Raw genomic sequence first — 144,179 nt, forward strand, 5'->3', positions numbered from 1 at the left:
GGATTCTAAACCTCAAATAAATGCCACAATCTAGACGTCGAAGCAGAAATGAGAGAGAAACACCCAGAAACACCTCATATGTGCCGCTCACAGTATAAGGGTCTTTCCTTACCATTAATGCTTGGATAACACGCCTACGTTTCCTTCCATTAATAATAATAATGTCTAGTGCGGTACGTGGCTGTGATATATATAAACTTACCAATGTCCGTCGCCATGATTTTTGGAACGATTTATCGCGAGAGGAAAAAATTATGTTTTAGTCGCATAACATCGGTTAATGGAAACGCCGTCATTTTACAATCGTTTTTTAACGATATTTAGAAAAAAATCGCAATAGTTTTGCGCAAATCTTTAATGGAAACGCGCCTACTTTCGCAAAAACTCCCGTTTATCGCAAAAAAGTTTTTCCGCTCGCATGAAGAGGTTTTTCAGGCAACTCGAAAAAGGAATCTTTCGCAAACCTGCAATGGAAACAGTTTTTGCGCATTTACAGTCACCTGACATATATTTAGATATTTATATATTCATATAAGACAAAATAATGACAATAGATTCTGAACCTCAAAGAAATGCCACAACCAAGACCTCGAAGCAGATATGAGGGAGAAACACCCAGAAACACCTCATATGTGCCGCTCACAGTATAATAAGGGTCGTTCCTTACCATTAAAACCTTACCAATGTGTTTTCTTTCTCAACTATTTCCTTTAACGTAAGACATGACGCGAGCTCTTTACATGCGTTGTTAGTATGAACAAAGAAAACAGTCTCTCAAAGAGGTCAGAACTAATGAATGATCTAACATCGCTTGCAATGTTCAGATCCGCAAGGTTTAAAACAACGACTTCCGTCGGCTGTCGTGAAAGTGTTGTATCGCAGAGCGCTTATAGTGCAGGCGCGACGTCTTTTACATCCAGAAGATTAAGAGGAGAGACACAGTTTCACTGAAATTACTTTTCAAATGACAGAACTGATGTGATAATCTGTGTCGATTCGTTTTGCTAATAAACATTTGCGGTAATTTCACGCTTTATAAGTGCGAACCCTGCAAGAATGAGTAAAATTATGCACAATACCTGCGCCAAAATTCACACACTGTATTTTCCAAGTGATTTCAATCATATTTCAAGCAATTCAAAACCGTCATGTTGATGTGAAGAGTCTCAGCTGAAGGAAATAATACATTATTTATCGGTCGAATTTAAGATATCGGCCGATAACGATAACATTACAAATTAACATATATTAACATATATTGTCTGATACCGATATGGTGGCTGATATATTGTGCATCCCTAATTGTAATTATTAACATCATGATTTTTTTGTAGAGCTGCTTTGAAGCGCTATACAAATAAATGTGAAGAGTTGACACCAAATTTACACATTTTAAATGCTCAAAAATGTAAATATAATTACATCACCACACAGGACTTCCTTGCTTAGATGGGATTGGTCAGAATCCTTTTTAAAGGCGGGGCTTAGCAGATGGTCAGGCGCTGCATTACACACACACACACACACACAGACACACACACACTCGACTCCTTGTTTTTGTAGATCAGGAATTCATGCCATATTAATCAAGTTGAAATTGGAATTTCCCATCTAGCAGCGGCTGTGATATCAGCTGTGTGTGTGTGTGTGTGTGTGTACGCTATAGATTATTAAAGAATATTAAAGTCACCTCTATGATGATATATCTAGTGTACATAGGTTTGTATATACCTCAGTCAGATCAATATAATGTTGTGGATTCAAGTAGCTTTTCACTACAGGGAGAAAGATGTGCATTAAATGTTTCTACGCATTTAACTGGATCATTGTAAATTAATTCACTCTGACTTGATGAAATGAGATATTTATTTATCTATTTATTCAGAGACTTTACAGTGAGAAACAGAAAAGCAACTGTGCTTCATGAGCTGCGTGTGTCTGAGAACGAAACGTTCTTCTAGATGAAGTGGAGTTTGTGTTTGCCCCCCCGAGCCCTTTTTTCAACATCTCTCTTTTGTGTTTTATCGCTGTCGTCGGGTGTTTTTCTCTGCTGGCTATAGAGCGACGTGATTGGCTGTTATCTCGTTTTCTGCTCGTGGATTCACTGATGTTAGACGTTATAAGGAATCTGAGCTCGTCTTGTGAAATGATGCAGTGATAGCCAAGGAAATGTGCAGCTATTTTCAGAAGTGCATCAATATTTCATCCGACGAACCTTACATGACTTTGGCCGTGGACGCTTATTTTTAAAATTTCAGAAATATGACAAGCCTGCCGTGTTTCTGAGGAAGAGCGGATCAAGGGTGAACGTCTCGAAATCTGACAATACCCAGATCAATATTTCATCTCAAAATTAAATGTATTCTTTGCATAAAGAAACATTGTCACATTTTTTACAGTACTATCAGTCTATCCATCCATCCATTTCTATCTATCTATCCATTTCTGTCTATCTATCTATCTATCTATCTATCTATCTATCTATCTATCTATCTATCTATCTATCTATCTATCTATCTATCTATCTATCTATCTATCTATCCATCCATCCATCCATCCATCCATCCATCCATCCATCCACCCATCCACCCATCCATCCATCCATCCATCCATCCATCCATCCATCCATCCATCTATCTCTATCTATCTATCTGTCGTCCATTTCTGTCTATCTATCATCCATCCATCCATCCATTTCTATCTATCTATCTATCTATCTATCTATCTATCTATCTATCTATCTATCTATCTATCTATCTATCCATCCATCCATCCATCCATCCATCCATCCATCCATCCATCCATCCATCCATCCATCCATCCATCCATCCATCCATCCATCCATCCATCCATCCATCCATCCATCCATCCATCCAAAAAATATATATTTTTCCTAAAAATAGGCGTCATTCTCTTTATATAAAATATAATTCTAATCACTCACTCCATTTTATTTCATTTTGAGCTGAAATATGACCTGGACGTGTTCCTGAGGGGTTTCATGCGATTCATCTTCTAGACGGTTTTATTCGTTTCTCATCCCTAGAGATTGTCCAACTTCCATTGTGATGTATAATAATAATAATAATCTAGGTAGAATTAAGGTAAAACTGAAAACACATAGCCCTTAAATGATAAAACTACATGGTGTGGTCTGTTTATATATGTGTGGTGTTGTGAGTGTAGTACATATAAAACATTAGGCCGACCATATCCGGCGTTATTAAAAATATACCATGGTCACAGATGTGCCGAATATGCCGGTACGTATATTACTAATAGTTCATTGATGTGTCCTCAGAATATAGAAAATCAGTACTTCGTCTCCCCACCACAAGCCACGTTTAGCATCGTCCCTGCATGAAACTGTACAACATCTCTATTTAGATACATGTATCTCTATAATCTTATTTATTTGTTCATTTATGCGTCCCTCAGTATGTGGGGCGCAGTGGGCCAGCAAGTGCAATATTTCAAATCCCTATCTCTTGTATATAGTTGAATGACTGTGTGTGTGAGTGTGTGAGTGTGTGTGTGGAGCGTCTCGATGTGCCATGCTGATTTTGCACACTATCTTATCCCACGTGCGGATGATCGCTCTGCCTCACCTTCTGTGTTAAACTATCTTTGTGCTGACATTAACACAAAAATACTGTGGAGTTACATATAGGTGTGTGAGTGTGTGTGTGTGTGTGTTCGTGTATATACTAGTATGGAGAAAAGTAAACGTGTATCTTGTTGCAAGTCATCTCTGTGGTTTTTCTTTGTGTTTGTGTGTGAATCTCATTCAGTTAGAGCATGCATAGGGCTATATATCTGGAAACACTCTTCTGCAAAAGAGTATTCAGTAGTTTTATAATCGCTGCGTTTCAGGTGTACAGCATGCATAACAACTGCTTTTTAAATACAAGCTCAAAAAATAGGAGTGAAAAACATCTAAACAGGCTATAAAAACAGTACTTGTACTATAGTTCAGTTCAGTTTCAGATGTTAACGATACCTGTTCTTCTACCATGTCCAAAAAAACACACACACAAAAAAAACATGGGTACTTAATCTTTAGAAAAGCAAACCTCTTTGTTTGCATTTAAATCATTTATTGTCATATTAACACTACATATTTGCATTCACCTCCTAGAGTAACTCATGCAGGAACATAATAATGTTCATTATAATTTTCTTTGGCGGTAAGCTACATGTGTAAATACTAATATAAAGATTTTATATTAGTACTGTTCTGTCCCCAAAATACATTTTTGTTTTTAAAGCTGGTTTGTGTGAAAAAACAACAACTGTTGGACCTAACTTGTGATATATCCGCAGTGATTTCTTATATTTTAGATGACTGAATCACTCTAGAGCTGGTTATTCTGTGTGTGTGGGTGTGTATGACAAACGTGTGTCATCATTACTGTTGAAAATATCAATAAATATTCCTATTGTGTTGATACTCCGGTGCTCTTTTGTTGTATTAGTATAACTTTTGATCGTTTCTTTGGGCAACACTATTATATTGTTATATAGAGGACTATTAATTGTTTCCTAAGAGGCTCTAATATGGGCAAACACATGATTGGCTCACCTGGATCATCGCTGACTTGTATCACGCATATGATTGGCTCTCTGGATCATCGCTGACTTGTATCACGCATATGATTGGCTCATCTGGATCATCGCTGAGAAAAGTAACAGGTACCATGTGACATGTGGCAGCTGCGCTTGAGCAGTGATCTGGACAATGATTTAAATTACGTTGTAAATATATATTTGATCCTTTATTTGATCCTATATTGCTCTTCAACTTAAACGTACGTTTGTGTAGGTATTCTTGCACAAAATACTTCACTACTGTCAAGTTTGACGATTTTAACGAAGACGTGCGTTTTTATAGAGTACTGTACTGTACAATTATCACATCTCAGAAGATCAAGGAATATTTGATTCGTAAGAAATATTATTTTTAGTCTCTGGTCATGAATGATTCATCAGCACTCTAGAGGTCAGTAATGTTAGTGTCGCTGACTTGGCTTCACTGCCCCCTGCCGGCAGTACGAGGTTACGACAAGCATGACAAAGCACATTTATTTGATCAATTTTGATCTCCTAATATCCTATCCAAAGTCACTTAAAGGCAAGCACAAGCACGCAAGGTAAAAAGAAAAGAAAAAAAGACACCAGACAAACAAAAACCCCGGTAAGCAGAAGTAGACCAGAGACCGGTTTTAAAGGATGTCAATGGAGCGACGCTTCACTCCGCTGAATAAACTGCTTTTGTGGGAAACGGCTAATCTTCAACATGTTTGCTTTTAAACATTCGTTTTGGATTGATATATTTTTAGAGTTTACACCGTTTATACACACACACACACACACACACACACACACACACACACACACACACACACACACACACACATATATATATATATATATATATATATATATATACATATACATATATATGATGGGGGATGCAAAAAAAAATCTTGCATCACAATAAGTGTATTGATTGTCAAAACATTTTAATAACTAAACTGAATTTTATTAGGTTTAGAGACCCTAACATGTCACAATGTTTACATGGTACAATTTCTGGTAAGCTACGTTTTTTATTATTGCTTGACACAAATTTCACGATTTCAATTCAATTCTTATGATTTGATATAGCCTAATATTGACTAATTTGGATAAATATTAGGTACACAAGATAGGCTAATCTCACCTAATGCTGTAAACACACTGAGAGCCCTATCAGCTGGTAGTATTATTTAAGGTTAAAAATAACTCAAATTAAACATAATGCTTTTTTTTATTATTATAATAACAACTTTATTTAATGATATAAGTAAAAAATATAATAAACATGTAATAAAGTACACATATTTAGCAAAATACTCTCTATAGCTGTTTTTCTAGCCGCCAGTATTATGGTCATTAAACGGTTTTCCTGAGGTAAATTTGTGACATAATTGTTCTCCAGCTGTTTTATTGACCCCTTTCCGCGGATGAAAAATACTGATCGATATCATGTATGAGGAATATACATTTCGGTAAGTTGTACTGTGTCTTTCAGCAGTGTTCGTGTTTATTTATTTTACTGTCTATGGTTTATTTACTATTAGCTAGTAGGCCAGAGATGATCGGGTCACTGCCGCTATATATATATATACTGTCACGTGACATTTACAAGCGCCAAAACGATATTTATTGTTTGAATTTCGTAATAAAATTGACAGAATCTGAGAGGTGAGATTTAAAAAAATAAATAAATCATAAGTAACCTAGTCTGTCGATTTTTCTGTGCGTGAGAAAATGGTGAGAGCGTGTGAATAGTGTCAATCGCGCGAGTCTCACGGTGAACACTTCCGGGATTTTTGCCAAAAATGCAAACTTGTGTACTTGGGCAGCGATTGATGACGTTTCACAAGAACACAAGTACAGACAAGAACGCATATTGAGAAATGACCATAATCTTTGGCAATCGCTGTTTTCAGCGTTCTCAGACGGAAGTTAATTCGTGGTAAACGAACATTTTCACTTCTGCTTTTACACATGTGGTTTAGGCTAACTTACATAGAAAATGTTCAACGCACATTTGTGGCATACCATAGGCTACAAAGATATCTTCGATGACTCTTGTTCTTTATCATTTTATTTATTTGTAACACTAACCGTGTCTGTGGTGTTCTGGCAGAACCATTACCTAAATAATATTTCAAATATTTAAAGTAAGGTTTCGAAGTTATGAACATGAACAATGGAAGGCAGAGTTTTATATTCCCCTTAAAAGCCTATTAGGGTTGATTATTAGATCAATTCAACAAGTTGGTATAACCTGGAACATAAGAAGCTAAATCCCCCCACAATTATATACTCCATTGCTTTTTATCAGTGGCTTAAGTGTGTGATATGAACAGTTGTTAATATGCAGCTGTTACTCTGTGTGTCCACTAGGTGGAGGCAGAAGCTCAGTCTCCATTTATATTCGACAGGGCGCTGTTGTTCTTTAACACTTCTAAACTTCTTTAGACTCTGTTTACTTAATACTTCAGATCCATTAAAAATAATAATAAAAAATAATGTATATTAAATATTCTAAAATACCTTATGATGTCAGTTTTATTTAATATGCTAATATATCGTGTTTCCATCCTCATTCGCTGCACTGGCCCTACAATCAGGATAATTATTATTCAAAAATTTCACGTTATTATATGCGTCTACTATATAAAATAGCACATGCCTAGTATATTTAATGCAAGAGCTTTTTTGGCAATAAAATCAAAAACCTTTCAAGTCCCCATGAAATCAAAATGGCTTTTAGTATGAATATGTTAGCCTGTTATCTATAAGCTAGTGTGCTCCAAAACAATGACACAATTCGTATTTATAAGATATGAGCATTCAAAAATTACTGTCTCCCACGTCCACCAATATGGATCAGTGATTTTGATGACATCACTCTGCCCTTCAGCTTCTCATCAGATTTCCTGTCCAATCAAATGCTTGCTAGAATCTGAAGCTCCGCCCCCTACACTATCCAGCTGAAATCGTTTGCACATTTACTATTTTCCACATGGTGAACGGCACACAGTGCACTATATAGGGGATAGGGAACGATTCAGACAGTGTAACCTTGTTTCCGCCACAGAATAAAACATTTTAAAAGATAATTGCGACTTTTTATCTCACAATTGCGAGTTTACATCTCGCAATTCTGACTTTATTTCTCAGAATTGCGAGATATAAAGTCAGAATTGCGTGAAATAAAGTCGCAATTGCGTCTTATAAAGTCAGAATTGCAAGATTTAAAGTCAGAATTGCGAGATATAAAGTCAGAATTGCGAGATTTAAAGTCAGAATTGCGAGATATAAAGTCAGAATTGCGAGATATAAAGTCAGAATTGCTTGATATAAAGTCAGAATTGCGAGATATAAAGTCAGAATTGCTTGATATAAAGTCAGAATTGCGAGATATAAAGTCAGAATTGCTTGATATAAAGTCAGAATTGCGTGAAATAAAGTCAGAATTGCGTGTTATAGTCAGAATTCTGACTTTTTTTCTCGCAATTGCGACTTTATATCACACAATTCTGACTTTATATCTCGCAATTCTGACTTTATATCTCGCAATTCTGACTTTATAACACGCAATTGCGACTTTATTTCACGCAATTCTGACTTCATATCTCGTAATTCTGACTTTATAACACACAATTCTGACTTTATATCTCGCAATTCTGACTTTATATCTCCCAATTCTGACTTTATAACACGCAATTGCGAGTTTACATCTCGCAATTCTGAGATCTTTTCTCAGAATTGTGAGATATAAACTCACAATTGTGAGATATAAAGTCCAATTCTAAGGAAAAAAAAGACTGACTTTTTTTTTACCACAGAATAGTTTATATCTCACAATTGCGACTTTATATCGTGCAATTCTGACTTTATATCTCCCAATTGCGACTTTATTTCTCAGAATTGCGACTTTATATCTCGCAATTGCGACTTTATTTCTCAGAATTGGGACTTTATATCTTGCAATTCTGAGAAAAAAAGTCACAATTCTGACTTGATATATCGCAATTCTGAGAAAAAATTTAGAATTGTGAGATAAAAAGTCGCAATTATTATTATTTATTTATTATTCAGTGGTGGAAACAAGCTTCCATAGGAAACTGCAGCTTTACTGAACTCTAAACGATAAACTAAACGCTATTGGCCATTTTTAAAAAGGGGAGGAACTGTTCAAAATGCCCCACCCCTTTCTTCCTGTTTCAGTAGAAATGACGTCAACAATTGAAGAAAGCGTGTTCAGTGGGACTTTCATTAAAATGGCCAAGATCACAGTGGTGCAAGAGGTTGTCATTTGCAGGGCGCCCACTAGATGGCAGCAGGAAGAACGGATGACGCGCCACATGACGAACCACATCAGAAGACTCTCAGTTCGACTCATTAGGAGGAGCAACCAAACCAAATCATGTTCTTCAGTTAACCAAAGAGCTTCACATCCGCAACACACACACAAACATGCGACACACACACAAGTGTGGAATCAACCCATGCTTTTATTTCATTCGTTGCATATAAAATGAGTTTTTTTCTGTCTTTTTTTTTTTTTTGTAGTTAAAACCGTTTGTGGAGATGGATCTACAGTACCGGCAAAAGACTGTAAGAGACAAAAGTGTTTCGGTTTTTAATCAGCAGAACTTAGGAATCAAATCTTAAAGTATCCCTTTAATGACATTGAAAAAAATACCAATAATAGTAATAATAATAATAATAATAGCCACGATTGGCTTTGGTCCAGGGCTGCTAAAATCTACAGTATGCGTGTCAGAAAGTATGCTTATTAACATCTGAAACTCTTTCAGTTCGTGCACAAGCACATCTACAAGGCTGGATGAGATGATGGTAGCAGACGGTACCTGAACGAAGTTAAAGAACAGCATGAAAGTAGAAGATCACAAGGGCAAAGCAAACTGTCCTGGGTCTATTGCATTCGCTGTGTGCCACTGTTTCGGACCTACAAATGAGAAGAAGAAACCCAAGGCGTCCTAAATGCAGCACATAAGATGCCCTGATACTCTAAAACACGTGAAGAGACCAAACGCACACACACACACACACACACACACACACACAGAGAGATGTTTTAAAGTTAAGGCACAGCCCTGGGGCCAAACGCCAGTGGCGACGCGTCTCGTACGGTTTGGTTTTCCCCAGATCTCCAGAAACCAGCTCATTTTTATACAGAATATTATGTTTTTTTTTTTTTTTGTCGTTTTTTTTTTTACATTGGATAATATCTATAATAATAAACATTCTCTCAACAAGAGTTTACCAAATACAGCAACTCCATCCAGGGATGAAGTTTAGAATCTGTCATCATTTACAACAAACATTACAATATATACAGCAAAATAAATACATCGTTGTAAACAGCGAAAAAAATATAACCAAAAAAAAATCCATAATCAGGTAAGGTCATCTGGTGAGGAAAGAATATCATGGCACAAAACTTAAATAAAAATATTTATAACAAAATCAGTACTACTCGAGCCAGGTTTCAAGTTTCTGTGAGCGTATTATATTTCATACAGACTTTAAAAAGGCTTGTTCTATGTACACGACCAAAGACCTGTAACTTGCAAGTCCACACGCTCTATGCTACAGTTGATGGTCTACAGTACTGCTTTCAAACAGAAGCCAAACAATAAATAAAAACCATAAACTGATATAAATAAGTCGCTGTTAAAAGCCACGTGCCGCATATATAGTGCATGTCCGCATGTGCGGGAGAGGGAAGTTTTGGCATGAAATGAAAATGCGGATTTTGACGCTAAACTGCATCTAGCCCTAAGAGAAGATCTCCGATCTAATGAGAGGATGTGGAGAGGTGAGTCCAGGCGAAAGGCATCGAACATCAACAGATACTCTGATGGAGTATTCGTGTGTGACGTACATGACGTGGTGTTTTAGCTTCACGCATGTGAGATCCTGCAAATAAAAGCAAGAAAAGGCAAAAGAAATGTGTCACACACACACACACACTACAGATGTCCTTACAGCAGAAGTGCCTCAAATAAATGCCTTGAGAGGTTTCAGGTTTGACGTCTGATACACCCGTAACAGGATGTTGTCATTATGAGTTATGAGACCGAACTGCATTAAAGCCAGAAAAAGCCTTTGCTTGGTGAGTAAAGACTGAAGACAACGATAAAGTTCCTAAACGAAGGTTTGTAACACTTTACGTGTTGCCTGTGATGTATATGAATATTTTATATATATATATATATATATATATATATATATATATATATATATATATATATGTGTGTGTGTGTGTGTGTGTGTGTATGTAATTAAACTTAAAGGCACAATTTAAAAAAATATATTAATGTGTGCCTGTATTATACACATTTATATATATATATAATCCATAATAATAGATTTAAATTGAAATATTAACACATACACACACATATATATGGATGTGGTTGTGTGTATATGTGTGTAAATGCTTTATGCATACATAAAGCACGTATGTATGCATATATATAGATATAGATATATATACACACACAGACACACACACATATATATATATATATATATACATACACACACATTATATAAACACAAACTTATGTTAGATGTGATTAATCGATTTGATAACACTGTTATATATATATATATTATATATACACATACTGATGTGTTTCAGTGAATTTAACTATGAATATTATAAATGCGTTAATATGTTAATAATCCAGGCTTCAAGTGCTGAAAGAACTCGGGAACAAGACGGCAATCGATCAGAAAGAGTTAATGAGCATGAAGCATCTGCAGGTGATTGACAGGAGGTAAAGTGTTTGAGCTTCTAAGAGGAGTGTGTGTGACAGCAGTGATATGAGTGTGTATGGTGGCGAACGCACGACCCACGTTGCGTACTTGCAAGTTACCCTTCGCGTCAAGTTTCAGTGAAAACGCAACAGCTGCTGCTTTGATATTAAAAGTAACCATGTAAAAATCTGTATGTATACCGTACAAAATCATCGAAGAGGCCGTGCCAGCGCTGAGCTGCTTTTTTCTTTTCTTTTTTTTTTTTCTTTTTGTCTTTTGTGAAATTTTGTCTCAGTCAAAGTTTAGGAAGACTTAAAACGTAGAAAATAAGGTCTCTTTGAAATCCAAGGAAACGTGTTCCCGCGTGGATCCCCGCTGGCGTCTCCTCCGATTGCTTTGTGTCGAATCCCGGAGGAGGAGGAGGAGGAGGAGGAGGAGGAGGGGGCGAAGTAAACAAAACCAAGCTCGAAAAAGACAGAGGACTAAAATGTTATTCCTGAGTGCAAATAAAACGACAACCTACCGAAGTCTTAGTGTCCTCTGGTCTCCAGGCAGCTCGTGGAGAGGAGTCGAGGTCTCGGAGTGCAACGTGCGCTTTGGAACTCAATTTCATTGTCAATTATTAAATATTAGCTACGTGTCTGTCGGCTCCTCCTCCTCATCTTCCTCGTCCTCCTCTTCCTCCACCATACTGGGTTCAGTGGAAACCTCCGAAATCCCCTCCTCCGCCTCTTGAATCTCTGTGGATTCTGAGTCCTGTGTGATGAGAGTTTTGGAGTCACTACAGCTGTCGTCCTCCTCTTCCTCCTCCTCCTCCTCCTCCTCCTCTTCCTCGGCCTGGCTCCCGCTGTCCTTCTCCGTGTCGGACTCTCCGTCCTCCTCCAGCGTCAGCTCGAACTGGAACTTCTCCGTCCCGGATCGGCTGCTGTCCTCGGGCTGGTCGGGAGCGGGCGATGGGCTTTGGGGAATGGTGCTCTGGTACCACTCTCGGTTGTCCTCTAGCGTGTCCAGGATGTCCTGAGCGTCGGGGTGCACGAGGTCGGCCCACGTCTCCCACAGCGGGTGCACGATGTAGTCGATGAAGCCCACCTGGAGACAGGTGCAACAAATCAACGGTCAATTTAACTTTCATTTCTACAGTAATAGTTGCTAAACCTAGGCCTTGTCCACACTAATGCATTTTGGTTTGAAAACACATCTTTTTCTCTCTGTTTTGGCCTTTCGTCCACATTGAGATTTGTGCTTTTATTAATGAAAACAAAGCTTTTTGAAAACGCTCTCCAAAGTGGATCAATTTGAAAACGCGTTTTTTGCGTTGTAGTGTGGACTGTGTAGTGTGGACTGTGTAGTGTGGACTTTTGTGAGGGTTTACGCATGCGTAATAAGGTGAATTTAGCATTTTACGACGTTTCAGTGTGGATGAGAAAATTGTGGAAAACGTTTGAAAATGCCGTAGTATAGACGGAGAGCGTTTTTAAATGAAAACACCGTTTTCAAATGTATCCGGATTAATGTGGACGTAGCCTTAGTAATGTATTTACAGTTTAACCTGCGAACTCTCACAGCATAGATCTGAACGTAAAGGGTTAAAATTCATGAAGGCTTTGAAAAACAGACTAAGGCTGGTCACTTCGTCACTCTGTAGATTGCACAGAATTGAAATAAAGCTGAAATAAAATAAAAATATTAGTTGAAAAACTTGTTAAACAAAAATGTTGCCTTATTATAAAATAAGTCGAAGTACTAAAACTTAAATAAAAGTAAATTAAAGCTAAAGAGAATTTTAAAAATGACAGCAAAATTACTAAAAAAAAAATAATACTAAACGGACAAATTAGAATTAAGTACAATAAACAATTGTTTTTTAAGTAATTTGTTATTTTTTAATAATTTATTTGATGCCTTAGATTAATGTCTATAGATTTTAGAGGTGGGTGATATGACCAAAATCTTACATCACGATATGAATAATTTTATTTCATGATAACGATGTAAATCACAATATAGTTATTTTTGCTTAAAATACAGTTCAAATGTCAAAATCACATAAAAACTAATACTAGCCTAAATAACATAAGTTAAAAAAATAACAAAGACAAAAATAAAATAGACCAACCTGAAAAACTTTAAACACTAGAAATAAAAAACTACAATAGAACAAAGCAGGTTTATTAGGCTCCTGTCACTTTAAGAGCGAATGCACTGATCTAATATACTGATGTACATGTGCTTTCCTTCTCAACCATTTACTGTGACCGAAGATATAAATGACTGTGTTTATGAGGATACTCACAAAGACGGCGTTTTGACGTACAAGTGTGTGTATTTGACTGTTTAAGCCCAGTAAACTCTAGACACTCTAGTACTCGCGCGCTGTATGAGCAGATGCTTTATGTGCGCACAAATATTCAAATGAGTTGTCTTTCGCTGCTTATTGCGCTTGAACGGTTTAAAATCACTTGTTTTTAAACCACAATGCTTAAAAACGCATTCAAACGATACGTTTTCCAGTCACATGAGCATAACCACAATACAGACGACAGTCCAAAACCTCTACCGGTTAACCGTGTTTCGCCAAACCCCCAATAGATTTCATATCTGTTTAATTGATTTAGCAATTTCACACTGAGTATATCCAAAGCTAATGGCCCCTTTTGTGTCCGGGTTGATGGCGTGATCACTGGTACCTGAGACTTCTCCACCGAGGCGTTGTGTTTGTCACACATGGGGCTGATCTCCATCCCTCGCTCCCGCTCGCGGTCGCCCTGACTGAAGAACTCGTCCATGATGCGGTCCGTCCACTGCTTGTACAGCTGCAGGGGTTTGGTGGGGTTGCTGAGATCCGCACAGTGCACCATGTTCTGAAGCACCTGACACACACACAAACACACACTTCAGTAACAAGCTACGTTCACAACACATCAGTCTCAGTACGTCAAATAAGTCATTCAAGAGTTAAATGGAATTTACTGGGTATAGTTGTTGCTTAATTTGCTATTTAAATATTGTATACAGATGAAAACTACATTCTATATTCACAACAAATCAGTATCATAATAAAAAATTAGTTAAATATTAAAATGATAAATGTCTATCTATTTAATATCCCATTAGATAGTCATCGAAGTTTTATAAATATGCAATTTCTGCTTAATTTACACTTTATATTTCATAAAATGTCTAAAACGAACTACATTCTATATTTACAACAGATTAGTATCATAATTATGGAAGCTTGTTTCCGCCACAGAATACAAAATAAACTTTTGATTGGTATAAAGTCACAATTGCGTGGTATAAAGTCAGAATTGTGATATAAACTCAATATAAAAACTTATCATACAATAATATAAAAAACATATAAACTTAATATAAACTTTTTCAATTCTGAGAAAGGAGTCAAGTCTTTTTTCCCGGAGTTTATATCTTACAATTCTGAGGAAAAAAAGTCAGATTTGTGAGATAAAAAGTTGCAAGTTATCTTTTAAATGGTTTTATTCTGTGTCAGAAACAAAGCTTCCATGCATATAATAAAAAATCTGTTAAATGTTAAAATAATAAATGTTAAACTTATTTATATCCCATTAGATGGTTTTAGATGTTCTATGAATTAAAAAATTACAATTGAAATAATGTAAAATGTATCAAATGGAGCTGAAAGAACTTTAACATTTGCGAAAAATCATAATTTTCATTAAAAAAAGTATTTCTGTCGTTTTAGAAGTTCTTATTTCCAATGTATCGTCATTAAACCAATAAATGTTAATGATCCAATGGGTTTCTTAAACACCATTGGTCAACAAAAACACAGTCCCGCCCCCAATTCACGCCATTGGCCGAGACAGAAGTTGTGGTGATTCCTCACTTGTATCCTGTCGGAATAGTTATCCAGGAGCAACACTCCAGAACTGGTGACCTTCTTCGTCTCGACCATCGTCTTCAGATCGGCCAGCAGGTTCATGTGTTTGGACATGTCAGTCGCTAAGACCTTGGAGAAACACATGAGAAAACCGTGAGCCAGACTTCAGAATAAACCAAAAACACGCTAGATGTGGTGTGAAGGAACGTACGATATCTATAACCATCTTGCGCAACGATTGTCTCTGTTTTTTGTTCAGGTTCTGGAAGATGTCACAGTTCTCCTCCTGCAGGAGTTTGAAGCCCACCGCCAGATGATGGTTTTCCAGCACCGATGAGTCGTTGTACATGAGGGCTAACTCAGAGTCTGCGGACACACACACACACACACACACACACACAATACATCAACATAACCTTGTGCTAATCTCTGCATCAGCAGCAGGACTCCATCACTGTGCGCCAGAGATTACAGCGTGTGACGTGTGTATCACATGTTTATGTGTGTTATATCAGTGCTGCTGATGTCAAGATAAACTTATGTAAGTGGTTTTGAGGACAGATGTGCGCTGTCTGTCTGTCTGTCTGTCTCAGAGCTGATGGGATTTAGTTTGTCAATACACAACAGCGATCCGCTGTGAAACGTTTCACTGAATATATAGATCATCCACACAAAGGCTTTTAAATTCATATATTGTTATTTATAAAATGCACAGTGCCCTTTCTGGATGCTGATTGGTCGAATAATGCCTTTCAGTCAAAGTAACTATTAACCTTAGTTTACAAGTCGATATTACATCTTTTAGATCTTTTTTTTTATTGTTTACTATTTTCTAAAAATATATTCATACCTTATTGCTCAATTACGAATAGTCATAAATAAAGATGAATAAATTACACTTTTTAAAATTTGAATAATTAAATAATTATATTTAGATATTTAAATAACGAGACTGTATTCAGACTTTTAAATAATGACACTACTATATTTATATATTAAATAATTAAGATTATTATATTTAGACATTAAACAATTGGATTATTATTTTTAGACATTAAATCATTAGATTATTATATTTAGATATTTAAAAAAAATCATTATATTTAGGTATTTTAACAAATGTATCATATTTAAACATTAAATAATTATTTTATTATATATTTAGACTGAGATTATTATATTTGGACATTAAAAAATTATTATTATATTTAGACATTAAATAATTAGATTCTTATATTTAGATATTTAAATAATTAGATTATTATTATTACAGTATTTAGACAAAAAATAATTAGATTATTATATTTACACATTTAAATAATTAGATCATTATTTTTACTAATTTAAATAATTTGATTATTATTTTTAAATATTTAAAAATAACATTATTATATTTACACATTTAAATAAATAAGGCTATTATTATATTTAGAAATGTAAATAATTTGATCATTTAACCTTGAACAATTTTCACCAAAAGCATGGCTGCAGAAAAGCTTTATTATTATGATTATTAATAATAGTATTTATGGCCTAATCCAGTAACAGGTGATCAAATACATCAGCAATGTTTTGTTCATGTTAATGATATGTATCATGTGCTCAGTTGTTTAGATGTAGTTTGTATTAAAGCACACTTACTGGTGTTGATGAGGAACTGGTTTGAGACGCCCGGGTGGTCTACGTCGTGAATTGCACTGGCGAAAATGGCAGCGAGAATTTCAAGGTCTGTGAAAACCGCCTGAAAGAGAACAACATGCGGAAGTGTGGTCAGAGCAGACATCACCTTCACCACATGACCTTCATTAAGGCCAGACACTACAGGTCAATAGGGTAACGTTTTTAACTAGCAGATATCACCATGAAACTTTCCCAGTTGATTACCTACATTAAGATGAGAAAAAAATGTATTACAAGTTTTCTGTAATTTAATGTTTAAATATGCAAGTTAGGCATTATCTAATTAAATATGCGCTAATTTGCATATATATATATATATATATATATATATATATATATATATATATAAAAAAAAAACTAAATCTGAGTATTGGATAAAGCCAGGTTCAAAATTAATTTTTCATTGTGTCACATATTAGATGGGAAAAACTTTTCTCAAATGATCTACTTTTGTTATCCTGTAAATCAGAATATACTGTCAATAGCCTTAAAAAATTTATTTTCGCCATGTTTTTTGGAATAAAATGTTATATAATTCAAGCTAGGAATAATATATTTACAAATCCCTCTGTAAATGTCTTCATAATATAACTAGGTACAAGACTGGAAAGTGTGGTGTATATCGGTGCTACTGAAGTGGAGATTTCGGACTTGGAGAATGAGAGAAAAGTCATTTTGAGAAAACGGGCTTTAAAGATTTATCATCAGCCAATGAGATTGCGCATTTAGAGTTTAACCCCCCCTTATACTTTCACGATTGGTTGCTGATAAAAAGGAAATGACCATATTTGGATCCGACAGCATTGTACAGGAGAGAGAGAGCTTTCTAACGGTGTGTGTGATGACAGGGAGCAGCGGGATGATTTTCAACGCCAACTTTTGTTGAATTTATGAGAAATCTACAGATGCAAACAGACAAAGTGTAGTAAAATAAAGACCTAAATGTGTATTTCGGACTTCTTTTCACCACAAGACATGTTATTGAAGACAAATATCCCAAAATTGACCAGTGAAAAAAAAAACGATGTTTTTGCCTGCCGTGTCTCGCCTTAATACAATTATAATGTCAGTCAAGGTTTGTTGCACTAAAAACATTCATAATTCAGTTGTTCCATGTCCATTTTCAGCCTCTATATGTAAATACCCTCTGTTATGGACCTCTGCGCGTGTGAAATGACCATCAATGCTCAGTTGTTGAACACTGAATATGTGTTGATGTGGGCGGTAAATATTCACAGTTGTGACGTCAATACAACGGCCATTTCTAAATGTTGAATGTTGCGGGTGGAAAGGCTCTCACCTCTAGAGCCGGCGTGGAGAGCAGCACGTGTGTCGATTGGGTGACGTCAGCAGCATGAATGTTATTGTGATACGCAACATCAGCATGGTAATGGTCTTCTAAGGTCATCAGGTACGTTATGAAAGTGTCCAAGGGAATTTTAAATGTTTTGAGCAAGTCCCTCTCCTGTGGGAAAGAGAACGGAGAGATAAGGGAATACAAACATCCATTAAAAACATGATTTTAAATTCTCACAGCATGTTACATAATGCAGGGCGGGACTCAATTTGATTTATAAGAATTTGATTGGATCATGTAAAGTAAGATATTATATTTTTGTTTAATGCTATTTTTTAGAGGTGAAAAAACTTATGAGAACAAAGTTTTTCGATGACATGCACTGATGAATTGTGCACAGAAACACCGTGTCCTAACCAGATGCGATAAAATTCCAATGACAAGCAATTTGTCTGTCTACACCAGACACGACGCGACTATAAGACGCAACCAAATCAATCAAACATCACAGCCAATCAGAAGAGAGTGTGGGCAGAGTCTCTGCAAGCGCACTGCACTCACAACCAAATGAATTTAAAATCACAGCCAATCAGAAGAGAGTGTGGGCGGAGTCTCTCTGCAAGCGCACTGCACTCACAACCAAATCAATCAAACATCACAGCCAATCAGAAGAGACTGTGGGCGGAGTCTCTCTGCACGCACACTGCACTCACAACCAAATCAATCAAACATCACAGCCAATCAGAAGAGAGTGTGGGCAGAGTCTCTGCAAGCGCACTGCACTCACAACCAAATGAATTTAAAATCACAGCCAATCAGAAGAGAGTGTGGGCGGAGTCTCTCTGCAAGCGCACTGCACTCACAACCAAATCAATCAAACATCACAGCCAATCAGAAGAGACTGTGGGCGGAGTCTCTCTGCACGCACACTGCACTCACAACCAAATCAATCAAACATCACAGCCAATCAGAAGAGAGTGTGGGCGGAGTCTCTCTGCAAACGCACTGCACTCACAACCAAATCAATCAAACATCACAGCCAATCAGAAGAGAGTGTGGGTGGAGTCTCTCTGCATTTGCAAGTAATCAATCCAAAATCACAGCCAATCAGAAGAGCATGTGGATGGAGTGATCTGTATATTATCAAATTCATAAATATGACAATTTTAACATTATTAAAAAATACATATTGAGTGACTGAAACATTCTTTGTTATAAAGCACACTTGTTCACAGTCTCATTTATTTTCATGATCTGAGCATTATACATTGTCGCTTTCAGTTTGGCTATAAAGGAGATATTAAAACTGATATTAAAACTCACATTCAGTTATTTTAAGATGAAATAAAGCACATAATCAGTACCTGAGTTCATCATTGTCATATTATATGTTGTTGTTCCAGCCGCGACGTCGCAGAAATAGAAACGCTTATCGGTATTAGACAAAAAACTCTGATTAAGATGTAAAAGACGCCTTTAACGGCACGTCACGCTGTCACAACACGTCTGGTCAGGACACAGTGTCAGACGTTTATCAGTAAAGGTCATTGGTGAATGTTTGCGATTGGTCTCACCTGAAATATAGTGTACATCATCACCGTTAAAGGCCTGTTGCCTGAAAACTCTGTGACTTTAAAAACATTAAGGCCCCATTTGTTTACGTCCTCCAGTTCCTGAAACAGAGCAGCACATCATTAGATCGTCCTGTTGTGTGTGATGCCACCAAACTAAAAGGTCTCATAACCACATCAACACTGAACAGACTTGAGCTGAATAACGGCACTATTGTCTTCTGTAGAGCTGCTTTACTCCGTGGTTTGCTTAATAATTAATAAACATTGCAACATTGACAGAGTTATTGAACTGAGTTGAATCAACACTACTAAATTAAGCTGAAAATGACACTATTGTATTTTAAGAGCTGCTTTACTGCTGAAATTGAATGAGTTTCTTAATTGATACAGTACTGTGCAAAAGTCTTAGGCATGTTAATACCCCCCCCCCCCCCCCCAAAAAAAGATTTTAAGTCAGTTATTTATATCTTTTGCTGCAGTGTTTCAGTAGGAAATATCAGTTTACATTTCCAAACATTCTTTTTGCCATTAATTGTAATAATCCAGTGAGATTTAGGAGTCTGACAACAGCCGGTATGATCTGATCTCACCATCATCGAGTCCGTCTGTGATTACATGAAGAAACAGAAGAAACTGAGACAGACTAAATCCAGAAGAACTGCGGGAACGTCTCCGAGACGCTTGAAGAAACCTTCCTGCAAAGCTACCTGAAAAACTATGCGCAAGTGTACCTGGACAAAAGCCGTTTTAAACGCAAAGGGTCGTTACACCATATATTGATTTGAATTCGTTAATAGAAGTTAAATCATAAATAAATTCAATTAGTGATTTTATTTTTGAAAGCATCCTCACTTTACAGCATTTTAACACGAGTGCCAGTGCTTTTCACAGTACTGTAGCTTTGCAGGAAGGTTTCTTCAAGCGTCTCGGAGACGTTCCCGCAGTTCTTCTGGATTTAGTCCGTCTCAGTTTCTTCATGTAATCACAGACGGACTCGATGATGGTGAGATCAGATCAGACCGGCTGTTGTCAGACTCCTTGTGCATACACAAATCTCACTGGATTATTACAATTAATGGCAAAATGAACATTTGGAAATGTAAACTGATATTTCCTACTGACACACTACAGCAAAAGATATAAATAACTGACTTAAAACCATTTTTTGAGGGGGGGGGGGGGGGTATTAACATGCCTAAGACTTTTGCACAGTACTGTATATTTTCCTGTTTATTAATGTGAAGCTGCTTTGAAGCAATCTGTATTGTATAAAGTGCTATATAAATAAAAGTGGCTTGACTAAATCCATATGCAAAATGCATTAAAATAAATAAATGTTGGTTTGGCTCTCAATAACAGCCACACAATGTTCTGGAATGATCCGGGAGTTGTTTTTACGAAAACCAGTTCATTTGAGGAAATTGATCTGAAAAACCTGCTGAAAAGAGCAGCATATGTTGCATCATTGTGTTGATAAACACTAGCATAACCAGAGAGATATTCCTGGTCGAAATGCCAGTCGATAAGCTTCCTGGTGAACAGCGTGACACTAACTAGCATGGAAACTCATGCTGGTCCAAGCTGGTCTTTTCAGCAGGGTACAAAATCTTTCCAGTTCCACGTCATCCATCCACGTCATCGGACACAAAAAACGAAAAAACCAATGACCTTTCATCAAGGACTACGAGAGTCTCTGATCAGATCCAATCAGGATTCAATTGAGATGATTGAGGTTTGAAGTGCTCTCCAACACAACTCTCGCTCACCTTGGCTAAGGACTCCTCCGTATCCGTCTTGACCCCGAAGCGAGGGATGTTGGAGTTGGTGAGGCTGGTGCTGTGCATGAGTTTCTTCACTCCACTGATCTGACACATGGTCTTTTTGTTCAACTCCTTCTCCTTCTGCATCTGCGGGGAGGGCATCTCCACATCGTGCTGTTTGTCTGGAGGAGAACGGACAGGGAAGAGAGAGCGTGAGCGTCACGAAGCTCACCATAACACTGACGTTAATGTTTTCGTGATTGACGGTTTACCTAAAAATGTGTTGGAGATGTACTCTGAGACCTGGTTACCAGATCTGCTCATCTCAGAGAGGTGCGTCAACTCCCTGTTCAACATCCGCTTGAACTAGACAGACAAGACAAAACACAGTTTTAATCAGTCACAGTAATGCTTTATGATTAGCTGACACATAGACGATGAATAAATCAATCAGCTGTAACCTTCTATTCTAATCAGCTTGAAAACAGGCGACCTTTAAATAAAAACCTAGAGATCAGGTACATTTAGAAGACGTGTGAACCTGTAATCCCACCATGAATAAATAATTATAATAATAATAATAATCAAACTTTATTTTACATAGCGCCTTTAAAGCAGATTCTCAAGGCACTTTACACAATAAAAATACAAAGAGAGAAAATTTTTTTTCACAGAAACACAATAATTGAAACCATCAAGAAAAAACAAACCTAAGAAAATAGTTTTAGGTTGGATTTAAAAATGCTTATTTATCATAAAAATAGTTATGTTCTTCACAAGGCTGTGATAATAAATATATGAAAATAATGTTGCAATGCACAAAAAATCTATTTTTCTTCTCAGACTCACTCAGTGTCGCACAAATCTGCCATTGCCTAAAAAAAGTCTTACATTACACATGCACTGATTTTCAACAACACTCCATTAACACTGAATGTGTGTGTGTAAAGACCCAGCTAAAGCCTTCAAAACATCACACAAAAATCAAAAACTCGTTTTTTCTCACACCCGTTGACACTGTCCTGTTTGGATCATTGCATAAAATATTAATCTCTGCTAATTTGCATATAATTTACATGTGGCATACCGCACATTTTTGAATGCATCAGTTCATGACGACACAAAACCCGCAACTAAAGAATGACGGTCAATGCAGAGAGGCCAAAATTGATTGTTTAGTTAAAGTTTTGCTACTTTATGTTGCACATCTTTAGGAAAAAGCATACCTTTATATATCCCCATGAGACTGAGCGCAGGTAATTCGCTTCAGGCATCTTCGCTAAAGCTTCAAAACCACACAAAAGCAAGAAACGAAGCCCTCCTAAATCCTTCAGGCAATGTGACGCGAAAGCTTCTGGTCTCAGGCTAAGATCTGCATCTCCGGATCAGGTTGAGGTGTGATGGAGGAGTGGAGGCTGGCAGACTCGGCGTGAGAAAGACACTGTGCCGCTCGACACCTTCTAAATTTGGGTCTGCTCGTATATAATCGAGCCCCTTCTGCTCAGCCAATCACAGCTCAGCACTGAGAGGGAGAGATGGACACTAGTTTCACAGCTCACCTTGTACCTGGTAGAATCGTGTTCAGTCGAGGTGTATCTGATCAAGTATTGATGGATAGAAAGATAAAATATGTGACCCTGGATCACAAAACCAGTTACAAGTCACATGGGTATATTTGTGGAAATACATTGTATGGGTCAAAATGATCGATTTTTCATTTATGCCAAAAATCATGAGGATATTAAGTAAAGATCATGATCCATGAAGATATTTTGTAAATTTCCTACCGTAAATATATAAAACATGTATTTTTGTGAGTGAATGCTGCACAATCGCCAACATAAATGGAGAACTTTAAAGGAGATTTTCTCAATGTTTAGATTTTTTTGCATCCTCAGATTCCAGATTTTCAAATGGTTGTATCTCGACCAAATATTGTCCTATCCTAACAAACCATACATTAATGGCAAGCTTATTTATTGACAAAAATTGATCCATGTGACTGGTTTTGTGGTCCAGGGTCACATTTGGTCCTTGTAAAACATTTGGCCGTTATTATTGGCACTAAGTAACCAATCAGAAGTGGGAGCTTCAGCAACGTCGAGAGATTATAATCAATTTCTGTTTTGATTTTTTTATGCAATTTGAGATTTTTTTTTTTTTTGTAAATTTTATGGTAGTGTTTCAATGATAACTTTAAACATTTTCTATATTTTTTTTAATTAACATTTTTTAATTGATTTAATATATTTAATTCATACTTTCAAATATATATAAAAAAGAATATAATTAAGTATTATTTATAATTGCAATAAAATAAATTAATACATTTAACTGGTATAAGTATTAAACTGGACTTAAAAAAATAGACAAAATTGTATGGCAGGGTTTCAATCGTAACATTAAAAAATAAAATATGCATATTTAATTATTTTTTATTTAATATATTTTATTAGTACTTTTTATAAAAATTTTAATTATAATATGAATAATATTATATTATGAATAATAAATGATTATGAATATCAATTATAATATGAGTAATACAAATAATTTAAATAAAATGTAATTGAAAATAAATAAATAGAATTTAAAAAAGTATTAAATACACTGGACTTACAAAATATAAATAATACAATTTTATGGAAGCGTTTCAATGATAGCATTAAAAAATAAACTATGTACATTTTTTATTTAATATATGTAATTAACATTTTATCAAAAAAATACAAATGAATACATTCATGAATTCAGATAAAATAAAAATAATTTTATATATTCAATTATAATATTATAATTATAATATGAATAATACAAATAATTTAAATATAATATGTTCAATTAAAAATAAAATTACAAATATTAAATACACTGGACTTTAAAAAATATACATAATAAAATATATAACACATTTTTAGGATTCATTTCCAGAAAAAAAAGAAAGAAAAAAATCATCTGAAATAATAAAATTATTTTAGATAAAATAACTCTCCATTTATTTATTTAATAAGGCTTTATATATTTATATATTTAGATGCAATCGTCAACATTTGCCACTGAAATGACCCAATCATCAAAAAACTGCCATTACACCAAAGCACAGCCTGATGTGAGGAAGTAGTTAAACTTCTCAGACTGTAAAACAAACTTGTATTAGTGTAAATATTGACCTGCTGATAAACAGGCTCTAGGTAACGTCCACTTCCACTTAAATTCAAAGGCTAATCAGAAGTGTGTGTCTTTGATGACACTTGCTAAACTGGAGATCTGAAAATAAAACAAACATGTCTAGAACAATACGCCAGCATTCATATGGAGATCTCGACCCCCGTCCAAGCATGACACGAGGCTTTCATGTGGCCATGGCTGATGCTCTCTTTTGAAAAACAAATGGACAGATCAGATCTTTTGAAAGCAATAGCCATTGGTCGGATTTGTTTGTGGCTGATTTGAATAATGAACCTGAAGCCTTTACCATTTGGCATTGAGGCTATATTATCAGAAGAAATATGAGTCCGCTGCGGTGGCGTATTACGTCAAAGCATTTCTTTATGCAAAGCAAGATATTATGTGGTTCAGCATATACAAGGAAATAAAGCTTGAGAGAATTCCTGTGTATGTCGATTTATCACTGTTGTATAACCAAGAACTCCCTTTAATAATACGTAAATTACATTTAGAGACATTTTAGAGAGTTGCAAGCTTGCAGTCAGAAAACGTTAGATTTTCACTGGTTGCAAATGATCAATAGCTTTTTTTAATGCACATTTTGGGATATTGCATAATACAACGATGGATGGAAATGGCAAGTTTCTAAAAATGTATATTAAAAACATAAGCGCTCAATTGAGATGGATGTTTTTTTTTGATAAGCTCATAAAGTACAATGGAAACACATTTATCAAATAAATCCCTCGATTCACAGCAAAAAACTCTTGCCTAAACAGAGGATGTGATTGGATAACTGGACGAATGCACTGCACAGCATCTCAAATGTTGGCTTGATCATTCTGAAATCAATCTGTCATCAAAATGATTTGGTTTGATTCCCTCCCGGAAGCGTCTCATATGATTGCGTTCACAAACACCAGCATCCGAAACGCATGATGGAGGAACAAGAGTCACAGTGGCTCTCCTGGATTGCAGCAACTTCCATTTTTATTACAGATATTTTGCACCAATTTTGTTCTCTTGAACACATGGTGGTTGAAATGCTGCTTTATTCACAAATGTTTTATGCAAAATTCCAATTTTGCGCACAAGTTAAATTCACAGCTTTGAATGGAAACATAGCTAGCGGTGTCTGATTGGTGACTTTTGAGCCGGTTCTCAAAGAATCTGTCAAATAGGTTCATAAATCAGTTTGAATCAAACTCTGTAGTTTCTCCTCTTTGTCGCCATCTCTGTTCAAAATCTGCAATTGCAGTTATTCGCGGAATTATCAGCTTTACGTGGGTTGTGGCTCGGCACGGCACAGCGCGGATGAATCCAGTGTTTTGAGGAGAACGTGCGGCTGTCAGTCACCGCCGGTGTGGATACTTTCATTCACAATCACAGATTCTTCTTTTTGGAAGAATTTTCACTGGAAAATGTCGCCTGAACAAGTAACATCAACTTTTGTTTTGAGCAACTAAGTGGAAAAAAGCATTGCAGTAAATCGCGCCGATTAAATCTAACGATCGCTTATCATATCACGTCAAACCGTGCAAATTAACCTTCATTCTCAAATTGTTAATGTTAACAACATCAGCATTGCGTGATTACATTTAAAGCCCTTCCGATATTATCCTTGTTTTCTGCTTGGTTGCAGTCTCTTTTATTCTGTAGCCGCTCCGAAGTCTTTTGCATTTTACAACGGGTGAATCTCCAGTTGGTGATTGTCGTTTGAACCTTTCTGGATCCGCCATCAAATTGATACGTTTAAAGGGTAACTCTCGCCAAAATGCAACCTAGGGTCTTTTTGTGGATCTACCTGAGGCAAACTTTCATTTAAAAGCATAATTATGATGGAAACACCACTTTTAAGATTGACTGTATTTTCATTTTCGGTCAAATTGGCTTTTGAATGGGAGTGCTTGGGAAATGACTATGATAGCATCAAAATGGCTATTTTTAAAACACTAAGAAGGCTCGACACAACATGAAACTGTGCTGGAAGTCTCACCACTCTACACATGAACGTGACTCTACACGTGAACTCCAGCACTGAGAACATTGTTTGTGTACACAGAGTTTACTAAAAAGAAAGATTTTGAACAACTCACTGTAACTGTTTTGACATTTTGACAGTCAAAAATAGTCGATCTCCGAATGCAACGTAACAGGGAGAAGAGTAAAGATGGAAAGCTCCTAAAGCTTAGTTCCAAATAAATTCACGGATAATTTGTTGTTTTGTCGTTAGTGAAAATTAATATTGTCCTTGTATTTGAAAAAGGATCCCCATATGAGAAGCAATACTAAAATTCAGAGTCAGCTCATTCGCATTCAGAGATCGACTATTTTTGACTGTCAAAATGCCGGTGGACAGAACCAACAACAGTTACAGTGAGTTGTTCGAAATCTTTCTTTTTAGTAAACTAATTTTTTTTTTTTTATTCTAATTATGCTTTTAAACGAAAGTTTGCCTCGGGTAGATTAACAAAAAGACCCTAGGATGCATTTTGGCGAGAGTTACGCTTTAACTATATCAAGTGCTGTGAGAAAAGGCTATAACCTCCACCTCCAGCATCCTCACACTAGCCGAGACTCTTCTTTATGTGGACAGATGTGACGTAATGACGCAAACACATGCTCGAATTTCCCACGGAAATCCACCAGTACCACTGGAGCTAAAAACATTATTACAAGCTCACCGTTTTGAGTCGAGCTACGGCGAGAGCTTTGAACACTGGCTGGTTATGTACTTGCTCAAAAATGTATTTTGGATAATTTTTAACCCAAAAAAGTTACGGACTGCAGCTTTAACTTATAGAAAATATTTTAGGGGTTGGATTTCCAGCAAAAATACATTTTTTGAAACTGTACATTTTTGTCGCCCACCACTAGAGTGAGTGATATGATTGAACCACAAAAACTGCAGGTGAAACAGGATCCTGTACGAAACACTGCCATACAGTAACATCAGATTATAATTATGATTGATTATAGACTGGAGGGAGTGTGGTCGAGTCTGGCTGCAGGTCGAGGCCGGTGTCATGCCGAACCTCGGCCCACACCCCAAAATCTGCCGGGAGCTCTTTATGCGCATCATCAGAAAGGCAATGCTATTTCTGGAGATCTAATTATCGCCACGTCAAGTTTTATTGGGAACATGCACACTCATAATAACACATAATTCCAAACAGATTTGACGGATGCTAATTGAATCCTGGAACTAGATGAAGTAACATCTTAAGTGCACAAATCCCAAATCTGATGAACTCTTATTGGCTGCATGTTGGATTTTAGGTCACAACGACATATTATATGTCTGTATTGCTCATGTAAAGCGTAATGCCATGCAAGATGTAAATTATATTCCCTCTTTAGTGAGGAAGCAGACCTCTGTGTGGTTTTCTGTGAAGTGAATTCTGGCTGGATCTGGGCTTGATTAAAGCCATCGGCGAACTCTTTGAGTATCGCTCAACGTTTCGTGCCTTGCGGTCGCCGCTTCAGAGAGGACCAATGGGAAGCCAGAGGCTTTACCACAGCGCGTGCAGGATCCAAATCATTCAAGAAACCCACTGGCCACAGATACCCCCTCATCCCCTACGCCAAACCCCCCTCTCCAACCCACACGTCTCATTTTCCTCCTGTCTGTCTTCTTTCGGGTCTCTGCACCCCTGGCACTGGCACTGGCGTTTGAAGAGGATTCATGGAAGGGAAGTTGCTAACTCCAGATTTGCTGTAATGGGAAGTCTTAGTAGAAAGATAAATATATATTGGCAACACCAATTTTTACTTGCATTTGGCACTTGGCGAGTGTTATATACAGGGCCTAAAATCAACACTCACCAAATACAGAGTGCGAGTAATAATCGGTGTTTGGAAGTAAATTAAATGGTGTCAATCACTAGTTGGCCGGTAACAGATTCATGAATTCTAAACATGAATGTGAACTATAGTTGTCAAAAAGTACTGACTTTGGAAATTTAAAAATGTGACGATACCAGCATTTCCCTCTAGCGTTTTGAACGGATTCTTAAACACCTCTGATTGGCCATTGTGTTGACGTGCTCAATGCCTTACTGTATATTAGGGGTTTGTTTAAATCTATAAAATCCTCTAAACTTGAGCCATAGTCATGGGATTATGGGATTAGTCAGTTGATGTTGGATTGCTTTCATAGTCCATAGAGATGAGTCTGATTCCTAATGTCTCTAAATAAACACTGCCAGTACTTTTATTTGTTACATACATTGGATGTTTAAAGACACAATATATGTTATGCAATAAGGTACTTCTAAGCAACCAGAGATCAGATAACACACTTGAATTTGCATTCGCCGTGCGAGTTCATTTCTGAGCAATGGCTTTATTTGCATCTCTTCGCATCAGATTAGTGCGTGAGGCATTTTGTATTACACAACCCAGCTCTCCTTTATAAGGCCCCTCAGTCTTATGGTTTGTTTTTTGAATGAACTGAGCATGCTCAGGAATCACCGGCATAGGCCTGCCACGCTGCATACTGATGAACAGAATACCTACAGTACACACACAGCAACAACATGCCCGCCCTGTCACAGCGCAGACAGACAGGCTTGTGCAGGATCCCACATGCTTGCAGTCGCCATGGCGACGCAGACAAATTGAGCCCTGCAGTGTGTGTGGAGAGGCAGCGCAGACGATACACACACGCACCACATTCGGCACAAAGACACCCAGCCGAAAGGTTAATGAGGTCCGCTAGCAAACATCACAGCATCTTAGTAGCTCTGAACACACTTATTTTAGCCTGAGATGTTAAAGCACATGTTGTATGCTCATGAATATGGGGACACTGATGTAGCATGCGTCTGGTAGTGCATATCGTAGCCTGTGTATGAACGTTAAACACAACGCTATGATGTCACGCAAGGGCTAGTTTAGACACGCAGCGTCTCGGCAGCGAGCTTTGTGACACTGTAGGCAAACACACGTTACATACATCTAATGATAAACAGCTTTGTTTGGTGTTAAATAATTTATAATATATATATATCACACACACATAATATAAACACCACTAACAATATATATTTATCTAACATTATTAATTACCTATATGTGTGTGCGTGTACAATATGTAATATATAACATATATTGCATAAAGACGGTATATTTAAAATATTTGTTTAATGGCATCTTTTTATGAAAGAAGGCCGGGATCATTGATACCAATACTGATGTCTCTATTAAATTTCTCAATTTTAGCCGTTAATAATAACCACTGAACATCACAGTATAATTGAAAGCTATCATTTAATAAGCATTAAAAAAATATAACTACTTTTAATTCAAGCGATCTTGAAACAATCTTCACATAAACCCATTATAATAAATGTCACATTCAGCGGTGCCTTATATATATCAGGACTCAACGCTAAGGGTTCTTCTACGGGTCCTGTCAGGTTGGTTGTTTTCATTGTTTTTGACCTATGTAACCTTGTAAACTAAACAGCGCTGTCAGATTCTCAGGTAGGTCTAACAGGTAAATAGACAAATAGAAATTGAATAATCAAACACTGCATAGTTGAATTAATCCTTACTAAAGCCACAAAAGAGCTTTTCTCTTTGTCTTTTGTTGTTTGATTAACATTAATGACAAACAGCATCAGGTTTATGAGGCTGCTGTCACTTTAATACCTGACGCACATGATGCGGATCTAACACACTTCCCATTTTCTCACAACTCTACGTTCATTTAAGACTTTTTTAACTCATTTAAGACTGTGCTTGCGAGGATACTGGACAAAATGGGAATTTGACACAATTTGGGGTTTTTGTCAATTCAAGCGCAAAAGAGAAGCAGCTTTCGAGTGTTTGTTCACAGAGAGCCGCTTCACAGACGTGCGACAGTAAAGATCTGCGTTTTTATTTCTGCGTCTTATCGCGTTTGAATGATTTAATAGCACTTGAATGAATGATAGCATGATCATATACTGTAGCACAGCCAAAGATGACAGAAAAAAACGCATGTTGCATTGATTGTTCAATATTTTTAATGTGTTAAAATAAAAAATAAAAAATAATGAATGTGTTAATTTTGACAGCTCTAATATATATATATATATATATATATATATATATATATATATATATATATATATATGGTGTTTTCTAAGGTAAGAACCACTATTTCTATTATGATTTTTCACAACAGTATTCAACTTCTGCAAAAGAGGTGTTCTGTTACTTTACAGGTAAAACAATTCCTTGGGCCAGGAAGCAAACAGGCAACAAGTTTCAGGTCGGACCTAAAACTTGTTTGGAAAAGCATGTTTCCTGTCTATTCAGCAATAAAAGCTGATGGTGTTACAGTGATGTTATATAATCAGGTGAGACTGTAAACACAGTTTGCATAATGCCCGTATATGGGAAATCACAATAGTTAGCAGGATCAAATTATAGTTTTAAAAATATGAATACATATAAATTGCCTTATATGGGATGTTTCAAACATGTCTCCAACAAGGTGTTTGGATAATGATAGTACTGCACCTTTTATGCATATGTCATAAATTAAAATATCTTTAACTATAAAATATAAAAAAATTACAAAGCAAAGCAAGACTTCTTTATAATTAGACAAGGATCACTAATCATGGTTAAACTCTGTATATGTGTCATTTGACCCTAAGTTTGTTCTACAGACATGGATGCACCTGGTTCATGATAAAAATGGGTGGAAAAATCCCACAGACCAAGATATCTAGAGACCAGAATATCACAGAATCTTGAGGGTGGGGAATTTTCACACGAGACAGCCCATAACATAACAACCCAGAACCCCCTAGCAACCCCTTAGCAACCACCCAAAATTCCAACCAACTGCCTTGCAACAAACTAAAACTCCCAGGTAACCAGCAACTGTAACCACTACCCAAAACTCCCTAACAACCATCCAAAACATTCTAGCAATCACATAGCAACACCCTGGCAACAATCCACAACACCCTAGCTTCAAATCAGGCAAACACCCCTCACATGTTCTTTAGAAAATCAAAACAGTTTGTGGAAAGACTTTTAAATGCACCAAAGTCCAGCAGCAGGCAGTCGACCTTTACATGACAGCAAACATTATATCACCTAATTCCAATGTGAAATATAATTCATGACCCTCAGTCCCCCTCCTCACAGACCTGCACCAAACACATATTTCTCTAAACAGGGAAGCTTTGGTGGAGACGGCAGTACTGTGCCACGTTAAAAGATGCCAGTGCAGTCGTCAGCAATGCTAAACATGATCCCCAGCAATCTGACCTCCCTCTTACAACAATAGACCCAATGACAATGATGCTTCAGTCTGGATAAAGGTCTAAACTGACGACTCCAGCATGGGAACGCGCACACATCCACGCATGCATAAACAGAAACCAGTGTCAGTCGTTTATACTCACACAGTGGAGAAGCGAGCATTTGGATGTTGCATTGGATGATGGTCAGGATACGTGATGGACAATCCTGCACGTACATGACTTGTGTGTGTATCTCCCTGAAATTGCACCCCCCCAGGGGCAGCCATCTTGGCTCTACGCTACCTGATAACGTCTCTCATCTGTGAGCCAACAGCCCTGCCAAAATCACACCAATTACCTGAGTTCCCCCGGGCGTCAGTAATGACATTAACTCAAGGGAAGCCCTTCTTTCTTAGGTGTGTAAATGCCATGTGTTAGGTGGTAAGTTTAAGCGTGACTCACCTTGTTGGAGGCCATCTCGCTGACGGAGTGTCGGGTCTGCAGGGTCTCTAGCTGGTCCAGGCACCAGTCCAGCTCCTCCAGGGTCTCGGTGGCCAGTTTCTGGTAGGCCTCCTCTGGAGGGAGACAGGGAAGGGGGTGATCAGTTTTGAGGCGTTTGACCGGGCTAGCCGAGGCTTCCCGAACATCGTCCACATCGTAGACAGCCATGCTGGGATGTCCACATGGGTGACTCTTCATGCTGTGCTGAAAAGATCAGGGATAGCGGATCAAATGCGAGATGCTCCTTGCACTCTATTAACTCCTGATCCGGTCGAAACAATAAAACGGAGTCACAGCGCTGTCAGTCCAGCTGTGAAGGGCTCCTGGTGTATCGCGCACCAGAGCCCCATGCTCCTAGAAAACAAAACACACATATACAAGCACGGAGAATCCCGATGTTGTAATCCGCTTCTAATGATTCCTATCGACCCGCCGTGATCATTTCACATCCACGCGCTGGTTTATAATCAGTCTCCTCCACAGGTCCATGAACTTCAGATGTCTTTTAGCTGACGTTCTGTCTCACAACAACAAAAGAGAGAAAATGCAAAGGATCCCCCTTTCAGCACCTCCCACCGGCTTTCAAAGCCCCCCTAGTCAGAGATCCAGACTCTTATATGAAGCAACGGGCGTTCCTGGAGAGCGAGTCGTAAAAAAAAAAAAAAGGAAAAAAAAAACGAGCTTGCACAAGCGACACAGTGAGAGCGCAGCACCTCGGCTACACAGACATGACATAGGAGGCATTGCTTTACACAAACATGAGCGGCTTCCTGTGAAACCACAAACCTACAGAGCTGGAGAGCACGACGCAGAGAGAGACGCAAGATGTGGACCGGAGCGCCGGAGCCGAGCCGGAGCATCCCTGCAGACTCACTGCTGTCAGCAAAAAAGAGCCGGATCTCTGTTACAAATGTATTAAAAATGCATGCAGCAATTTTGTCTTAAACATGACACGGAGTTTCACAACATCTGAAAGCAAGATCAAATTAACCACAACACGTGTTAGTATACTGCATATAAAATGTCTATTGACGTACTGTATAATATGTTTAATTTCAATTTACGTATGCAGCATGTACAGTACCGTAAAGTTTGGAAACATTAATATATTTATTAAGAAGAAAGAGAAAGAAGTCTCTTATGCTCAACGAGGCTGTATTTATTTGATCAAAAATACAGAAAAAACTGTAATATTGTGAAATATTATTACAATTTAAAATAATGGTTTTCTATTTTAATATACTTTAAAGTGTAATTTATTCCTGTGATCAAAGCTGAATTTTCAGCATCATTACTCCAGTCTTCAGTGTCACATGATCCTTCAGAGATCATTCTAAGCCTATCACGAACCAATTACAGTAGATGAGATAAACAATAGAAAAATGTAAAATTAAAAATAATTATAAATATGTGATCATATCTAGTTATTTTGGGGTTGTAAAAATGATCTATATCAGTCTGATAAGGCTGAACACATTTTAAACTAATATTCTTGCATCTCTTTTTAAATGATGTTTCCAAAGTTTCACATTTTTTATGCTTTTTACATTTTTTCTACAGCAAATTATAACATTTAGATCAAGCCTCATTTCACTAACGAAGCATGTGATTTCAAACCTGTATTTTTGTTAAAAATTAACAATATTGGTCATTATATCAGTTATCGTCTAAAACAATCATTCTCAGTTATCAGTATTGGCCAAAAGTGCCTTAAGAGAAATAGTAGCTGGTATGAACACACAAGCAAGTCTCTAAAGCAAAAGCAGTGCTGAACAAACGGGGTAAATGTGCAGCAAACACCCACATCCACAGGAGAGCGATTAGCATCAGACTGGGAGAGGTCGCTTTACTCGTGATAGACAGATTGCTTGAGATAGCAACTGCTCTTTCATGTCCCAGAATGCTCCTGGGAGGTTGTTTACTTCAGCTGTACTCCATTCCAGCGCAGACAAGCCGACATTCACTGTGATGCTTAAAGATTACGTGACAGTCAATCTGCGCAGATTACGACTGAAAATTAATCCTCGTTATGGGACTGATGCAGTCGCCGATCCGGTCAGGGCCACATTTCATTTTTTTCTCTCATAATCCTGGATTATGCAGTTGTGACTAGTGCGTTTAAAACCTGAACCTGCGTCACAGGACGTGCATGTGTTCATACCGCACCGGTGATAAACAATAACCCGTACTGTGCAACTCTACTCGCGTGTATTGAGTTACACAGGGCCGTGCTGAAGTTACAAGACCATCTTTCATCAAAACAAGCGTGCTTACGCGTGACACAATCACACCGCACACTTCAGCGGTCACAGGATCTTGCTGCTATTGTTACAGGGCAACCTTTAGAGAAACACACTGAGTGAATCTGACATGCAGCTCTGCATAGCGTTCGCCCAACCTCACGCACGGGTCAGAAACATCGTAACTCAAGGGTCTACGGGGGAAACGCAGCAACACAGACAGAAAAAATGCAACAAAAAATGCATAGATGAAAGGTTTAAAAAGGGAAAATTAGGCGGAAAGGATCACATTATGTGTGGCATTCAACCCCCCCATATCTTTAGCCCTCTTCTCAAACGTCTGTTCAATCACTCTGAGGAGAATTCAAGAGCAGGGGTCCACTGTCCTTGCTGACAACATCTCCTCTGACGTCAATGGCATTCTTCTTGTGTTCAGTGCGACACCAGAGGCCGGCCCCTCAGAAGCTGCTGGGACTGAGCGCACGCTAAACTCTGGAGTGGACTCACTGAACACTAGACAGCAAATACCAAATGCTAAGCGTTCACAATAAAGGAATTCAGGGAGGTCAAAATAATTTTTTTTTACCCAAAATCAAAAGGAAAAATATGCAAAATCTATTTTAGGTTAATCAAAATAGTTTGCATTTCTTTTCCAGCCTGTTGAAAATAATCTGAATCCTACTTTTACGTGATATTTATATGGCCAAACGTGATGTCAGGAGGGGATTTTTCTATTTTATGACCCTACAAATTTGATGAAACTATTAAAATATGAGGAAAATATTGTATATCTTTTAAATATGAGGGAAGAACAAAACACTAAACTTGGTTAAGGTATTTATCTGACCAAATGACTTGGCAGAAAAGGGAAAACAAAAGCTTCAGGTTTTATTTTACTATGCAAATAAAAAATACATAAAAAAAAGCATAGAAAAACAATAAGCTCACAGGAAAAAACATTTATTGACTACAAAATAATGAGTTCCCGTTTTTGCATGTGTTCATAATTTCTTTGTATGACATTCTGGCCAAAAATTATGTCGGCACAATTTGTCAAGTTTCATTGCATTATAATCACTATTAAAACAATCGACTATGCAATATGCTTACAAAATCTATAACACATTTTTAATGGTATTTGAATAAAGGGTGAAGATGATAATTTTCTAACCTGGACATCACTTTTGGCCACTGTATATATTTATACTATTGGCTACTATTTGTTACAAAATATTTCTATTTCAAATAAATGGTTCTATTGAACTAGAATCCTGAAAAATATGTATCGTGGTTTCCACAAAAATATGAAGCAGCACAACTGTGTTCAACATTGATGATAATCATAAATGTTTCTTGAGCAGCAAATCATTATATTAGATCATGGGACACTGAAGACTGGAGTAATGATGCTGATTATATATTGAAGGACAGTAATAGTAAAAAATAAATAATAAAAAAATTGAATGGGCCTAAAATAGGCTCTATTTAAATATGAAATATATCTTGGGACCTTGGAGTAAACTGCATGTAAACACCAGGTAAACCCACATTGCTCCTGATGTTTAATGTCTTGTGCTGCTAATCACTGTGGTAAAGGACTGACCCATATGAGCTCCTCAAACACCACACAAACAGGTCAGAGATGTGTGAAGCTCTTCAGATAAATCACCCAGAGCCACCAGCTGCCGAACGGCTTCTGAGAAACCCTTAATGTCAGCCGTCAGTGGGTCAGCGTTCTTCAAATACACAAGACCTCTCCAGTAATAGTGAGAGAGCAGGCGTGGGAAACAGAAGCCGAGGCTGACGCAAACACCTTCAGATCACCTAGATGAGCGGCGCCAGGGCTGAAACTAGGGCATTCTCTGAGTCTTTCTGTCTTTCTGAGACCATGTTTATGCCATCAGCCACTGTCAGATCATTAGAAGGGGCGGAGCCTCTCGGTTTTATATAGACACATTCCAACCCAAATCCTGGGTTGAGCCTTTTGGGTCAATTTTTTCAGTGTTTGGGTATTTTTTTGTAACCCAGATCTTGGGTCAGCCGTAGCAACCCATGGGTTGAGTTATTTATTGCGGAGGGTTTTTTGCGACCTCTTCAGGATAGAGAAGCGCAGCTCTGTCAAATCGGCGCATGTCTTCTGTAAAATACAGATTTGCGTACATTTTATTTTATCTATAATTTCGTTATTGTTCTGTACATCATTTAATCTTATGCAAAGCAACATACAGGGGCGCATCTAACATTTTATGATTTTATTCAAAAAAAGATACAGAATATAAATAATTAGATATGTTCTCAGAACAGTACACTGATTGTTTATGGACAGGTTATGGAATCAGTCACAGCATACGCAGGGTGGAAGAGTTAGCAGTTCCCCCGCTGAGTCCACAGAGACTCGTCGATTACACTTGAATTACTTATAATTTTTACTTCTAATATTTGTTAAATGAGCTTAAATGTATGTAATATGTATTTATAAAATGTGAAATATAAAATACTGTAAAATATGAAAATAAAGGAATTATCATGCAAACCAGTGGAGTGTTTTTTTTTTTAAGTTTAGAGGATTTAAGTTCTTCTGTAAACATTAATTCATGTATGAAATAAAAAATAAAAAAAAAAGTTAGTATTTAGTAAAAATGAATCAAACCATTATCCTGGGTTAAATAAACAACCCAATTTGCAGGGTAAAATTAACCCAACATGTGTTCTGTCCTATATTAACCCAGTCCTTGGGTTGCCCAGTGTTTTTTGTAGAGTGTAGAAGCAGCCAATCAGGTGCCACTGATGAAAGTACGTCTTTGATTTTGCCGCTTTCTCAAACGCAGATGCGAGTTGTGTATGTTTACGACCGTCTCCATATCAGGCTTTGTAGACGAGTGATGGGGAGCATCTTGATTGACGGACTCGTCTTGCTCCGGCACGTGTGTTCCGGCACTGAAAGCACGTCTCTGGCCGAGCGTGAAAGCGAGATGGCGTGTTTATGCGAGTATCGTGTCAGTTTGATGGGCTGCCAGCTGAGCCATGACTATTAATATCAGCTTTGACCCGGGTGAAAGATTCGCCAATGTCAGAGCAGGTTATGTTTACTTCTTCACAAAGATCAGACCTACACTACTAGTCAAATGTTTGTAATCATTAAGATCTTTATGTTTTTGTAAGTCTCTTCCGCTCACCAAGGCTGCGTTTATTTGATTAAAAAAATACAGTAAAAACTGTGAAATATTATTACAATTTGAAATAACAGTTTTCTATGTGAATATATAGTAAAATGAAATTTATTCCTGTGATCAACATTACTCCAGTCTTCAGTGTCACATGATCCTTCAGAAATCATTCTAATATGATGATTTGGTGTTTATTTATATTTGTTGCTCAATTATTAATAATGGTTCTTATTATTACCATCAATTTGGATATTTCTTGATATTCTTGAGGAAACCATAATACATATTTTCAGGCTTTTTTGCTCAATAGAGTTCAAAAGAACAGCATTTATTTCTAATAGAATTATCTTTACTGTCACTTTTGATCAATTTAGCGCATCCTTGCTGAATAACATATTAATTTCTTACACTTACCCCAAACTTTTGAACGATAGTGTATCATGGTTTCCACAAAAATATAAAGCAGCACAACTGTTCTCAACACTGATAATAATAAATGTTTCTTGAGCAGCAAAACAGCATATTAGAATGAATATTAAAATATATTCAATCCAGTTGTAATAATATTTCACGATATTACTGTTTTTACTGTATTTTATCAGCCTGGTTGAGCATAAGTCACTTCTTTATAAAAACATTTTATCAATCTTATTAATTACAAACTTTTGACCAGTATGTGCTTGATAAGCATCTAATTTGAAAACTATTGGTATTTAATAGAGAGTTGATCCTCCATAACAGCAATCTAGGAAAGCTTTTCACTAATGTCCATGTTTTCTACAATAATGTAGAATTATGTATTGCTTACTGCATGAATGGAAGGAGGTTTGTCGCTCCCTAGAGGTTCACGGCTGCTATGACAGGTTTGATCAATCCAACTGAATCCAACACAACCAACAGGACAGAATCAAAGCAAACCAGACTTTAAGTCTCCTTGGAAAAACACCCCAGAGATCTCAAACTCTGCTCAAACACCAAAGTCAGATATTTCAGTATGAAATGCTCGATATTGATAAATCACAAGAGAGAACAGGAGAACACACTGATTTGGTTTAAAGGTTTAAAATCAAAGCATGAAACCCTAAGCTAGGGTGTTGAACATCATAGAAGACAATGTTACCATACATATGTTTTAATTTATTGAAGAAAACTAGTTCATTTTAAGCTAATTGCTAATTGTCAGACGTTTTCATGTACTATATTAGTACATCGATGACTCATAGTTATTAATGAGACTGCATGTCGTTATCCAATGAGAAGATACCTCGCGTAATTATTCACGACAGCACGCGCTGATTTCCTATGACAGGCGCTTCAAACAGTGAGATGATCACATACAGTAAGTGAGAGATGCGGTAATGGGTCAAAAACGAGTGTTTGTTTTGCTTTGCAAGAGTTTCTATCCAATAGATCCTGAGTCTTCAACACAAACACCATTCATCCACACTGTGAGTGTAACCGGACTTTATTATTATAAATTAATATAATATTTATTATTAATTATTAGTATTAAAGATACAAAAGCGTGTTGATATATGTTTAAAGTACAAATGTGAATGGCTGTGAATTTATTTGTGCATTAACTGATTGCTCTCACAGGATATGTACAGTATGTATTAGTGTAATTTACGATGAACCATGTATAATATGTGTATATTGTGAAATAAAACTGGCTCTCTCACGGCCACTTTTGAAGCATTTTTCAGAACTGTGGTGAAAACGGGGTTTCGTGACCCTTTAAATTCCTGGAATAATATGAAAACCAATGGGAAATCTCACCTGTGAAGGAGGCCTTTGTGAGAGGAGGCTGATTACACATGGGGGATCGCCTGTGAAAATTGAGGAAAAAAGCAGAAAGCATTATATATAACTAAACATTTGATTCTTGCAGTCAAAGTACCAGGTGATTCGTTCCCCTCTGCTCTGGCTGCATGTCAACAACGCTCCATGACACTTGCAAAACTGTGTAACTGCACTCACTTGTTGGACGCTCGATCTTGCTGAAGGTTGGTTAACGCTGCAAAGTTATTCCGTACCGTCCTCAAACTAGCCAGCACCTTCAAGAGCAGAGCAAAACACAAGACGTCATTTAGGTTTTGTTTTATCCATCACAGTTCACCTTGTACAGAATAACACAGTCAGGAGAATGTGAGTATTCACATTTAAAGGAAGTAGAGCTTCCTTTAAATTCTGAGGCTTTACCCACATATGAGGTTGAAATACAGTCAAAAAGTGTTTTTAATAGGGACGCACGATATATCGGCCACTATATCGGTATCGGCTGATATATGTTCGTTTTTAATGTTATCGTTATCGGCCGGATAAGAAAATTTGTCTGATATATTAAAGCCAATAAATAATGTATTATTTCCTTCAGCTAAGACTCTTCAGATGTGCACTGTTCAACATGATGATTCTGAATTGCTTGAAATATGATTGGAATCACTTAAAAAAAGGAAAATACAGTTCAGTGCAACATGTCTGTCATATCACCTATATAAAATTATTATCAGAACATCACAATTGTGTGCTTCGGTCATGGCTTTTAATGGTAAGACTCTCAAATTATATAACATTTTTTATTTATCGACCAATATATCGGTTATCGGCTTTCAAATATAAAGAATTATCGGTTATCGGTTTTGGCCAAAATGTTTATATTGGTGCATCCCTAGTTTTTACTGTTAAATAGTGTGTAAAGTCAACATGATACACATTCCCTGTCATTTTGTGAAGCATTTACTCGTGCATGTTATTCCAAAAATAAATGTTCATAATCATTTATTAAAAAGAAATATCTGTAATGATTTTCATTTTCACTCTTCGTCAACACTTTTTATAATCCAATCAGCCTCTGATGGATAAAAGTCCCGTCCTACAGTTTTTCACGTTGAATATTGGTCAAATTACGGAAGTAAAACGGGTTGCAAAACAGCGTCATGTTGACTTTAACACTGCAGAAGGGCCTGCTGGTCTACTCGCTGGATGAGATGTATCCCAGAGTTCACCATGAACTGCTTCCTGGGTCACTGACCTGTGCAAACGGCGTAACGATGAGGTCATCTCCATGACTGCAAGAGAACGGACAAAGTCAGGACATCAGGACACACACACACACACACACACCTCAATTACAAAGCCAAAGAAAACCATGACTCTCTTAACGCGTCATACGCATGTTTCTAATGTTGCATGCATTTGTCATGACAAACAAACCACATCCTCAATTTAAGTGCAGATTTTTCCAAAGAAATGCATGATGTTCTTGCGTTTAGTCCTTCAGGAGGAATGAGATACGGTTTGTCTGTGTGACAATAGACAACAAGGCAGGGACACGCTTGCATTAATGCTTTCAATGCTAGTGAATGTTCACTACCAGTGTGTGGATGACCTGCAACTCCTCCACATCTCACCATGAGACTCAACACATTCAGTTAACATCACACATGCTGCTCGTGTCTAACTGCGTACAAGAGGTTTTCACACCAAAAGCCACTTGAAAAGTGTCATTTCTGCGGAACTGTATCTAAATTGCATGGAACTTTGATGATGCAACATTAGTGATGATGACTGTGCACAAAGAATATAGAGTCAAAAAGATGCAAGACAAAACATGATAGAAATTCAACTGGATGAGATGCATAATAAATTATTAAACATCAAGTATTAGGAGATTCAGATGTTCGGTTTAGCCTCACTGTCCTGATCTGATGGGGAATTGTGGTGTGAAATGGATAATATGATGCAAAAACCTCTGATTTTATTCAACAATCCGGTCCTCATTAGCTCTGTAAAAGTGTTCAACTGTCATACTCGTGACAGCAAGACGTGCACATGCTTGAGTCTCAGTCTTTTCAAGCTGTAAATAAACTTTCTAAATCATAAATACGGATGTTCACACTGACAGTGATTATATTACAAGTGGTGAACACGTTTGCACCTGCATTTGACCAATCAATTCCCACAAGTTTTCAATGAATTTACAGACGTAAAGGAAAAGGGAAAACATTTGTTTTTATAGTGATTGCACTCCAAAGACACATTTCTAACCGATTAACTTTTTAAATGCAGAGCATAACTTTAAAAAAAAGGATTTAAAGGACTTTATTATAGGATCGTATTAACTTCCATGACTTTCGAGGCCTGATTCCTAGATAATTCTAAGTTTTTCATGACCGTAAGGAAGCACAGTAAGTAGTAAATCACTGTCAGTGTGGATGGAAGCCCCTTTAATCGGATAAGCTGACCTGTAAGTGTTCTGCTGGCTCATTTGCGCGCTGTAAATGCAGTTAGTGAGCAGCTAGTGGCTGTTAGTCGCAGCGGTGGGGGTTACGGCGCGAGTGTGTGAGGGTTTCTGAGCACAGAACGAGACCTCCAGAGCAACACGAACACACACGACATACCCTCTCCGCCTGTCATCCGGAAGGCTGAAGAAACGCCCGATTTCACGCGCGACTCGTGTCCGCTTCAGCATGTGTGTGTCGCTGACACTCCTGCGGTTTAGCATAATGCCGTGTGTGTGTTCCTCCATGTGTGTGCATGTATGAATGGCGGCTTCATTTCCACACGCCGTTGGGGAAGAAAAGGTCAGCGGCAGGCGTGTGTGTAGCGTATCACGCGCTGTGCTGTGTGTGTCGCAAACAGAGCGCTAAACATAGCACAAGGCCACGGCTTCAGCAAGTGCAACAACCTGCTGCCACAGGAAGGAGAAAGTGTCCAGGTCAGGTGTGTGAACCGCAGATAAACCCCACCTGACGTCTGTGACTGATGCCGACTCCATTATGGAGTGGAAAACTAACTTTTGGTAAAGTGGGCCTTTTATGAGCTCTGTGCTCAGTGTGCTGAGACTGCCAAAGCTTTCAGAAACACTAAATGGACAGACAGCGGGCAGCTTATCAAAGCCAGAAGTTCAGTGGAAAACAGATTAAACCGGCTCGTCTTAAAGTCCTGTGAGTTTCAATATTAGGCTAAATCAGTCTAATGCTTGGCCAATGTCTATCTATCTATCTATCTATCTATCTATCTATCTATCTATCTATCTATCTATCTATCTATCTATCTATCTATCTATCTATCTATCTATCTATCTATCTGTCTGTCTGTCTGTCTGTCTGTCTGTCTGTCTATCTATCTATCTATCTATCGTCTATCTATCTATCTATCTATCTATCTATCTATCTATCTATCTATCTATCTATCTATCTATCTATCTATCTATCTATCTATCTATCTATCTATCTATCGTCTATCTATCTATCGTCTATCTATCTATCTATCATCTATCTATCTATCTATCTATCGTCTATCTATCTATCTATCTATCTATCTATCTATCTATCTATCTATCTATCTATCTATCTATCTATCTGTCTGTCTGTCTGTCTGTCTATCTATCTATCTATCTATCTATCTATCTATCTATCGTCTATCTATCTATCGTCTATCTATCTATCTATCTATCATCTATCTATCTATCTATCTATCTATCGTCTATCTATCTATCTATCTATCTATCTATCTATCTATCTATCTATCTATCTATCTATCTATCTATCAATCTATCTATCTATCTATCGTCTATCTATCTATCTATCTATCGTCTATCTATCTATCTATCTATCTATCTATCTATCTATCTATCTATCTATCTATCTATCTATCTATCTATCTATCGTCTGTCTATCTATCTATCGTCTATCTATCTATCTATCGTCTATCTATCTATCTATCTATCTATCTATCTATCTATCTATCTATCGTCTATCTATCTATCTATCGTCTATCTATCTATCTATCTATCTATCTATCTATCTATCTATCTATCTATCTATCTATCTATCTATCTATCTATCGTCTGTCTATCTATCTATCGTCTATCTATCTATCTATCGTCTATCTATCTATCTATCTATCTATCTATCTATCTATCTATCTATCTATCTATCTATCTATCTATCGTCTATCTATCTATCTATCGTCTATCTATCTATCTATCTATCTATCTATCTATCTATCTATCTATCTATCTATCTATCGTCTATCTATCTATCTATCTATCTATCGTCTGTCTATCTATCTATCTATCGTCTATCTATCTATCTATCGTCTATCTATCTATCTATCTATCTATCTATCTATCTATCTATCGTCTATCTATCTGTCTATCTATCTATCTATCGTCTATCTATCTGTCTATCTATCTATCTATCGTCTATCTATCTATCTATCTATCTATCTATCTATCTATCTATCTATCGTCTATCTATCTGTCTATCTATCTATCTATCTATCTATCTATCTATCGTCTATCTATCGTCTATCTATCTATCTATCTATCTATCTATCTATCTATCTATCTATCTATCTATCTATCTATCTATCTATCTATCTATCTATCTATCTATCTATCGTCTATCTATCTATCTATCTATCTATTTATCGTCTATCTATCTATCTATCTATCTATCTATCGTCTATCTATCTATCTATCTATCTATCTATCTATCTATCTATCTATCTATCTATCTATCTATCATCTATCTATCTATCTATCTATCTATCTATCTATCTATCTATCTATCCATCTGTCTATCTGTCTATCTATCATCTATCTATCGTTCTATCGTCTATCTATCTATCTATCTATCTATCTATCTGTCTATCTATCATCTATCTATCGTTCTATCGTCTATCTATCTATCTATCTATCTGTCTATCTATCATCTATCTGTCTATCTATCTATCTATCTATCTATCTATCTATCTATCTATCTATCTATCTATCTATCTATCTATCTATCTATCTATCGTCTATCTATCTATCTATCTATCTATCTATCTGTCTGTCTGTCTGTCTATCATCTATCTATCTATCTATCTATCTATCTATCTATCTATCTATCTATCTATCTATCTATCTATCTATCTATCGTCTATCTATCTATCTATCTATCTATCTATCTGTCTGTCTGTCTGTCTGTCTATCATCTATCTATCTATCTATCTATCTATCTATCTATCTATCTATCTATCTATCTATCTATCTATCTATCTATCTATCTATCTATCTATCTATCTATCTATCTATCTGTCTATCTATCTATCGTTTATCTATCTATGTAGTTGTTTTCTGTCTTGTCACTAAGTAAACAAAGTAATTAATAAATACTAAGTTTTAAAGGGCTCCTATTTTGCTCATTTACAGGCCGTTTATGAGCTCTGTGCTCAGTGTGCTGAGACTGCCAAAGCTTTCAGAAACACTAAATGGACAGACAGCGGGCAGCTTATCAAAGCCAGAAGTTCAGTGGAAAACAGATTAAACCGGCTCGTCTTAAAGTCCTGTGAGTTTCAATATTAGGCTAAATCAGTCTAATGCTTGGCCAATGTCTATCTATCTATCTATCTATCTATCTATCTATCTATCTATCTATCTATCTATCTATCTATCTATCTATCTGTCTATCTATCTGTCTGTCTGTCTGTCTGTCTGTCTGTCTATCTATCTATCTATCGTCTATCTATCTATCTATCTATCTATCTATCTATCTATCTATCTATCTATCTATCGTCTATCTATCTATCTATCTATCTATCGTCTATCTATCTATCTATCTATCTATCAATCTATCTATCGTCTATCTATCTATCTATCTATCTATCTATCTATCTATCTATCTATCTATCTATCTATCTATCTATCTATCGTCTGTCTATCTATCTATCGTCTATCTATCTATCTATCGTCTATCTATCTATCTATCTATCTATCTATCTATCTATCTATCTATCTATCTATCTGTCTGTCTGTCTGTCTGTCTGTCTGTCTATCTATCTATCGTCTATCTATCTGTCTATCTATCTATCTATCGTCTATCTATCTATCTATCTATCTATCTATCTATCTATCTATCTATCTATCTATCTATCTATCTATCTATCTATCTATCTATCTATCTATCTATCTATCTATCTATCTATCTATCTATCTATCTATCTATCTATCTATCTATCTATCTATCTATCGTCTATCTATCTATCTATCTATCTATTTATCGTCTATCTATCTATCTATCTATCTATCGTCTATCTATCTATCTATCTATCGTCTATCTATCTATCTATCTATCTATCTATCTATCTATCTATCTATCTATCTATCTATCTATCTGTCTATCTATCATCTATCTATCGTTCTATCGTCTATCTATCTATCTATCTATCTATCTATCTATCTATCTATCTATCTATCTATCTATCTGTCTATCTATCATCTATCTATCGTTCTATCGTCTATCTATCTATCTATCTATCTATCTGTCTGTCTATCTATCATCTATCTGTCTGTCTATCTATCTATCTATCTATCTATCTATCTATCTATCTATCTATCTATCTATCTATCTATCTATCTATCTATCTATCTATCTATCGTCTATCTATCTATCTGTCTGTCTGTCTGTCTGTCTGTCTATCATCTATCTATCTATCTATCTATCTATCTATCTATCTATCTATCTATCTATCTATCTATCTATCTATCTATCTATCTATCTATCTATCTATCTATCTATCTATATATATATCTATCTATCGTTTATCTATCTATGTAGTTGTTTTCTGTCTTGTCACTAAGTAAACAAAGTAATTAATAAATACTAAGTTTTAAAGGGCTCCTATTTTGCTCATTTACAGGTTAATTTGTTCATGGGGTGTGCCTGAATATATTTACCCGAATATATTTACATGATTTAATGTTCGAATGCTCATTGTTTTTCTAATGGTGTCTGCACACCAAAAGCTAATTTACTAATCTGCGTGAGTAGATTACATACAAAGTCAATGCAAAGACGTGAATAGTCAATGCATATGACGCGAAGTGGGCGACACGATTGCCGCGAATGTGCGATATTTGCCTCAATCACGTCTTCTGCGCAAGCTGAAACATTTCAACTCGAACAGAAAATTTGCATAAAGCGTTGTCGCAAGCCAATCAGCAAAGAGCTTGTTAACACATCCGGTCATCCAAGTGCAAGAGTTGTGTGCGCTTCTGGATTGTGCTGTGAACCCAGAGTATTATAATATGTATTCCCTAAGTATTATAATATGAAAGGCTCCAATTTAGAGCGGCAAAGCGATTATGCGCATCCCGTGTGCAGAATGATGCACTTGAAGCATCGCGGCGTCACAGCGTGCAGCGCTTCGCATTGAAAAGTTCAAAGCACAAAGCGAAGAGATGTTAGATGCTTAGTGTATTATATCTATGCAACAGTTTATTAAGCCTTTTCTTTTAACAGTTTTAAATTTCAGTTACAGTGCGCATGAAGAACAACTCATAGTGCTCTCGACTCCAGTGCTGTAATCTAACAGATACCCGGGAGAAAGGAATATGATTTAGAAAGCGCAATAAACTCCAGCAAGATGAAGTCATTTTATGCAAACCACAGACCTTTATCTACAAATAAAGTATAATAATGGGAACATTGATCTTGGAGAGAGTGTCATCGTGTTACTGTCATAACCAAACGCGATGCGCTGTTTGAATGCTGAATGGAGAATGACTGAGGAGAGATGAGTTTCCTTTAACTTAACGACTTAAATATGCACTATTACCTCACATTATGATATCGAATGACCTTAGAAGTCTTGGAATATAGTGCACCCAAACTTTATGGTGCTTTACAATGTTTTTTATGCCTTTAGTGGGGCTTAACAATAACACAATAGTCGTAGCCGTGGAGGGATGATTTGTGGTGTGGCGGACCACCGCGGCAGAATGAATGTAGCGGAAACACTGCAGGCTTCTGAAAACTGTGGCCTGCTCTGATTGGTCAGCAGGCCCCAGTCTGCTCTGATTGGTCAGCAGGCCCCAGTCTGCTCTGATTAGTCAGCAGGCCAATCTGTTGTGATTGGTCTACAGCTTAACGCGTGTGTTAGAAAAGTAACGCCCCTAACAGTAACTTCCCGAGGTGCTGTAAACACTACTGTAACTACACTAACTGTTTTGCTGAATCAGTGAAAGAAAAAACCTGTTTGCTTGACATATTGATGAACTCTTCCTGGTCTTTTAACTAACTTTGTTTGAGGGCGAGCCGGAACAGAAACATGAAATGGAAACAATGTCAGGACTACAAGAGAAGCGCTTCAGGCTGGTGTTTTTTGTTGGACCGATTAACTCATTTGCTGTGGACTTTGTGCTTTATAACTTTGCAGATTGTACTTGAAGCCTTACTTCAATGCATTATAAAAATATTTTTAATGCATTAATTGTGCCTTGTATCTGGATCATTGTATATGGATAATTAAAACCAAAGTTCTAATACAGTATAATACGTATTTATTGTTACACATTTAGAAAGTAAACAAACTTAAACAAGCAATCTGCAAATATAATAATGCATTTTTACTTTCAATTATCAGTTTAACTGGTTTTAACAGCTAACTTAGTAAGATCAGTTTCAAACGTTTGCTTGATGACAGTAGGAAAGAGAAAACTGAGCATAGATATAATAAAGCTCATGATAATGCTCACTGTAGCGCCCCTTGTGGCAACACAGAGAATGCAAGATGTACTTGAGTTGTGTTATGAGTTGTTTTCTCATGTTCTGGAGTGAAATGACACGCGAAATCAAACTTGCATACCTAGAAAACATGTAGACGAGTCTGTCTCAGGCCTTAAATTAAAAATGAATCATTCTGAACAAAACCAAATGTTTCACTATCAACAATAAAGTGGAACATTTTCATTGAAATCTGATCAAATGGATTCACAAACAAATGATTCAGACTTTCCAACAGTATTAAGAACAAATGCACTGAGTGCAATACTGTTAATCCAAAGGCCGATGAACGTCTAAAACTTCAAGAGCAGTGAGACGGTAGACGGTAATCTCCGGAAACGACATGATATTTCCTGCCATTCCGGTTTAAGAATGGATTCTCTGGCAAAACGAAACAAAAACGTGCGTCCGCCGTCCCTCGGGACTCTACATAATGCATGAGCTGGTGCAGGGTTACATAGAGAAACGCTCTGAGCTTGCAAAAATCAGGCCAGAGAGAGGAAGTGCACTGATATCTTCTATCACCGTTCCATTTGCTTTCGCTATGTGATCTGGGCTGTTGTTTGTGTGCTAGTTTTGCCATGCAACTGAAGTCATTTCTACAATAGTTCATAATTACACCTTTATTCTGTTGCATTCGTATGCTCTATTGCTAATGAGCGGCCTATAAAGGCAGCAATTTAAGGCATGCTTCAGATGCAAAGGTCCCAAAAGAGAAGTAGCACGCAAAAATACATGCAATATGAATTTAGAGTTCATGCATTGCAAAGAGATCCATTAAAAAAGCGAGAGAAATGTTAATTATTAATACTAAAAAGTATTAATAAAAATGTTTGGTAACACTTTATTTTACAGTGTCCTTGTTACATATGTTACATGCACTTACCAACAGTAAATTATGCATAATTACATGCAATTAACCCTCAACCAAACCCTAATCCCACACTAACCCTATAGTAAGTGCATGTAGTTGCTTAATATTACTCAGTACTTAAATATATAATTACACTGTAACAATGACACCTTAAAATAAAGCGTAACCAAATGTTTATAATAATTATAAAATAATTGAATTATTTTACATATTAATACAAAATAATAATCAAAAAATGTATATGTATGCACATGCACAGAATTAATTGCATTGGCAAAATGCTACAGAAAACAATTGTGAAGTAAAATATGAGACAATGTAAAGCGTTCTAAACCAGGACGGTTATGCTGTCTAAGGCTAGGCATTAACAGGCTCACTGGGTTTCAATGCAACGAAAGCACAGGGTTGCGTTTCCTAAAAGCATTGTGATCATATGCCAATAGTGTCTAAAAATATTTATGATAATTTTGTGGTGCTGACGGATTCGCTTCTGGTTAAATGTGACGACTGCAGAGCAGAACATAATTGATCGATTTTAGCATTTGACGTAAAGCTCAACAAATATTCGATCTCTGTTAAATGTCAAGCATTGTATTGCTTATTAGATCAATCTAGAGAGGAACATTAAATTAGGCCACACAATAGAGCGTATGCATTCACGGCGGCTGGAGGAAATAATAATAATAATAGTCACATGTGCACCTCTAAACTGCTATTATCAGTGTCACATGCAATGCAGGATCATGGCAGAGATGGAGACTGACAAACACACACACTCACACACACATCCAAGCCACAAGCAACATGTCATTCGAACTCAGTCTTCTCCATGCGATATCTTTCATAACGTTCCCCTACGCGCTTACGACACACACAGGGTTTAATGCGCAGAATCTTCAACCAATCAAATCAACCTGAGAATTGAAGACACGTCCCTGTTGTCGCATCCCTTGAGGTTTGCGTGGCAGGTTGATTTGGTTGTCATTCTGTGCATTAAATGGTGAGGGTGTAGGTGAGGGGTCTCGATGCGTGTGAGACTGTGATGCTCGCGTCTACAGGTGAAGCAAGGTGATGCAAATTAGACAAGCAAGAGCATTCCTTGAGGAAGAGCAAGGCCAGGAGCTGCGAGCCAGAACCAGAACCACAACTTACTTTCCACTAATAACCGGCTCAGATCTCCGAGAGACCAGGCCCGGTCTCGGCAGGTGGTTATTCCTATCGATAAGGACACAGTTTGTCAGACAAACACACATACACACACACACAGACGTTGCTTCTTCTGCCTTTGTGGTTTGAGAAGTAGCTGAACGAGCGTGTCTCTAAAGAGGTCAGAGTCTCTCTCAGGTTCTTCAGTGACTTTAGCTACTTGCTTTGGCTTTATTAATGTCATATTAAAGGAATATTTCTTCCAAAAATCATCTACTCACCTTCATATCATTCCAAACTTGATGATTAATGGGTGCTGTGGATACCGTGCTCTCGAAAGAAGCAAAAACACTAATGGCTTTATAGAAATTCACAGTAGATCTCAAAATTGTCAATTTCCAGAGACATAAATCCTGGTTTGTTCGCCAGCAACCATTTACTTTTGCTGAATTGAAGAGCAACATCCTTAAAAAAATCCTAATTTTGTTCCACAGATGAAAGAAAGTCACGTTTGGAACAACATGAGGGTGAGATTAATATTTGATGCAATATTTACACTAGTGTTTAAAAGTCTGGGGTCGGTAAGATATTTTAATGTTTATGAAAGAAGTCTCTTCCGCTCAACAAGGCTGCATTTTTTTGATCAAAATACAGTAAAAATTGTGAAATATTATTATAATTCTGTTTTCTATGTGAATATAGTGTAACATGTATTTTATTCCTGTGATCAAAGCTGAATTTTCAGCATTACTCCAGTCTTCAGTGTCACATGATCCTTCAGAAATCACTCTAATATGATGATTTGATGCTCAAGAAACATTTATGATTATTATCAATGTTGAAATGATTATTTTTCATTGATATTTTTGTGGAAATCGTGATACATTTTATCAGGATCTTTTGATGAATGTGAAGAACAGCATTTATTTGTGATCAAAGTCTTTTGTAACATTATATAAATGTCTTAATTTCGTTAAATTACTGACCCCAAACATTGAATGATAGTGTTCATAAAGACTTTTGTTCTCCTCATTGTGTGTTTCAGAGAAACGATGTAGACAGAGAAAGAAAGGCTGAGGTAAACACGAGAGGGTCATGTGACCTGAGGGCAAACACACACACACATATACACGTACACGCACACGCACACACAGTCATTAATGGATGAGACAGCTAAATGTTTATGTGGGCCTGATTCGAATTAGCATAATTTGGGTTCGGCTAATTGGTCCTTTGTCGACCTGTAGATATGATTGTTTAAAAAAAAAAAAGGAAAACTTTTTTTTTTGTTACCGGACAGGAAAACTGTAAGAACTGGGTGTTTTTATAGCTGCATGGACAAATGAAATGATGATGAACCACGACACAAGCATCTCATTTCTAAGTGTGCTTTTGTGAAACAAAAGCGTGTCCAAAGAAAAGAAAACTCAACTGACCTCAAATAAAGCAAAGGATAATGGGAGAATGGCACATTTGAAATGTTTTGGAGTGCTCACATGTCACTGGCGATGGAGGAGTTTCGGGACATGGACTTCGGCGACAGGTCATAGTCGCTGTCGGAGCGGTAGAGGAACGATTCCCTCCGCTGGCTGTGCACGAAGTTAGCCTGAATGATCAGGCCTGAACCCGGACTCGTCATGGGATCCAGAGGACTCCGTCCTGACGACGTGCCATTGTCCACGTCAAAGCTGGAGAGAGAGAGAGAGAGCGTGTTACGCAACCAATAAACAAGAGTTAGACTTAACATACTACGTTTGGTAAAAAAAAAAAATTGCCAGTTTGTCATGTTTCATTGTGTTATACTCCAAGCATGATTATGCAATATACATACAAAAACTATTTTTAATAATATTTGAATAAAGGGTGAAGATGTCAATTTTCCTAGGCCGGACGTCACTTTTGGCCAATACTGTAGTAAACTGTAGTAAACAGATTATTGTTCTGGTACTAGTAAAAACTGTATATTAAATATTATGTGTTAATAATGACAGAAAATACAAGTGTTTCCGTTGAATTAAATCCTAGTAACAGTGTGTAACCAAAATACCAAGATCATCCAGGAAAAACAGATCTATGAATAATGCAGGACTAAAACACACCGGGACTCTTATTTTGAAATGTCAATGGTTTACTATTGCCGGCTGCTTATTCAAAAAGATGAGAAAACATGCACTCTTACACCCATCTACAACATATTACAAAATAAACATCATACAGGAAGCATAGTCATAACTCATCAACAGTAAATCATAACCAATCGTTTGAAACGTGCAGCACTCATATTTAATAATTAAATCATAGCCTTTTGAAGATTAATAATCACATTAAGCCGTGTCGCATTCCTGTTTTTCCATCTCCACATTTAAGACCTCTTAAAATAATCATTAAGATGTTTGTTATGCCATTTAAAATATTTTTTACCTTAAATTTCATAAAAATGAAATGCATTTAGAGTTTGCGCACATTTATTTTTATTTTTAGTGAAACTCTTGCACTACTGAGCGCAGCAAATTAACCTCACAGATCTGATCGTGAATGAAGATGAAGATGTTTACAGTGTTCACACAGATACTGTCATATGAAAGCACTACTGGTTTTGGTTTTCTAGGAATGCAATCAGAGATCTCACTTATCAAACAATATTATCTTTCAAATTCTAAGAAAGGTATTTCAGAAATGCAATTTTAATAGGATTTCAAAATCCTATTCAAGTCCATCATATGTTAATAGCCATGTGAAATGGCTCTATATCAGATACACAGCATTCATTTTTGTGTGAAAAGATTGTATTTGTGTTTTTTCTTTAAAAACAACAACAACAACACTAATTTCATATGTATTTGTATACATGTATATATTGTCTTTCAATAACTCAAGCACTTTGCAAGTACTTATTCATAAATATGTCTGTTTTAACTTAAATTTACTTAACTGAAATGACAAAAAAGTATTTGAAGCACCTTGTACGAACCCTGTTTGTGAACTCATGGAGATTGCCTTTCCTAAAGCTAAAGCTGCTTATCATAATGAGCGTACGCTAGCAGAGGCTAAGCACAGAGGTTTCCCTCTCAGTGACGTCTAACACACACACAGGTACTGTCAGTGGGTTTAGCTGGCGTTTGTGTAAAGAAGCTAATGGTCACGCTGAGGTCCTCGTGACGTCACACACACTGATTCATCAGGTGAGCGAGTTTCCCTGCGAGCACCAGCTCATCTGAAACCCAGACAAATCCTCAGTGACTCACTCCACACGTCAATTACCTAGAAAGTCTGAATGGGTGAAACGGCAGAAACACGTGGAACTGGATCCGCGTCAACGAGACGCTCGACTGTTTCGTCTCGGCTTTTGTTTGCAGGCCAAACAAAAGAGCAGATTTCAAAACTTAACAGGGTGGTTGATTATGATTTGACTCTTCTAACTTTAGTTAGTGTGTAATGTTGCTGTTTGAGCATAAACAACATCTGCAAAGTTACAACGCTCAAAGTTCAAAGCAAAGGGAGATATTTGCTTTTAAAGAAATGGCTTTTTAAGGACTACAACAAACGGCTGGTAGAGACTACACCACATTCCTCCCGGGTAAGTGACATCACCAACCCTAGAATTTGCATAAACCCCGCCCCCGGAGCATGATTTATAGATTATCAAGACAGAATATGCTAATGACTAGAAGATAACTACACATCAGCTGCATAAACTCATCAACTAACCATTCAGAAATGTCCTGTTGGTTCTACATGTTGTCACTTCTTCTCGAGTCTCTCCATCATTGTCTGACTCCGGTTTGAACATAAAAGGCTAAAAGTTTTTGAAATTTTCAGTGTAAACACAGAGCTGTTGAAGCTCCACCCCCTGTGCCGGGAGCAGCAGCTCATTTGCATTTAAAGGGACACACACAAAACGGTGCGTTTTTGCTCACCCTCAAAAATGACAATTTTAACATGTTATATAAAAATATCTGTGGGGTATTTTGAGCTAAAACTTCACACACACACTCTGGGGACATCAGAGACTTATTTTACATCTTGTGAAAAGGGCATTATAGCACCCCTTTAAGAAGCATGAGAAGAGAAAGAGAAACGTCTATCTGTAATGGGGTGGAACATGCAGAAATTCCTCTCCTAAAAAGGATGAGCCGTCAGATCTAAACGCTCGCTAACACAACCCAGACCACCGCATGTTTAGCACAACACACTGCAGACTGACATCATCGTGTGTGAGGAGAACTGACAGCTTGAACTCATGTACACAGGTTTAGTTATTTGTAACTAATGTACACAGGTTTGCTGAGTCACTTGATCTCAGAGCTTAAGCTCTTCCCTCGTCCTTAAAGCTTCGACACCAGAGTGTTTTGAAAGACTTGTTTTGAGGCCTAAGAAACTTCTTTTCCTTCCTGTTTTACACTTGGGCCACATTTGCATCGCTGTGGTTGAGACCAGATTGTGCAAAATTCTATTGTGCAAAAAAAGCCTGACATATTATTTAAAACAATGAATCTATTTATCATCGGTCTATCTATCTATCATCTGTCTGTTTGTCTGTCTATCTATCATTCAGGGCTGCCAACTTTTGAGTTTAGCTTGGAGTGAGAATTATGTATGGGGGTGGGGGGGTGTAGAAAAAATAATAATAAGTGTGGGCTATTGTGATTGTCAAAACATTTGGTAGACTGACTAACCAATTTCATGGTCCAATTACTGGTAGGCTATTGCTTTTATTATTTCTTTGATACAAATTTTACAATTCAATTATTGTAGTTTGATTCCAATCTTCATTTAATATTGATTCATTTTGATAAATATTAGGTACAGTAGATACATGTTAATTTGTCTCAATAACCTAATGCTGTAAACAGAGAGCCCTGTCAGCTGGGTATTCTTAAATGTAAAAAAATAACAACTCAAATGAAATATAATGTGTTTTTTATTATAATAACAGCTTCATAATATTTTAATGATATACGTAAAAATATAATAAATATGTAATAGTGCACATATTTATCAAAATACTCATTTATACTAATACTAAATATATTATAAAACAAATTTTTCTAGCCATCTAGCATGCTATGGTCATTAATTGGCTTTCTGAGGTAAATGTTGTGTGACATATTGTTCTCCAGCTGTTTTATTGACCTCTTTCCGCGGTTGAAAAACACTGATTTATCGATATTATGCATGAGGCATATACATTTCGGTAAGTTGTACTGTATCTTTCAACATAGGCTACACATTATTGTTAATTTGTGTTTATTTACTATTAACTAGTAGTAAAGAGAAATGATCGGTTCACGTGCCGCCAGGCACAACAGCGATCTGTCATGTCTATCTATCTATCTATCTATCTATCTATCTATCTATCAATCTATCTATCTCTATCTACTATCTAAAATTCCTTCAAAAGTTGTAAAAAGTTAAGATTCGAAGTATGTCTTGACGAAGTAGTTTTATGAGTTTTATTTAAATAGTTTTTAATTCTACTTCCTTGCCATTCTGCAGTCTGTTTGCAACCCTGATTCAATTTCTCTTCTGAAATCCTGACAGCTCTGACTGACCTTGAAGAGAGATGCATAAATCAATGACCCGCAGTCAGATCCTTCAGTGTGAAGTCCTCAAAAGACTTTTGCTTTGAGTCAGACACGTCACGGTTCAGCTAAACCCTAATCTGTGTGACAATCCGTGTCCTGCAATGTAACACCAAACATTTGCTCATTTAATATGAGAAAAAATAAGAGCTCAGGGACTCTCAGATGCACTAGCATGGTGAACATCACAAGTAAACCTCCTGATGTCTAGTGACGCACAGCAAATGAGACACCGGGGAGACTGGAAAACTCACTGCTTTTAGTTTCTCTGTGGGATGTTTGTCCTGCACTGGGACGTGCTCTGCGCTTCTGTGGGATTCGGCCTGGTTTGACCTCAGATTTGTGACTAAAGCAGAAGTATTACACTAGTTACATTGGCAGGTTATCATCCGAATGCACTTCTGCATAAGAGCGAGACCACACGTGTGCGTAAAGATACCTGAGCTTTAGCCGATACTGTCGGAGAAGTGTATTGTGATATGACCTCCAGAGGAGAGCTGAAGGGACAGAACGGATGTACCGTATTACTTCACCGTCTACTTTACAACCCGTAACACGGTGCCAATACACTCAAACCTGTTTATCTTGGACGGTCACCATGGGAATGTACACTAAACGTCAATGTGCTGTGGATTGGGAAAGAAATGATATTAGATGAACGTGTTTTGGCACATTAACCATAAACATGCAGGGATTGATGCATTTACATGAAGCATTAGTCACAAGTTCAATAATATGATGCTTTTACTAGAGAAAGCAGATTTTATCCTTCAGATCTGATTAGACTGTGAAAAGTAAAACATGCCATCTGGGATTTTATTGGTCAATGTCATTTTTTTCCCCCCAACCTTTCCCTAGGCCACATCAGTGGAGAAGTTGTTATATTGTAATGAAAGAGATTATGAAAACGTTTTTTTACGTTAACTTGCTTGAATTAATTTATTTAGAAAGTAAACAAGTAAACAGGCTGAATTCTGATTTCATGTCATCTTTAAATTGCGAAAGCATCACCAGTGTGTATCTATGGGGATATTTATGAATGAAAAATCACATTGCAACGTTCTTAAAGAGACAGTTCACCCTAAAATTTTGTCATCATTTAAGTTTCAAACACATGACATTTTTCTTTGGAACAGGTATTTTGTAGAATATTTTCTCTTTTTTTTTCATTTTCAAGGTTTTTTTTTGTTTTTTTTATATGTAATCTGAAATGTGTTGCAACTTAGTGCTGAGCCTGAGTTTATTCATTTAAGTTTTTATTTACCAGTATTTCTGAATGTAATACTAAAATGTGACTTAAAAACTGATGCAACCACGATTATTAACTAACAATTGCATTGTTTTTCTCTCTTTACAATGCAATTTTGACCCAGTGCAACTTATAATCAGGTGTGACTTATTTTCTGTTAAACACAATAAATGATGACAACTTCCATTTCAGCGGTGAACCATCACTTCAAATGCAATATAAAGCTAAATAAAACCAACAAAACACTCTTTTTGATGTTAAAAATGCGAGACGCAGGCAGTGGATCGGAAAAAAGTGCAACGGCAAGAGATGCATTTTTTACCTTGAGAATGCCACGTCATGCGCGAGACGCTACGAAGCGTGAGCACAGCGCTCAAACACGTCTGTCTAATGCGTTTACATTGAAAAACAATGTAAAAGTAGCGCAGTGGAATGGAAAGCGTCACGCATACAGCAGCACAACACACTCTTATAAACTCCTCCATCCAGCAGGCCGAGCTGACACATCCGATCTGCTTCACCAGACACCAGGCCGAAGGCTGAGCGTCACACACGCTCGCTCATCACGTGACCCGCACGTCACTGAACAGCTGCATCTCCTGCGTTTTAAAGTCACGGTGGGGTTCGCTGGTCCACCGGGCCTCGTCTCTGAGAGCCTGACGCACCACAGGCGCCCGAGAGATGCCCTCTCTAATGCCCTGACCGCCAACCGCACGCATACACACGACAATGAGTTTATTAATAAAGGTGCCGAAGACGCACGGGAAGAGAGAGAGGGAAAGAGAGATGCCCTTGGCCTATTTAGGCAGAGGTCGTCCCTGGATAGATGGCATGCAGGAGACCGAGTCCACAGAGAAAGGGGTTTGGTGACTTGCCACGAGCGTTTCCCAGCGTTTCCAGGTCAGAGCTGACGGTGTGAGCCGAGAGGAGAAAGAGACGAGCGCTGGAGCGTACTGGGGCATCTGCTCTTTAATATGCTCCTGAAACACACTCATAGTAGAAAAGTCACAGTGAACGATTATTATCCTGCAATAATGATGCCTATTGTGGCCGTATGCATTGTTTTTGCAGGATGATAACGGGTGGTTATTCTGGTGGTGGAATGCGTGAGCTATTGTGGTCTCGTGTGTTGTGAATGGTCTCTAAAGGCACATCTGAAATCTGACTCAAGCTCCCAACGACGGGATTATGAAAGAACGAAGGACCAGTGGTCGACGCTGGGAAAAGATTCACGTCTTTCTATGGGCACAGATATTTTTACACCGCACTAAAGCCACAGTGATGTCAGCTAACAACAAACACGCTAGACTCATACACAAGAACTAGCAGTGGTCAGCTAGACATTACATTATTGTGAACGATTCTTTAGCGCAGGTTATTCCATATAAAACTTGGACTTGCTCAAACTTTTCTATTCGGCTGACGTCACCAAACCCTTGTTTTTCAACTTGACTCCTTTCTGGTATGTGACGCCCACTTTTCACAGCGCAGTCACTTCCCGATCTCAAACAGAGACCGAACGGGTCTCGTCCTACTTTTTTTCTTGTTAATTATCCTGTTTTACTCAGAAATAGGTTACAAAAGTTAAAAATGGGTTTCATGTTGACTAAACATTCAACCATTTTAATGGAACATAGTGTTTATAGAGTCATAAGCACAAAAAGTTGTGATTAATAATCAAACTGTGACTATTTGCATATAAATAATAGCATTATTAAAAATTACACACACATGCACACACACACACATATATATATATATGGATATATTAGATACTATTTAAAATCTGCCAAAATATGTAAAATACTTTTGAATTACACACACACACACACATTTATATATAGATATATATGAAGAGTTCAGATGCAAAAGCCTCTAAATGCCATCTGAAATTTTCTCATAGAATGATAATTTTTATCAAGCTCATATATTAAATTCAATAATTTCACTTAAATGGCAATGAAGATTACCTATTCATTGTCATTTAAGTGAAATTACTGAACTTAAATATACGAGCTTGATAAAAATGATCATTCTATGAGAAAATTTCAGATGGCATTTAGAGGCTTTTGCATCTGAACTCTTCATATATATATATATATATATATATATATATATATTCTTTAATTATAAAATAATTTAGATACTATTAAAAACACGTACAAATATGTAAAATATTTTTGAAAATATTTATATTCAAATTGTCAACCAGACACACACACACACACACACACACACACACACACACACACACACACAGACATATATATATATATTTCTGATCTAAAACAGCTTTAAAAACATCTTCAGTCAGATTATTACGCTTTCATTAGCCAAGAATAATTAGCTATCAGTATTAGCCTCAATTTTCTATGTGGGTGCTCACCAAAGTATAACTATATTTAACATTAATAAAAAGCAGATCTGTGGTAGACACTGAACTACGAGATGCCACTTTCCTCACTGAACATTAAGCCGGATCTGAACGCATGCCTGTGAAAGCCAGAACGAGTAAAACTTTACCAGATTCCCTCCGTGTTCCTGAGAGAGCTGGTGGAGCGCGAGCGCGGTTTCATAACGATACTCATGACGAAATGTCTCTCGGTTTTCTCTAGACCTCGTCAAAGTCTGTCCTTCTCCGTGATGGACATGTTCTCCAGATAATCCAGATCTGTGCTCCAACTATGCGTCTCTGAGTCTCTGTGTCTGCAGGGGAAGTAAGCCGGAGTGAATATCACGTTTCTAGTCCTAGCACTGGCCTAGCAGTGGGAGTGTGTGTGTGTGTGTGTGTGTGTGTGTGTGAGGAGGGATAAACCCTCAGGGTCCTGTGTTTGTGTGTGTGTGCCGTATCTCAGCGAGGGAACCAGAGCGGACGGCTTGAGGGAGCGGAGGGGGTGGAAATGCAGCTGGTGACAGCGTCAGAGCCCACTTCTCAAACACACACACACACTCACGCTAACTATGACAAGAAGAACATCACCCAAGGGAGAGAAAAAACACAATGAAATCTCTTTAGCATCTCAATTCATTCTCCAAGACAGAGCAAATCGAGACCTCCCGCTTCTCACGTTTCTCCTGAATAAAGACGTCACATAGAGCTCAGGAAAACACTCAACTCCACAGATTTAACACAAAATATCAGTTTAGACACATATTAGAGTCGCCAACAGTATTTCTAGTTTCAGCTAAAAGCTGATTTGTATTCTTTGGCTTTTACTTAGAAGTGTTGATATGTTTGTTTTTATGTCTCAAATGTTCATGATTGTACAGCACTTAGATACATAAAGTAGTTGTAAAGTGCTTTATAAATAAAGGAAAGATGAAACAGGACAAACAGTGCTATTGTTTACTAAAGGTAAACTATTTACACGGTTTACGGTAGCTGAAATAACATAAAATATATTTATTTTTTAATGAAAATTAGAAATGTTGCATTGGCAACTAACTGAAAAAAGTACTCAAATTAATTAAAGTTAAATAGAAATATAAAAAAGCCGAATAAAAATTATGAAAGCACAACAAATAAATAAAAATGAATTAAAAAATGAATAGTAAAATAACATTAATCAAAAAAACTGAAACATTAACTGAAAAAGTACTAAAATAATTAAAGTTAAATAAAAATATAAAAAGCTAAAAAATTATGAAAGCATATAACATTTATAAAAAAAAAAAATTAAATAATATTTAAAAAAGTTAATTAAAAAAATGACAAAATACTATAATAGTAAAATAACACTGATCAAAAGTCAGATCTTTCAATATGAAAAGTTTAGAGAGATCTCAACATTTCCCATCAAATTCTTCCCAGACTAAATGATCAAAGCTCATGGAATTTCAGGAGAAACATCTGAAGACGATTCCCATGATGCCCTGGTGGTTGCTAGGGTTTTGCTATTTGGTTGCTAAGGTGTTCTATGTGGTTCCATGTGAGAGGAGATTTGCCTGTATAAAAAAGGAACGAGTGTGAGACAGAACGAGCCTCTCCATGGGAAAGCGACGAGCTGGAGTGTGTGTGACGGTCTCGACAGGAGTCAGGAGATATGGAGGTGTTTCTGAAAGCTTAAATGGCCTTGTTTTCAATACATGTTTCCGGTCTTAAAGTGCAGGATTCAGGAATAAAAAATTAAAAAGGTAACTGTGACTTTCTATCTTACAATTCTGAATTTATAACTCACAATAGCTCAATTTTGAGCGAAAATTATGAGATGAAAAGATGTTTTGAAAATTGGTTATGTATAATGCATTATAAAGGTATTCATAATCTACTTTATAATGCATTATATCTTTTCATAAATTTCTTAAAATAACATTTGCAAATTCTAAAATTGGTTGTTTGTCATGTGTTTTAATGCATTATACTTTCTAAAAGTGTAACAATGAATAGATAATTATTATAATGTATTATAACTATGGTTACAATTATTCATAAAATGCATTACAAGGTACATAATTGATGCATTAAAATACTTTTATTTATTCATTCTTTATTTTACCATTTCGTTTATTTTATAATGCATCATACATAAAGGCTTTGAGTAAAGTGTTACAGAAATGTCTTGTAATGTTTAAATTAAAATGCAATAACTTGCATCCAATAAGCTATTGGATAAATTCAACTAATTGCCAAATGTAGATGTTTAGGAACATCTAGAATGTTTAGCAACTATATTTTTTCTCACTGAATATTCTGTTTCACTAAGTAAAATGGGTTGGGCATTTAAAAAAAAATATTTGTGGCACTTTTGTGGTTCTCGTATGACGTCAAGCTGTAAAACCCTTTTAGGTCCTTTATTTTGAAGAGTGTGTGTGTGTATTCTGCATGATGTGCTTTACTGCACACTTCGGCTTCCTCAACGCTGAACTCGAGATGCTCTTACTGGCACTCTTAGATATGAGAATGCAATTGAATTTCCTTACATGTGAGTGTGTGTGAGTGATATTGCCCAGCAGACCGTATCTGATCTAATAAAAAGACTTACTGATCCATGAAGTAGCGTGCAACATCGGAGGATTTGGGCTGAGACTTGCACTTCCACACGAGCCCCTCCATCCGTCGTTACAGTCCACTCGGATTCCTAGCAGACACGCGCTTTAATTACAGCAATTAGCAGAGCAGAAGTGTGACCGAACATAATGATCACGACAAGTGAGGAGGACCATATCTACAGACACTTGTGATAGAAAGTGCCGGCCAAATTAAATGCAAACTCATTTTACGTCACGCTAATGTCGTCTGCATGACTGATAGACATAAAAGGACATATTCTTGATTAAATCTTTCCATTCACTGCCGTTCTTGGAAACATGTTTTAACATGGCTGTGATTAGAACAATATCACATTTCCTGGAAGCCAGCAGTTGTTAGACTGTTATTTAGAATAAGCGAACTCATTGTGAGCTGATGGGAAATTGTGTGCGCAATATTAGCACAGCGTCTCATGACATTCTGATGACACACATCACTTGTGTCTTGTGGCATGAGTGTTTCTGACAGACAGGGCAAGCGTTCACATTTTGCAACGAGGTGAAGGAAGTACATGTGCAATGTACATCTAATGGCTTTAAGCTTTTCAGATCGTTCTGCAAAGCCTCAGCAGAACCCGACTAATGAAGAGCTGCAGGAAAACAGTACGACGCCCTCTGGTGGACAAGATAGAAATCATAAAACTGCACATTAGTGGGAGGAATGTCTATCTTTTGACAAACTACTGCACTATAATGATGATAATAATCTGCCATATATTCCATTAGACATTATTTATCAGAACTAGCTGATCACAGAAGAACTGGGATAAAAGTTTATAGTTCGGATATATGTCTACGGTAATGATCAAAATAGACCTTCTGAAAGTTATTTGACGCTTCACATAAGGATTGTATTGATTACATCGTTACACCAGTAGGTGGCGACAAGTGACTGTTAAAAAATGTATTTGCCATTGAATCATTCATTCAAGAGATTTGTTCAAAAACACTGAATCATCTAGTAATGAAAAAAGTCAATCTTTACGAGTGAGTCATTGAATCATTCACTCAACAATTGTTTTTTAAATAATTAATTCTAATTAAACATTTTTAAATAGACTGCAGCAATTAACATTTTGTCAGAACCTCTAGTAAATTGACGTTATTTAATTTAGCTGTCTGTTAAAGCAACACCAAAGATTCTTTTGTACCTTAAAATAACGTTTCCAAAATCGTTTCAGTGGTTCATCAAGTCGTAACAGGGTGAACGGCACTTCTGCATTCGCTTTGCGACCCTCTACCGGCTATAACCGCACTATTAGAGTTTGCCAGGGGTGTGTTTCCCAAAAGCATCGTTAGCCAACTATGTTCGCAAGTTCCGTCGTTATCAGCATAGTTCAACGAGTCAGTGTTTCCCGAAACCATCGTTCTAATGAACATTCGCAAACAGCATTGCAAAGTTGTGTAGTTGGAACGACAGATCTCAATCTGTGGTTAGAAGCAGAGTTTCTTGTTTGCATGTCATGTGGACTCGATAAATCCTTATCTTGAGCCAAATAAGCAAGCTGACATTCAGTACAACCTGTGTCTTTTATTTAGAATACATACAAATGTCATTTACGTCTTTTAGTTTGTCAAGAGATTTAAAGTGTCGTTGTTGAAGAGTGCGCATGTGTGCTATGTGAACGAGCCTATGACTGAATCTGGAAATAAAGCAAAATAACTGAGAAAAATGAGAAATAGTCCTCCCATGTCTGTAATTTATATCTATACATCTAGCGTTAATTCGATCTCAAACAGATTCATTAAAATAAGTTATTACTCCACCACCTGCGTGACGTCATTAACCAACGTGGTTGAACGACCAATTTGCGACAATACGGTTTCGGGAAACAGTCGTGACTAGCTAGTTGATTTCTTCAACGATGCATCGTACTATTGTAGTTAAGCAGCGAGTTACGTCGTTGTTCGTGAAAAGCACCCCAGATCGGGTAGCGGATCTGTAGTTCGAACGAGACTACAAATTTGAGAAACTACAAATTTTACTTGCTTTACGGCAAGCGTTACAATAGCGAAAAAATAGCAAGCAATATCATTATTTAGTTTTTCTTCGTTTCTGATGTCGCAATACATCATACTTTCATAAAATCATGCAACATACTCTTCCTTGTCTGTGGACATCGTTCACTCCAAAGCCGGTGCTGGATAAAAAAAAATAAAAATAAAAAAACCTTTCCTTTTCCTTTAAATCCTCGTTTATCGGGCTTATGCTACTCTGAACAATGCCTGAACTTCGTATATTGAGCACTTCTTGCGTTGTTTTTCGCCTCTTCACGATGACTCGCTTAATTTAGTCCTAATTTGTAAGTCGCTTTGGACAAAAGCGTCTGATAAATGACTAAATGTAAATGTAAATAACCAAATAGCGTGTGTGCGATGGTAGGCTAACTTATTTACGACAGCGGTAATGGACAATTCCGCTTCCAACCTGTAGGGGGACCGAAGAGGAAAAGTGCTTTGGTGTTGCTTTAAGAATCATTTGAGAATCACGATCTCTATTTGAAACACAAAAATAGTGATTCTGATTTTATCCAGAATCCTGCAGCTAGTAAATGCGTGAGAACCTGTAACTGGTCTTAAATGTGAGATGTGCGTCAATGCAAAGCAAAGACGTTTCATCAATAACATCTTTGGTGAAACACTTGAGGTTTCCTTGTGAAGGAAACTGAAAAAAAGAAGTATCAAGGCAATTTATCAACGTAGGGGGCCAAAGCCAGCTTCCTCTTTCAAAATGAATATCGCACAATTTCCCACATCCTAATCTGATGTGCTGTGACCGTAAATGCAGAAAATACTCAAGTGTGTGCGGGGAATAAATTATATTTTAAAATATATTCAAATAGAAACCAGTTATTTTAAATTGTAATAATATTTCACTATTATTAATTAATATCGCACTGTATTTTTGATCAAATAAAGAGACTTCTTTCAAAAAAAACATTAAAAATATCTTACAAACCCCAAACTTTTGAACAATAGCGTATAATGAGAAAAATAGTAAAAGCTGCAAAAAATAGCAATTAATTAAATTTAATATTACAGTTTTTTTATTATTATTATAACTAAAAACAAAGGATACAAATTTGAGGTTGCACTTTATTTTAAGGTGTCTTTGTTACAGTGTAATTATATATCTGTGTAATATAAAGCAACTACATGTACTTACTACAGGGTTAGTGTAAGATTATGATCTGGTTGAGGGTTAGTTGCATGTAATTATGCATAATTTACTGTTATTACTATGGTAAGAACATGTAACATGTAACAAGGACACTGTAGTGTTACCAAATTTGACATGCTAACATGAATCCTTTTTTCTTCATCATCACAAGCAACAGGCTGGAATCAATAAATGAATGCAAGTGATATTTATGCAAGCAATGGGTACACCTGTCCTCTCTAACTTTATTTACATATACCCCGAACGCACTATGACATTTCAATGCAAATACAAGGAAAACGAAGAGAATCTGACAACGAGATGTACAGAAATCTTCACTGCAAACTACAAACTTCACAGCTTGGCAGCCACAGCTCCTGCCAGTTCACCACAGACAAACACTTGAGTTTAGCTAACCAGAATGAGCTTATCTCCCCGTGTCAGATCAAGAAACCTCCAGTGTGTGCAAGTAAGAGTTTCCGAGCCGCTCTATACCTGTAGGACTTGAGCAGGCGCTTTCGTTTCATGCCTCTGGTTACGGCCTGGAAGGGAGCGATGAAGTGACCCGTACAGTCCATCAATACATCTGAGCTGGAGCCTCGTCTTGAGATGTGCAAGTGCTTCCTAGACTCTGAGTTGCACAATCTCCTCCCCTTTCACACGAAGTGACAGATGTCTTCATGTGGCCTTCGCTAACCCCAACTCCTCCCCTATGGTAATCTGATTAGCATCTAAGGACACTGAGTCCAAGCGAGGGCTTCTTTTACCTCTGGCTTTCCCTTAAAATACTGTACACAGCCAAAACTGACCTCTTCTTTAAAGGGATAGTTCACTCGAAAATTAGGTTACACTTTATTTGGTAACACTTTATTTTACAGTGTCATTGTTACATGTTGTTTTACAGTGTCATTGTTACATGTTGTTTTACAGTGTCATTGTTACATGTTGTTTTACAGTGTCATTGTTACATGTACTTACTGTAGTAATAACTATACATTATGCATAAATACATGCAACTAACCCTCAACCAAACCCTAATCCTACCCTAACCCTATAGTAAGTACATGTAGTTGCTTAATATTACTCAGTACTTAAATATATAATTACACTGTAACAATGACATCTTAAAATAAAGGGTTACACTTTATTTTAACAGTTTTAACATTGTTACAGTGTAATTATACATTTAAGTACTGAGTAATGTTAATTTACAGCATGCACTTACTATAAGGTTAGGGTAGGATTAGGGTTTGGTTGAGGGTTAGTTGCATGTAATTATGCATAATTTACTATGGTAAGTACATGTAACATATGTAACAATGACACTCACTCACTCACTCACTCACTCACTCACTCACTCACTCACTCACTCACTCACTCACTCACTCACACACACACAAACACACATTTGAGTATTTGTGTAGATCATTGTTTATATGTAAATAAAAGCTTAAATTAAATCTGTTCGTCATATAAAGCAATCATATTTCTTCTAAGTTTTGGTGACCTGGACACAGAAACAAAAATATCTTTGAAGATTAACCAAAAGCCTTATGGGTTTGGGATGACATTGTTGGGTGAGCGATCCCTTTAAAGTGACCTCATGCTTAAAAAACAAAAACCTCAACGAGAACATTGTCACAGGAGAGTCGGTGAAAAGGTCTGTGGGTAATATCCTCCTTCCGGTTCACCTTTACACACGACCACGGTCTATGTGTAACCGAAGTCCCTGCTTCTCTGTGGTTGAGCGGCGGGTTTGGTGTAAGACCTTAAAGGAGTAGTTCACTTAAAAATTAAAATTAGCCCATGATTTACTCAGCCTCAAGTCATCCTAGGTGTGTATGACTTTCTTCTTTCAGACGAATACAATCGGAGTTATATTAAAAAATGTCATGGCTCTTCCAAGCTTGATAATGGCAGTGGATTGCAACCAACAATTTGAAGCTCATAAAAGTGCATCTACCCATCATGAACGAACTCCAGCAAACGAAGCAAAACGATGAGTTTGTGTAAGAAAAATATTCATATTTAAAACTTTATAAAGTAAAATAACTAGCTTCCGACGGAACGAACTTACAGATTCGACTTTAGTGTAAAGCTCAACTTATGTGAGTAATGCGACGAACTGTTGATATTTACACTATGCCATGACGTACTACGCTACTTTTGACGTCATGAGTTACGTGTGTTGCGCATTAGGGGCAAGTAGAGACTGCGTATGTTCGTTTGGCCGGAAGCTAGAATTTTACTTTGTAACTTGTTAAATATGAAAATTTTTTTCTTACACAAACTCATCGTTTTGCTTCAGAAGGCCTTTATTAACCCGCCAGAGCCGTGTGGAGTTTGTTTATGATGGATAGATGCACGTTTATAATGGATAGATGCACTTTTATGATGGATAGATGCACGTTTATGATGGATAGATGCACGTTTATGATGGATAGATGCACTTTTATGATGGACAGATGCACGTTTATGATGGACAGATGTACTTTTATGATGGACAGATGCACGTTTATGATGGATAGATGCACGTTTATGATGGACAGATGCACGTTTATGATGGACAGATGTACTTTTATGATAGATAGATGCACTTTTATGATGGACAGATGCACGTTTATGATGGATAGATGCACGTTTATGATGGATAGATGCACGTTTATGATGGACAGATGCACGTTTATGATGGACAGATGCACGTTTATGATGGACAGATGCACGTTTATGATGACAGATGCACGTTTATGATGACAGATGCACGTTTATGATGGACAGATGCACGTTTATGATGGATAGATGTACTTTTATGATGGATAGATGCACGTTTATGATAGATGCACGTTTATGATGGATAGATGCACGTTTATGATGGATAGATGCACGTTTATGATGGATAGATGCACGTTTATGATGGACAGATGTACTTTTATGATGGATAGATGCACGTTTATGATGGATAGATGCACTTTTATGATGGATAGATGCACGTTTATGATGGATAGATGCACGTTTATGATGGATAGATGTACTTTTATGATGGATAGATGCACTTTTATGATGGACAGATGCACGTTTATGATGGACAGATGTACTTTTATGATGGATAGATGCACTTTTATGATGGACAGATGCACGTTTATGATGGATAGATGCACGTTTATGATGGATAGATGCACGTTTATGATGGATAGATGTACGTTTATGATGGATAGATGCACGTTTATGATAGATGCACGTTTATGATGGATAGATGCACTTTTATGATGGATAGATGCACGTTTATGATGGATAGATGCACGTTTATGATGGATAGATGCACGTTTATGATAGATGCACGTTTATGATGGATAGATGTACTTTTATGATGATAGATGCACGTTTATGATGGATAGATGCACGTTTATGATAGATAAATGCACGTTTATGATGGATAGATGCACGTTTATCATGGATAGATGCACTTTTATGATGGATAGATGCACGTTTATGATGGATAGATGCACTTTTAAGATGGATAGATGCACGTTTATGATGGATAGATGCACGTTTTGAGCTTCAATCTGTTGGTTCCACTGCCATTATCAAGCTTGGAAGAGCCAGGACATTTTTTAATATAACTCTGATTGTATTCGTCTGAAAGAAGAAAGTCATATACACCTCGGATGGCTTGAGGGTGAGTAAATCATGGGCTAATTTTCATTTGAAAGTGAACTAATCCTTTAAGAAGTGTGCTGGGGGAGGAAGTGCACTGGTGTTATTCCTCCTGACGGCCTTGTGTGGATGCGTAACTGAACCGTGTTTTGGATAGAGAAGAAGAAGTTAAAGCTCTTTGTGTTTATTCTTTCTAATCCTATCTAGTCTAGTCTAGTTCTAGACCTATCAAGTCATCAGCAGGTTCAGCGGCTGCGTTAACTGCCCATCATCTGTGTGAACCGAGCAACTCATTAAATCAGAACAACTGAGACGAATGTCATCTGAGAAAACTTGCTGATGGGGCAAATTCTCACACTCTTAAGCTGCTTTGCTCCTTACATAACAGAGCAATCAGATTACGGCTGACATTTACAAAGTTTAGCACAAACAGGTACGATTAATTGAATTCCTCCAGGCCTCAATTGAACAAACACCTTTAGTCTACTTTTTATTTGATTTTGAGGAAAAAATTAAACTAGTTTGTAAACTAAGTGGCACTTGTTGCAAAACACGATGCTACAGTAGTGTCCATGCAGTTACTAGTCCTGTCACTAAGTAAAATAACTGGTACGACTGGTAGATCTTTATCACTGTCCCGGTAGCTCCCGAAAATACAGAAAGATAAGTACAAAAAACACATTATCAAGGTTAAAATCAGCAGCTGTTTTTTTACAGCAGTACCCAAAGAAACGCTTCTTTTCCATGAGCGCCACCTGCTGTCAGAGAGTGAATTTGCATTTTTGTTCAGTCCGTCTGTTTTTGATTTATGCAGGTGTGTCTTATGTAACAGTTTCACAAAGCTAAAGTCAGACCATTCTATATTTGTTCTAAGGCAAAAACAACTGTTTATGCTACATGCTGTGTAGAATCTTTGTTTGGATTGTGATTAAAGGGCTGGTATAATGCCCTTTTCACAAGAAGTAAAATAAGTCTCTGATGTCCCCAGAGTAAGTGTGTGAAGTTTTAGCTCAAAATACTCTACAGATATTTTTATATACAGTAGCATGTTAAAATTGTCACTTTTTTGAGGGTGAGCAAAAACGCACCGTTTTGTGTCTGTCCCTTTAAATGCAAATGAGCTGCTGCTCCCGGCACAGGGGGCGGAGCTTCAAGAGCTTGCACTCACACAGACATGCACTAAAAATTTCTAAAACTTTTAGACTTTTATGTTCAAACCGGAGTCAGACAATGATGGAGAGACTCAAGAAGAAGTGACAACATGTAGAACCAACAGGACATTTCTGAATGGTTAGTTTATGAATTTATGCAGCTTATGTATAGTTATCTTCTAGTCATTGATTAGCATATTCTGTCTTGATAATCTATAAATCGTGTTCAGGGGGCGGGGTTTATGTAAATTCTAGGGTTGGTGATGTCACTAACCCGGGAGGAATGTGGTGTAGTCTCTACCAGCCGTTTGTTGTAGTCCTTAAAAAGCCATTTCTTTAAAAGCAAATATCTCCCTTTGCTTTGAACTTTGAGCGTCGTAACTTTGCAGATGTTGTTTATGATCAAACAGCAACATTACACACTAACTAAAGTTAGAAAAGTCAAATCATAATCAACCAGCCCTTTAAAATACAGTGGTTGACTCTCAATTTCAAATGGCTACAGTTTTTTAAGGCCAGTTATATTAACAACAAGATAAATTTGCTTAAACAAATAAAAAGAAGAATAAAAAAGGCAGCTGTTGGCCAATTGGTCAATTTGCTTTGCAATTGGGCCATAATAAATCTATAGGTAGATCTTGCCTTTCATCAAGGCCGAGGTCAGGGATCTTGGGCTTGAAAAGGTCGGTTAGTTTCGGACTAATCCCTAACCCTGATGCATACTCTTAGAAAAAAGCATCAATGGGGATCTATATACAACCCAATGCATTTACTGAAACTCACGGTGTGAACCTTACTCCAACCCAACTTAGCCGATTAACAGCAGAAGTCATTCAGACGCAACATCAGCCTTATTGGTGCATAATGCACATATATCAAATATTTCTGAAGCATTCTGAGTAAAATAAATGCGCATATCTTTTTTGCAATCTGCAGATTGCATTACCCTGAATAGATATCAGCAACACCAGTTGACTACCAAGAGTAAAACTGGCAAATACCACTAATAATAGCGTGATTCTCAGCAGGGTTTTCCTCAGTGTGTGAATCTGATTGAGCATCTTTCACCTGATACGGCTCTTTAAGGTGAATGTGATTAAGTGATATATAAACACATTAGCAGCCTGAGCTCTGCCTCTTCATTCAATCACTTTAGGAATAAACAAACGCATGAGAGGGAATGTTTACACAGCCATAGAAGGTAAAGCAACCCGATATAAACACAAACCGCTCAAATTCTGCACCGCTAAAGTCTGTTCGTCTAGATAAAACAACACAAACAGGTTAAAAACGGCAAACGTTACCATCGTCTCCGGGCTTTGATGTCGATGGGTTTGTTGGTGGCGAACGGCGAGCCGCTGGAGGACATGCAGAGCGAGTGGAGGTCGGTGCGAGCGGGTAAACTCATCTTTAACATCAGCTCATCTCTTTCCACGTCCTCTCTTTATGAACACAGCGCGAGGCAATGTGACACTGAGCATTCATAGTCATATTCAGACACCTCGCTGAACCTCTAGCCGAACATTCAACCCGACGTCCAGAGACCTGCCAGTTTACCACTGGAGCTGCCAACATCTGATCAAACTTATGAGACTAGATGTTTATTGACTGGTTCTTGGAAACCGCACACATACCGGTAACTGTGGCGCTGTTGCGTAGTGACAGACCAATATATGGACCCGGACTGTGAACTGGATCATATTTGGTCATTTTGAGATTATCTATGTAGATTGGACATTTTAAGGCTAATTCATCCAGCAGGAGATGTGCAAAAAAAAAAAAAAAAAGCTTAATTGTAGGGGTGTAACGATTCCCTCATGTCACGATTCGATACATGTCACGACACGATATTAATGCGATACTCCAAAACATATGATAAATGGTTGACAAAAAATGCACTGTTGATTAAAATGCTAAATCTGATATTACATTGTGTGTGTAAATGAATAGGTTGAGGAAACCCAAAGCACAGGACAATAGAGACACCAGAATACAGGGTTTGTACACCTTTTCCAAGGTCAAATTCAAGCACTTTCAAGGTCCATTTTAAAGCTTAAGCTAAATGACATACCAATAAATACTCAAAATTATTATTTAGTGTTCTTATCACATTAAAAGAGATAAATGCTATAAACAGCCAAAATTGTGTTTCGTAATAGCAGAAGGATCCGATAATTAAGCCAATCACAAGTTTTATTTTTCAAAATGTATCACTGTCTAAGTAGATAACGCCTATGAATAATACTTTTCATTATATTAATTTAAATAAGTCATTTCAAGGGCTGAGAAAATGAAGACATAGGATTTGAACAGAAATATTTTACAGGCCTTTTACGTTTTTTGATATAGACAAGTGTCAGGGTTCTGTCACTTCGGTCTAGTTAATTTCTTGGTTTTGTGACAGAGCTCTGACACTCCCTGTTTTGTCTCGTCTCTGTGTGAGTGTGCGGTTCCGAGCGCGCTCGGGCCGTGCACTCACTTGTCTATGTGCCTTGTTATATGTGCGGGGCATGGTGTTTGGATCCCGACATGTCTGTCTAGTTAGGTTTCGGTTCTGTGTCGGGATTCGGACATCAATGCTCCGCGTGTTTGTTTTCTTTTGTGAGCACACGGAATGAGCTTTCGCTCGTTCTCGTGCGCTCTGTCTTGTCACGTGAGCGCGCACGGTTTCGAGTTCGCTCGAGCCGCGCGCTCTTCTGTCTGCGTGTTTTTTCTTGTCTTGTGCTGTGTAGCACACAGCTAGTTTTTCACTGGCTGTGTGCTTTCATGTTATGTTTTGTGTGAACACGTGGCTTATGAGTTTTCACTAGCTGCGTGTTCATGTCTCGTTTTGTGTTCTAGTCCTGTTTGTTGTGAGCACATGGCTTGTCATGTGTTTCCTTGTGCCATGTGCTCTCCTGTCGATTGTCTAACCCCGCCCACCTTGTTACCTGATTATTGATTCATTTTCCCCACCTGTCCTCCCTCGTTACCTGCTTTGTTTGCTCTCCCTATTTATTCTCCTTGTGTTTGCAGTTCTGTGCTGGTTCGTCGTCGTACACTGTGTGTTTCCCTGCTGTGTGCTTCAGTCAAGTCCAAGTCCAAGTCCAAGTCCAAGTCCAAGTCCAAGTCCAAGTCCAAGTCCAAGTCCAAGTCCAAGTCCAAGTCCAAGTCTGTCTTGTTTTCCCCCTTGGGGTAGTTTTTGTTTGTGTTTTGTTTTATTTTGTGATATATTGAATAAAAGACCTTTTTCTCGCAATTGAGCCCTCGCTCCCTTACTCTACCTGACAGACAAGGTTTGAACAAAATCTGATTGGAAATCAAAATGAAAACTCCGCCTACTTTTGCTCTGGCCAGCGTAGCGCTAATCGCTCTGTATCTGAAGGGCTACATTTTATTTCTCCATTTAATGAACGAACTATTCAGTCAGATTGGTATTTGTTGTGAAAGAAATACAGTTACATTTTCAAGCATTTTATCCAAAATTTAAGCACTTTTCAAACCTTGAAAACACATCAAAATTCAAGCATTTTCAAGGATTTCAAGCACCCGTACGAACCCTGAGAATAACAACATTCATGATTCTGAAGATGAAAATACAGAATTATTTTAGACGAATATGCTTGCACTCTTTCACTGACTAGATATATTTAAAATAATGTAGGGCCACTTTTTACTGGTAACATCATCATTTGGCATTATATCAGGACCCACAAATATTCCCCCATTGCATTATTATAGCCTACATTTTATTCAACATTATATATAGCAGTTTCATGCAGCACTTAAATCTAAATAAAAATATTAAAAAACGAATATTTCACAGCTGGCATATGTGCTGCATATAGACCTTATGTGCCGGAGAAACAAGCACTCATCCATCTTTATAATATTGTCTGTGAACTTGCGTTTTTGTGGTAGCTTTCTATGACATCGCTGTCCAAGAGTAATTAGCTGGTGAAGTGGATTTATGCTATAGAGTTAACGAAGGTTATCATGAGCGTTGTAATGTTTGAAGCGGAAGTCATCCGGGGTTGATTTGAAAACAAGATTTTATCATTCATAAATATGTGAGATTGCTGTGGAAATACAAAGCGGAAGACAAAAGACAACCAGTGCTGCGCTGGAAAGGGGCGGAGCTACATAACGTCTATAGTAGAGAGGAAAAAAATCGATTCTATCTGACTAGAGAAAACTAGAAAACACCCATAATGCACTGGGCCTGTTGCCGTCCAAGGCCACTCCTACCAGTCTGCTATGGGGAAACCAGTCAAATAGAAACATTTCTGATTATTATTATCAATATCATACATTTTTTCAGGATACTTTGATGAAATAAAAGTTAACCAGAGCAGCATCGATTTGAAATATAATTTTTTTAACATTACAAATGTCTTTACTTTCACTTTTTTTAATGCATACTTACTGAATAAAAGTTACTTTCTTAAAAAAAAAAAAAAAAAAAAATTCTTAGGGTGCTGTATATATATATATTATATATATACAGAGAGAGAGAGAGAGAGAGAGAGAGAGAGAGAGAGATGGAGCAAATATTAAATACTATAGTGTTTATTGGTCAGTCTGCTTTCTAGACACTAGCATATGAATATACGGTTATGAAACACTGTTCATAACTCTACTGTACGCAGCTTGTGTAAAACTGCCGTCCTCCTCCTGAAGTCACTATACGTGTTCAACACACGCTGAGTGAAGCGTGAGTGTAAGTGGACAGGTGAATTGATTGTGTTGATTTATGAGTGTGTGTTCAGCGCTGGTGATGAAAACAGCAGAGCAGCAGATGTTTGTGGGAATCATAAAGCCTCTTCCTCTGACTATTCATTTCTCTACAAAACAGAAAACTATGACTAATTCAGGGAAGAAGATCTGGCTTCATTGATCCCATCTGCTCTGAAAGGATTCTGAGGTTGAAACTGATGATTCGTTTAGCGGCGCGCTGCTATTGGGTCGTCCCTGGGCAGGTAACCGGGCAGAAAATATGACCGCTGAATATACAGCAGCACTAAATATGAATTCAGGATTAAAATTGTATTATATTTATGGGGATTTAAACACGTATTTAAAGTGCAATTAAACAATATTTAGAATAATTTAAAATTATTATTATTATTAATAATAATAATAATAATAGCTGTTGCAACTGTATGCTTTGTTTAAAAGCATCTGTCAAAATAATAAATGTAATTATTATTAAACATGAATCAAATGAAGTTTAACAAATAAAATATGAAAAAAAAACTGTTAAATAATAACAATAATATTTGGTCAAAATGTATGTTTTAGGTAAAAGCATCTGCTAAATTAATAAATGTATAAACAACTATTAATAAACAGATCAATTAAATTAAATTTAACACAATTTAATACAAAAATATTAAACATGTATTAAATTAAGTTTAACAAATAAAATATGAAAAAAAACTGTTTATTAATAATAATAATAATATTTGGTCAAAATGTATGCATTAGATAAAAGCATCTGCTAAATTAATAAATGTATAAATAACTATTAATAAACAAATTAAATTTAACACAATTTAATTAAAAATATTAAACATGAATCAAATTAAGTTTAACAAATAAACTATGAAAAAAAAATTGTTTAATAATAACAATAATATTTGGTCAAAATGTATGTTTTAGATAAAAGCATCTGCTAAATTAATAAATTAATAAATAACTATTAATAAACAAATTAAATGTACACAATTTACTTAAAAATATTAAACATGAATCAAATTAAGTTTATCAAATAAAATATGAAAAAAAACTGTTAAATAATAACAATAATATTTGGTCAAAATGTATGTTTTAGATAAAAGCATCTTCTAAATTAATAAATGTATAAATTACTATTAATAAACAGATCAATTAAAGTAAATTTAACACAATTTAATTAAAAATATTAAACATGAATCAAATTAAGTTTAACAAATAAAATATGAAAAATTATACAAAAATAATAATAATAATTTGAAAATATGAAAAAACCTGTTAAATAATAACAATAATATTTGGTAAAAATGTATGCATTAGATAAAAGTATCTGCTAAATTAATAAATGCATAAATAACTATTAATAAACAGATTAAATTCAACACAATTTAAATAAAAATTAAATAAATTGTTATATTTAAAATAAAATAAAATAAAATAAAATAAAATAAAATAAAATAAAATAAAATAAAATAAAATAAGATGTGTGCGTCCCAGTGTAGTGGTGCAGTATCTGAGCTGGTCCTCCAGCAGGGTTCGCCTGCACATGCACAGACAAAGGTCAGCGTTATGCAGATCAGGCGGCGTGGCAATATATCACTGTGTAAACAGCAAGTCTAAACTCTGCATTTTTCATCAGCACTGTAACCATAGTCCCGAGGGGCAGACAAAACCCTCTACAGGTGCAGTGCTGTTGATGTGCGCCTCATGCAAACAAGCTAACTAAATAGCTGCCGCATGCTAATTGATGAATATCATGGTGTGATTGGCCCGCCCTGCTGGCTGGCTGAGCCAATCACAGCCCACATCCCACACAAAGAGAAATTCTCCTGTGATTAGATGCAAAACATTCTAATGAAGTGTCTAATCCTGCAGAGTGAACACGGTTTAGGGTGCGTGGTGTTAGTAAAGCACGCTGTGTTCCCTTTAAACACCACTAGAGGGCGACACTCTCACATCTGATCTCCACTAAACAAATCTATTTAATGATGTTTGCCAAACTCTGAACATAAGCAGGATTGATAACTGCACTAGTATGAGATCACTCAGGTCGCACAGGCTCGGGAATGGGTCAAGATGACCGACTAGCTTGACAATGATTAGTGGTGGGCTTTAAAAGGGATGAGCTTTGCAATTATTAGAGAAGGATTTTAATGCACTGTGTGCTTTAGTGTGTTAGACTTTCAGCACGCTAAACCCTTTTAGTGATGTTGCATCTGCAAAATCCCCTTTAAAGTGACAGGGAACGTTCTCTCTCAAAGTTATGAAAAAAAGTTTCTTCCTGTATCATTAATAGATATGTTAGATAGGTTATGTTAGACATTAATAGATGACTAATGGGTTAATAGAATGTTTGCTCAAATGTATCTGGTCTTTAATAATGTTCTCAAAGCATTAGCTAAAAAAAATTTTTTTTATCATGAAACCTTTTTTTTTAGATCTACTTTCAGAGAAGATTCAGAAATAACTTTTTTTTATATAAATTAATAGGAAATGGGAGCACTAGCAAAACGTTCTTATAAACATACGTTTGCTAGCTGGGATGTAGTTATGTGCATCCCTTGATTTTGTCATCTCTTTTTCTACCCAATTATGTGATTTTGAAGTGTGCAATGCTAATCATTAAGTGAGGTATGTTTGACAACTTAAAGGTGCAGTGTGTAATTTTTAGCAGCATCTAGTGGTGAGGTTGCGAATTGCACCCAACAGAAGTTACGGTGGCCGACAGGAAGTGATGTCGTCGCCTGAGACAGCAGAGAGGAGCCAGTTAAGCAATGAGGTTTCTTTGCAAAGATAAATTAAGAAAATAGGTTTACTTTATTATTCAGTAAAAAAATATGTTATTGCGAATATTATTGTTAATTGTTCATCGTTGTGTCAGTGTTTTATTCGCTGACTTTAGCTGAAGCTTCTTTACACGAAGAACAACATAGTGACGAAACGCGTTTGTCCGTTTAGGGCCACCGTAGAAACATGTCGATGTAAGGCAACCCGCGGTGTGTGTAGAGAGAAATGCTCATTCTAAGCTAATAAAAACATAACGGTTTATTAAGTAAGGTCTTTATACGCCACTGAAAACATAGATGTGTATATGATATTGCATTTCTGTCAACAGATCCTCCTAAATATTACACACTGCACCTTTAACTTTATGCCAGCAAATTAGACGTACAATGATTTTTACTTGTAGTCCACGTGATGCAGATGGAAATAAATGCTTGGACGAGGTAACAACAAAAATAACACAGATCTTGTTTCAGAAAAGTGCATTAATCGGATGAATCAGCTGGAACTGGAGATGGCCTATGAGACACACGCTGACCTGGAGACGACAGAGCATTTCTGGACAAATATAAGGAGGTAAACCAGACGAGGGCTGGAGGAGCAAGACTCTATTTGATTGGTGTAATTCAGTGTCTACAGTGGAAACTCAAGAGACACACAATCACATCTCCTGCCACCTCTCATTTAGCCCAGGCTTTACACAGATCCACTCCTCCACCTGTGTCTTTCACATCTGAGATGACTGGAGCTTAGAAAATATAAACATGGGAACAATATGAAATGAAAACAAGAATGGACTACATTTTAGGCTGTTGTTTCCACCTGGTATTTATGGACATTTTTGGATGAAAGACGGATTTATTCTGAATTTTACACAAGTTTTTCATGAATTCGAACTGAGGCAACAAACAAGATGCAGAATTGCAATTTGCATATCAAAATAAGGAAGTAGAATAAAAATAAATTGATGTTCAAAGCAATTCATATGACAGATGTTAGAAAAAAAAATTTGTCAAGACAAACTTTGAATGTTTGCTGACATGGGCATTGAAAGTTTTGAAAAAAGGTTAAAGAACAAAAGAATGACAGACAGACGGATGGATAGACAAACTAAAAATATTAGTTTTTCTAATATTGTGAATGCGCCTCTCCCCTGCGGAGTGTGTTCTGGTGAAAGGTATCATTTATGTATCGTTCATCCAAAGCATCACTGAAATATTTAAATGTTTTTGTTTTCTCTCTTACTGTTACAGTATATGAAATAATGACATTACAAAGAAACTATTGCAGGTGTTTTTAATTATGGCAGATTTTTTTAGGGTGTAAACTGGAGGGTGCGACGAAAAGAGTACCACTGCTATAGATTCAGTAGATAGATAGATAGATAGATAGATAGATAGATAGATAGATAGATAGATAGATACGTAGATAGACAGACAGATAGACAGACAGATAGATAGACGATAGACAGATATAGATAGACAGATATAGATAGATAGATAGATAGATAGATAGATAGACAGATAGATAGACAGAAAGATAGATAAATAGATAGACAGATAGATAGATAAATAGATAGATAGACGATAGATAGATAGATAGATAGATAGATAGATAGATAGATAGATAGATAGATAGATAGACGATAGATAGATAGATAGACAGATAGATAGACAGATAGATAGATAAATAGATAGATAGATAGACGATAGATAGGCAGATAGATAGATAGATAGATAGATAGATAGATAGATAGATAGACAGATAGATAGATAGATATATAGACGATAGATAGATAGATAGATAGATAGATAGACGATAGATAGATAGATAGATAGATAGATAGATAGATAGATAGATAGATAGATAGATAGATAGACGATAGATAGATAGATAGATAGATAGATAGATAGATAGATAGATAGATAGATAGATAGATAGATAGGCAGATAGATAGATAGATAGATAGATAGATAGATAGATAGATAGATAGATAGATAGATAGAGTAGATAGATAGATAGATAGATAGATAGATAGATAGACAGACAGACAGACAGACAGACAGACAGACAGACCGACAGACCGATAGATAGATAGATAGATAGATAGATAGATAGATAGATAGATAGATAGATAGATACAGTAGATAGATAGATAGATAGATAGATAGATAGATAGACAGACAGACAGACAGACAGACAGACAGACCGACAGACCGATAGATAGATAGATAGATAGATAGATAGATAGATAGATAGATAGATAGATAGATAGATAGATAGATAGATAGATAGATAGATAGATAGATAGATAGATAGATAGATAGATAGATAGATAGATGTCAGTGTGAGGTTACATCAACACTAAATCTTCCAGAGTGATGAAAGACTCTCAGTGAACTGAGGAGTGTCGTCTGCTAACCCAAGCCGGTGAACAACGGCTCACTTAAACATGTTTGTCCGGTTGATGGTGAAACCGTGATTTACGAGCGGCTGACACTGCAGAACAACACACACGCAGGTTGACTGATGACTGTCGTGTTGTTCTGCACTACACACACAGGCTGGTTTGTTATGAAAACCCTGCTGATGCTCAAGCCTCAGGCTCTGATGAAAACAGAAGACACGAAACTAAAGTAAATCCAGATGTATCAACAGAAGCGAAGTCTTTGGGAACTGGACATATTGAAAGATCAGCGTGTCCTGTGGAAGCAGCGAAAGCCTCGGGACTGTTGACCCCGGAGTGTTTGGGAAGCACTGTTGGAATGTTTTGCTTAGATCAAGTTAACTAGCCTTTGTTTCAGCTCAATCCCATCTAACCCTTACAGACCCAACCGCCTAATGAGAAAGATAGCGTCTTCATTTACATGTGTACAGAGGCCAAACGGTGGTTTGGCCAAACAGGTACAGTTACGGCCACCAGCAGATACTGTAACACAAGACAACGATCACAAGTTACATGATACATGCTTTCAACTTAATAAACGAGTCAGCCTTTCATTTTCCTCAGCCATCATGATATTTTCTTGGCTGTCTTGTTGTGTTGGAGGCAGAAGCTCAAAACTGTTTTAAAATGATAGTATAAACTAGGCAAAAGCAAGTGCTACTGTATATACAGTAGTCTAATAAAATAAATACCTTTAGGGCCTTATTTTTAACGATCTAAGTGCACGGCGCAAGTTCACTTCGGCGCTTCTGAATCCACTTTTGCTAGTTTAACGACAGGGAAAATGGTCGGCGCTCCCGGCGCATGGTCTAAAAGGGTTGTCCCTATTCTCTTAATGAGTAATGGGTGTGTTTTGGGCTTTACGTGCGTTAAACCAATCAGAGTCTCATCTCCCATTCCCTTTAAATGCCAGTTGCGCTCACGCCATGGCAGATTCGCTATTTACATGACGGAATTTGATAGTGGAAAGACCGAACGCGTCTCCAGAGCGCATACGGATCTGCTCGTGCGCGAGGTAAAAGTGCGAATGCAGACCATCTACGGGACAAGCCGGATTCCACCATATCTTTATGTACACAATAATCATCTTTTACATTGTAATCCTTTTAATTTTAATATTTGGCATGTTTGTGTGCTGCTGTGCGTGCGTCCCAGTGCGTTGTGGACCCGCCTATAGGCGCACATTACTAACGCGCTCATTAAATAACAAAAAAATATATATTGCGCCATTGACTTTAGACCAGGTTTCAGTTGGTCAATGGCGAATCTATTTATGTTCCTCAAAAGAGCAACGCGACAACAATGCGCCAGAACACACACTCGTTCTCATACGGTGCCACATGTGTTTAGGATAAGGGTGTAACAATATATCGCAATACAAAAATGGAACAATATGTTTCGTGTAGAGTGACAATTGATACTTTGCAGTCACGTGATATCTGGCGGGCAACAAACGCGGTTAGTGCATCCAATCGCACAACAACTATCTGGCATGTCGTGTACACCTCAAAACACCAACTTTTGTATATTAAAACTGGCAACGTCCTGGCAAGATCCTTGATTAGTTTACTGGTTTTCGTTGCTAGAGAATGACGTTCTTGCCCGCCAGCCAGTACAACTGACGTCACATGCAAAGTATCAATATGTATTATGTATAGTTAACTGGGAAAAAAAATGTCTGTGTGAGGAAAAAATACAAGTTTTCAGTTCATATTTTGATAACCTTTTAACATATATCTTGGAGTATCACAATAATATGGTATTGTGAGTTCAGTATCGTGATGTGTTTTGAATCGTGACATGAGGGTATCATTACACCCCTAGTTTAGAGTCTTTGCTTTATCAGATTCTCAGTCGAGGCAGGATCAGCTTGACGAATGTGTCTATGAATGCTGAAAAACCAGTTTGAATATCTGAGCTATAATTAGCAACAGAGTTCTGACGTCACATCTGAAGAGTTTTAACCTTGTAAAGCCTGACAGAGATTTGTTTAAATTGAACATTTTATTAAACCTTTAGGCAACATTTTTTTTTTTTTATCTAAAGAAAAAAGTGCACATTGTTTGGTTGAGTACTGTATTTGATACATCATGACATTAATGAGCTCATATTTGAGGAGGAAAAAACAGCTCAATTTTTATCGGAGGCCCAAACTGAGCAAAAATATGATATTTATACGGCCCAAAACTAAGATGAAGTAATGATAGCTTGCAATGTGAATCAATATAATGCCTGTATGTAGTCACTCTATATCTGCTAATAATGTCTTAGTAAGATGATTTTTAAATTGTAGACTGTAGTTTTAAAATATATTAAGCAATGCAAAACAAAGTGATGATTGAGAGATATTAAATATGATATAATACATATTTGAGACTCACATTTGAATGATATTTCTATATAATGATGTCTGCATAATCAAGTTGCTTCAGTCCAGTAAGTGTTCATCTGGAAATATTAGTAATATTAATATTAGTAATAAAGTTATTCTTATGTTTACTTGATAAAAATCAGTGCAGATTTCACAGCAAAAAGACATGTGAAGCACAAGCTGACAGTGAAGTTTGTACAATTATACTAAAATGCTTTTTACTTGATAAAAAAAAGTCTAAACTATTAATCAGAGGACAGAAGGCATGAAGTAGATTGAGTGCAGCAGGTTTTTCAGCAAAGTTTTGATCATATTGATCATTTAAAAGCCGTATGAAATATGATGCAGCAGGCTTTATTTCACTCCTTCATTTTCTGATGTCTGCAAAGCCTTATTTGCCTTCAAAGACTGTCGTTTTGTCTTTCCATTTACCCAAGATGCTCTGCGGTGAAGCCAGACGCCACTCGTCTGGGAAGCGTCCTGTAATAAGAGGGACGCGTCTCTTTCTGACGGCAGGTTTAATTGGTGAGTGCCATGTGTCCGATCACCTGTGATGAGAGATCTGCCAGCTTCAGTCTCCTCGTCTCTCTGCTTTAATGATCCTCTCCACAGGAGACCGAGCTTCGGCTCCCGGTGTGCAGGCGAATCTCTCAGCGCCGTTTGGCACAGCTCAGATTTGCTCACTGAAGGTCCCATGCGGCACATTTCTGTCAGGTACAATTTAGCGTCACGGGCCTTTTTCGACAGCGATCTGAGCGGGTTATTAATAACCCTGTTTCGTTTAAGGGGGACCTATATGCTCTTGATTTTTTTTATGGGGGGGGGGGTCTACTAGAATAGGTTTATTATTTTACACATTATTTTCCCCATATTCTCCATTGTTGCAGCTCCTCTCTTCCCAGTCTGTCAGTAACGCTCTATTTAGTTCCTGTCTCTATGAAGCCCCTCCTTCTGAAAAGCACACTGTGCTCTGATTGGTCGGCTGGAGCAGTGTGTTGTGATTGGTCGAGCGCTTTCGAGTGTGTTTGGGAAATGTCCCGCCCCTTTCCAAAACCACCAGTTTAACACACTACTAGCTAACTCAACCAGGCCCCGCCCCTTTATTCTGTGCATTTATTATTTAAATGAGGAATATTGTGACGTGTTCGTTCCCGGAAGAAACTCAAGACTACAATGGAGGCGTTACAGGGAGTTCAGAAACACTGACACTGATATAGAGAATAACCAGATATTTTTCATGCTCAAACAGCAACATTACACACTAAAGAAAGATGAAAAAAGCAGAATAGTTCTCCTTTATAAACTTTTGCTGGTTGGCATTACCATTAGCTGAAAGCATTTCCATATACAGACAATGAGAAACTCAGCTTAACGTCAGGCACCAGCTATTTCGGGGACAAAATAAATAATGTGAAACTTGAAACAAAGATAGACGGAGGGTATTTAAAAGAAAAACATTCTTTGAAGTCCAAATGAGAGGACATGTTCTGGAGAGAAGAACGCCTGTGCCTGGATGGAGGACTAAACGAGAACAAAAGAAGGTTAATCCACCTCATCCCCTTAAATACCCTCAGCTGCGTCACAGATAACAGTGCAGTAAACACGTTTCTAACACACGCAGTCATGCGCAAAACACCTGCTGATCACATTTACATAAATGCATATGCCGCTCATTCACGGTATGCACATCAATTCATACATATGTTATTGGTGCTGTAAACAAAAATCCATTACCAATTACACCTCCACGAGACTCCCCTACTACCACCAACATTTCCTGTGATTTGTTTACATCTGGAAACATGTTTCTTAAAACAACATTCCCAGCTGGAAACTATCGCAAAGTTCCCCGAGGGCCTGAAAGCTTGTGCATGTACGTCCTCTATAGCAATCAAGAAACAAGATCCTTAAATCTCAAGGGAATTATGAGCAATTACGGGCCAAAAAAAGCCTCAGTGAGAATGTGAAGAGACGCAGAGTTTAATCAAGAGAAAAGAGTCGCTGTAAAGCTACAGGTGATCAAGCACCCTGTATGTGCCCTTCTAACATCCAACAGTTGTTCATTAGAAAAAGTTAATCACCTCTCGGAGTCGTTACTCATAGAGGTGCTAACTCATTTTCTTTCTTTTTTTTACAGCTTACGTTACTCAACTATTCCACAAGTGCCCTGAACCACAAGTATAAACTGTTCACCCATACTGCACCGCTGGTCCTTTAGTTTACTGCTTTATTTCACAGTTGATGCACTGCTGCAGATTTAGTCATGAACCACAAGTATAAACAGAGCTGACGTCATTTCCTTCACACAGGACAGAATCTTTTGCACAGCTCTTCAGTGAAATCCCAGTCAAATCATATTTTACCCAAGCTGAATTTGATGAGATAAAAAATAAATAAAAAATCTAAAAAGTAGTGCAACACCATGCAATGCAAACATGGCTTTCTATTGCGTCGCAAAAAGAAAATATACAGCATGCCCAATGTGATCATGAGCAAATGACTCTTATGAACCTTTAATGAGTTCTTCAAAAAGGAGATCAGTCCGAAAGTTTTGTGCATTTGATTGAAAAAATTAAATGTTAAATGTATATGTATATATATACATATATATATATATATATATATATATATATATATATATATATATATATATATAAAGAGTTCAGATGCAAAAGCCTCTAAGTGCCATCTGAAATGTTCTTCTAGAACGATCATTTTTTATCAAGCTTGTATATTTAAGTTCAGTAATTTCACTTAAATGGCAATGAAAATTACCTATGAATTGCCATTTAAGTGAAATTACTTAACAGAGCTTGATAAAAATGATCATTCATTCAGATGGCACTTAGAGGCTTTTGCATCTGAACTCTTCATATATACAAAATCGGCAGTGTATCAAATACTTGTTCTCCCCACTGTATATATATATATATATATATATATATATATATATATATATACATACATACAGTATATATATATATATATATATATATATATATATATACATATACATACAGTATATATATATATATATATATATATATACACAGTATATATATATATATATATATACATACATATATATATATATATATATATATATATATATACATTATATACAGTGGGGAGAACAAGTATTTGATACACTGCCGATTTTTAAATAATTAATTTGCATTTTATTGCATGACATAAGTATTTGATCACTTATCAACCAGTAAGAATTCCGGCTCTCACAGACCTGTTAGTTTTTCTTTAAGAAGCCCTCCTGTTCTCCACTCATTACCTGTATTAACTGCACCTGTTTGAACTCGTTACCTGTATAAAAGACACCTGTCCACACACTCAATCAAACAGACTCCAACCTCTCCACAATGGCAAGACCAGAGAGCTGTGTAAGGACATCAGGGATACAATTGTAGACCTGCACAAGGCTGGGATGGGCTACAGGACAATAGGCAAGCAACTTGGTGAGAAGGCAACAACTGTTGGCGCAATTATTAGAAAATGGAAGAAGTTCAAGATGACGGTCAATCTCCCTCGGTCTGGGGCACCATGCAAGATCTCACCTCGTGGGGCATCAATGATCATGAGGAAGGTGAGGGATCAGCCCAGAACTACACGGCAGGACCTGGTCCATGACCTGAAGAGAGCTGGGACCATAGTCTCAAAGAAAACCATTAGTAACACACTACGCCGTCATGGATTAAAATCCTGCAGCGCACGCAAGGTCCCCCTGCTCAAGCCAGCGCATGTCCAGGCCCGTCTGAAGTTTGCCAATGACCATCTGGATGATCCAGAGGAAGAATGGGAGAAGGTCATGTGGTCTGATGAGACAAAAATAGAGTTTTTTGGTCTAAACTCCACTCGCTGTGTTTGGAGGAAGAAGAAGGAAGAGTACAACCCCAAGAACACCATCCCAACCGTGAAACATGGAGGTGGAAACATCATTATTTGGGGATGCTTTTCTGCAAAGGAGACAGGACGACTGCACCATATTGAGGGGAGGATGGATGGGGCCATGTATCGCGAGATCTTGGCCAACAACCTTCTTCCCTCAGTAAGAGCATTGAAGATGGGTCGTGGCTGGGTCTTCCAGCATGACAACGAAACACAGGAGTGGCTCCGTAAGAAGCATCTCAAGGTCCTGGAGTGGCCTAGCCAGTCTCCAGACCTGAACCCAATAGAAAATCTGTGGAGGAGCTGAAAGTCCGTATTGCCCAGCGACAGCCCCGAAACCTGAAGGATCTGGGGAAGGTCTGTATGGAGGAGTGGGCCAAAATCCCTGCAGTGTGTGCAAACCTGGTCAAGAACTACAGGAAACGTATGATCTCTGTAATTGCAAACAAAGGTTTATGTACCAAAAATTAAGTTCTGCTTTTCTGATGTGTCAAATACTTATGTCACTTTTTTTTAAGTTTTTTTTTCAATTACTTAAAAATCATACAATGCGATTCCCTGGATTTTTGTTTTAGATTCCGTCACTCACAGTCGAAGAGTACCTACGATAAAAATTACAGACTTCTACATGCTTTGTAAGTGGGAAAACCTGCAAAATCAGCAGTGTATCAAATACTTCTCCTCACTGTATATATGCAATATGTTTCATATATAAATAAACTAAAAAGATAGATGGGAACAGAATTCTAGGAATAAATGCAATGACTTCAAAAAAGAAATCAGTCTGAAGGTTTTGTGCATTTGATTGAGAAAATTAAATGTTAAATGTATATATGCAATATGTTTATTGCAATAAATGCAATGACTTTACAGATAATGTCTTTTAAAGCTCTAAACTAATGTTTCATTGTTAAAATGAAATCAGATGACTTGGATGAATACAAGCAAGGGAACCATTCTTTAACAGGACTTTTCAACAAATCATCCATAAAGATGGAGCCGTGGATGCGTAGATGCATCTGACCTGTGCAGAGCTCCTGCTAATCTCTCCAGAGAACTCCTCCAGCCTCCGGTCACCTTCATTTGCATCGCCAAACTCAAAACAGCTCTGGCCGGAAATCTTCGGAAGGGTCTTTCCTTCTAATCCGTACATTATTCACAGCGCAGTGGACATGAAGAGTGGCTAGCGTTCATGTCTGCAGTATTAGCACTGGCTGAGGTAATGGGTTTAGTCATTTTGCTGTTGGAAGTGCATAACACTAATGCTAATCCCATCAAACCGTACCTTTGTGATGTCACTGAGCCGTGGGTGTGCGTATATACGGGACGTCCCAGGGATGCCCCGTCTCAGGTGTAAGACTGGGAAGATCTCCAGACGTCACAAGCAACACTCGTGTCTTTTTATAGCATTGAAGAGTGCATTGTGTCCACCGTACGATTACTACGTCTTATCCTCGACTAACACCTGAAAAACGTCACTTGAGAAGTGCATTATGTAATAGGGAAATCTTTTGGAAAAACATACATAGATATCCCATATGTTATCTGCTTTAAAAAGACATTAAAGTCCTCAAAGCCATGCTAATATGTGACCCTGGATCACAAAACCAGTCACGGGTCGCACGGGTATATCTGTGGCAATAGCCAACAATACATTATATGGGTCAAAATTATTGATTTTTCTTTTATGCGAAAAATCAATAGGATATTAAGTAAAGATCATGTTCCATGAAGATATTTTGTAAATTTCCTACCGTAAATATATAAAACATTTATTTTTGTGAGTGAATGCTGCACCATCGGCAACATAAATGAACAACTTTAAAGGAGATTTTCTCAATGTTTCGATTTTTCTGCACCCTCAGATTCCAGATTTTCAGATAGTTGTATCTCGACCAAATATTGTCCTATCCTAACAAACCATACATCAAGATTATTTATTCAACTTTCAGATGATGTATACATCTCAAATTAAAATTGTGCCCATGTGACTGGTTTTGTGGTCTAGGGTCACATATAAGCAGTTTGATGCTGTCCTCAGTAATGCACTGAAATCCAGTCGAGCCGTCTATACGCTGAATCATCGTCTGTACTTTGAGAAATATTAAATAACTGTGAGGAACACACTCCTAGACAAAATAACCTTGAATTTGGTTACATGTCGTTTTTGCTGAAATAACTTGCGAGATGTTTGATATTCCATCATGTAAGCGAAGTCAACAGTGATTACAAGGTGTTCAGTTTCATTTCATTTCTTCGTCTAATTGATGCCTAGTCTATTCTTTGGCGATGGTTTAGACGTCTATTACATTTTCACTGACAGCCCAAATTTTGCCTCATTTTAGGCTAGATGTCTGGACTGTGTTTGGACGCTATTAGACGTCTTTTAAACAACGCTCTGCCTCTTTAATCTGAGCCCAGGATGATGCTGCAGTTTGACTGTGGGTTGCTGAGAAAGAGGAGGCCAAGCAGTGATGTGCCATTGCGCTTAAATTCCCAGTTAACCTACAATGATGCAACATTCCTCGTGAACATAATGTTCTTGGATATCAGGCCTGGAGTCATTCTGGCTCTTTTTAAGTGGTGTGAACTAATTTCCAGCCTCCAAACCGTTGAAGTAGCGACTTTTATCTCATAAGGTTCCCTGTTTTCTGCATGCAACGACGTTTAAAGGCACACAGAGAGATAGAGAGTGTGTGTAAAGCAGTCTCTGGTGTGTGTGTTTGGTGTTATTTGTTATCTAGTGTGGCACACACTCCAGGGACGACGCTCAGGGAGCTTTGGCAGACCGCATGCAGTAAATATCGCAATGTGAAACGAACCATTATAAAGCTACAACAATAGTGCAGATGCAACTAATGGGTGGCATGTCGCTCTATGAGTGATTCCTAAACAGATGAACAGAGGAATTTTACAGTTTACGCAGGCTTGATCACTATGTACAGAATAAGTCACGCAAGGCATTGCATATTAATAAAGTCTGTCACATTTGAACACAGAAGAATCGCTGCAACAGTAACAGAAGAACGCAAGCTAAGCAAATGGACAATTTCAATGCCCTGGCCCTTCGCATATGCATTGCATAATATTTCTAGACTTAAGTTACAGCTTAGGTGTCATAAACTGTAAGTCCTTTACCGAGCGTCTCTCAAACACACTCTGAGCTCAGTGCTGGTTAATCCTTCCTTCATTATTTTGCTGCGTTGCTTTTTTGCAGTAATTGATTTTCCCAATTAGTGACGGCACAAAAGCGTATGCAAAGGTCATTCAAACGAGCTTACGCGGCACACGGACGAGCACAATCATGTGAAACCAAACAGAATAAGGTGAAGCACGCTGACAAGCCCTGTCCTTTCTAAACTGTTCACAGCTCAACTGAGTAGATCAATTCAACATCTTCACAACGTAACACCCACAATTCAATCTGATGGCATATAACTGCCTCAATATTTCCTGAAAAGGACTCGGGAGAAAAAAAAAACTGGCTTTTCATCGTCCACGAAATCACTCCACAGAGAAACAGGGGACCAGTTGAATAAGAGTTAAACGCAAACATGGAATGTGTGTATTTGGCTGTGTGCGTGTTTTCAAAAGAAATAATGGGATTATGTGATTTTGGGGCTTATCACACAGCAGTGATAACATGTTTAAAATTCTTTCATTGTCCGCAGACATTCAGTCTGCTCTCCATTATTCAGCCATAGAATTCCATTAAAATTCCTCCCTCTACAAAACACTAAACCAAATTCATTTCAGGCACTTGCTGCATATGAAATGTCATAATATTAGGATATTTTGGAGTCTAGCCTCCTAGTAATCACTGTAACACTTTAGTTTAGGGTCCATATTACTAGGATATTGGCTGTTTATTAGTACTTATGAAGTAATGCCTTATTCTGCATGACCATATCTACATCCCTTAATACCTAAACCTAACATCTGCCTCACTAACTATTTATAAGCAGTAATTAGGAGTTTATTGAGGCAAAAGTCATGGGTAATAGTGAGAATTGGACCCTAAAGTAAAGTGTGACCAAAATAACCTAACATCTAACAATGCATAGCATAAAATAAAATATAATTATAAAATAATTACGTGATTAATTGTGTGATTGTGATAACAGTTATATATTATAAATAATACTGTTAATATTGAGTAACTTCCATATTAGAAACAATATTTCCAGTTGTTTGCATATTTATGCTCCGCCAGCAAATGAAGTTTCAAACAAAACCACAGCAAAATGAAATGTTACGCATCTCTAAACAACACGGTAACGTGTTTTGTTGCTGAATGAATCAGTGTTTTAAAGTGAATCAGTTGAATGAACGATTAAAATGCTCACTCAAAGACAATAATTTGTTTTCTGCCTGAGCGAATCAGTGTTTTTGAACAAATCAAAAAATAATGATTCAACGACTCACTTAAAAAGTCTCACAACTTGACAGCATTATGATGTAACCTGCAATATACTATACTATACTATACTATACTATACTATACTATAATATAATCAGTGTTCCCACAACATGGTTAACTTCAAATTCAAGGAATTTCCAGGTCCAAAACCCTCAAATTCAAGGACTTAATGTGGGCGGACACACTTCAAGTGAGAGTAAGGTTACTTTGTGTTACTTTGTAAGATACATAGTTACAGTTTTGCGTGTGTGAACGTCATGGCAACGTACAACACAAAGTACCTCACACGGGAAACACTTAACGTAACTGTAATTGCGCGTAACTAGCGATAATCAAGCAAGCTAGTGCACACAGGCCATGAAGTGTTGGCGAAATAACAGATTAGTGGACCGGAGGGAATAATATGGAATTTTTTTCCAGAAAACTTCTTGGACAAAATAAATTCAAGCACTTTCAAAGATCTGTATCGATGGTTTTAATTTCAAAAACTTTCCAGGGCCTTGACATTTTTTTTTTTTCAGATTCACAAACTTCCAAGGATTTCCAGGACCCGTGGGAACTCTGATAATATAATATAATACAATATAATATAATATAATATAATAATTGGGAAGAAACTCACTATTGACTTTCTTACTTTGAACTCACAACTTACGCTTCTTTTAGTGATTCAAGGAAAACTTGTTCAAACTGACTTGTCTGTTTTGCAAACAGAAGCAAATGACGCTTGTCATTGTTCAGTGTCTGTAATTGACCGTTCGCAAAAGCCACGCCCCCTAGTTATTGTTACTACGCCCGTCAAACAATTGAGAAACAGACACATGGCTGGGTTGAGCTCCATAGTAATGCAGCAGACATATCCTCCAGGGCACGGCAGAAATGGCTGCAATATGCAGTGGAGGGATATGTTTAAAATGTTAAAATAAGCAAAGACGGGAATATTACAACAATCGAGGCCAGTGCTTGAAGTGGGGGAAAAAAGGTGCCGGTGTTGCCAGGCTAACTGTTACTCTCTTGCATTGGCAAATCATGACATTTGAGATTAATACAGTGAAAAACAAAACTTGAAGATATTGCTGGTACAACAACAATTTATTGTTATTTATTAACAATATAAATGTATTTAAACAAGTCGTGTGTGTGTGTGTGTGTGTGTGTGTGTGTGCAAACGGAACTCCTCCAAGTCTGCAAGTCCAAAAATACATTTAGGCTATGGTGAGTTTACTACATTTTATTTTATTAAATGCATTTATGGTGAGATTATTATATTTTCATGTCTGTGCTCGTTTTGACCAAAAACCATGCGCTGTCACTTTAATTCAGCGCGTGCAGCACAGCAAAAATAGACTCGGTGCAGAAACGATTGCAGCATCCGCGTGCAGTGGGGAAGCTTTAAGTTACCTGTTAACATGGGTGCGAAAAAAAAAACGCACTGTAAACGGACTACGGAGTATATGTGAAACGGGCGTGACTGACGCTTATATACGCTGACATATGTATGCTTATTAATCTTCGAGGCATTTAGCTGTGAGTGAGGTCTCCCACACTGCTTAATCCATTGTCGGCATCTTTCCGCTTGGGTCTTGGGCTTTGGAAAGGCGAAAAAAACGACCCTACCCTCTAAACTTTTGGGGTACCTAGTGTCAGACTTGCAGTGGCCATTGGCGCATCGTTTCACCATGTGCTGAAATCGCAATATTTGACGGAGGTCCTTCTCCTTAGTTACAGTTGCTGAGCTAGGATTGGACGAGGAGCGTTCGAGGGCGGGGTTTTGCGAACGGTCAATTGGGATGTATGTTTGCATTATCTTGGCGTGTTCTGCTTGTGACGTACGTTAATGTTTGCTTCTCATTGCTTAAAACAACATTATAAGTCCATTTCAATCATATAAAATTCAAATGAAGCAGTGAATGTAAAGAGTGTAAGTTAGTTCAAATAAGGAAGACTGAGTTGTTCTCACCGTCAGGGAGCTTTGAGATGTCTTGACCTGACAAATGCATGAGCTGCAAACTGATGTATTGCTAATCTGAAAATGTTTGGTTTTCACATGGAAAGTCAATGGAAATAGACAGTGAAGTGTTCTGCGCTGCCTTGGGGAAGACGACTGAGATGAGAGATCTGTCTTAAGGCTATAAAACACAATCTTAAAGACAGCAGGTTCCTGATCTGAACTCAACCCTGTGGTTTCTGAATGCAGAAACACCAGCTGAACAGCATATGGCAGATCACTGGACCATTGATCTCTTCTGAAATAACACCTACCATGTAGGTGGAAGTGAAAAACTAGGTAAAAGTTTGACGGTTTGAAGCAGCAAACGTACACACACACCCACACACATGCACAAAGCAGAGGTTGAATGCTTTCAGTTCTCACTGAACAATACTGTCTAGCTTTAGGGTGGGAAAGAAATCATACGGTGCTTTCGCAACTTATGTAATTTGATCATTGCAGAGAAAAATGCAAATGACATGTCTGTTTTCCTTCCAAATATTTAGGACGCATTGTTGGTACATGAACTAAACCAACGGTGAAGGTCTGTTTAATGTCATTTGTCATGTGCTAGTGCTGGTTTTATGACGCCTCTGTTTAAGTTGTGACTTAAGGAAGCTTACGTGTGACACTCCTACATGAAACTAGACACACGGACCTCCGTTGGACTGAATCCCTGTTGATGTGCCACACTAATGCTCCTGTTACCTCATTTATCACTATCGTAAAGCAGCATGTCAAGAGCGATGCCATTATAGAGCCCTAGAGAGAAGCAAGACTTTATCCCCAAAGTGCCACTGTTTTGTTTTTCGGGTTTTCCACATCAGGCCGACGACACCAGACCCTGCTGTTCATACTCGGGTGTTGACGGGCTGGTGAACCCATGAGGCCTGCGCTCACTAAAAAAAAAAACTGTGGTTGCACACATATCGTGGAAAAAAACAAACGTGGAGAGCAAAAATAAACAGTCACATGATGTTTTTGTAACAAAGGCCTAATTTCCTGAGTGCCAAAAGCTAATATACACTCACAGTGAGCTGTAACGCAACCAAAAAATAACCTTTATCTCTATACCAAATCTCAGATGGATCTGAGATTCATCTTTATGAATCGTTAAAATACTGGCGTCCGGGAGACTGTAGTGCACACTGCGACTTTTTTAAATGCTATGAATAAACAGTGCTCATAAACGGCTGTTTAGATGCTATTCTCAATGGAAATGAGTAGAGGTTTGGACCCGGAGACAGTATTCCTTGCGTCACGACTTAACAAGCGGATAGTGACCTTTATGGAGACTCTAATAGGCAAGAATGGACATCATCATATTAGGGTAAACCTCTATAGAGGTGAACATAAACTACAACAATATTCTAGCAAATGGGCATTTCTATCACTTTACAAAAGAGGGAAAAAAAATATACTGAGAGACGAAAAGTCAAATTTGCTGTCTCTCCTTCCATTGTACACAGCAGCATTAACTAGTTTTCTGGCATTTAAAACTAAGGCAAGAAAAAGCCCAGTATAATCTCATAAATGAACATTATTTTTTTGAACAAAACCACTTGGCTTACCATCAGCACCTTTGCTCTTACTACACTGACACGCAGTGATATTTAGTTAAAGATTAAGACAAATCTACAGGCAAATACTGTGTGTGGAACCTCAATGTTTTGATGTGTAAAACAGGCTTGACCTACCAACTACTTTTAGTGGCATGATACACAAATACACATACAGTAGTGGCCAAAAGTGATGTTCAGAGGGGATATCTGTGGTTAATGACCCTATACAAGTTCGACTAAACCATAAAAATATGAGGAGAATATTCTAGATTTCTGTAAATATGATGTAAGAACATAACTAAAGTATTAAGGTTAAGGTATTTATCTGACAAAATCATTTGTCAAAAAAAAGGCAAACTAGAGGCTACAGGCTTTATTTTACTATGCAAAAAAAAAAAAGCATAGAAAACCAAAAAGCTCATATTGACTTCAACATAATAAGTTATTAATATTTAGTTGGCTCTCTCTTGTTTTTGCATGTGTTCATAATTTATTTGTATGACAACCTGTCAAAAATGGCACAATTTGTCATGTTTCATTGTGTTATAATCACAAATAAAACAATTGACTCCAAGCACAACTATGCAATTACAAAATCTTAAACTATTTTGGATAATATTTGAATGTCAATTTTCCTAGGCCGGACATCACCGTTGACCACTAACTGCTCAGTTTCCTTCTGCAAACCATTTTTCCCCCGACTCACCATATCCAGGAATGCCTTCGGAACGGGAAATTGTTGACGTGCATCATTTTTTTCTCCCTTCCTGTGTTACTGCGGCCAGTCTTCATTTACGCGAAGGTGTGGTTCGGGTTGGCTCCTCTCGCTCTCAGAAATAAATAACTCTTATGCCGGCCTTGGGATAGCCATTATACACCCTGCTTACATGTCTCCACTGAAACGTGCTCCAAGCAACTCAAAGACAAGAAGAAATCCACCTGGAGCAACGGAGATTACATCTTCTTACTGTGTGCTATTCCATAGAAGAGTCCTGAGAAGACACTCCATCCATTTAAAAACGTCGACAAGTGTGCGTAAATCAAATTTTAAGGCAACAAAACGGCAAGCATATTACACAGAAACACAGTCTGGATGGTTAAGTGGTTGTTCCATAGTAGTAGAGCAAAAATAACAAACAAAGAGCAGAACGAGGGTCTTTCCGCTGCCGTTTGTGTGGGATTTGAAACTCACTGTGGTACATCCTCATTGTGAATCCTCCACATTAATAACTGTTTGAGGAAAATGCTTCATTTGGCCATCGGAGATGCTTCCCCATTGAAACCCGGAGATGCATGCCGTCCCTTCTCCGAGATATTCCTGGTGCAAACAGCCCAGATGCCATGGAGAGACGGATGACGGGTCCGATTCGTTCCGATTGGGCTTTGTTGTCCTCAGTAAGCCCTGGAAATGTTGGTTCACCCCCCCAAAAAAACGAGTAAGAGCTCCGCTCCTTTCAAACACCTCTATTGATCCTCTCAGCTGTGATTAATTCAGTGGTGTTTGCTGAAGGAATGGGTGGAGTAGCCGTGGAGGATGAGATGGAGAGGAGAAAACACACCGAGTGTCACCTCAGGGTTGTCTGCATTCCTGTGTGTTCCCGTCTCAGCCGTCTGATCCCGACTCTCTCATCAGATTTGGCAGGCGTTGACAAGGTGCCGAAAGAAGCAAATTAAAACAGTGAAAGCAGAACGTGTGCTAAACCTCTCGACAATCACGCTAGCTTTACTCTTCTCTTTCTCTCTCCGTCTCTCTCACTCACTCAGTTTCCCGGTTCTTCTCGCTCTCTGTCGCTCTGCTGCAGCGCCGGCTCTGGGCTGTACAGGGTGTGTGTGTGTGTGTGTGTTTGGGGAAAGACTGTGACTCGCTGTCTGTGTGTGAGCGTCAAGGGGCCCTACGAGGGAAACTCTGACCGGCCGACGACGCACAGCGCTAAATAAAGCACACGCCTGACAGCTGGAAGAGCCTGTTTCTGCAGCACGGAATTAAAGCGGATGATAATATCTCAAAGGTCAGGAGCAATGACAATGATAATGACTGTGAGACAATATAGTCCTACAAAACTCACTGCTTAGGCTATAAGGTACGAGAACAAAACACCATGTTTGAATTAGAAATGCCTCATGGGAAAGAAAAATCATAACCTTTTATATCTCTAGAGTTTCTCCTCGATGGAACTGATCCTGCAAATCCTGAGGAAAAGGATCTCTTGTTTCTCCTATAAAGAGATCTTGATAATCATGTCAGGTTCAGACCTCAAATATTTCAATTTCAGCCAAGATCAAATTATATGAGCTGCTATAAACATTTTCATTCAACCTCTAAAGTACTCCTTCTGTATGTCAACAGCTGATTCATTTAAGTCTGTTTTAGGAGAAACACCGAGCATAAATTGTGTCGTCGCTCATGACCCTCAGGGTTCCCCAAACGTTTCTGGCTGATGCCATTTTAGGACAAAGAGAAAATTGCGAACAGACAACTTTGCAGTGATGCCTGTCTTAAAGAATTACGCATCTTGTCCGACTACATACCTTCAATTTTGCTTCTCGTTCAATTTTCCCCTTCGAATAACCAGGGGGGAAAAAATCCAGACAGATCATTCCCTGTGACATCATTCAATTTCACCTCTAAATCTGACTGATGTTTTTATGCAGGTCCTAACACAGCGTAATACCCGCACATAAATCAAATATATCATTCAGGATCAAGATGCCATTACAAAATAGTTAATGAGAGAGTGTTTTAAATGCGTCTAACATGATTTATGTCTTGGTTTGTTCAGGTGTGTTGAGTACAAATGCACATCTAAATCAGGTGCAAAAAAACAGAGTTTGAGTTAATAAACAGACTTTGACATTAGAGCTGCATGATTCTTCATAAATTGCGAATCATGATTTTTCTCAAACAAATATTACTGAGTGAATGATTCAATAACTCATTCATAAACACTTCACTTGTTTCATTACTGGATGAATCAGCATTTTCGAGTGAATCTCTTGAATGAATGATTCAATGACACATACATTTTTAACAGTCCCTTGTCGCCACCTACTGGTGTAACGAGGAAATTGATAAAATAAATATTATTTGAAGCACCAAGTTACTTTCAAAAGATGATTTGTTCTATTATGATCGCAAAAGACATCAGTGTTTATAAGAACTATAAACTTGTATGCCAGTACTTCTGTGATAATCTGAATATTTGTAACAGAAATAATGATACTGTGTGATTGAAAAGACTGTTTGTGAAGCTGTTTAATACCTATACCCTGTAAACAATTGCCATCTTTAAACGTTGAAATATGGTTGAAAATAAGTCGGTCCGCCTTGAACTGGTTTACGATGTGATTTCAACTAAGTAGTTTTGGCCCGGACTGTTTGACTACGCAACTGATCATCTAAGATACCACATGTTTTCAACTGATAATCTAAGACAGGATAAGTCTGTTATACATGCTAAAATAACGGAGAAAAACAAACTACCAAACCATGTTCATTATCATCTCAAATAAATTGAAAGAGTTTTACATATTCCATTAAGACGCTGAAGATCGACTTGTTTTCAATGTTGAAAAGTCGTAATAAGACGTTGAAGATTTACGTCTATTCAACGTCTAATAGACGACTTTTTGCTTGCTGGGTATACATGATAAGGTCTCTCTCTATATCAGTGGCAGCGCAAACACTGATCTGAATGTTCTGGTATGATTTTGTTTTAATAGACACAGGCGAATCGTTGTCTTTAGGAATAAGATCGCTTAGGTGTTTAAATAAAGATTGCGATCTTTTAACGATTAATCGTGCAGCTCTAAGTTCAACAGAAAACAGGGCACTGATAAAAATAAATCCAGAACCATGGCCTCTTCATAATGTACTTATCAATAAAAGAAAAAAGTGAAACCTAAATAAAAAAATAATAATGAAGAAACCACATTTTCAGCACAGCAAATGGATGGATGGATGGATAGATGGATGGATAGATACAACATGACAGTTTTCTTTGAGCACCAATTCAGTCATCAACATCTCTCTTCACGAATATTCACTTGAGCTGAGATTTGTTACATAAGCTGCGTTCGCTTCAGCGTGGCCTTATATTACACACAGCAGAGGCTCAGTATTTACTTATTAAAACCTCTGTGTAGCTCAGCGCTGGGCATAAATGTCACTTTGTGTTTTGTGCAGTCAAGCGAGAGCCTGATGCCCACAGTCACTTCAGATCAATGTGAACATGCAAACGGCACAGAGGCGCCCGGAGAGCCGCAGTGACCCCGTCTTACCAACACACAGAGAAGCTTTCCTTCATCTCTCATGCTAACCCGTCTCCAGGAACAGAGCCACAGGCTAATACCTGCTTATGCTAAGAAACTTATCTTGTACTGTACTTAACTGTAGCTTGAAGTCATTAAACTACAGTCAAGCTAGCTAATATAAAAAGTGGTTAGCTCCACTACAACTTACAAAAATCATCTTTCTTTAGTGTGTAATGTTGCTGTTTGAGAATGAAAAAGCTCTGCAAAGTTATTCTATAGATCAGTGTTTCTGATCTCCTGAAACGCCTCCATTTTAGTCTTGAGTTTCTTCCGGGAACGAACACGTCACAATATTCCTCATTTAAATAATTAATATGCAGAATAAAGGGGCGGGGCCTGGTTGAGTTAGTTAGTAGTGTGTTAAACTGGTGGTTATGGTAAGGGGCGGGACATTTCCCAAACACACTCGAAGCGCTTGACCAATCACAACACACTGCTCCAGCCGACCAATCAGAGCACAGTGTGCTTTTCAGAAGGAGGGGCTTCATAGAGACAGGAACTAAACAGAGCGTTACTGACAGACTGGGAAGAGAGGAGCCGCAACAATGGAGAATATGAGGAAAATAATCAACATTCAAGCAGGAAAACATGTTCTAGTAGAGCCCAGAAACAACATCAAGACTTTGTAAATGGATATATAGGTCCTCTTTAAAACTATTTAAGGGAACTAATCATTTATATAAAAACAAAAAAAGAGGATTTCAAAAGAATTGGTTCATAGAAGTGAGTTTTCTGAACAAACAAATCTGCTTAAATGAATCAAAACTTGTCCAATTTCTATTTCAGTGCATGCCTAATTTGGCTAAATATTTGTTCACAGGAAATACTTGACGAATTGCTAAAATGTGCGTTTTTAAGTTGAGGAACTGCATGTGTCCTCGGGTGAAACTTGTAATAGACATTATCCACCTCTCCTGTCCTTCCTCAGGGCCCTGAGAACAATCCTCCTGGGCTGAAGGACTGAAGATAAAGATGAACATATTTCCTCTCGAAGGCCCTCGTGGCTCTATCTCCTGCTGTAGTACGTCTACAATCTGCCGCCCTCAGTCGGGCCTCTGCCTGCAGGAACACGAGCTGATAACACAACCACACACAAGCACACACACACACAGACCCATCAGCTAAACTACTCACATTTCCTCTCTGACTCTCTAAGGGAGCGACTTGCAGCTTTCATAGAGTGTGGAACATACACTAAAAGTTTGGGGTCGGTAGGATTTGTAAAAAAGGTTTTGACTCGTATGCTCACCAATGATGCATTTATTCGATAAAAATACAGTAAAAACAGAAATATTGTGATATATTATTACAGTTTAATTTAACTGTTTTCTATGTGAATATATAGTAAAGTGTAATTTATTCCTGTGATCAAAGCTGAATTTTCAGCATTATTACTCCAGTCTTCAGTGTCACATGATCCTTCAGAAATCACTCTAATGATGATTTGATGATCAAGAAACATTAATGATTATTATCAGTGTTAAAAACAGTTGTGCTGCTTTACATTTTTGTGGAAACAAGGATATATATTTTTTTCAGGATTCTTTGATGAATAGAAAGCCTTTTTAACAACATCATAAAAGTCCTTAAGGTTATTTGTGATCAATTGAATGTGTTCTTGCTGAAAAGTATTAATTTTATTTTTTTTTTACTTACTGACCTCAAACTTGATGTACACATTGCAAAATCAAGACTGTAAATGAGAACAAACAGAGATTTAGTTTATCATCTCACACTTTTACACATTTCAACCACCTTCTTTCTGAGCCAGTGTTTCCTGAATCTACTTCACCAGCAGAGCTAAAGGCTAATAAATGCATTATTTTATCTTATTTACATCTTATTTAGTTAACAACCTGAATACAAAATAACAAATACAAAAAAATAAAAATTGGCCATTTCTGGTTGCACACAAAAAACAAACATATAATGCAACTGATGTTAGTTTGATTCACAAATGAATTACTCTTATGAGCCAAATCTTTTAATGAATCCGATTCAAATTGACTGAAGTTGATTCTTTTAATAAATCACATTCAAACGGATTCAAAATTCATGTTATTTTTTAAGAAAAACAAATTACTCACTGAATACTTGCTGAAAACTCAATAAGCTTCTGATTTATTTACTGACTGAATGTTTATATGGCAAAGGGCCTTCAAATGCTTAAACAGAATTTCAGGAGTTTGTCGTCTGCTGTGTTGAATTCTGGGAATGTTTCGACTCGTATAGCTCATGCATATATTCACATCTTATCTCCCTGTTGCCAAAATATCAGATGCTTGATCTTGCATGTTAAAAATAGCAGTGGTCAGGAGTTATGTAAGCCAGACAGGCTGGAAAGGCCAATGAAGAGTGTGTGTGTTGGTTTGCGTGTGTGTTACTGCAGCGAGGGCTTGTCACTGGTTGTTCTGGGATGCCTGGCTGGCTAAAACGGGAAATGTCAAGCACAGCCAGGGCAGGTATAAGCTTCAGCGTTGTGCAAGGTCACATCCCGACCCCTGCTGAGCAAAGCCCACAGCGCTTCAATGCATCTGAATGCGATCCAGCAGGTACAGATGTGGATTACTTCACACTTTACTGTGTCTCTGCAGATGTAGCTGTTCGTTCAATGCAATGCGCTGACTGTGCAAGCGTGGGAGGCTCTTGGAAAAGCAGTCGGAAGGCTATACGTCTGCCATCGACTCCCCGCTGACATGCTTTCTGCAGCACTCGGTCTCATTCTCCTTGTTAACACATGTCAGACTGTATGACGTAATCCCAAAACCTCTGCAAACACAATACAAGAGCCTGTGTGACAGGAAGGGCTTCAATTCAATGTTTTTGAACATAGCACTTGTGCTACAGATGTTGGAAGGTTTTGCAGCACAGGCCACACAATTATAATAGTTTCCATTTCTGAAAGCAACCATAAACAGTGCCGTTCATCATGCATGGCAGCTAATTATGTTATCAATCACATCAATAACATATGCCATTGTTTTTGAGTTTACGGACCAAAAGAACTTAAATAAATATAAATAGAAGTGTCATGCAATTATTGTTAACAAAGAACCAAATTTTCTTGTGCATATGGTATTTTCCCAGGAAAATTATTAACTGCACTATATATTGCACTAAAATATATATTTTACATCCTCATCCTCAATATAAGTATCCACACCCTTCCAAAACAATCTTTAAATCTTCCAGATTATGCTTGACATGCAACTAGATTTAAATTGTGACTGTATGATCTGACATTGTTCCGCCAAACTACTTCTCACCACTACTTTCTCTTGGTTTAGAGAGTTTTTTATCCAAACAACCCCTTATTGATTCAGAAAATAGCGAAGCATCGAGCATGTCAACTATAAACACATGACGTCAGCGTACGGTCTCATATATGTCACACTGTACAGCATGTTATATATAGCAGGGGTTTCCAATTTTTTGGCCAGCCTCTTAGACGTGAAATAAACACCTTCGATTTTAAGTTAATCTTTCAATAAATTAACGTCACATTCGCATGTTCATGGTTGTCTGATATCGGTTAACCTGTTAAGCTTCACCAGTGCGTCGGCGCACTGAAGCGTTTTTTTTTTATTTAGTAAAAAATTACTATCAGATTTAATGTTATACATTGACAAACTATACATCATTAAAAAGATATAAGACTCAAGTTTCAGTATTTGACCACTATTGTATTCTGAAAAACTTATAGTGACAGTTATGTCTTAATTTGTGTCAGGAGTTATGAAATGAAAAAATGAGTCGATACCTTTAATATGAATTATGACCGTCAGCCGCTTTCATTCATAAAAAACTCCCGTGCTGTCGTCATGACAGCGATACACAAAACAACGTCCCTCAGGGCTTTAGCTCAAAAATGTGCAGATTTGGAGAAATATTGATATATTTTCATAAGTTTTCATCAGATTTCTATAGACAGGAATAATATTTATTGAATTTATGCCCAAATGCGTCGATGTAATCATTATGAGCGCTGGACACTGTGATGTATTGTGTTTTCAATCCATACCAACAGCCTGAGGGCGCTACATTCACAATAATAGTCCATTTATGTAACATGAAGAAGAACCATGATCATGTGACAATCCAGGAAGTCTCGAACACACACAAAGCTATCAGAGATCGTTGTTACATGCAGAAAAAAGACTTTTTGAAGACAATAAACATGATTGAAATGATATTTGGTTTACCTGTGTTCTTCAAATAATGTCAGGTATTTCCATAATAATAGATTATATTTATAATGTATTGCTAATCGATATAAACTTTATCATTGTGCAGAATAATAAAAAATATATATTTTCTGTCTGATTTTTTAATCTGAAGCGAAATTATATCACAGAAGATTATTTAAAACACTCTACTTGCGTTATAAATTAAGTTTGAAGCACATAAATGGTTTTAATCTCATAAATTGTCGTGTATTGATGGTGTGCTAAGCTAACATGCTAGCTAGCTCTAGGTGCACCTGCCACATATTGCAGTTATCCTTTTATAATTTTTTTCTAAATATGCTTACTAAAATGTTTCATTATTCAAGCAGGGCATTTGATCCAGTTTTTAAATGTTAAGTAAGAACTTTGATAAAAGAAATTAGGGATTGAAACCCTATGAATAGCCAGTCGTTAGTAACTATAATGCAGACAAAAGAAATGCATATTTCGAGCCATAGCCAGGCTGGAGAGGTGTGAATGTGTGCAGGGGGAGATTGAGACTGAATGGGGCTCATTTGCACCACAAAACAATAGAGACAATATACTGGATAGATGGTTAGAAGATGGCAATAAACATCAGAAGCATCTTTAACGTCAAATCAAAATAAAGTCAACTGACATGGTCTTGAAAAACATTTCACTAAATACAGAGTTTTGGACTTATTATCTTCAGATTTTAAACATAAAATGTTTAGACATGTGGCTTTAGCTGTAGTGAATTTCTAGATTGCTCCAGTGCCAACTTCAATTTTATTTTCATGAGGATGTTTCATAAAAAATAATTTCTAATAACTTTACAAAACTTTGAAGCTATTTATAACAATTTTTTTTCATTATGACAATAATTAATTCTACATTTACAATAAACTGCCAGGTGTCAGCTTTCAAATGAGATCATACTTGTGCTTTTAGTGCAAAGGGTTCATGAACTGTATCTGTTTAAGTTTGGGTATGTCATTTCTGGGGATTTTTCAAAAGTGGCGTTGCAGCTTAACAGGTTAATGGTCACATGACATGCAAGTACACCGATAAAAATATCCAGTCTTTATTTTGACTCTCCTGCCAATGCAAATGGTTACTTTTAAGGGTGTTCACTCTTTATAAGAACCAACTAACCCTCCAATTGACAATACAAATACAAATAACAGCTTGCACCAGCGCAAACCCTCTTTTGGTGTTAAAAACGAATGTCAGGATTTACTAAAGACACGCAAGTGAAAAATTTGCACTGAAAAGGTGAGGACATGGTTATTTTTTGTAGCTGACCGTATTGCATATGCATTTGTAGGAGTTTCCATTTTAAAAAGCAAAATTTTAAAAACGTGATTTACTAAGGTTTGCGCTAGTCAACTTACTGGTATTCGCTACATTATTTAACGCCCCAAAAAAGCATGTCTTAACCCATTTTGCGATTGACATTCTGGGATAGCTGCTGTAGGAGGAGAAACCCTCAATTAAAACTTAGAAATCTCTCCATTCGTCTTTATTTATTGCCAGAGGAAGACATTATCCGAACATACAAGGAACGTTATTTTCAATTTGCACCGCTTTTGATAGATTCCATTGGTCATTATGGAAATGAGCAGAACTTTCCACTCTCATCGATGCTTTAATGCTATTGCGTTCTCACATTAAATTGCCCTGTTTAGTACATCTAGCCCTTTCTGTCTTAAAATCTTCACTTTCAAACGTTCGAACCTTCAAGTTTTATTTTGGTAGAATATTTGTAAAATGCTGTAAACTTCAGTCCACAAAAATGTTGGCAATTATGCAAATGTGAATGTAAATGAAAGTAGTTCGCATTGGGTTTCCAAATGCATGTTAAACTCAAAACTTGTGAGCAGAAAATGCGATATTACAAGCTGCACACGTGTAAATAAACACAGTGGCCAAAAATTTGGGGGAAAATAGCTTTTTCACAAATAAAGACAGAGAAACATCAAGTAACTTACTGAATCAAATGGGGAAAATGTTTTACACTGTAGACTTCTCTAATTAAACTGCAGCCTTTGATTTGATCATAGCAATTTGATTTCTTTATTTCAGTTTTATTTCGGTTAGTTGCAGCTCCATTTGTTTATTTATTGAATGCATTTAATTTAATATAATTAAAAGATGTATTTCATCAACTCACGAGCACCCGTTTGGGAAACTTGATCTATAGTTTTTACAATGCTTTCGACATTACAGAGAAACAAGGAATGTGGGAGGAAAGGCCTCACGCATCAGGAGGAATAGTGATGAATGGTTTTATTAACCCAGCCTCACAACAGATGGAGCAATTACAGATACATTGTGAATTACTGCAAGCAAAATCCAACACCATCTGTCAAAAAAAAAAAAGATATCAGAAAGCAGGTCCAACTGGACGGGATGTTCCTCACGAGTTCTTGGTGAATTAGGGTGCTAGGCATGTCTGTGAATAAAGTGTGATTAATCTGGAGTTACATAATCTGAAACAGTACGTACTAATTTTTAGGAATCTGGGTCTAACAGTGATTTTTATGGATGACTGCAAGTTTCGACACAACATCGAAAACAGTTATACTAGTTAAACTCATCCAGCATCTTACAATTGAAGCGCAGACTAAAAAAGTGGATAGTCCGGTGAAATAGGAAGACTGTCAGTGCAAACACTCATCTGTGTCTCAGTGGAAGACAGCAAACGAAAGACGGCTGAAGAGAAGTCATTTTCAGAGTGTGTTTCATCTGAAGTGTCTATAACATACACTGTTGCTCTAATCTCATCAAACACCGTCACTGAGGAGACGAGCGCCTTGAGAACCGCAGCTGGAAGTAAGTGGAGTTACATCATTTATTGTATTATAATTTAATCAAAGCAGTGGATATCCGATTAAATCTCAGATCAACTTTTATACAACCAGACATAAAGTAGCGTTGTCAAAAAAAAAAAAAAAAGATTTCGATATGTATCGATACACCGATACCAGCTGCGTGTTTCACTCTCTCTTCAGTTTGACCCCCCACCTTCATTCATTCATTCGTCTCATTCGCATCCACACCAAAAGCACACGCACCACCGATCTATATAAGTGGCGCGCACATAACGCCACCTCTCAAACAGCTCGCGAGTGCCAAATTGAGTTGTTTTTCGTGGCTTATTGCGCTTAAACGGCCAAATGCATTCAAAATTATGTCAAAATGCCCGTCTTCCTGAGTATTCAGGAAAATACAGTTTTGGAATGCGAAAAGTTGAGAAAGAAAACGCATGTTGTGTATAGGGCTGTCACTTTACGTTCGAAAATCGATTGCACAATCGATTGGACCAACCAACGCAAGTTTCGAAAACAAAAATAGGGAATCAATTTTAACGGTCTTTTCTCGGAGCGCGTCCAGCTCGTCACGATACGCCCGCAGCGAACGCGCGTCACACAGCAACTGAAGGCTCTGACAAACACGCATAACAGCAAATTATCCTTCTGCATAATGCGTCTCTTTTTACTACAAAACTGTGAATTCTGCCGGTATGCAGACAGTCTCATGCATTCAGATACAGATTCGGGCTACGCGTCTACAATCGCCTACGTAGGCGAAATTTGTTTGACATTTCTAATCGTAAACACAGCCATGTTGAAGACTGAGGTAATGTTTTCATTTATGCTATGGCAGTCCACTCTGCTTATTGTTTTTCGGGAATGTTGCACTCCTGTTTGTCATTGTGTACAAAACTTCACGCCAATAAATCATCAGGAATATTGCAGACTTGTGCGCGTCTCAAGCGCCCTCTTTACGTTCGTCCTAATGCCTGTTTGTTGTCCGTGGATTTGCCCATATTTTGCGTTTAAAATGGAAACGTCTTTAGACATGGAAAATCGATTTTACAATCGATTCAATGAACACTTATGTCTCAAAAATCGAACAGGATTTTTTCACAAAAGTGACAGCCCTAGTTGTGTAACAGTGTATTGGAGCCGTGAGTTAGCTCTTAAAGTGACAGCAGCCTAATATTCCTGCTGCTGTCTGTCATGCTAATCAAAGAACAAAAGACAAAATGCTCTTGTAACTTTAATCTGTATTTAATTTTTACGATGACGACTATCCAGTGTTATTTTTATATATTTAATTGGAGTTACAGTAGGACAGTGTAAGTCGTTTTACACGGAAAAAAAGTTCTCAAATGTCATGAAATCGGATCACATCTTCTCTTCGCACGTCGTCACAGACGGCACCTAAACCCTGGTAAGACGAGCCAGAGACCTGCATGCCTCCACAGGCCACGACACATTCATGCTTGATGTGTGTGAGGAACTCAAAGCACCACAAAGACACGTGCAAAACCACTTGACGTCAGTGAGGTCTGCGTTTCAGCGCCGTGAGTGACATTTACGCACACCGATCACTTCACCGTGACTCATTAGCATGCACCGCTTCTCCTGGCACCGGAGCACTGGCAGTTTGGAGACGTGAACCTTCCAGCAATTAAGATGTCAAATAACCCCCTCCAGAACCCTCTGCTGCAGCTCAGAAGCCCGTCACGGTGAACCTTTGCACTTTGGTGGCCTTTGTGAGCGAAAACGTGTATGTAAATCTCTCTCACTCAGCCTGACACAAGCAATTGGCAGTTTGCTGATCTCAAGTCAAGGCTGTCAGTCACGATTAGGGCCTGGAAAAGAAATGTACTGTACAATAAAAGTGGAACCGATTTCTGCTGTAAATGTCCCATGCTTCAAGTTGACATGAAATCAGAATGAACTTGTTCCAACAGTTAATCTTGACAGAAATACGCTATATTTTGTTATTAAAATACAATGCTAAAGCGGGGTTATTATCGTTAACTAACACTATTAAGGCATTTTTGTTGATTGAAATAAAGTAGAATAAAATATCAATTTTAGATGGAAAACAAACCACAGTAGTGGGCGAAAGTGATGTCCGGAGGGGATATTTGTTTTTAATGACTCTACAAGTTCGATTAAACCATCAAAATATGAGGGAAAAAGAACAAACCACTAAACTTGGTTTAGGAATTTATCTAATTAAATTATTTGGCAAAAAGGCAAACTACAGCAACAGATTTTGTTTTGCTATGCAAAAAAAAAAATGCATAAAATTGCAAAAAGCTCACATTGACTACAACATAATCAGTTATTAACACATGTACCGTTCTGCAAATGTCCCCTGCAAATCATGGTAGAAAATGTGAATAAAATGTGCATATTTTGTGTGGGCCTAGTCATGATCAGAGCTGGAAAACCAAAAAAGCCTTCGAACAGTTGAACACAGATGATGAAACCGGCATGGGAAAAATCCCACACACACATAAAGTTCTCAAACAAGAATAAACTTGAGTTTTCGGAGACAAAATCATGCTTGTTTCCCATGACAAACGAACACAAACAGACAAACGAGAGCTATTTTAGCAAAATGGTAGTGTGTTTTCTGTGCCGCGTGTCAAGAGCCTCGAGTCTATTATCAGGAGTAACACAAAGAGAGACTTCCTCTCAGAGAAAGAGCCGTTTAATGACACATCTGGTTCAACGGCACTCAGCTGCATGAAGAAGATGAAAGCAAAAGAAAACTGTTCTCTGATTCACCATTTACACACTGACCCGCAGGCCAACACCTGCACAACTCACTGGAACAAACACATTACAGTCAGATCAGGAGGACACTCTCCAAAACTACAACACACAAGACACCATGATTTAAAGATGGGTTAAACTCAACATGGAATCTAAATGGACACTGTGTACCGGACTAATGCAAAAAAAATCATGTAAATATAGTAACTTGGGCTTGCTCTGAAACAACTTATTTTTTTATATTCAGCAAGGATGCATTAAACTGATCAAAAGTGACCGTAAAGACATTTACAATGTTACAATAAATGCTGTTCTTCTGAAGTTTCTTATTAAACAATCCCGAAAAATAAAATAAATCACGGTTTCCATAAAAATATGAAACTGTTTTGAACACTGATAATAATCATAAATGTTTCTTGAGCAGCAAATCATCATATTATAATGATTTCTGAAGGATCATGTGACACTGAAGACTGGAAAGTTCAGCTTTGAATACAAGAATAAATGACATTTTACAATATATTCACATAGAAAACAGCTATTAAATATTTTAATAATAGTTAAAATAAATAATTTTATAATTTTTTATAATAATAAATAAAACAGTTTTTAAAGTATTTTTGATCAAATAACAGCATTGGTGAGCAGAAGAGACTTTAAAAAACATTAAAATTGAATCATTGACTCCAAAACTTTGACCAGTATAAACATTATTTACTGTTTTCTGACACTTTTGACCATCATCCTCCCTTCATTTTTCTTGCTAAATCCTTCCACTTGCCAATATGCCACTTCACGGATGCATGGTTGTGAATAAATAAGTTAGTATAAATTAGAAATAAATTGATTAGTACTGATTGGTATCAATATACTGTATGCTAAGTCAATTATGTGAGATTTAACATGTTCATTGCTGGGAAGAGTGTCTTAACAGATGTAGGGCCATTTTAACACAGCAGCGAGACTCATGGGATATGCAAGACGCTTCCCACGATGCACTGCCATTAAAGGGCCGGAACAACAGCTGGACTGGAGAAAACCCCTGCAAGTCCTGCCATTTTCACCAGCACTAAAGCAGCACTTTGTCATCATCAATCATTCAGGGCTGATCTCAGAACTGCATCCACAGCATCACTCACTGCACAGAAAATGGAAAATCATCTACCTGTTCATTTACAGCCCACAGCGCACTCAATGCTGCAGATCCACACTAGCGATCAACAGTACACACTGAACATGAAAAAGAAATAAAGATTTGACATTTATCGTGAAATCTTTCGATATCACACTGAGTTGGAATGGCCATTTTTTGGCCGTGTCGCCCATCCCTAGATCTCACTTTAGGATTGTGGGTTGTGAATTCAGCATCTCTTTTTAAATTTGAAATCACATTATGAATGTATTAATAATTCACATTATGAATTTAATCCCTTAAAACTCATCTTTGATCCCCAGAATTACATATTTAAGCGTTTTTCCTTGAAAAACAGCTTGAATGTAACTTGACACGCTTGCCTCATTTAGTATACGCAGCTCTATGAATATGCAAATGAGCCCCGCCTCCACTCACTCACTCAGCTCAGAGATCCACTGGTTGACGATCACACGTTGATCTGATTGGTTACAAGGTAGTTTGTGACGTCAGAAACACCAGCGATTTCAAAGCGTGTTTTTGAGACTGTCTTTGGTTCACTGCAGTTTTAAGGAGGAAATACTCAGCAATGCTGTCGACTTATGAATTTACACATGGTTTGTCTTAAAGCATATTAAAAACACCACATAGACATATAAACAACATTAAAACCTGGATTTTCATCACAGGGTGACTTTAAGGAGATTTTGCACACCAAATTTTCAAGCTCTACTGTAAAGCAGGGTTGACGTCTCTTCAGCTTATTCTAGATGAAGCGGGTCTATGAGGTTCAAGAGTCTACGTCATTCTTTCATGGGTATCCCACTTGTGTTTATTTATGAACATCTTCAGCTCTCGGTGTGGGTGAGGCTACTGTGGTCTGGTCAGAATCATGGGAAAACGCAGCCTGCCATTTTCTTCTAAAACATCTCTTTCCCACACACACACACACACACACACACACATAAATCCATAAATCCCAATGATGATGAAACCGATTCCCAAAAAAGACAGAGGAAACGGGGATTGTTTTAACAACAAGAACAGACAGCCTGAGAAACGTGAAGGCCGGTTGAGTGAATATATTTACATTCATAAAATTAGGCCACAGTGCTCACAAAATTACTCCTTCTCATGACATCGTATTAACAAAATACTAATAAAGCTAAAAATAGTGTGAATGGGCATATGATGAATGCTTGTCAAACAGAAGAAAAAAAAACTCTTTGCATGGGTGCATTTTTAATCACTCTATTCCTCAAACCAAAACACACAAAAAAACTTTAAAGACTATATAATTGTAATATATTCACATACATACATAATACATGCATCATACATACATACATAAATCATACAGTTTTATGCAAAAGTTTGGGCATCCCTGATAACTATCATAATTTCAGTTTATAATCTGCTGGTCTTTCGAAGCAGAAACTTCATTTGGATATTGTGGCGAGGGGGGCGTGGTTCTGCGGAGTCTGTAGCGGGAGAGAGAGGAAGGAAGCGAGCGGTGAGTAAGTGGGTCAAGTGCAGATGATGAACACCTGTGTCTGATTTCAGTAATTGGCGTGGAGAGACCGGATATAAGCACGACCGGGAGAGAGTGTGAGAGAGAGAGAGGGACTGGGACCTCGTGTGCTGCCGTGGACTGAGAGAAGCCGTTGTTTATGTGCTGATTTATGGACTGAGTTTTGTGCTGTGTTTATTACACGGTGAACGCGCTACGAGCGCACCTTTCTGTTTGTGTTTTCAACTTGAGTAAATAAACGAGTGTCCCAGTCATCGCCGACCCCTTGTCTTCTTCCTTCCCTCATCACGAGAACTGAACCTCATCACACTGGTGCCGGAACCCGGGAGGGAAGGAGAACGCCGCCGCCATGCAGACCCCGCCAGCAACGCCATTTGCGGATATCATCCAGTCGCTCGCCGGTCTTCACCAGGAACAACACCAACACCTGCTGGCGATCAAGGAGGAGCAAGACAAGAGATTTGAAGCGCTCCTCCGGTCCCAGCATGAAGACCGCGAGCTGTTCCGGAGCTGGGTGGACCGGGAGGTTCGGGCCATCCCCCCAGCAAGAGACGCATCATCGCAACTGCCTCTCAACAAAATGGGTGCACAAGATGACCCAGAGGCTTTTCTGGACCTGTTCGAGAGGTCAGCGGAGGATCGGGGATGGCCCAAAGTGGACTGGCCAATGCGGCTGATCCCGTTGCTGTCTGGAGAAGCACAATTAGCCGCACACCAACTGCCAGTCCAGAACCTCCTGGTCTACCAAGACCTCAAGCGTGCCATCCTGCAGCGGGTCGGTCGGACTCCAGAACAACATCGACAAAGGTTCAGATCGCTGACCCTGGAAGAGTCCGGCCGGCCCTTTGTCATGGCACAACAGCTCCGGGACTCCTGCCGCAAATGGCTGATGGCCGACCAAAGCGACGTCGAGGGTCTCATCGATCGTGTGGTACTGGAGCAGTTCATAGCGAGGCTACTGAGGAGAACTGCTCAGTGGGTCCAGTGCCACCGCCCGACGTCGCTGAACCAGGCCATCCAGCTGGCGGAGGACCAGATGGTGGCGTGCCCAGGGGTCGGCGAGCCCCTCCCATCTGCTTCTCTCTCTCTCTCTCTCTCTCCCCCCTCTCCTTCTCTCTCCTCTAGGCCGGTGCCACTTCCCCGGACGCGTGGAGGGTTCCAGCCGAAACCAGCGCCAAGGTGGAGAACGGGCTTCCCGACGGAACCTACGGTGTCACCCAGGGCACCTCCCAGGGGAGGGAGCTCGACCCCTGGGCCATTCTCCACCCAAAGTGCTCCACCGCTCTCTCCACGCCAATCACTTGATCCGCTTCCTGCCGCCAGGGTGGCGGTAAAGTCTGGGCCGGCCTGTTGGCGTTGCGGGGATCCGGGGCATTTCATCGACCGGTGTCCAGTGATGGAGGTGGGGACACTGATCCGGGTCCCCGACGCGCCACAGGCTGCCCTCGATCAGGCTGGCTTGTACCAAATACCAGTGAGTATCAAGGGGGGTATCTATCAGGCTTTGGTGGATTCAGGATGTAACCAATCCTCCATACATCAAAGCCTGATTCAACCTAGGGCATTGGATAATAGCCGCGTGGTTAAGGTGCGGTGTGTGCACGGGGAAGTGGTGAGTTATCCTATTTTGCCTGTGGAAATTCAATTTAGGGGAGAAAAGCATAGTGTGGAGGTGGCAGTTAATCCGCACCTCAGGCATCCGATAATTTTGGGTACCAATTGGCCCGCGTTTAATCAATTATTGGGGTATTTATGTGCGGATGCCTCTTGGGGGAAAAGAGATGAGAGTGGAATAGCGGTTGCCCAGTTGGGGGAGGCTGATCCGGAACCTCTGGGGTCTGTTTCGGGGGAACAGAGTGCTCCAGAGCAAACAATCCTCACAGAGCATGATGACTTTCCCCTGGAACAGTCCCAGGATGAAACGCTGAAAAATGCATTTGATCAGGTTTGCTCTATCGACGGTCAGCGCCTTCACCCTGAACAACCGCTCTCCTATCCATATTTTGCTATTTTGAAAGATAAGTTGTATCGGGTGACCCAAGACGCCCAAACAAAACAAGATACAACTCAATTATTGATTCCTAAAAGCCGTCGGGAAATGCTTTTCCAGGCGGCTCATTGTAATCCAATGGCCGGGCATTTAGGACAAACGGCTACACTTAACCGTCTCATGGCCCGATTTTTCTGGCCGGGCATTCACGAGAACGTGCGCAGGTGGTGCGCGTCTTGTCGTGAATGTCAGTTGGTGAATCCACCGGCCAATCCAAAAGCACCATTGTGCCCACTACCATTAATGCAGGTCCCCTTCGAACGAATTGGTATGGACCTCATCGGGCCATTAGAACGGTCAGCGCGGGGACACCGCTTTGCTTTAGTCCTGGTGGATTATGCAACACGGTATCCTGAAGCAGTGCCGCTCCGCAGTATTTCCGCGAAAAGCGTGGCGGGCGCACTGTTTCAACTAATCTCCCGGGTGGGAATTCCGAAAGAAATTCTCACCGATCAAGGCACGGCGTTTATGTCACGTACTATTCGCGAACTTTACGAATTATTGGGCATTAAATCGATCCGAACCAGTGTCTATCACCCACAAACGGACGGGCTGGTGGAACGGTTTAACCGCACGTTAAAAACCATGATTCGGAAGTTCGTACACGAAGACGCCAAAAATTGGGATAAGTGGTTAGAACCCCTCTTGTTCGCTGTACGGGAGGTCCCGCAAGCCTCCACGGGGTTTTCCCCCTTCGAGCTTCTCTACGGACGTCAGCCCCGTGGGGTGTTGGATGTCCTTAGAGAGACTTGGGAGGACGGACCTTCTAATAGTAAAAACGAAATTCAGTATGTCCTGGATCTGAGAACAAAACTCCACACGTTGGGGCGGCTATCTATGGAGAATTTGTTACAGGCACAGGATAAACAGAGTCGGCTGTACAACAGGGGGGCTAGACTGCGTCAATTTGCACCGGGAGATAAAGTGCTTGTATTACTCCCTACGTCAAGTTCAAAATTACTAGCGAAGTGGCAAGGACCCTTTGAGGTCACACGGCGAGTTGGGGATCTCAACTATGAGGTAGCTCGAACAGATAGGGGCGGAGCACATCAAATTTATCACCTCAACCTACTAAAAAAATGGTCCGAGGCAGAATCAGTGATGCTGGCGATGGTAGTGAGCGGAGAGGAGGATCTCGGTCCAGAAGTGAGTTCAAAGTCACAATCTCTCGCTCTGGCCCCTGGGGGAGACCACCTCTCACCCTCCCAGCTCACTGATGTAAAAACAATACAAGCAGAATTTGCTGATGTGTTCTCGCCCCTGCCTGGTCGAACGAATCTCATTCAGCACCATGTTGAGACCGAGCCGGGTGTGGTAATTCGCAGTCGGCCGTATCGCTTGCCTGAACATAAGAAAAAAAATAGTTCAGAGCGAATTAGAAGCAATGCTAGAGATGGGAGTAATAGAAGAATCCAACAGTGACTGGGCGAGCCCGATAGTTTTAGTTCCTAAAACGGACGGCTCAGTACGGTTCTGTGTGGATTACAGGAAGGTGAATGCTGTGTCGAAATTCGACGCATATCCAATGCCCCGAGTTGACGAATTGCTTGATCGGCTAGGTACTGCTCGTTTTTATTCGACACTGGACTTAACCAAGGGTTATTGGCAGATCCCCTTGTCTCCCATGACCAAAGAAAAAACAGCTTTCACAACGCCGTTCGGATTACACCAATTTGTTACTCTTCCGTTCGGGTTGTTCGGGGCTCCAGCGACTTTTCAGCGTCTGATGGACAGAATTCTCCGGCCGCACGCTGCATATGCCGCTGCTTATCTGGATGATATCGTCATCTATAGTGGTGATTGGCAGCGACATATGCAGCATTTGCGAGCTGTACTGAAGACGCTGAGAAGGGCTGGGCTCACGGCCAATCCGAAGAAGTGTGCAGTTGGGCGTGTGGAAGTCAGATATCTGGGTTTCCACTTGGGTCATGGACAGGTGCGTCCCCAAATTGATAAGACTGCAGCGGTTGCGACTTGTCCAAGACCCAAGACCAAAAAGGAGGTTAGGCAGTTCCTGGGGCTGGCGGGATATTATAGAAGGTTTGTTTCTAATTATTCGGACCTCGCCAGCCCGCTGACTGATCTAACTAAAAAGGAAGCACCAGATACGGTTCAGTGGACGGAGCAGTGTCAGCAGGCTTTTACCCAGATAAAGGCTGCTCTGTGTGGCGGACCGCTCTTACATGCTCCTAACTTTTCTCTCCCTTTTATGTTACAGACAGATGCGTCGGACAGGGGGTTGGGCGCCGTCCTGTCCCAGGAGGTGGAGGGTGAAGAGCGGCCGGTGCTGTACATCAGTCGGAAGCTCTCGAAGAGAGAGACGATGTACAGCACCATAGAGAAGGAGTGTTTGGCCATCAGGTGGGCCGTTCTCACCCTCCGGTATTATCTCCTGGGGCGGGAGTTCACCCTCTGTTCGGACCACGCTCCCCTGCAATGGCTCCACCGCATGAAAGATACCAACGCGCGGATCACCCGGTGGTATCTGGCGTTACAACCCTTTAAGTTTCAGGTGGTCCACAGGCCGGATGGCTCCCCGGCCTGAGTCGGGCGGTGGGGGTATGTGGCGAGGGGGGCGTGGTTCTGCGGAGTCTGTAGCGGGAGAGAGAGGAAGGAAGCGAGCGGTGAGTAAGTGGGTCAAGTGCAGATGATGAACACCTGTGTCTGATTTCAGTAATTGGCGTGGAGAGACCGGATATAAGCACGACCGGGAGAGAGTGTGAGAGAGAGAGAGGGACTGGGACCTCGTGTGCTGCCGTGGACTGAGAGAAGCCGTTGTTTATGTGCTGATTTATGGACTGAGTTTTGTGCTGTGTTTATTACACAGTGAACGCGCTACGAGCGCACCTTTCTGTTTGTGTTTTCAACTTGAGTAAATAAACGAGTGTCCCAGTCATCGCCGACCCCTTGTCTTCTTCCTTCCCTCATCACGAGAACTGAACCTCATCACAGATATAATTTAAGATTTCAGTTCTGTAATAACATGTATTGAATCAACAGAAACAACACAATGTGAGTCATAACAAAAACAGACAGGTCCAAAAACTTGGCCACCCCAGTGGAGTTACCACATCAGTGTTTACTAGAGAAATAACAGTCTGTCGTCGCTTCTTACAGCCACTGATAATAAGTCCCTGAATTCTGGCTGCAGGAATTTCGGACCATTCTATCTTGCAAAATGTCTCCAGTTCAGTCAGGTTTGATGGTTTCCGAGTCCACACTCAGAAACCATCAAACCTGACTGAACTGGAGACATTTTGCAAGAAAGAAAGGTCCAAAATTCTCCAAATTTTCCAAATCATCCCATAGATTTTCGATGATGTTCAAGTCTGGGGACTGTGATGGCCATTCCAGAACACTGTGTCTGTGCATGAACTCCTTGGTAGATTTGGAACAATGCTTTGGATCATTGTCCTGCTGATGAAACAACCCACCCCGGCGTAACTTCAGCCTCTTGACTGATTCTTGAACAATTTTTCTTAAGAATCTGCAGATACTGGGTGGAATCCATGTGACCCTCAACTTTGACAAGGTTTCCAGTACCTGTGCTTAGCACAGATCCCCACAGCATGATGGACCCTCGACCGAAGCTACAGTAGGGAGCGGGTTCTTCTCCTGGAACGCTGTGTTATTTTTCCGCTTCTGGTTGTGACCAAATAACTCTATCTTAGTCTCATCTGTCCACAGCACATTATTCCAAAATATTTCTGGCTTGCCCGGATGAGCCTTTGCATTCCTCAAACGACTCTGCTTGTTGGCAGTACGCAGAAAAGGCTTTTCCGCATCACTCTTCCATTGAGCTGTTCCTTGTCTAAAGTGCGCTGGACAGTGGAGCGATGTACAATGACACACATCAGCAGCGAGATGTTCTTGGAGCTCCTTGGAGGTGGTCTGTGGTTCGTCTGTGACCATTCTTCGCCTTTGCCTTTCAGATATTTTTCTTGGCCTACCACTTCTTTCCTGGACAAGGAATGTTCCTGCAGCCCTCCATTTTCTAACTATATTTCTGACTGTGGAGACAGAGCCCTTAACCCCTTCAAACCCTGCTTCCATTAGAATGGACATCACTTGTTGTTTTGTGTAAACCAATATAATATGAGTAATACCGTGATCAACTAATCACAATGAAGATGTGACCATAACTTGATCTGATTGAGACATGGCTATCCGATTAGACAAGAGGAGTAAGCCCACTTTACCTACATTATGCAAATGTATATTCAATTTGCACCTTACATAATCAATATGAAGGGGTTAAACCTTTGTGATAACTTTTTGTACCCTTCTCCTAATTCATATTGATGAATTATCCTAATTTTTAAGACATTAGAGAGTTCTTTTGAGGTTCCTATGTTGCAACTTTCCAGTAGAGAATCAAAGAGAAACACAACTAGCAATTAGCTACCTTGGTTTGCACCTGTGTTTTCAGTCTACTGTTCATTTAGCCAATTAAATTAAGTATGTGTTGCAATCAGTCAGCATTTAGTGACTACAGGTATTCAAATCAACACAATTGAAAGGGTGCTCAAACTTTTGCACAGCCTATTTTTCACATTTGTTTTTATTTCATACAACTCAATACTGCTACACTAAGAAGCTCTGTCTGAAAAACATCATATTATTCAGCTTTCTCTAGAAACTGAATGGCATATCACTACGATCTTTTTTTTAAAAGACAGAGCAAATTATCATGCAACCTCAGAGGGGTGCCCAAACTTGTGCATAAAACTGTACATACATCATACATACATACATACATACATACATACATACATACATACATAATACATACATACATACATGCGTAATACATACATCACACATACATACATCATACATACATACATATATACATCATACATACCTACATACATCATACATACATACATATAAACATACATACATACATACATACATCATGCATACATACATACATCATACATACATACATACATACATACATAAATCATACATACATACATCATACATACATACATACATAATACATACATACATACATACAAACATAATACATACATACATGCGTAATACATACATCACACACACATACATACATACATGCGTAATACATACATCACACATACATACATCATACATATATACATACATACATATACACATCATACATACATACATACATCATACATACATACATATAAACATCATACATACATACATACATACATCATACATACATACATACATCGTACAAACATACATACATACATACATCATACATACATACATACATACATACATACATACATCATACATACATACATTCATACATATATACATACATACATACATACATACATACATACATCATACATACATGCATAATACATACATCACACATACATACATCATACATACATACATACATACATACATCATACATGCATATATCATACATACATACAAACATACATCATTCATACATCATACATCATACATCATACATACATACATACATACATATATACATCATACATACATACATACATACATCATACATACATGCGTAATACATACATCACACATACATACATCATACATACATCACACATACATACATCATCAGTGTTTCCTCTATGTAGATTAGTTAATGGCGGCCCGCCACGGCAAAATTTTTGCCGCCACGGTAACGTTAGGGCTCTACAGTGCGACCATTTCACTCGCATTTGCGCCTAAATATGTCTGTGTGCGATCATGAAAAGATATTTAGGCGCACTTTTGCGACTGACCCGATCGAAGATATTTTTTTTTTTGGCGGCCGCCAAAGCGTTTTTTTCGTCCCGCCAAAGTCTTATTTGACCGGTGTGTAATGTAGATAAACTGCTGCGCTTGTGACAGCTGGGCGCATGTTTAAAAGAACGAGAGAGCGAGAGCGAGAGCGCGCGCCCTCTGGTCGCGTGCGCGCGAGCACTCTCTTTGCGAAGCAAGGTTCCACTTCCACGTTTTAATGAATGGTTTAACGACTGATCTTTCCAACACTGAACTCACGAGACGTCTGAATCGGTGTATAACAGATCGGTAACACTTTACAATAAGGTTCCATTTATTAAACTCTAGTTATAACTACATTAGTTAACATGAACTTTTAATAAACTGCACTTCTACAGAATGTATTAATCTTTGCTAATGTTCATTTCAACATTTAATAGCCTACATTATTGACATCAAAAGTTGTATTTGTTAACATTTAGTTAATGCACTCAAACAGCTGTATTTTTTATTAAGATTAATAAAGATGAATACATTCAGTAACATGTATTGCTCATGGTTCATGTTAGTAATAAACTAATGTTAAACCATATTGTAAAGTGTTTCAAAAAAATAATTTACAGAACAAATAAGAACCTAAGGTGTGCTTACCCCCTTTAGTACAGCCTATATGGTTAGCAAGATTTAGCCTTAATAAACTACAGCATTTACAACTGAATGGTAGCCTATTCAATTGTAGATGGTAGAAAATAAGACTATTAGTTAAAATAAACTTTTTAATGCTACTTTTTTTTTCCCTCCTTTTTTATATTGATATAATTATATACCAAAATAATCTGTTAAAGAAGGATTTTATCTTACAAAGCTATGAAATCCAGAGGTAAAATCACAGCTTTTTTTTTTTTTTTTTTAAGTGTTGGCCACCGAAGACCATTTTTGACCCAGGTAAAACCCTGCAGGGCCAACCATGTTTGTGTGCGGTAGGGGTTGCACGACTACTGATTTCTGCTAGTCGATTTCTTATCAAAACAATACTCGAGTTACTCGACTACTCGTGGTTCATGCTACTGTAAATGAAAAGACATGAAATAGCTAGATCTTATCAATAAACATTTATTAATTCATAGCCTAATGCAACAATTACATAAGTAAACTCTCAAAACATTATAATTATGACATTTCATTTTTAAATTTTCATGTAACAGTCTATAGCCAAATAAATGGCCGTTCTTGCTTTTCATTTCAGACGTCTGCTTCTAGGGGCCGTCACATATCGCGTCTTTTCCGCGCTCAAGGTCGTCATTTCAAATGTAGGCGCGCGCTCATAATGAAAGCAACATGGTGCGCTAGTTTTTCCAAGCGGGTTTTTTCTTCTCATCTCCAGAAATATATCTAGTAGTAAAGCTAATGCAAGGGCTAGAAATCAATTAATCCTTTGCGGAATGATACTTCTTCGTCGACATCATGGAGAGCGCAGTTTGTTTGCATAGCAACGACAGACGCCACGGGAGCGGGAGCGCGAGCGCTTGTAGGAGACAGCGGCACGGCCGCGCGCGCTTTCCACACGTTTTTAGACGCAATATGTGAACGGCCTCTTGCAGAGTTGGTCAATTACAATATTTTTGTCATCCTTGATGAAATACTTCCACACATCTGACGTGTGGTGTCTGTTGGTGACGTTCGCCATTTTTAATTCATTTATGGTTAATGGACGCTCGAGTAGTCGATTGTTTCCGACAGCGTCGACTAGTGGTTGAAGTAGTCGATCTATCGACTACTCGACTAGTCTATGCAAGCCCTAGTGTGCGGACATTCACACTTCAAGCAAGAATCGCTAGTGAGGCACGAAATGTATGAATTTAGGTTTTTTTTTATGCAATTTATTTATGACAGCCAGTGTAATTGTTTTTCTAAAACTGAAAATATTTAATGTTCATAAGGTAAACTTTTGTCACACAATGTGGCACAGTAATATTGTGTCGTTAAAGGAAAAAAATTTTTGGACTGTGCTCCTAAATTTTTTTAATTAGGAGCACAAGTGCTCCTAATAAAACAAGTTTCCATAAAGCCCGGGCTGTACGAAAGCCGTCTATCAGCAGTGATTGTTAAAGTGCATGTCGGATAATCGCGCAGTTGTTCGGACAGACCTGCCCCCACTGCTAAAAAAAATCCTAAAGGAAACACTGCATCATACATACATACATACATCATACATGCATACATCATACATACATACATACATACATACATACATACATAATACATCACACATACATACATCATACATACATACATACATACATACATCATACATACATGCATACATCATACATACATAATACATACATACATACATACATGCGTAAAACATACATCACACATACATACATCATACATACATACATACATACATACATACATACATACATACATACATACATACATATATACATCATACATACCTACATACATCATACATACATACATTCATACATATAAACATACATACATACATACATACATACATCATACATACATACATACATAAATCATACATACATACATCATACATACATACATAATACATACATACATACATACATACAAACATAATACATACATACATACATACATGCGTAATACATACATCACACACACACACACACACATACATACATACATGCGTAATACATACATCACACATACATACATCATACATATATACATACATACATATACACATCATACATACATACATCATACATACATACATTCATACATATAAACATCATACATACATACATACATCATACATACATACATACATCGTACAAACAAACATACATACATACATACATCATACATACATACATACATACATACATTCATACATATATACATACATCATACATACATACATGCGTAATACATACATCACACATACATACATCATACATACATACATACATACATACATCATACATGCATATATCATACATACATACAAACATACATACATTCATACATCATACATACATACATACATACATATATACATCATACATACATACATACATACATCATACATACATGCGTAATACATACATCACACATACATACATCATACATACATCACACATACATACATCATACATACATACATACATACATACATCATACATGCATACATCATACATACATACATACATACATACATAATACATACATCATACATACATCATACATACATACAAAAATTCACTATATAATCATAATTTCATCACTGTTGATAATTTCATTATTTCATCACAATTTCATTCTAATAAAATATTAAAAAGAACAATCTAATTATAAATAATCTTCCCTCAAAGAAGCATCAGCAACAACAACAACAAAAAATCTTTCCATAAATTTCTAATGTATAAAAAGAGATTTAAAAATGAGATTTGACTTCTGACTCGATGGTACAACGAGTTGAAGAGACTGAATGAACTATGACAGATCTATTCCTCCCTCTTTCTGAAACGCCAGCCTGAGGCTTTATGTTTAAAGATCAATAATCCGTCTGCAGGAAATCGACGTATGCCGAGGGCTTGAAAATGTCTGATTTTTGCAGTAACCTTAAGATAAACCCCGTCCTGTGGCATCTTACTCTTCTTGAGCCGCATTGATCTGAGAAATTAAATAAAAGCCAAAACATAACCTACAGTATTTACCATTCATCAATTATTTCAGAGATTGAGAAGCTGCTAATGGAGGTGTGTGTGTCTGTGTGTGAGAGAGAGTAAAAAACAAGAAGATGTCAAAAGTGCCATATACATAACATTACAATGAGAACACTGAAGAATGTTGTGAATTATTTGTGCTTTAGTTGCCCGTGTTTCAGCATGTTGTTACAGGAAGAGCACATCCGCAACAGGAATAACACTTTCTGGCAAGAACGTAACTTATTTCAAGTGAAAGATACAAACCAAAACTATGTCAAAAGTGCCAATGCAAAGTCGATAGTAAAATTGTTGAAGGTAAAAAGACGGGTCAAAAATGTGCTGTCAAAATATACCTGTGCTAAATGTGTTTGTAAGGGTATATGGGGTGTGTAAATGTATGTAATGCACATATATGTATAATTATGTAGGTATATATAGTTTTCTTTAATTATAGGTGTATATACATGTATGATATGTATATATTATTCGTATGCATTATCAAAGTGATTTTATTCATTCATTTTTGTTTACTTTATTTTTCCTCATATGTTTATATATTCATATATTTATTATATTTACGCAGTCGGTCACATACTCATTTAGTTTCTTGGAGTACAATATGTATGACTGTAATTAATGTTTCCTTGTTTATGAAAAGCTAAATATATATATATATATATTTAGCTTTTCGTAAAAAAGGTATATATGTTATATCATATACAACAATTTCTATCTTATATAAATGCTATTTTTAAAGTTCTAGAAGAAGAAGAAGATATTTTTAATTAAATCAATTTCATTTTTGGTGAGCAAAAGAGACTTCTTTAAAAACATTAAAACAATCCTAATATTGACCCCAAATTTTATAACATTTGCATAGAATTTTAAATGTAAATAACTGATATTTGTATAATGGATTTTCATAATTTAAGATTGAAAAACTGGGTAAAACAATAATCTTCTATACAAAAGTAGCAAAATAAATTATTGCAGCATATGAAAAAGGTTTAAAATTCAAGTTTACAATGATCTTTTATAACAAAATGAAAGAAGAAAACAGCGAAATAAAGTAAAACTTGATTTGAAAGTGCACAGCGATGCCTGTCATGAAAATACAGTTAAGTACATAATGTGCAGCGCCAATCTGCCATATACATGACATTATAATGAGAACACTGTAGAACGTTGTGGATTCTTTGTGCTTTAGTTGCACATGTTTCAGAGTGTTGTTACAGGAAGAGCACATCCGCAACGGGAGTAAACACGTAACTTATTTCAAGTTCACTGGCATTCGCGTCCTTTTGTACAGATTTGCAAGTTGCAGGCCCGGTTTCACAGACAGAGTTTAGATTAAGCCAGGATTAGGCCTTAGTTCAATTAGGACATTTAAGTAGCTTAAGGCCGTGTGTCCACCAAAGCGTTTTTTCACGCGGCTGTTGGTTTTTTCATTTGTTTTCAATGGGAGCGCCGCATTTTTAAAACGACATGAGCGTAATGAGGCGCTGAACGCCAAGAGTTTTTACAGGTCGCCGAGAGTTTGGGTAAAACGCAGCGCTCATCACTGTCACTTTTTACCCAACCGTCCAATCACAGTGGAGGAGGGGCGGGACTAATACCACACTGACCAACCGCCACATTCAGCTTTTACAACATCAACAGATGACAACAACTAGCATAATAACGGAACAAAATCATTTAAACAAGAGCCAGAGAAAATACGTTACATTGTATCGACATTTTAATATAGAATCAACACAGAAAAAAAAAACCTGCATTTTTCCATCTTAAAAATATATCTAAATTACGCCATATGCTCTCATTGACAAATGCGGAACAATTAGTTCATGCGTTCATGACCTCAAGGCTAGATTATTGTAATGCTCTACTGGGTGGTTGCCCTGCACGCTTAGTAAACAAACTACAGCTGGTTCAAAACGCAGCAGCTCGAGTTCTTACCAGAACCAGGAAGTATGACCATATTAGCCCAGTTCTGTCAAAACTGCACTGGCTCCCTATTAAACATCGCATCAATTTTAAAATATTGCTGATTACTTACAAAGCACTGAATAGTTTAGCTCCGCAGTACTTGAGCGAGCTCTTAACGCATTATAGTCCGTCACGTCTATTACGATCTCAAAATTCCGGCCAGTTGATAATACCTAGAATATCAAAATCGACTGCTGGCGGTAGATCCTTTTCCTATTTAGCACCAAAACTCTGGAACAGTCTTCCTACCATTGTCCGGGAAGCAGACACACTCTGTCAGTTCAAAGCCAGATTAAAGACACATCTCTTTGACCTAGCTTTCACATAATACATTATAGACTTCTATAATTTAATGTTAGGCTGCATAGATTAGGTCAGCCGGAACACTTCCCAAAAATCCTGATGTACTCGTTACATCATGAGAAGAATGGCATCTACGCTAATTTTAGTGTCTGTGTTTATCCCGAGGTTTTTCCTGCAGCCTGCCGGATCCAGGCCGTATCCAGATCTGACGAAGGACCTTCGCCTGGACCGATGACAACGCAGTGCTGAAGTGCCAACTAGTCTCTCCCTATGGAGGATCCCACTACCACTCTACAGATAAGGCGTTGTCGGGAAAATTCGTCTCGTGGTCCTACCCCAAAGCAACAAATAAAATAAAATTCCTTATCAAATTCCTTATCAAAATTTATAAGGAAAGACAAGTATTTTGTTTAGGCTTGGCTTGTAGGGAATTCCAAACCTGCGTATATTTAAACGCACATAACTATAGAACCCATTCTAAATGCGCATGTGACCGCCATCAGCGTTTCTCACAGGTTCGCGTTTAAAGTCTGTGTAGAGGGAATGGTGTCGTCTTAGCGGCCCCTAATTTAATAAAAAATTATCATTGCGACGGAAGCAAATCAATTAAAACTAACTTTAGATGGAAATAACTTAACTCTGCTTAAAGCCGAAACAATCTCTGTTACCTTAAATTATACGCTTATCTCTGTAAAGCTGCTTTGAGACAATCTACATTGTTAAAAGCGCTATATAAATGAAGATGACTTGACTTGACAGAAACAAAATATGTGTGAAATGAGAAACTAGTAACACTTTTGCGGATGTTCCGTATCATTACAAGCAAAGCGTCTCAACGGAAAAAAAAAAACGCAACGCTGCCAAAATGCTCTCAAGCGCTCACAGCTAGGCGTTTTCAGCTGGCTAAAAACACTTTGGTGGACACACGGCCTAAATGTGCCTTAGCAACAAAACAAAAAACATTACTGATGTGCGTCTTGAGACAAAACACTGGCATATTTTAAAATATATCAGTGCAAGTTGCTTTCAGTTAAAACAGCTCAAACATGCATGTTGTGTATATCTAGGATATCTGATTAATCTCATATAGGATGTGTGTGTCGAATATGAGATTTCATTCACTCTTCAGCTTCACCTCATGCAGATGATCCTTTAGAAGTTTCTTTTTCGAAAACATTGATGCATATATTTTACTTTCATATTTTGATAGACATATTTTTATTCATCAACCTTAATTTTCGTAACAGTGTTTTAATTAAAATATTTTAAATATCACCATGATGGACATGCCCCGTCCATCCCCGAGTACCTAATAAAACAAAAATAAAAACCCTACAAAATAATATTTATTATATTATATTTAACTATATTTACCAAAAATAAAAACGTAAGAACTAAACTATCAACTATTATGAGCACTAAAAATAAACTGAACTGATGTGCACAACAACATGCACACTAAATTTCTTTTTAAAAAGGTTTATAAAAGTGGGGAAAAAAACAGTAATGTTTATAAAACCAAAGAGAGATGCCATTCCTAAGCTGAAAAACTGATCACAAAAACAAAGTCTGTATTTTTAAGCGGTTTGAGTATAATTAACTATAATGTTTTAGAGAAGTCAATACTGCCTATAGCAAACAAACAAACTGATGATTGAATATAAATTAAATAAATAAAAATTAATAACAGTAAAAACAACATTTTTTTTTTAGGCCAAACAAACATTCCTTCCATTTAATAAGGCAAAAAGCAAATGCATTATTCCAGATGAGTGCAGACAGTGTCAGTCGGCCTGAACTCACTGTGTAAAACTGAAACAGTGTTTGACCATCGTCAGCAGTGACAGCGTGTGTGTCTTCACCAGTGTTACTTACCTAAAACAGAAGAAGACAAGAGAAAAACAGTCAATGATGTGGACTGAAACGTTTACGTTTAACTTTCTTTAGTGTGTCATTTAAATAAATTAAAAAAAGAACATTCAAAGATGACAACCTATTAGAGCCCAAAAACAACATCAAGACTTTGAAGAGGACCAAATAGGACCCGTTTAAATAAAGCTTTCACACACACACACACACACACACACACACACACACACACACACACACAGCAGTGCAGAATACTTTGAAACGACCCGATAATGTGTAACAAGACACACACAAGCACTCTCCTCTCTCTAATAATCTGTTTCTGTCCTTCTCTCTGTCTGTCTGTCTCTCCTGAGCCCTTCAGACGGCTCTATTTATAGAGTGTTACTCGCAGTCTTTGCACATAATTAATGACACACACACACACACACACACACACACACACACAGCATCAGCATTAGTGTCTGGGGCTAGATCACTTTATTTTCACATCACATTTTCACTCATATGAATTAATTATGGAAACGATAACATTTATAGACAGAAGAGACATTACAAAATCTTACTGACCCCAAACGTTTGAACGATGGTGTAAATATGCAAAGACATTCCAGGCATAACAGTGATGGACATGTGATATTTAACATTGTATTTGGTCTTATGATTTGTGCACATGGATAATCAGAGATGGGTACAAATACATCAAAAAGTATTTAATTACAAATACTTACTCATCAAATGTATTTAAATAAAACAAAAATACTGCTGTGAAAAAAGTATTTACTTAAAATACAAGTAATTTAAAAATACAAAAATACAAACAAGTGCGAGAGTAACTGTGGAGTTAGATGCACGTAAGAGTATATGATATCAGAATATCATCGTTTAGTGCAGAAGATGCGCTTTTAACGTACATGTTTCCGCATACTGTCATAATAAAAGACCATTACGCCTATAACAATATATTTGTATTATATTACAACAAAACTATTTAACGCTGCTGTGAGGGTGTTTCTAACTGACGAAGTTCACATCTTTCTCTCTTCCGACTGCCATTATCAATCTCTCTATATTTATTTATTTTTTCTGTTTTTGGAAGTTGTGAAAACACTTGTGGCGTTTTTCTTTTGCTATTTGAGCAAATGGGAACACAAAAAAATACATATAATGTAGTCTCTAATTCACTGCTATATAAGTTTACCCAACTCTGACGCCTTCCACTTCTGAGAAACCCGGAAATGTGAACAGGGTCAATGGGATTTCACGTCACATGATTTTCTTAAACTCTGATAGGCAATCTGGTAGTCCTATTCATATTTCATATGTCTATGGTCCTATTAAGCCTGGTGATGAAAGTTAATATATGCGAAATAAAACAATATATTTAAATAAATATTTTAAGTATTTTAAATACAAATTACAGTCTCTCAAAAGTATTTAATTACAAATTACATTTCATTTATTTTTGTTAAGAAAAATACAAATGACAAAATACCCAAAAGTAATTAAATACGTATTTCAAATACATGTAATTAAAATACTGCCCATGTGTGTGGATAATTTGTAATAAATAAATGAATAGTTGTTTAAAATGTGCTATAATAATGCAGACAGCAATGCATGACGCCATCAGTTTGCGCAAATCCCCCTTTGCTGTCCTCTTAGCACTGCCTGTCCACTTCTTCTGAAGCAGAGCGCTGTGAGGAAAGCTCTGCAGACGCATCTCTTCAATAATGCATCGAGGCTCTAAAAGGTCCTTTATCGAGGGCTGAATATGTGCTCATCTCCCCTGAACTCAGAAACACCCTCCATTACAGCTCTTGCTCCACATCATCAGCCTCGAGATCCTACAGGCTTTAGACACTATGTTAAAAAGGGATTTTTCCCCCCCTATTTATTCATTTAACTATTTATTTTACTAATAAATAGTAAAATGGGGGGGGGGTGTCTTGTAAACCCTACATTATGGGGACAAAATGTATTGTGAAAATGTAAAAATGCAGAAAGTTTTGGGTAGGTTTGTGTGTGTGTGTGTGTGTGTGTGTGTGTGTGTGTGTCTGTGTACATTATGGGGACAAAATGTATGTGAAAATGTAAAAATACAGAAAGTTTTGGGTAGGTTGTGTGTGTGTGTGTGTGTGTGTGTGTGTGTGTGTGTGTGTGTGTGTGTGTGTGTGTGTGTACATTATGGGGACAAAATGTATTGTGAAAATGTAAAAATGCAGAAAGTTTTGGGTAGGTTTGTTTGTGTGTGTGTGTGTGTGTGTGTGTGTGTGTGTGTGTGTGTGTGTGTGTGTGTGTGTGTGTGTGTGTGTGACCTGGTAAACTCTACATTATGGGGACAAAATGTATTGTGAAAATGTAAAAATGATTAACCCAAACCCTAAACCATTATTGAATAACTTGCTCTCCTCTATTAGTAACCTTGTTCTGTTTCTATTTGTTGCATGGCCTATTTTATTAATAAGAGAGATTGACTTCATATACATGTTAGGGGTTTTAAGTACATTCTATATATATGATATCAACGAATGATATCTGTAATTGTATTGTTATTTTGTTTATGTGGAGAAACTCAAAATAAAGTGAGGGGGAAAAGCGAGTTTTCAAAGTTATAAATAGATTGAAAACTATTACTTAAAAATTTCGGTAATACTTTATTTTACAGTGTCCTTGATACATGTTACACGTACTTACCGTAGTAAAACCAGTAAATTATGCATAATTACATGCAACTAACCCTCAACCAAATTTTAATCCTACCCTAACCCTATAGTAAGTACATGTAGTTCATTAATATTAATATTTACTAGTACTTAAATATATAAATACACTGTAACAATGACACATTAAAATAAAGTGTAACCAAAATTTCAGATTTAATGTAGTGTTACTTTGTAATTACTTGCGTTATTTCTTAATGAACATTATTTCAAAATAAATACACCAAATGTTTTTTCAGTGTATATGCATATATAACTGGTAAATAATAATGACATTTAATATATGACAGAGGTGATGCCTTTAAAATCCCGTATTTAATTAAGGAAGGAATCCAGCATCCCAGGTGAAACTCGGAGCCGGTCCTGCGTAAATCCCCAAAAATTAATGCTTGAAATGAAAAGCCTCTTTGTCTTTCAACTCACCGTTTCTTACGTAAGCTTCATTTGTGATTCGTGTTACATAAATGCAGGGTAATCGCCTGCATCTTTTGTTTGAGTTATGTGCGGGTATGGATAAAAAATCTAATTAAACATCCACAGGGATCCCTGATTTCCACAGCTTTCCAGGAATGACTTGATGTGATTTTTTTTTTTCTGAGATTTGTTTTAATGATAACACGATGAAGTAAGTTTTCAGTTCACGTTCATTTATTTGTCAAACATTAAGCCAACTTCTGTTAAATCTACAATTATTAAACCTGCTAAAAAAGCAGCATGAGTCCAACAAAAAAAAGAAGAGAAAAGCATGTCAAAACAAGTTGTTACACTCCCTCAAAGAAAAGAAAAACTGTTGGATTCCACAGGACCCAGACTCGCGGTGCGCTGACGTCAATAGTCTGGATCGTGCTCATGTTCCCCAACCCATTCCACATCATTACCACACATAATATTCTTTAATGCTAAATTAATCAGCTGTTCACTTCGCGAACCGCTCTCGCTTTCAACTCAACAACTGATTTGAGCGTAATGAGCATGTGAGGCTAAGAATAAAAACAGATCACAGTGCTGAGCAAACAGTCCACAATCTGCTGCCAAGAACAAACCCTCCACAATCAAACGCCTAGGGCTGGGTATTGACACAGATTTCACAATTCGATTCGATTCAATATTGATTATTTTGGATATCAGGGACAATACATGGCACATTTTCTCAAGTAAAACAAATCTCTTAACTATTATTGTAAACTATGGGAGTCAGTCGTAGCCTATAGGCTTCATTAGCCTACTATTATTGAAGGTAAAAATTAACTGATTTGTATACAAACACTTAAATTACACTTTTATTTATTTTTATAATAATAAAGTTATATGAAATATAAACATTTAAATGGTGGCTGTCATAAAAACTTGCCAGATTTATTCAAACATGCATTAAATATTGAAGAACATTAACAATTATAATGAATATGTAATATGATTCTCCTCTCTAGAGTAAATTTTTCTAGCAGACTAACGAGTTTATGGTCACTGGATATGGTTTGGTAAATGTGACATTGTTTACAAGCTGTTTTACTGACGTCTTTCCACGGTTGAAACACTGATTGAGCGATTCCATGTGACATGATACGGACTTCGATAAGTTGTTCTCTACCTTTTAACACACTTTCAGATGCTCGTTCATGTTTATTTCGCGCTGTAACGGGTGCTATTAAGGCGGAGGAGAAGATCATGTGCTTCTCTTGCGCGATCTCACGCCACAGCGCCAAACCGGTAATTATATTTTTGAATTTCGAAGAAAATGGACGTAATTTGAAATCTGAGACTTTGTTTCATATCAATAGTAACAAAGCACAAATATTATTGCGATTTATTGGATGGGATGCGCTCTACAATGTTCCATTCATTCATCAACTGAAAACAAGATGACTAGCCTAATCGATTCTTGGGATTTAAGAATCGATATAGGTTCGTAAAAATGAGAATCGATATTTTTTACCCAGCCCTAATAAATACACTGGGATCAGAATCATGGACCATCAGGGTTGGACTTGCGCTTTCTATCACTCTGTGAATTATAAACTCTGAAATAAACATTGAATAATGGTTAGGATGTGAACAGCGAGGCACAGGGGTTTGGTCTTTACACTCGAGCGTCGCTGACATGATGAGCGAAGCCTCTTGTGTGAATAAAAGGCATGTGTGTGCGTCATGCATGTCCTCTCCATTAAACACACATGCACCATCAGCGTCAGGCCGGTGGATTCTCCTCATCTTTAATTAATGTCTCGCTCATCTAATGAAAGTCCTGCACCAGGATGCATAAACCCACCACCTTTTCCATGTACTCTGGATTTAAAAATATGATTTTCGTACATTTGATTATTCAATTGCTGGTGATAAATAAACCTAATGTAGGCCTACCTGAAACCCTAAACTCCCCTGATTTACACCAACGTTAAAATGACACTTACTTTTTATGTAATGCTACAGTAAGACACTGCTGTTCACTTTAAGAAGTTGTAGGAACGCTTTCTTCTAACAAAAATAATGTATGTTGGTTCATTTTCAGTTTTTTTAAATAATTTTACACACTTAAAGCGTTATCGTATTGCATATTGAATATCGCATTATTTAAGGAGTTATTTTTCTTCAATATCGTGCAGCCCTGCCGCATACGAATCCACTAACAACCACTCTATAGCACATCAATGCCCGGGACGGCATCAGTTCTTATGCAAATTCATAAGCGTTTGGCAACAAAGTGACTGAAACAGACTCAAGTGAGTGACAATCCTGAAAATGAGGACGTTTATCTTTGCCAGCTGTGTGTGTGTGTGTGTTTGCATACACGAGAGTGTGTCACGCCCGAATAGTAAACCCAACAGCGCTTCCTTGAGCATACATCACTTGTCACTTTACACAAACACACATTTATACTCCAAAGAATTTCTTCCTGTTTAAACACTAAGTATTTCACCATGCAACCAAGAACACCGCGTGCAAAACAAATATTCTCCAGAATTACTTAAATGACTGTCCGTCACAAACGTTTAGGCACTGTTCATTAACCTGGGTAGTTGATGAGTTACTGTTCCTTCATGAAAAACATAAAAATATAAGTACATCTGGAACTTCATTATTAAACAAACTTGCATTTTTATCATCAATTATTAACTTTTTCAATGTCTCAATTTTACCATGCAATTCCGGGACAAAAAAAATGGAAATCATCACCAATATGCCCACAGTGTTGAATAGCAGATAGTAATGGCATTAATGTCCTAATCATTTGTTAACATCCTTAAATTATTACATAGTTTAAATTAATACATTTTTAGCTAAATGTGATTTGTATGTGTATACATTTACCTTAAATTGTAATGTGGACTCATGCATTTTCTGTAAAGCTGCTTTGAAACGATGTGTATTGTGCAAACCTCTATACAAATAAATGTGAATTGGATTGAACTGCATTAAATTGATAATTATTTAGTTATTTTTCCAATAAAAGGTCCAATAAAAGGTCATACGTATAGAGTTGTAACTACAATTCATAATATATATATACATATATATATACTGTATATATATATATATTTACACAGATACTTTTAAGTACAAATAACTTCTCTTCTGGTTGATCTGTGAACGCTGACGGTGGCTTATGAAAACAAATAAACATCTGAATCCACAGTGAATGCGGGAGAATTAGAGTCAAATGCTCCATCTGACAATGTGCTGAGTGATGACGTCTGAATTTCAGCAGAAAAATATCTCCTAATGAACAGGCTGGCAGGGTTAGCGTGAAGGGAGGGATAAAACGCTGATGTGTAAGAAGAAGAAGGAGCGCAGAGGTTCGGGAGTCTCTCGCTCCACACGTCATCAGATGCCCTGCATGCGTCAGTCGAGTCCCGGCATCCCGGCTGCTCCCAATAATTCCCTCGCACGTTCCCTCTCTCTCCGTCTGCGGTGCGGTGGGAGGCTGGGCTAAGCCGCTCTTGCATGCCAGAAAACAAAGAGCTGTCGGAGCGGATTGAAATGACTTTCCAGACATGAATTGGTGCGTTTTAATAGGCCTTTCATAGCCCGCCAGGGTTAATTAAAAAACTTGGATTTTCACGCTAAGCATGCAATAATGCACCAATCACAGTCTGAAAGATTGTAATGGGCCGCGACATTCAGATTTGAGGAAAGTGCCAATGCTTCCTACCAGAGGGTCAGTCACTAAAGTGAATATAACAGACATTATATTATATTTTAATAAATGTAAAAAAATATTATATATATATTTATTTATTTTTTAGGTTCAAATAAAAAACAAGTATAAACTACTGTAAATGTATTACATTTATTTAATACTTATAAAATAAGTTAAGAATTATTATTTTATTTTATTTAATTGTTTGTTTAAACAAAAAACTAAAAGTACTTAGTACAAAAAGAATATTATACTATTCTTGTTAATATTTTCTTGTTAATATTTTCACAATATAAAACCTACAAATGTAACTCTGTATATATATATATATATATATATATATATATTTTTTTTTTTTTTTTTTTTAGCTTAAAGGAGAACTCCGGTCAATTTTAACATTGAGCTCATTTTTTTGTACATTTTTTTGGAGTGCTGTCAATACAGAGAACAACGACAAAAATTGGTGAAAGATATGTATAAAAATGATGTTATTTAAGCCAGCGCAAATACCTGTGTTTACATCCTGTTTTCGGTTGAAGTCCAAAGTAGTCGATTGTCGGCAATCGATTACTTTGGACTTCAACCGAAAACAGGATGTAAACACAGGTATTTGCGCTGGCTTAAATAACATCATTTTTTTATACATATCTTTCACCAATTTTTGTCGTTGTTCTCTGTATTGACAGAAAAATATTTCAGAACGGAAAACTTCCTTGTTAGTCCAAAATGAATTTGCCTCTTTATGATGTAATAAGGTAGTGAAAGACCGCCTCTGCAGAAGCAAATCAAGTTACAATGACGAGATCACTGCATACATGTCTGTGATCGGCTATGCTCATCACTTTTCACGAGTAGTTAACATTGAGAGATGTAATAGTAAAAACGTGCTAAAGTTTTCGAGGGAGTTCCACATGTAATACTAGCTATTTCATGTGCAAAGCTGTCAGCCAATCACAGCAGTGGGCGTTTGCACCTAAGTCACACAGCAGCCAATCACAGCAGTGGGTCGTTTACACTGAAGTCACACAGCAGCCAATCACAGCAGTGGGCGTTTACACTGAAGTCACACAGCAGCCAATCACAGCAGTGGGCGTTTAGACTGAAGTCACACAGCAGCCAATCACAGCAGTGGGCGTTTACACTGAAGTCACACAGCAGACACGCCCCTTCAAATCAGAGGCTAAAATCAGGCTAGGAAAAATGCCTTTTATTTCTAAAGTATGACAATTGTTGAAGTAAAAATCATACTAACATTATAAGTGCACCCCAGGAAACATTTTTTAAACAATAAAACAATGCAGTTCATGACCTTTTTAGGAAAGAGTAGTTTATTAATTTTCTTAATTGTTTGTTTATAACTACAAGGATGTTCTCGCAATATAAAACTGACAAATATCAAGCCAATGTGGAAAAATGATATTGTCAGCTAGGTCCCAATTTGGGTGTCGTTTAATTTCACGATCCTTTTCTAAGGTGTCTCATAAAGCGTTATGAGCCCACAGCTAATTGCAAACATATTTTTAATGCATGATATTGCTTATGTTCATATTCACCAGGGCCGACCTTGACTGTTATTTCAAGCTTTATAATGAGGTTTGGTGTATGCTGGTCTCCGCTTGCGTCAGAAAACATGCCGTTAAGTGTCTAAAACAACTTTACAGAGCCAAAGCGCTGTCGGATGGGTTGGGCCAGATGCCACGCACAGCTCGGATCAAAGCTAAGCCACAGAATATGAAATCCATTTTAGCATGCTAACCACACGGTGACAGTAAACCTCTCACCCAGTTCTTATAAATGAGGCGTAACTCTTTTAATACTTGATTTTGGTTAGAGCACGTTTAAAGCAACCAAATCTGGTACTGTGGCATTCGTTACGAGAGCTGTAATTTGACAAATAGCAAATTAGTTTTCAGACACATCTGGAGTTCAAAGACGCTGTTAAAGTTTGAGTCTGTGATGCGTTTATAGCAAACTGTGCGGAAAATATCACATGCTTTAACGCTTTTTTGATTGTTGGCAGATTGTGCCATGTGTACACAAGTGTTTGCTTGTCTAGAGGGATGATGTTATGATATTTACGATAGGACAGGCATTATATATCAATGCACAATGTCTGTCAAATTGCAAACAAGACAGTCTCTTGGCAACATTCAATATTAAAATGCCTAGTCGCTGCCAAATATGTGATTACAAACACTCACTCGCTCACATGGCGAACTCCATAGTAACAGAGTTAATACTGAACACGACTCTCTTTGTTTTGTGTAATGGTGTAACGGTCACATTGTACAGCCACAACACAATAAAAAATGGGAACAACTGCTGACAGTGGCTTGACAAATATAATAATAATATTAACAATTCTAATATAATAGATTCAAAAGAAGCACATAAATGATCATTATTCTGTTTTCTACATGGTTGTAAATTTGAACATTTAAAGTTGACAACTATTACTTAATGCAATTAACCCCCTGGGGTCGGCGGTATCGCCGGCGATACCAGCTCGCTTTTTTTTTATCAGTGTAAAATCCGATCCTGTTAAGTGTGTATTTTTTTGTGTGTATACTCACACTAAAAACAAAGTGTTGTGCTTTATGCCAAATAAGGAAAAATAAACACGAAGCGAGTTCTGCCTTCTATCTGTCAGTTAAGTCCATTCTGAAACGCATCTGAAAATGAACCATAACTCAGCGAATACTCAGTCAAACAGTCACATAGGCATGAAGCTTGAATTCTCTTCTTTTAAATGAAGTAATTTTTATAAAAAACAAATATTCTCAGTTTATGTAATATGAATGAAAAGAGAGAGATGTCAGTCGTTCTCAGCTCAGCTCATTATGTTTTAATTTCACCCTGCCCACGGAGAGCGCGCGCTATTCAAACGCAAATGTGAGGCGATCCTGCAATCCTGTGAAACACCCACATCAGCTGGATAACACACACACCACGAGTTCACTTTCAGACTCATGTACTTTACGACGCTGTGAGGAATAATACTATCTTGATAATAAACCGTTGAAAATTTACCTCAGAAGTTCTGGAAGTTTCATTTCGAGGAGCAACGGATCCGGCTGAGGAATAGGTCAGTTCTATGATTTGTTCTAATCGCAAGTGTCTGTACACGCAAAAAGACTGTTTAAATATGAATTGCGTTTCGGTGCGTGAATGAATGAATGCACAGATGCATACTCTTGTGTAGCTACTACAGCTGGCACAAATACTGTTTAAAAATGAATCGCGTTTCTGTGTGTGAATGAATGAACAGCTTTTAGCAAACTCTATTGCTATACTAAGATGAGTAAAAATCGACTACAAAAATCAGATAGATTATAAAGTTTTTACAGTAAAATACTGCTGTTTTTAAAGTTTTTAATTGTTGTAATTGTATAACCTTTTTAATAAAATAGCTAAAATATATACAAGGATAGATGTAAACAAAAACTTAAAAGGTCAACAATATAAGCCTTCTCTTTAAATCATTTTTTATTGTGTTTAGTGACACATTTGGGTAGAGAATATATTCCAAAACTTTCTGAAAATACAGCATGAGAATTAGCTGCACAATTACTAGAAATGTTTACCTTGGATATTATACAATTTGTTATACAAATTTATTATACAAAAAACTATATATATTTATAGTCTTTAATCCTTGCATTTTTTCCTGTGGCTCAGTGACACACCTGAATGAAAGGCTCATTATGGGTGTGAACTTCTCAGGTGTGAACCACTAAATATTCATGATGGTGTTGGATCGTTTACGCCCCATCCGCATATTGCCTTTCCAAACTAAAAGTGTTTCACAAAATTTAAATCAATGTATCGTTTTATGTGAATGATTAGGCAGGATGATTTTCACATTATTTTGAAGAAAAAACTCTAGGCGACGACATCCATTAGTCAAAAGTCTTATTGACACATATTTAGTATGTGTTTTGTGGCATTATTTCTGAAACTTTTAGTTTTAGTTTTTTCAATAACCATGCATAAACATTATTCTCTCAAAAATGAAAACATGTACATACATGTTGCTCACATATTATGGTAGCCCTGTTTGTGCTAAATAGAGTGTAATTACACCTTTGCCATTAATATGTTTATAAGCAACTGAAAAAAGCACAAATGTCAGGGCATGTCAGAACATCTCAAGGACCCCAAAAACACCTCAGACCCCAGAGGGTTAAGATATATTGGCCAAATTTTCTTATCGGGCCGATAACGATAACTTAATTTTTTTTATACATATATATCGGCCGATACTGATATGGTGGCTGATATAGCCTATATCATGCATCTCTAATAAAAACAAATATTGGCAATACAACTTCACACAATATCAATATAAAAATACTCAAAAGCAACAATAAAACTACCAGGATCTACAAATGCATGATGAACACTGGTGAATTTTAAGTAAAAATCAAGTGCTGTAGAGATTCCCAACTCAGCCACACTGTCAGAACATTTACATTTTCCCCATAAACATTTACACTTCTTACAGATGTTACTGTTGTTTGCATCCCAACTCAAACTCAGTGCTTTCCTGTCAAATATAGCCATTTCCATAAGACAACTTATGTAATCGCAATATTGTGATTATTGCCACTGCTCTTAAATGTCAGAGCCCTTAATACACCCTGGATATCTAGACAAACAACATGTGCCCTCCACAATTTCACCAGCTTTATGTATTTATGCAACGCAACATTTCACGGTAAACAGAGGCTGTTTGTGTTCGCATTCTGAGCTAACACGCAATTATCCGTAAAGCAGTGCAAACAAACGAAGAAACACAAATACAGTGACCTATACCATAAAAACACTGACTCTGAGGAAACTGTGTCAGCTGATTGTCCCGGACTCATTATAAGAAGCATTAGACAAGACTTTTTTTTACATTAGTGAGTGAAAAAAATCATCAGTCCCTCCTTGTGTCCCATTTATTTCGGGCTTCTTTTGTAATTAGGCCTCCTATTTGCTTTTAACGGGGCACTTTAGCCCGACAGACAGCCTACGCACGACTTCACCTCAGCTGATGCATACAAATTCACTTTCATGTCCTAATAATTCTGCTCTCTAAAGGTACAGAATGAACAGGAGAAATTAGGGAGCACATTTAGTGCATGTCACGTCATCATTTCCGGATAAAGACAGCAGCTTTACATAGAAAACTGTTTAGTTTGAAAGCATGTCAAAGGTACATGGCAATGAATGAGCCGTAATAAGGATTTAGACGGTCATGCTGTAGACTGCATCCCCCTAGTGGTCACAAATATGCAACTACCACAACAAACAGATAAAAGATTGTGTGTCACCATCATATAACCCAATAAAAGCCAATGTTTGCCATATAAATAGTGAAATAAACATCTGAAGCATTTGATTTCTATTATTAAAACAGAGATTCGGGTCTATGTGGTTTGGATCTCTCTTTCAAAACAGCTTCACCTCTCCATGAATTAGATTAATTATATGCCAATATGTAGCATACTAAAATAATTTAGGGGTTTGTTCAAATGCTTAACCGTAAGTATGAGCAGTATATTAATATTGATGCTTGACCTAGCAAACATCAGTATACGAGAAAGATCTCATATGGTTTTAAATGACAGCAGGTTTTAACAGGTCTGATTAGGTAACTTGCAGAAAGATAAACACATGCTGTGGATATTTTTCCACTGTTAAAACCAATTACTTCTGACTGAGAGCCGTTTATCATGTGTGCCAGAACTGTGTTTCCCGTGGTGATGTTTGGCTTAACATGAATGAAGCCGGGCTTTTCTGTTGCATGTTTACACGGCACAAATACACAATTATAATGTGTGTGCTCTTCAGGACTAAGACTGTAAAATCATACTGACTGTCCGATTAAATTTTTTTTTATTAATTATTTAATTTACACAAAGTACACAAAGTCTACTTAATTTTGACACAGACGTTAATAAAAAAAAGTTCAGTATGTGAGTCAGGTGTTGATTCAGTAAGTTTGCCAGATAACTTGTTAGTATTTTTGAATGATTCATTAAAGTCCCCCTGTGATGAAAATTAAGCTTTTAATGTTGTTTTTAATGTCTATGTGGTGTTTTTAATGTGCTTTAAGACAAACCATGTGTAAATTCATAAGTCGACAGCATTGCTGAGTATTTCCTCCTTAAAACTGCAGTGAACCAAAGACAGTCTCAAAAACACGCTTTGAAATCGCTGGTGTTTCTGACGTCACAAACTACCTTGTAACCAATCAGATCAACGTGTGATCGTCAACCAGTGGATCTCTGAGCTGAGTGAGTGAGTGAGTGGCGGCGGGGCTCATTTGCATATTCATAGAGCCACGCATACTAAATGAGGCAAGGGTGTCGAGTTACATTCAAGGCATGAAGACATTATTTATTTATTTTTCAAGGAAAAAACTTTTATGTCATTTTGGTGATCAAAGATGAGTTTTAAGAGATCAAATTATTGACTACAGGGGGACTTTAAAAGAGCAAGGGCTCTGTCTGAAATCACTCCTCATAGCCTTAAATAGTGCACTATTTTAGGGAACAGCCATTTGTAGTGGTGTCTGAAACCATCGAGTGCACTCATTCAATCCCACAACGCACTGCAATAAAGAGTGTAAAACTGATGAGAACTGAAAACTGCTAGAGAATACCCATAATGCACTGTGAAAGTCATGCCTCGAATGAATTGCCGCGTCCGCAAATGGCGCGTCAATTTTCCAAACCGCTGATCCAATGTGGCTACAGTGGATTTAAATGACATTTTTAATTGATTTTTAAATTGTTTAATTAAGGTTTATACATAGTTTACGTCAAATTCACTCACTCATTGTCATTGAATGAGGGAATAGGGGGTGATTCGGACACAACCCAGTTCACTATAAAAGCAGTTCAACAGACTCACAAACAAATGACTCTTAGGAGCATGTTCTTTTAATGAATCAATCAAAAAGACTCTGTCCGATTAGATACTAAATTAATGTCTGAATCACAAATTGATACAATTTTTATCATGATGAAGTTGCTGACGATAAACATTCACAGAAAGAAATTGTTATAATAAAGGTAATTGGTAAACGTTTTAACTTACATGAACTAACAATGAGCAATACATTTGTTACTGTATTTATTAATATTTGTTAAAAAATACAGCTGATCATTGTTTGCTCATGTTAGTTCACAGTGCATTAACTAATGTTAAATATAATTTTAATAATGCATTAGTAAATGTTGAAATTAACTAAGATTAATAAATGCTATAGAAGTATTGTTCATTCATAGTTCATGTTAACTAAGGTGAACCTTATTGTATTGAATGTTATTTTAGCAATGGAAAACATCAAAATATATTACAGAAATAATATTGTTTTGGTTAAAATGTATTTAGGACCAATTTAGGAGCTTCTCCATTGCTAAAACAGAAGATAGGTGATGGAAACACTGGTGGCTCTGATCGCTGAAAGACGTCTAGCTCAAGGCAACAAACACAAACCACAAAAGCTTACTATTCTCGTCAATTTAAAGGAGGACTCGCACACATACGTCGCAGACAGTAAATATTGTCCTTCTCGCATCATGGCTGCGGGCCAGTTTTCCCTCGTTTCTCCAGTTCTGTGTTTTAGTGCACTGATGACATCACCTCGGGCAGATCGATTCGTGAACGCACTTCCAGTCGGGCCATTAAAGCGCACTGAGTGTGCCGGGCTATGAGGACCTTGGGCTAAAGAGCACGTGGAAAACGCAGTTGCCTAGGAAATAAATGCCAAAGATGTCATCCACGAGGCCAGAAATAAATATATAAATAAATGGCTCTGAATAATAACAGTGGAGATGTATCTCAAGCTGCACACAGGAGCTCGAGTAATAGCAAATAAAGCCTGCATGCTCTGACGTGAGGAATGCTAATGAGGCGGGCTATCAAGCGAGCGCCGGAGAGAAGACATGAATGATGGGATGCTTTCTGAAGGGGCCGTTTCCATTCAGACCACTGGTGCGATGGGAGCTGGGATACGCTCTGGATGCAGCTGTCCACTTTCATATTGAAATGAAGCAGGTTTGAGTGTAATAGCTCAAAGGAGACCATCTCTCTCCTGGCTATGTGCAAGAGATAAGATTGCGTGCTTCTTTTATATCTCACCTTTGCGGCATCTTAACTCAGGCTAAATGAACTGAACCCTTGCCCATTAGAGACCTGGTGCTTTTTAATATTGAGACGAGCACAGGCCTCTGAAACACGAGCTCTGAACTCCTTTCATATCAGGAGATCATCTACTCGAGTTTCAGCGACAGGTGTTTATGATTCACGACAAATTAATCGTGCTTTCAGTCATCTGAAGCAACTGGCTCAATGTTAGGGGTGTAACAATATATCGTGTCACAATATATCGCAATACAAAAATGCAACAATATGTATCGTGGATAATTCACCCAAAAAAAAAATTACTGTGAGAAAAAAAAAATTTTTCAGAGTTTTAGTGTCAGTACTACATTTAACTACTATATATAATGTTGAATATAATGTATAATAATAAAATGGGGGAATCTTTGTGTAAAAAGTGGCCTACATTATTTTAAATATATCTATAGTGCAGGAATATTCGTCTAAAATAATTCTGTATTTTCAGCTTCAGAATAATGAATATTGTTATTCTGGTGTCTCTATTGTGCTGTGTTTCCAGAATTTCAGGCATATTCATTTACACACACAATGTAATATCAGATTTAGCATTTTAATCAGCAGTGCATTTTCTGTTAACCTTTTATCATATGTCTTGGAGTATCGCAATAATATTGTATCTAAGTTCAGTATCGTGATATGTATCGAATCGTGACATGAGGGTATCGTTACACCCCTACTCAATGTCATCAGTGTTAATGTATAAATAAAGAAAATATTCACTGTAAACACTTCTGTGCAACATGACAACATGCACCATTCAGTCTTTCTGCATCAGGGTTATCATCACCACAACCCATAATCACATCACTGTATTGGTGACTGCATTGCAACTGTGAGGTATTGTTAGACTTATTCACTTCTAAATACTTCACAATCAACAAAGCAGAGGCTTAATGGAGTTTGTCTGTGTTTTCTATGTATTATTATTATTAAGAGTAACACATCTAAGCCTGAAATGCACTAAAAAAAGCAACAGACTGAAAATGTATTAGCAGGAAAATACCAATTTTCACATTTAAGTATTTTACTTGCATTATCATTAAAAAGTAGGCTTTTTCTGCTTTGTGAGAAATTCAGTTAAATAAATACCTTTTTGTCAATTATAACAGAAAATAAATGTATTCTTCAGTTTGTGAAAACAAATCAAAGCATTTTCTATAATTTAGTTTAAATGGAAGTCTTGCATTTATAAATGCTTAAATGTTTGGGATTGGACAGAGTTTTTAATGTTTTGCTCATCAAAGCTGCATTTATTTGATCAGTAAATACAGTAAAAAAGTTAAATATAATTGCAATTTAAAATAACTGTTTTCTATGTGAATATCTAGTAAAGTGTAATTTATTCCTGTGATCAAAGCTGAATTTTCAGCATCATTACTCCAGTCTTCAGTGTCACATGATCCTTCAGAAATCACTCTAATATGATGATTTGATGCTCAAGAAACATTTATGATTATTATTAATGTTGAAAACAGTTTTAGCTGCTTCATATTTCTGTGGAAACCGCAATACAATTTATCAGGAATCTTTGATGAAATGAGAGCAGAATATTTTGTAATATCATTAAATTCTTTCAAAAACTCTAACCTACCCCAAACTTTTGAATATGTATCTTATAATTCATCACTGCAAGTGCAATTTTTAATTACGAATTATCTCACTATAAATGTATTTTACATTTTTTTTACTATTTAATTTACTTTTGTTAATCTACAAACTGAGGGTTGAATTTATGATCTGTGATAATAAACATGCCACAGATTTTGTTGATAGATCTTAAGATTTCTCTCTCCTTCTCGCTCTCTCTGCTCGATCAATCAGATCTTTTTCTTATCCTCTTTTCTATGAAACACAAGCGGAGAAGCAGCAGCAAGAACATCCCAGATCGCTCTGTCAATCTCAATATACACGAAACGTACAGTGAATATTCAGGTGTAACAGGCAGCGTCCATGTCGGTGTGTCTCTGGGAAGGCTGTCAACATGATTTATTGGCAATCGCAGAACAAATCAAACAGGGACACATGCTAAACTGAAATAGACCTCACTTGAACATTATACCTTCCCAGAGAAGTGTTTCTCCACAAACTGACGGCCCGTGAGCTGCGTTAAAAATATGAAGATCATTGCAAAATATGACATTTTTATATGAAGAACACATTAAATTGTGTCAGGAAAGACATTAATAATGTTATAAAAGATTCCATTTAAAATAAATGCTGTTCTTTTGAACTTACTGTTCATCAAAAAATTATCACGGTTTCCACAAAAAACTGTTTTCATCACTGATAATAATCATAAATGTTTC

At 37.5% G+C, this 144,179-nt stretch overlaps 3 protein-coding genes across 5 annotated transcripts in view; 2 read left to right on the forward strand and 1 right to left on the reverse strand.

Annotated features, from left to right (window-relative positions):
- LOC308683888 (ras-related protein Rab-3C-like) overlaps nucleotides 1-4,375 on the forward strand; it is a 36,277-nt gene extending 31,902 nt beyond the window's left edge. Inside the window, exon 5 of the mRNA XM_081354733.1 lies at nucleotides 1-4,375. This exon is cut by the window's left edge and continues 1,893 nt beyond it. The gene's annotated coding sequence lies outside the window, so the exon portion shown is untranslated.
- A 6,474-nt stretch (nucleotides 4,376-10,849) lies between these two features.
- On the reverse strand, nucleotides 10,850-96,260 carry LOC308684121 (3',5'-cyclic-AMP phosphodiesterase 4D-like). Of its 3 annotated transcripts, XM_081355190.1 has the most exons (16): nucleotides 95,135-96,260; nucleotides 51,915-52,106; nucleotides 50,425-50,487; nucleotides 40,877-40,913; nucleotides 39,823-39,899; nucleotides 39,622-39,671; nucleotides 32,397-32,509; nucleotides 21,792-21,885; nucleotides 21,526-21,701; nucleotides 19,760-19,858; nucleotides 18,189-18,353; nucleotides 16,850-16,949; nucleotides 15,420-15,574; nucleotides 15,215-15,337; nucleotides 14,037-14,219; nucleotides 10,850-12,438 (listed from the first exon to the last, which is right to left on the reverse strand). In XM_081355190.1, exons 1-16 carry the CDS (start codon nucleotides 95,218-95,220, stop codon nucleotides 11,983-11,985), a joined length of 2,169 nt encoding a protein of 722 aa, XP_081211316.1. In that variant the 5' UTR covers nucleotides 95,221-96,260; the 3' UTR covers nucleotides 10,850-11,982. The 3 variants fall into 3 exon arrangements, with proteins under 3 accessions (XP_081211316.1, XP_081211318.1, XP_081211317.1); XM_081355192.1 differs by lacking the exons at nucleotides 50,425-50,487; nucleotides 95,135-96,260 and adding an exon at nucleotides 59,773-59,880; XM_081355191.1 differs by lacking the exon at nucleotides 50,425-50,487 and having other exon boundaries at nucleotides 10,851-12,438.
- Nucleotides 96,261-111,145: 14,885 nt separating this feature from the next.
- On the forward strand, nucleotides 111,146-116,116 carry LOC308684123 (uncharacterized protein). The gene is made up of 2 exons (XM_081355200.1): nucleotides 111,146-112,645; nucleotides 115,896-116,116. The coding sequence occupies exons 1-2, from the start codon at nucleotides 111,521-111,523 to the stop codon at nucleotides 115,896-115,898; spliced, it is 1,128 nt and encodes a 375-aa protein (XP_081211326.1). The 5' UTR covers nucleotides 111,146-111,520; the 3' UTR covers nucleotides 115,899-116,116.
- The last annotated feature ends 28,063 nt before the right edge of the window (nucleotides 116,117-144,179 follow it).

This window comes from Scardinius erythrophthalmus (genome assembly GCF_964197995.2).
Source record: "Scardinius erythrophthalmus genome assembly, chromosome: 23".
NCBI lineage: Eukaryota > Metazoa > Chordata > Actinopteri > Cypriniformes > Leuciscidae > Scardinius > Scardinius erythrophthalmus.

What these genes read in the sequence shown, in the direction of transcription:
- LOC308684121 (XM_081355190.1), bottom strand. Translation starts at nt 95,220, where the DNA reads ATGAAGACTGGCCGCAGTAACACAGGAAGGGAGAAAAAAATGATGCAC. An exon ending in TCTCCACGCCGGCTCTAGAG is followed by an intron (nt 16,950 to 18,188) that starts GTGAGAGCCTTT and finishes GTTCTCTTTCAG; the next exon opens with GCGGTTTTCACAGACCTTGA. An exon ending in CCTCGGTGGAGAAGTCTCAG is followed by an intron (nt 12,439 to 14,036) that starts GTACCAGTGATC and finishes ACCTGTCTCCAG; the next exon opens with GTGGGCTTCATCGACTACAT.
- LOC308684123 (XM_081355200.1), top strand. Translation starts at nt 111,521, where the DNA reads ATGCAGACCCCGCCAGCAACGCCATTTGCGGATATCATCCAGTCGCTC.